This window comes from Micrasema longulum, unplaced genomic scaffold, assembly GCF_059751315.1.
Source record: "Micrasema longulum isolate JH-2025_06_02 unplaced genomic scaffold, ASM5975131v1 h1tg000094l, whole genome shotgun sequence".
Taxonomy (NCBI): Eukaryota; Metazoa; Arthropoda; class Insecta; order Trichoptera; family Brachycentridae; genus Micrasema; species Micrasema longulum.
Genome location: NW_028277300.1, coordinates 3,890 through 148,068, shown reverse-complemented (window position 1 = coordinate 148,068; position 144,179 = coordinate 3,890). Strand labels below are relative to the sequence as shown.

The 144,179-nt window shown below is 32.8% G+C and overlaps 1 protein-coding gene and 1 non-coding gene across 2 annotated transcripts; both read left to right on the top strand.

Moving 5' to 3' along the window:
• The first annotated feature begins 8,703 nt into the window (after nucleotides 1-8,703).
• Nucleotides 8,704-8,776, top strand: TRNAG-ACC (transfer RNA glycine (anticodon ACC)). Its single transcript has one exon. It is a non-coding gene; the product is annotated as a tRNA-Gly (tRNA).
• A 29,321-nt stretch (nucleotides 8,777-38,097) lies between these two features.
• On the top strand, nucleotides 38,098-129,593 carry LOC148284730 (uncharacterized). Its single transcript, XM_088235618.1, has 4 exons — nucleotides 38,098-38,352; nucleotides 105,540-108,957; nucleotides 126,457-126,568; nucleotides 129,061-129,593. The coding sequence occupies exons 2-4, from the start codon at nucleotides 105,613-105,615 to the stop codon at nucleotides 129,219-129,221; spliced, it is 3,618 nt and encodes a 1,205-aa protein (XP_088091744.1). The 5' UTR covers nucleotides 38,098-38,352; nucleotides 105,540-105,612; the 3' UTR covers nucleotides 129,222-129,593.
• Nucleotides 129,594-144,179: the final 14,586 nt, after the last annotated feature.

The window sequence follows — 144,179 nt, the reverse complement described above, 5'->3', positions numbered from 1 at the left end:
ATAATCTACGGTAAACTGATGTATGTAAATAAGTAAATAAAAAAATAATGAAAAATAAAAAAACAGTATTATTATCATTATCAAACCCTCATTCCCACCTGATGAAAATTCTGAAAAAAAATATTAACTTTGTGGTCAATCACTTTATTAAATGTCATTAAATATTTATCCATTGTAATGGTCACCCCATACCTATTAAACTCACGCCCCTCTTTTCATCCTCTCCCTCTTTTTTCTATTTCTCTCACAACATAAAATATTTTCATAACCTAATCAATGCATGTAAGGGTGGCTTATTATAATGCATGTCGTGTTGGTTTTATATTTTTGTGCAACAAATATGGTGAAGATGTATAGTGGGTTTTACATGTTAGTTAAATTGGTGTCCTGACGAAGAGACGGGTACGTCTCGAAACCGGTAGACATAGAAAAGTCGGTGAGTGGTCACAACTTACCACTGATAGATTTTAAATATGAAAGTAGTGACATTTATTCGTGGAACTGCATTTTACCAGTCTGACGATGTCGGTCACTACGAAACCCGGTTACTGGTAAAAAATTATAATAAAAAGTGGAATAAAACTATAAACGTATTTTTATTATTATAATTAAACTAATAATTTGTGATTAAAATAGATACATTTTTGAGTAATACATTCGTTTTTTTTTAACGATCTGATATTCGGTATTCGGCCGAATCGTGCGCATTATTCGGCCGAATACCAAATATCTAAAAATTAGCCGAATAGACCGAATACCAAATAGTAACCGAATATTCGTGGCATCTCTAGCTTCTGTGTTTTGTTGTTTTCACGTATATTACATTTTCACTAAATTAGTTTTCGGAAAATTGATAGTAAATATGTGAACCTCAAGACTTATCTTTATAGTAAATATGCGAACCTCGAGAACGACACTTATCTTTATAGTAAATATGCGAACCTCAAGGACGACACTTATCTTTATAGTAAATATGTGAATCTCAAGAACGACACTTATCTATGTAAATATGCGAACCTCGAGAACGACACTTGTTAGCCGAATAGACCGATTACCAAATAGTAGCTGAATATTCGTGGCATCTCCAGTTTCTGTATTTTGTTGTTTTCACGTATGTTACATTTTCGCTAAATAAGTTTCAAAAAATTTATAGTAAATATGCGAACCTCAAGAGCGACACTTATTTTTATAGTTAATATGCGAACCTCGAGAACGACACTTATCTTTAAAAACAAAAAACTTTCGGGAAAGGGGTGGGCGCTTTAATTGTATTTGCTTATTTTATGGCAATAATTTAATTGAATTTTAGTGTTGACTCGTTTAGTTTTTTCAATATTGTTAAAAGCTTAAAGCAAGGTAACGGTAAGTTAGTAGAGGCTAAATGCCTGATTTACCTCTGCTGATCTTGTGTAAGTTTGGTCAAAAAACGTGTGTGAGTTGTGAGCTGTGTGTTGTGCGCTTGAGGCTAACTTGTTTCCGTTCTAATGAAGAAATCTAACGAGATATTTTTTTTACTATTACTTCAAATACTTGAATGTGAATTGAAAAATAATTTATCATCGCAAATCACGCTATTTTAAGCATTTAACATTGGACAAACGTGCAATTATATTTCAATTCATGGAATTGAAATATTCAACAAAAATGTGTGAATTTTTCTTTTTAGAACTAAACTGCTTTGGTTAAAGCATAACAATTCATTCACAAAACTTTTGTATCCTGAATGCACTTCGGTTTCATCATCTCAGAAAATACTGCTTAAGATTACTTCTGTATACCACAATAAACATTATTATTCAAGCAAAACAGTATTTCTCATTAAACAAATACAAAAAAGAATCCAAGTCATATATTTCACACATAATATCATTATCATTTTAAACAATGCCCATGATACGCACATTTCACAAATATCCTCCAAATCCACACAGCACGGTAAAATTAGGGTGGACAAATATTAATTATATTATTTTGTGTTTATTTGTAATTTATTCACCTGTTACTTTTACGCAAAAATCCTGCAAAGAGGAAATCAAGTGGAGAATAGTGGGCCTCGTGATGTATTGTTTTACTAGTTATTTACTAGCATTTACCTGCCATTAAATAAATAAAAATAATACGCAATTATTAACAACGTAATTAAATATTCAATTTGTTACTCGAGCAATGCAAAAACATGACCCGGATTCAATTAAATATATTTTTTTAAATTAGTTCCGGTTTAAGTAGAGAAAAATCGGAAAATTTACTTTAAAACATTCTTAAATAATAAATGGTATAAATTAATATTGTATAACTGTATAATAAATTAACTAGTAGGTAGTATTGTTATTGTTTATTTTGCATAAAAATGTCTGCCTTAAAACAGGTTGTACCTAGTAGGCAGACTAGACATGACCCAGAGAAATCTATTACCTAAGTGTGTATTGTAGTAGACAAAGAAATTATTAATTTTGTTAATAAACCATAATTATTATTATTATCAATGCTTCTTTTTTTAATGTTTTTTAACTATTCTTATATTTTAATATTAATACCCTATGAAATGTTTAAATGGACGATGTCCGTAAAATTAATAAATAAATCCACCCTACGTTATTCAACGGTGCCATGTGGATTTTTACCGCGGTGTAAATGGGTCAAAGGGTTCCTAGAAATTATGCGTAAAGGAACCGTTCGTTGCGAGCAAAAAGGAACCATTTTAGCAAAGGATCGTGACGGTTATTTTAACTAATGAATTTCAGAACACGTTACTAACACGAACATTACTAAAAGATTTTAATTTTATTAATTGTATTGATTGCAAAAAACAATCAGCAACAAAATTGCGTTTTTATTCTAAACCTCAAAATTTCTACAGGCGTTCTTTTGCTTATGAAGCAAAGAAATACATCTAGTAACCAGCCGTTTAATTTTTTTATTGCTATCAAATATCTAATAGACAAAATCAAATGTCGACCAATTACAAACATCCAATCTGTTGCACATGTCTAAAGGTGCTGCTGACATGATTACATATTTAAAATATTACATTTGTGGTGTTGAACCTCCAGACTTCAACCGCTAGTATTTAATTATCATGTATACGATGGATAATAAAAATTCCTAAGAATTGGAACAAGCGCAAACGTTTTATTAAAAATCTCTTCAGCAAATTGAGATTACAGTATTTACAATAGATACATTAGCATAATGATAAATGATTGCAAAACGCCGAGAAGCGATAACATCGGAAGATGCGTCATGTTCATTCTCAGTCTACTACACCTTTGTTAGTTCAAGGGGCAGGCACTGTAATATATGTATGCCAGAGTTGTTCAACCTGTCGCGAAGCCTCGCCGAGGGGGTCGCCGGCTATTTTTCTATTCGTAAGGGGGTCGCGTGAAAAAGCGGGTGATAGGAAGGAAAAGAGACGTTTGGAAGAGGCTTTTATCCATCAAGGGAGAGAACGAGGCAGAAGAAGAAGGGGGTCGCGTATTCAAAAAGGTTGAAAAACACTGATATACACAATCGGCGGCCTCCGTGGTGTAGTGGTCAAGACGCTTGACTCACAGACGGAAGGTTCCGGGTTCGATTCCCGGTGAGAACACAAAAATTAATTAATTCACCGCTGTTATTGGGTCTCCTGGCCTGTTGTGGTGCAAAAAAAAAAAATAATAAAATAAAAAAAATAAAAATAGGCACCATATAATATAAGTATCACCAATATTTGTGGCAACAGAGAGAGAAAACATTTTTGAGAAAGGAATATGGAAGTCTGGATATTTACGGGGCTTATGACCTGTCATTGGCTGGTTTATTTATTTTATTTATTTATTATTTCACGTTTTACATACAACTTTATTTTTTAATATGAATACCTCACTGGGAACAGCCCGTGTCGAGGCATTCATTCACATGATTTAATATTTTATACTTATAGTGTCTAAAAAATATATTTAAAATACATATAAAATATTACATATTCACATTTAAATCCACACAGATATATACATATATAATGGTAAGAGAGAGAAAAAATAAAAAATAAATTTAAAAAAGAAAGAAAAAGAAAACAACATTATATTATTAGTTCAGCTCACACATTTAATTACTGTGCAGACATTAGGTCAAGTAACAAGCTACTGTCAGCTCCTGGTGGCCCAACATCCGCACAAATGCCAAATGTACGAGTATATGACATATATTCATACAGACACTGTATGGATACAAATACAAAACACGAAAAGCAAAAAGAATGAAATATTAACAAGTTTACTGCTTTGGTGGGTATTCATTAGTTTGCTCATTTTTTACACATTATTAACAATAATAAATAATAAAAATAATGTGACCTCACTGGGGTTACCCGTGCCGGGGATACGTATCAGTGTATTTTTAAATATTTTTTTACATGTGAGAATATACAAAGAAGACTTAATATACAGAGAGAAATTACAAAATGTTAAGACAGTTTTAAATACTACGTATTTATATGTGTATTTCATTTCTGTATACCAATATTATTTATATTATAAAACGAACAAAAACAAAACATAAAGTATCGTTTGTGTAGCAGGTGATTTAATATTGGTTTGAGCGAATGAAGAAATCCATTTTACTTTTACTCACCTCCACTATCCATTTTTTTATGGCCCTTTTGAAAATTTTCTCGTTACTTATTGTTTAATGAGCAGTGAAAGTAATAATAAAAGAGGCAATTGAAACACACAATAAATGCGTAGATTTTCGCAGTCACTGTTATCAAAATGTATTTTTTGGGTGATCCCGTGTAAGTTGGATTCTTTTCAACATTTTGCCTACCATTGCAAGAGCCGTCTTCTTCAGGAGACAATTGAAATATATAGACACCCAAATAACATAAACAAAGACGACTGGCTAAACTTAACATGGTTCCTGATACTACAAATGACACATAATGTGCCTACTGCCGACTATGACGGTACAAATAACTCCTACATAAACATATTTTTACAACACACATAACACATCGTTTACCCCGAAGAAGGCTCCTGTAATGGTAGTTGAAACGTTGACACGAATCCAACTTACACGGAATTATCCAAAAAAGATAAAGTTTAATGGATTTGGAATTCAAAAACATAAATTCTTAACTGAGATTGTTTTTCACACTGATAAAGATTGTGAGCCCCTGTACAACTCCGTAGCCTGTATTCAGTAACTGAAGGTTACAGGTAACAATATAAACATTACCATTACATAATACCCCCAATAAGCACGTTCATCCACTTCTAATCTAAACACATTACATTATGCAACCGAACAGTTCGATATTACTGTAAATAATTACAAATACTGCAAATCATTAAACCGTAATGCAATTCAAACGTTGTAATTATAATAATAAATACCGACATATTTCAACGAATATATAAAACATTTTAGAGAAGAGAATATGGAAGTCTAGGCGTTTACAAGGCTTACGACCTGTCATTGGCCGGTTTATGTGGCCACTTTACGCACAGTGTAAAATTCTTAATTTTTTTTGAAATTCCATATTTCTTCCATTCGATAAAGTTAAGGAGCTGAAACCTTTGTTGATGCGAGCGAGTAGAACACATTTTGAAAGAAACATGAAAAAAATATATAAATATAATTAAAATGTTTCCCTCGGCACAAAACATGCCAGTGAATTAGCATTTGGAATAAATAAAAAAATTCGTTTTAATAAAAAAAATTAAAAATAATTCAAATAAAAACAAAATTGTTTTCTTACATAAACGTTGACGTACCTTTTTAAAGTTTACATATTGTTATACACTATGTCTTACAAAATATTTGCATGTCTTAAATGTGTTTTTTTTTTTTAATGAAAATATTTTTTAAACCTTTTTATGATATAACGGTCCTTTGAATAAATAAATAAAAATATTTTGATTTAGATTTTGAAGATAATTTTTTGTTTTTATGTTTCAGTAAAAATAAATATTTGCATTCTTTTGATGTATGCAAACAGTTCAATTTCGGGGTCATTTTTAAAGAGTTGTAAATAACTCTATTAGAAAATGGGAATCAAAACCTCGATACTCGGGCCTTTGATCCGCGAGTCCGCGAAACTAACCACGGGACCACAATCTTGTTCAAATTATAATTCCATTTTGAGCGTCCCCACATAATTTATTGATTAAATATGAATATTTATTTACTTTCTTACATACTATCGCTAAGTGCAAACATGCTAAAATGGAAGTTATAAATGAATAGAACCTGCATTCCTTCGTATATTTAATCACATGGTAAATCTAGTCTTTACTTAAGGAAATGTTAAAAAATTGTAAATGGTTTAAAAACGTGCATAATACCTGGATAATAAGCTATGTCATATTTTTTGGTAACAATGGCCTCAGATCTATTATGAATCGTTTTGTAATGATCTATATTTAATACGTTTTTAATTATTACAACGAGTAGTGATTTGCTTCTGTAATCTTCTGGACGTTGCCTTTACACTGTTAAGAAGTTGTTCTGTTTTTAAAACATAATACTCATTAGTCTTCTAATGGAAATTTATGTTCGGTTTGCGTAGCAACACAAAGTATTCACGTTACCTGTCAAAATATTGGACCCTTTGACAGTGACACGTTACGCAGAAAGCGAAAGTTCTCGACAACAGATGTAAGGCGTAAGAATAGAAAATTCCATTTCTTTTTTTGAATGAACGAGCGGACCCGACAAACGTTGTCCTGCCCGAACGTTGGCTTGCCCGCTATTACCTTGGGAAAAGACTTTTGATTGATAAGTAGGTACCTAGGTACTAGTTTATAGTTGAATTCCAAAACATAAAATAATTTATTTTCAAATATAAAATTCTTTTTGCAAATGTCAAACTCGGCTCTTCTCATCAACAGGGGTGCACTTTATTCATGAATGCGATTTTCAAAAATATATTCAATGTCAGTTAATATTATTTTAGTATTACCAAAAATCCGGTAAAAAAAATAAACGGGAAAAAATTATAAGGAATGTAAGGAAAAAATCTGATTGGGATCCATAAAAAGCGAATGTTGTTTGTAAACATAATAAAAAACCCTTTTTAAACACAAAAAAAACATCCTTCCATTTTTTTGTACATGCATTTTCGTCGAATGCAACCCTGGTTATGCTTCTAACTTTTTTTTAACAGATTCGATTGAAATTTTTAGTATCTACAAACACGCGCAGCGCAAAGATCTACATTTCGCTGAAAATTGCACGTTAATCGGTTAAGTCGTTAGGAGTTCAGTGACATCACGTAATCATCTTCACGCATCAGATGTAATTCACCACTGTAATTGGGCCTCCTGGCCTGTTGTGGTGCAAAAAAAATATTAAAAAATCACACGTACAGGAGAATTATATTTAAAGAAAATAAAATAATAACGCATGTTTAACTTTGTAGTGTTGCTGTCGGAAAATTTGAAAATAACTAACGAATGGATTTCAACACATGTTACAGCTTGCAGCTACTAAGTGCAAGCACTAGAGAATTAAAATAACTAGAAAAGCTCACACAAGACAACCATTTTAATAATTTAGAATTTTTTATTGTTTTTATTCAATTGCATCACTAAAAGTAAATTACAAATATTGCTGCAAAAACGTGCGCGATCTTTTATTTATTTAAACTTTAAGTTTTATGAGCTAATATAAACATTTGATTTACGTCGAATCTTCGATTAAAAATGCTTGCGGTCTCTCTCGGCTAACATTACTTTGGATATCGACATCTTTCGACATCATCGGTGAAACTGTGTTTAATAGGAAAATACTCTTGCCATTGCAGATTATTATACCTTAATAATGTCGAAACATCGCTCGAGAGTTCCAGGTTTGATATGTTGTCCCAAACCTAGAGACAACGCGTCAGTTTTCAGGGCAGAGTTGAGTGACACTAGTAATAATAGAGAAAATGATAAATCAATTGTATTTTAGGTTTTGTATACAACACACCAATAGCTTCTACATAAGAACAAACGTCGTACAACGAAAGCAGGTATATAATTTATCATCGCCGTGGTTCAAACAAAATTCACTAACCCAAAAAATATCATTTTCAGAAATCGCAATATGAAAGTTTGCAGACCAAGGAAAAATCAGGTTTTTTGTGCTTTAAAAATTTCGTTTGGACAACTTAATTTCATCGACTTTCAATGTCTTTTGAATAAATTTCATCGATAATCTTTTTTTATTTGGCATTTTTATATATCTGGAAGGTTTTTAATGTGGCAAGGTGGCTAAAATTTGGTTAAGGGACTTTTGCATAATCTAGACAATGCAAACCAAAAGAAATAATGAAAGGAAGAAAATATTACGAATAATTATAATTATATTGTGGCTAAAAATATGTTAAGTTTTTCTCACAAAACATAGGCTTAACATAGGTCCCGGTTTGATCGGGATTGTCCCTGTTGTACGCATTTGTACCTGAGTCCCGGCGGCTTTAGCCTTTTGTCTGGGCCACACGAAAATTAAAAATATAAATATAAAATGCTGAAAAAAGTACATTCCAGCGAGAGTTACGATTGGTGCAGTACAAAACTATAAGTAAATGAAATTGATTTGCGTTAAATACAGGATGAAGAATAAATGGTCTTCATATTTTTCATGTGCATTCATCGTTTTAACGTATCTAACTAGAATATCATGGATACTTTTTTTAATATCTAGTAAATCGGTAAATAATAAATCGGTAAATAGTAAGTCGGCCTCGTGGCGCAATGGTCAGCGCGTTTGCCTACCATGCAAGAGGACTCGGGTTCGATTCCCGACTTGGTTGATATGAAATATTGATTTAAAAGGGTATTTTCACACTAGAATATTTAATAGTCTCTGGACTGGTACCTGAAGCGTAAGATTGATTATCTTACCTTCACGTAACAAAAATGATCAAGATACGCAGCGATAGGTGCACCAATACAGTGCCCCATGCACCAATAGGTGCAGAAAGGGAATGATGAATGAAATCGAGTGGAGATAGAATTGGCGCGTTTGCCTACCATTTTTGAGACCCTGGTTTCGATTCCAGGGCCCCGATTACAATGGGAAGTTAATAGAGTTATCGTCGACTGTCTTTAAAGTAAAATTTAAATTAACGTCTGAAAATGTGCATATTTCAATGAAAATATCAAGTACCTTCCTCGGTTACCTGAAATTGTTTACAAAAAAAACATGTTTACAAAAAAAATGTGTGCATATTTTGTTTTTCATACAGAAAACTTGATTTTACTTTGTAGATAAAATATTGTAATCGGGGCCCTGGCAGGTACACTGCAAGACTACACTTCAATACTTCAATGTTCCAAAACTGGCGCCTGACGTGTAAGAGTGATCACCTTGCCGTTGAAACAAAAATGCACTAGATACACTGCAATTCAAAGGCCAATACAGTGCCCTATGCGCTATTAAATGATGATTTTTTCAGGTGGTTATTGGTTAGTCAGATTTTTTTATAATTTGCTCTAAATAAGTTTTTTGTTGGTCTGGTAGACTCAAACCAGCGTGTTTAGTATAAATATATTATACATATGTATAAACTCAATTTCATCATAGAAAAGATTGCATTATTTTGAATTATTCATGCTGTGAAAGTTATACATAGTATCCAATACTAATTCTCTGCCTTACATATTTTAAAATAAATTACTTTTATATGGAAATAAAACGTTTTGAAGAAGATGTTATACAAACAACATTTTAAAATTTAATTCGAAGTATTTTAAATTTGTTGTTGGTTAAGTTTTCACATAAGTGCAAACTCGAAATGTTGCAGTTGATGCGTTCAGCTATCACGTGTTTGATTTCGGACGAGGTGTTCAATAAGTACTCAAAAAATCTAAAACTAAAATGAATAAATATTTCAATTTATTGATACAGAAAGAGAAAACATTTTTGAGAAGAGAATATGGAAGTCTAGGGATTATGATCTGTCATGGGCTAGTTTAAGTGACCACTTTACACACTGTGTAACATTCACCATTCTGCCTATGTTTAAACATCCACATTTCCTCGACTCTTCCATCTGTTGACTTTTATGAAGTAAAAGATCGGAAACTTTTAATGATGTCCAATGACAGGTCATAAGCCCTGTAAATGCCTAGACTTATATATTCTCTTCTCAATTTTTTTCCCTTTCTGTTGCAATAAATTAGAATCCTTAAATAAATTTGGAGTTATAACTCCATCTGCCTGTCTCATCATTTCCGCACCCAATGGTGCGTAGGGTAGTGCATTGGTACACCATTGTAGGCCTCGTGGTGTAATAGTCAGTGCGTTTGAAAGGTCTCGGGTTCGATTCCTGACATGGTTGAAATTAAATATTTATTTCAAAGGGTGTTTTCACACCAGAATATTTCATAGTCTCTGGACTGGTTGGTACCTTAAGCGTATGACTGATCATCTTACCTTCATGTAGCAAAAATGATCAAGATTCGCTGCGATCGGTATACCAATACCAGCCTGTCTACAAATATTTGAATATGATGTCCATAAAGAATAAAAAATATATATCTAGTAGGAGTGCAACATACTCGTATATCATTTTTTAAATCAAAATGAATGTACTAATTCGATTTGTATACGAATATTATCAAAAATTATGACATTATAAAGTACCATGCACGCATTACATTCAAATTCCTGCATATTTGTGTGTAACTGAGTTAAGTACCAAGGTAAACATAGTGATATCATTAAAATAATTGTTATCCAATGTATCTAACAACCTTGTCAAATAAATTAATAAAAAATAAATTTGTAATTTAAATTTTAGAATGTTGAATTTTCGTTCCATCGCTCGTCGAGCGCCAAACTGGTTTGCGGTTGGAAGATTTTTCAAAATCACCCAAGGCAAGTTGCTGACAATCATACTTCACTCACCTCGGCTCTTTTTGCGATCCCGATGGCAAGAAAGCGCTTGGACCGCCTCAGTGCTCACCACAGGCAGCGGTCAAAATCCAAAAAGAGAAAATAGGTACTCTGTTTATCACACCCACTATTATTTAGCTCGTTAAAATGTTGACACTTTCACAAACACAGCTGATGTTCGAACGCTGAAATCATACGCGGCAAATTCAAATATTTGGAAAAAAAATGCAATTTGTCACTTGTCACAATATTCGTTTTTCTTTCTAAAACTCGCTAGATGTTGTTTTGACGTTTTCAAATATTCGAACGTACGGGCGGAGCATGCGCAGAAGAAAGCGACACGACCAACACTGCGCGCAGTAACTTTCAAACTGAGGTTTTCTGTATTTACCAGCAACTGACAACTAGCAACTTGTTGGTATAGTAATACAACAACGCGCTATCATCCGTCGATGTTCAATATAACCGCGCGCGATAACTCCAGATGTATCGAGGAATTCTAACGGGTTTTGCGAATGTTTTGAATAAGATATCTATCACCTTTAAGGCTGGCGATCTCGACGCCAAAGTAACTGATGTCCAAAGAACAGCTAGAAAAACGCAAAAAGAACATTTATTACTAGCTCTCGATAACATTGCTCTCTCTTTATGTGTGGTGGTGTCATCATAAGTGACGTCACGGGTTTGATGAAGTTTTAATCCACATGCATAGGCGTTTTAAAAAAAAACTTTAAATATTAGAAATCAAACACTGATTTAAGTCTACTGAACACTTTATTTTATTTTAAAAAATATAAAATATGAAAACAAAAATTTCGTGACAATCGTTTAGCCTTGTTAGAGCATTTTCAAACGAATGTGAAGATTAGATGGATTGAATATTCTCATATAGTTATATAAAAATAATCTTATGAACTATAGCATGTACATTAATCATAATTGAGGGAAAAACCGATGGTTAAGGGCAAGGCTAAGTGTTTAATAGGTAATGGGAAATATAGGTATTTATATTTGAATTTCGAAAAAAATATAAAAAAGTATTTATTGACATACATGTAGGTACATATGTATTGTGCGATAATTAATGAAGCTTTATAACTTTAGATAATTGCTGTCGAAAATATATCAATAATATTATACAGTTTTAAATATATATATATATATATATATATATATTAATGAAGTTGAGTAAATATTTGTATGTAACCACTTACCGACTTTTTATGTCTACATGTTTCGAGACGTACCCGTCTCCTCATCAGGACACTCACTACACCAGCATGCATGTACTAAAATACACGTTCATCTTTACCACAACCGCACAAATACTTGTATACCTACATATAACGCATTTACGAAAAAACATTAATAAACACATTAATTAAATTTTTCGACCACAAAGTTTGTTGAGGAGTGGACGAGGTGTGAAGAATACCTAGTCCTAGGAGGAGGAAACTTTAGAGTGGACTGTATTCTTAGGGAAGGAAGGTTGCACAACTCCACTAACCTGCTGATGATGAGGCGTGATGAGTGCTGGAACTTGGCTGGTGAAGTTGGCGGTCGTGAGACGGTGGCACAGCTCGCTTGATGATAGATTAGTTGAGCACTTCACTCGTTAATGTTAGATTTTGTACTGATTTTCAATGTTGTTACCGGCACTCACACGTAGTATTATTGTTACATGGAGTGCGCTAGGAAATGAGGAGGACAGGTAGATAGATATGGATTTGGTCCGAACAAAATTGATGTTTTGAACATAAAAAATATTAAATTTAAAAAAAAAACGAAATAGACAAAAAATAAAATAAAAAATTCCAAATAATTAAATTTTACAAAGATGCAGTACAACTGCAGCTTTAAATTATTTTTAATACAATTAATATAATAAAGCATGTTTATCGTTGAAACATTAAATAAACGTAAATATTTAAAAAATGTCTCATATCTAATGGGTATTAAAAAAAATAGTTTGCGGGGAGGATGGGAGTAGTACCTATTTAAGCGGATCTTATTTCACTTTTCGGAAATTAGAATTGTAAATGTCCGCCAACTAAAGTGAAGGCCGTATAAATTCTCCACTCGGGTGATTTTCGTTTGATTAAATATTCTTGAATTCTGCGATAATTGGACGGCTTTGATATTTATTGTTGTTTCACTGATTTTCAAACAGCTTAATAGCGCAAACCGAGGAGTGGTCCTTCAGTAGATCCAACGTAAAACTTTACGACGGTTTCCAACAGTGAGTTGCTGAAAATAAGCCTCAAAAAGTTAAAATAATTAGGTTAATAGAATAAAATAAATTATTTTCACACTTAATGGAGCATAGGGCACGGCATTTATATTCCTACGGCAGCGCATCTTTTCTTCGGTGTAAAACATTATTGCGGAATTTTTGTACAAAAAAATAAATATGTGCAAGTCCTGAAAAACGCTCTTTAAGCAATTTGTTAGTTTAATATTGTACTTAAAAAGCTATAGAATATCGTAAGCACAAAAGGAAAACTAGCCAAGTCAGAATTCATGTGACTTGGTTAGTTTGTAAGTAGTATGTGAGTGTTTTGATTTTGTCAATATTTCCTGTAGCAGATGTTACCAAATAGAAATACCATTAGAAATAAGAGAACAAAAACATTATTTCGGGCATCCCACAAGGTTCCCATCTTGGTCCATTTTTTTTAAATTCTATATATTAATGACACTGTTGAAGAGCTCAAACACCAATCTATATTACTCTATGCTGATGACGCCAAAATATTTAAACCGATAAAATCACCAAACGATTGTATGTGTCTGCAGGAAGATCTGTTTTTTCCCATTCCATATTTTTTTACTGCCTTAGGTATATAAAATTGAATTTTGTGACTATTTTATTTAATGTATATTTTGCTTATATGAAAATGTTTGCCTTAAAACAGGTTGTTAGTAGTTAGACAGACTACACATAATTCGGAGAAAACTATTACCAATAACAATGTTATTGAAAAGAGAATAGTTTGTTAGTAACTCATTACATATTATTGTTATTTACTCGAAGTGGCTTACTAAATACATATATTATGAATGTAAATCATGCAAATTCCTGATTTAGAGTGATAACGTTTGAAAGCACTAGTCCAAATCGTTTACTTAAAAGGCAACCGTTTAACGTCATTTAGATAACAAAAGAAATCTTCAAGTCAAGATCATCTCACGCCAAATATCTAACAAGAAGACATGACATTGACTGCTTGGATAATGAATTAATCCGCTTGGATTACCTTAATTCGGCTATTTGTAAAGAATGTTTGTTGTCTTCCGCGCCTCTTAACATGATGACTAGCAAATCAGTCAATTACACGCTCTTTAAAATGTAGGGAAAGTAATCGACTGGTGCATTTTATCGACAGGTAGATTTCTAGCTAAATATGTGAGAACACTCTAATTGGTTCTTCTCCCTGATTTTACATGAATTGAAATAGTAATAACATTATATTCGGACATGAATCGAAATCTTTCTTTTCTCAATCGGAGTCTTCATCATCATCAAACCCGTGCACCCGATGGTGCACAGGCCCCACTTAACTTCAAATGTCAACGCGTATTTTTTTTCCTTGTGTCACTTTAAATAAAATATAAATTTCCTCGATTTTATTTGTTTCACTATACTTTGTCAAGGTTCACGATCCGTGTTTTTTTAGAAGCCCGATATTGATTGTTGATCGCAGAATAATATACTATTATCGTATTTATGAGTAAGATCGGTTTCCCGGGTGGAATGCTAAAAGTAATGACAAGCTACCTCCAAAACCGAAATCAATACGTTACACATGGCTTGTTCGTGTCTATTTTTTTTGTTCTTACTCGGGTGTCCCGCAAGGATCTAACCTGGGCCCATTGCTGTTCTCTATTTTTCTTATGAAATTAAAAGTACAATAGTCAATTCGCGTTTCTTATTATGCGCGGATGACTTAAAGCTATTTTCGAGGGTTAAAACTTAGGGCTATTTTCTTACTATATTATTATATATCTGAATGAGGAAGACAAAATAAATTATTGTTCAATGTTTAATACATAGATAACACACCAGATATTATATGTAGCTAATAGAACCGTCGCGTCGCCCTTTGAAATTGCTCACAGATTGTGATGTCTTACAAACAATTACTTTTTTAACTGTGAAACTGCCCGTTATCTGTCATGGTGCCGGAAACATCTTCGTACTGCGCATGCTTACTCGCAATTTTTAATCCCAGAAAACTGCCCCGTGTAAAACAGCGAATAAGATGGGCCAAGACTTGGGACAAGAATTATTGGACAAGAAACTGCACATAATTTTGTACCATTGTCTTACCGATGTTATACGAGCTTTACCTACTCTTCAGGTTCCAGTCCAAGGATAACAAAATATTACATTTTCTTTCATTCTGGTTCTATTTCACATACATAACTGTATTTATAATCCCCTCGGACACTTACAAATTTTGATTGAAGATTAGTTGTAAAAGAACATCTGACACAGGCAAAAGAAAACTTGTCTCTTCTGAGAAACATTTAATCTAATTATAATGATAATAATAATCTTTACTAGGCATTTTAAGAAGGAAAAAAAACACATTTACATTTCAAAAATAATATTAATTATAATATTGATTTGTTTTATAAATTTAATGTATATTTATGCCTAACGCTAGAGTAATATAATATGAATATGGAGTATCCTCTGATTAGGTAAGACGCACGCGGACGCCTCGTAATATTCCGGTCGAAAAGTAATTATATTTTAGTTCTATAAAACTTTTAAGCATATATTTTTTATCAGAAATACCGTAAAAATTGTCGTTTTTATCTACTGTTTATTTACCTTATTTTTTAAATGGCGCGATTTGATAAAAAAATATCATAGGATTTCCTCACTTTTTACCAGAGTACAAAGTACTGGCATGCACAGTAGATCTCCATTTGCTCGAACTCCAGTCATTCAGATTCAAATATTTAGATCGTTATCAGGAAATAAAAAAATAAAAGATATTTTTTTAATTTCAATTTTATTGCGCAATTAACTTTGCTGGACATGTTTAAATGATTAAACTTCTTAGATTTTCACGGCCGTTAAGATGCACAATAAGTTTTTCTGGGTTATTATGCCGTGTGTCGTTCGTACTCTCTACCGACGTTTCGGATCGCGTTACAGCGTCCATCATCAGGGTTGATGTCACATCAACATCAACCCTGATGATGGACGCTGTAACGCGATCCGAAACGTCGGTAGAGAGTACGAACGACACACGGCATAATAACCCAGAAAAACTTATTGTGCATGTTTAAATGAGTTTTGAAATGTGATTGCAATCCTGGCAACAATCTGGCACGCATGAATCCGGATAGTTGGAGTTATGCCGTACATATTACTACCTCAGAACAAGATTACATTCTGATTACTTGTAGGTCTCACGATCAGCGCATTTGCCAACCATGTAAGAGGTCTCAGGTCCATTTCTCGACGTGGTTTAAATGAAATACTTGTTTTTTCACTACAATATTTTATTCATTTTTTTAATTTACGCTTTATATAGGTACATGTACAATTTATATACACACAAGAGCGGGCGTATTGCCTTAAGGCAATTTTTCCTACCTACAATCAGAATACAATTTTATATATTAATTTAATACAAAAATCAACTAACACTTTACTATGGAGAGAGGTCAGAGAGGAGAAGAATGGTGATAGGATGGAAAGAAGAAGGAGAAAGGAACAACTCAAACATTTAAATAGTGACATTTCATTCTTGATTTAAATGTAAATAAAGAAGGGGCGTCTCTAACATTAGTGGGTACATTATTCCACAATTGAGCAGCTACTTCTGTAAAAGAGGAGGCAAGAAAATAAGAGGGGGGAAGGGGTATTAAAAGTGTTTTCCCGTTACTAGAGCGAAGATATAGTCCATGTTGTGATGAAGGTTGGAAGAGCTCTCTCAAATAAACATGCGAAGTGGGATATTTTCACAATCCCATACTGGCACCTGATGCGTAAGACCCACCTAACCTTCCATGTAACAAATATGATCAACCAATGCGGTGATAAGGAAATGATGATGATGTAACAAAAATTAAAAATACTTTACAATTTTATAAACACCTCTGCGTAGAGAGGTTTTTGACTTTGTTTCCACAAAATTACAACGAAGCTCTGTGTAATTCCATGTGAATATACAAATGTACATAGAACGTAATGGAGGATCCTATTTCCTATTTTATTTATTTGTCTTTCTCGCTTGTTGGCTTTCGTGTTATATTGGCCCAGAAAACAGAATGAAAGTATTAATTTGCTGGCACGAGGGAATCAGGCAGCGTATGGGACCCGGGCAATTTGTATGGACGCAGCGCTTTGATACAGTTCATGTTCTGAGCTATAGTGTGCTTCGCGACTTTTGTAACGTTTTACACCAAGAATACCGAAAACTTTAAAAACCTTCATGTAACAAAAAATATCAAGATACGCTGCGATTGGTTTACCAATGCAGTGCCCTACGCCCCACCGTATGATAATGATGATGTAATGCAAGATATCAATTGACATATCAAAATTTTTAACTCAAATCTCTGTGAAGAATTCATATCATCTCTTTATAAATATTTTATTATGCTCTATAGTAACCATTAACGATTCATTTGCAAAAGCTTCTTATGCTAATGATCTGCTGTTAACTCATTTTATGTTCTTAATATACCGACTGTTTTTATATCTTTTGTTTGCTGACATACATATATTAAATGTGCACATATTTTTCATTTTATATTTCTGTTTTTTATTTTTGTATAACTGAACTCATTATAATGTTATATTTTATATTGTAAAAGGCACTTCTGCAGTGCAATAAATAAATAAAATTAAACGTAATAACTGACGATTGTATTTATTTGATAATTTGTATTATGTGATTATTTTTCTTTCAGTTGTAGTTTATTTTCTTCAGCATCAATAATGTATAAACAGAGAATATCAAATTGGTTAAAAGACTTATTACTTAAAGGTGCTTTAAAACTTAATCTACTCAATAAAGGTTTTTTTTACACGTCCATGGCCCGTATTACAATGGGAAGTTAACAGAGTTATCTTTAATTGTCTGCTTAGATTATGGATATACATACTCTAAGATTTCCGATAGCGAAACTTCAAATTTTCATACACGTTAGTACAGAAATTTCGGTTTTACTTAATAGACAATTGAAGATAACTCCCATAGTAATCGAGACCCTCGAAAAAATGACACATAATTATTACACGTAAAGTACATTTTTTGGTTTAGACTTCTTTTAAATTGAAAGGGGTCAAAACTAAAAATCGAATTATATTGAAATTCATTTCCTCAAAAAAAATTCAGTAGAGAAACTTAATTAAATCACACATATTTATTACCTATTTCTGCTGATTAGTATTTAAATTTATTAAATTTGTTCTCAAAAATAAATATTTAAAATGAGAGCATTAATTTTTTTTTATTAACGGGGATTTAAGGATTTTTGTAACGACTAGAGAAGTCGGTCCTATGAATATCTCAATTTTGTATCTTTACAAACAAAAAAACCAATTCAACTAAAGTTTATCTAAACAAATAAAAAGATTTTCTTCTAACTTCTGTTAAAACAACCGATAGTAATTTATGTACATAACTTTATCGACGTTACGGTAAAGTACTAATGAATTTTAAGGTGATGATACAGTTCGTGGGATTGTATAAACGCATTATGTAATGTTTATAAAATTGAGCGAACGGAGTTGTTCATTAATTATTGTATTTTCTTATTAGATAACTGCTATTAACTAGTAACTAGTAACCACTCTATTCCCTGGCCAAGTACAGTACAGTAGCTGCAGCTCGCTACCAGCTAGATGGTCTGCTGAGTGCATAGTCGGGTATAGTAATCGAGTCAGTATTCGGTATTATTTATGATCCTAGCAGAACGCTAATTGTGTTGCCCGTTAGTTTTAGAACATTTCCATAACGGAGAATGGTGCATCGTGGTGCATTTATTGACCGCAGGTATGCCGCCACTATGTTGAAACTAATATACTATTATAACATTATGTACAATTATAGATTCTTCCGGAGTTTCCATTAAAAGGCAAAAAACTGCAAAAAATCATAGCGATACAAAAACGAATCGACTAAAGGAGCAACATGAGTAATATATTTTCTTGGCGTGTAATCCTAATCCTTTCATTTATGTGCCATATACTCTGTACAGAATAACAATAATTCAGCTTCAATAATCATTGTCCAAATTGTTTGCTCCTAGGCGTCATAAATTATCAGGTTTTTCTGTCTAAGTGCCAGTTGCGCAACAAAAAATTTAGTTTAAAAAACTTAAAGTTAAATAACTGTCTCGTTTTCGTCAAAATTGGTGAAGCGAGCTTTTTTATTTTTCCCTTTTCACACGAATCATTTTGTCCAAAATGGAACTGGCGCTTAGGCTAGTTGCAACGAAAAAAAAGTTTAAAATGTCATATTTGAATCATAGTTACGATTTGACAAAATGGGTTGCTATCTAACATTTTTTAAAGGAGCCCGGGCAATAACCAGTTAACAATAACATCGATTAGAAGATTTATTTTTAACACTTTGTATCCCGGAGCCGTGTAAACACGTGATTATATAACCATGCGTTGTGTCCCGGTCCGGTGTTTTCACGTGGTTTACCAGTTGTCTAAAAAAGTGCATTTTATTGACATTCGGTGACCTTTATTAGTACTTTTTGCTGCTGGTAAACTACGTGAAAACACGAGACTGGGACACAACGCATGGTTATTATAATCACATGTTTACACGGCTCCGGGATACAAAGCACAGAAAAAGGAGTGGGGCCCTGTATATGTGCGAACATTGCAATGCGCAATGTGGCTCTCCATAAAGGCTAATGTCGGCAAAACTATCATACAAAAATGACTTATTTGATTATTTTAAATAAATATGAGATGTTTTAATTGATTTAACCCAGTATATTCAAATTTATGACACTTTTAAGAAACCCTTCACAAAGCATGAAATTTCACAAAAATGGGCCGGGCACAGGGTAAATTCTATGTGTATTCGGGCGGTACTCAAAGTATTAATAGCCAAGAATATGATGTAATTTTACCTTCTTTTAAATTGTTCGCGTATTTTTACTTTTACACCAGAAAATCATTCAGATTTTCGTCATAATATCTACAGTGAAATTTTTCACGTTATTTGCTCATGTCATTTTTTTTATCCTTTCTTGGCTACATTGCATTCAATCAAATTGATCCGTTCCACCATTACCAATTTACTACGCGTTTCCATTGCGCTAATAATTCGTCTATTATCTCTCAGGCTTACGATCGATTTCACAAAAGTTTGCCGTTAGCGACTTACTGAGCTTATTACCTGACAGTGATACATAGTTCCTACTATGAATAATTTGCTGTAGGGTCTTTTCTCAGGGCTTCTGTCAACTCTGTCATAATCCATTCGTCTTGCAATAGGTAAGGTAAGCTTATAAATAAAGTATAATCTAAAATCTGTCATTTGCTCCGTTACAATTCGCGAAATAACAGCCTTCGGGCTGCGATGGTGTCGATAACAATAATTCGCTAGTGCATCCATCACGAATAATAGGACACGGTGCTTAAGTTGTGAGTCAGGGGCCTTGTGCTGGACTCGTTCGTCTTTAGAATCGTATGCGACTTCCGTAATTCGAGTAGGCATTTTTGTTCATATTAACTTAAAATTGACCACACTGATCAATGTGATGATGATGACGTATCAACAAATGTGCAACAAATACAACTGCACTTATTTTCAATCCATTATCAAATGAAGTTTTACTAGAAACGTGATTTTAAAATTATTTTATCGCTCTTTTCTTTGTAGTCTTAATCCTGGGGATTGGTTTGCAGCAAAGTCCTGCATCTCTTCCTCCATTGGTCTCTATTTTCTGCAGCCCTCTTCAGCTCGACATAAGAGGCGCAGTTAAAATCTTCGCGCACTTGCTCCAAATATTCCCGTCGGGGGCGCCTTCTATAATTTGTCCCCTCAGCCATTTTTTTTTTTATCGCTCGTCAATGTCAAAATACGTATTTGAAATATATGTTTTTTTTCTTTTCTTTTATTAAGGAAACATACAGTACAGTTACATAGTTTTATATTTTACACAGTTTGACTTAACTTGAATGGACAGGTGAAGTTTCCATATTATAAATTAATTATACGTAAGGTTATTAATGAAAGTACAAAAAAGAGAAGGAAAAAAAAAAAACATAAATGGAAATTGTTTAAAAATTAAAATTAAAGTTAAAAAATGTTATTTTAAAACTTGTAGTTTGTAGTTAGTATTTACAAATGGAAGTTATATTAAAAATTAAGAAAATTTGTAAAAGTAATTAAAAGTTAAGAATTAAAATAAAGAATGAAAAACATGCTCAGATGTAAAAATAAAATAAAGTAGTAATAACATTTTTAAAAAAAGGAAAAATATAAATATACAAATACATATTTTAAGGGATTCAAAGAAACGAGGAGAAGAATATTTAAGTGAAATATAAGACAGTAAATTTAAGCCAATTTAAAAAAACATCTTCAAAATTAATGACACATTATTGTAAGAGCAGCAATATATTGATTTTATATACATATACATTATAAGTAATATATTTTACAATATTTTTTTAACATCCATTAAATGAATATGACATATTTCTAATAACATGTAGATGTGTGTTATGTCAAAGGCAAATAATAATTATAAATGTTGCAGTGTCTCAGTAAAACATTTTCTTTTATTTTTTTTACAATATTTTATACACAAAATATTCAACGGAAGATGTCTGACAAGAAACAATAAAAGTTTACGTGTGGCAGGAAAGTCATAGATAAATACGGATTGGTTAGTGTTGCCACTTTATAATTGAATTGTCAGAGGGTTTTCGAAAATAGCATTATGACAAAGCAATCGAGATGCCCAATCGACTATTGTCGAGTGGGTGACAAAATGTCGCATCTTTCCAGTATAACGCTCCTACTTTGTATTTTAAGTCGACTACCCGCCTTAGTATTTTTTTACTAGATATCGTAGTATTAAAAATGGAAATATGTTGTATACCAACGAAAAAATCAATAATTAGGACATATTAAAAACAAATCATTACTGGTACAGTTATAAAGCTTTACTTTCAAAGCACCATCGTAATCTTCAGCGGATGTCTTAGGTATTTTTCTTCTGTCAGATACTTAATTCCGTTAGCAAAAACTCACGAATCTCTTAATATTCATGTCATTACATTTTTATTTCCTAAACTTATTCGACCTAGAAAAATACTTGACATATTGAAATTAATGATTCAGATTAAATTTTAAATAAAATTATCGATAAACTTCTTGGTTTAGTTTCACTTTTATTTCCCCTTTATTCACCAGTCCTGAAGATGCCTTCTTAGGCAAAAGCGCTCGTTGGTGAAAATTAAGTAAAAATGAATCTAAACCAAGGAGTTTTATTGATAACTTTATTTTATGGAGTTTTATCAAGAAGTATCTACAAAAAACATCAATTCATTCTTGGAATTAGTTAAAACAACATGTACTCGTTAAACTTGGTTATCTTCGTCCCACTAACATTATGATAAATTAATGTGATTTGTTAACTTTTTTACCTTACAATCTTTACTTTGTTATTCTTAGTAAATTAAAGTTTATTTCAAAACACAATATTTTTTTCCTTTCATAACGGTTTTGTATAAAAACTAAACTTCCAAGCTAAAGTGATTTTATTTTTTAATCATTCGTAACTGCTATTTCTTGTAATTTAATTACCTAGCTTTTTTATTAAATAGGTATTTAGATTTATTTATTGTGTATGCAGACAATTGGTAGAATTCCATATTTAATTTGGTAATGTATCCAAAATAAAACAAGTTTATTGGATTGTAATTCTACTTTATTTTTTATAAAATATACAAAGAGCATATTGTGACGCGTTTCGTCTTGTTAGGACATTTTCAAACAAACTAACTTAAATATATTACTTACTTATATACTAAAAATAATTGCTATTTTATGTTTGTGGATTTCTATACAAGCCAAAATAAGTAGAGTAATTAAAATTCAATTAGGGTATACTGAGTATATTAGAGGAATATTTTGGTTATATTGGGGAAAAACCTTCCATTATTTAAAAAACATTTGTAAAGATATGACTTTAAAATTAATGTAATAATTATAAAAATATTGATTTCATTTATACAGGTTTATTTTTGAAAATTATTGTTGAAATTCTACATTGGTGTTTTACACAGGTTTCATTCATGTTTAATGTCAACTAAGGTAAAATACATTCAGATTTTATAATATTATTTCATTTTAATTTAATTTATTAGGAACATTACAAGTTTTTATATATTTAGTAGGTATATAGTAAAATTAAAATAAAAAAAATATTATACTCGTACATAATATGGAATAAAGTAGAATTACAATCCAATAAACTTGTTTTATTTTGGAAACATTACCAAATTAGGTATTTAGATTTTTAAGTTTAATTTGTATTTGTTTCAGATGTTACATTTATCTTTTACTACTATTTTCTGCTAGTCATCTTTTACGTCTTATAATTATTCTTATTAAATTCTACAATCTTTGATTTAGGAATGTTAGCTTGTTGAAAGGAACTGGGTTCTTAAAATAAGTACGCACAATATACATAATATATAGGTGCTAGGCTTGGCATTAGCATTCACCCTCCAGCGCCTAACAGTTACCGCCGATTGGCATAATGATAGTATTCTGATTGATTTCAACACAATGTTTAAATAGTAAAATAAAGTAACGTGACCCCAGGCATTCCCAAATTAAAACAATATTTTTTCCAAAGTATTACGAAACGAACGTTTTATGTTTCATGGGAACATTTTTTTAAACATACTGATTTATTAAATTATTAAAACGTGAAGAAAAAAAAGACAAAGAGAAATATCTATTTTCAAAAACACTTATCCGCCAAATAAATAATGACGTCAGCATCTTATAGCATGTGTCCTATTAGTAGGTACGTTGGTTTAATATTTTTATGAAACTACTACGTTGTTGTGTCTAGGCGGATGAAGAATACAGTTATGTCTGTCAAATAGAACCAGAACCCTGGAAATGGCTGCCCTCAAGTAAAAATCCCGAATAAGGAAATCAAGTGGAGAAAAGTCCGCGCAAGTTATGTAGTGGTTTGCACGTTCGCCTACCTTTCTTGAGATTCTGCGTTTTATTCCCGACAGAATGGACGTGAAATATTGATTTTAAAGGTTGTTAAGGCTGCGAAAAGAGGGGTAGGTACCTCTGGAAACCGGTAGTCATCGAAAAGTCGGTGTTTAGTTATATTGCCATATACAAACATTATCTAACATTTATTGACGTCTAATATTGAAAGATTTGTATCGGGATATTTTGGATCGAGTTGTAGTCCCTTGGCTAGTGTCTCGGACTCATGGCTCAAAGGTCCGTGATTTGAATCCCACTCTACCCCAACTTGATTTCCATTTTCTTATAGTGAGTTATTTACAACTCGTTGAAAATGGCCCTCAAAATTTAGGGTAAATCATAAGAAAGCAAATATTTATTTTTATTTAAAATAAATAAATAAAAAGGCACACGGTCGCTTAAAAAATAATAAAAAATTTCTAGTTTTTATGTATCGTAATATTAAAATAAAACATATATTTTATTGTGAAAACATACGTATTTGGCAAGTTCAATGCCTCGATTTGCATAATATTATTAGCAAATGTCGAATTTTTATTGGGATATTTGCACGGCAGGTATTTTGAGTTGTAAATTTATTAACGCAAGTGGTTCTTAAAATATTGATCATAATAAGTTGCATTACATGTTGCTCATTTATGTATTTGTTACACGGTTACAAAACGAAAATCCAATATTATATAAAAAATATTTATTAATTTATTTATACATCGACGGTTCAAAGAACCCACGAAAAAAATGTTTTACAGAAATAATCACAGCAGTGAACAATAATTATGTAGTACCTACAACCTACATAATATAAAATGTAATAGAATAATTAAAACTTAACAATTTAGTGAACATAAAATATACAAAAACAAAAAAAATAGAAAAGAAACATAACATCTCTAAATAAGAGATAACAATTAACATGAGAAAATTTCATTTTCTAAATATAAATATAACAAAATGAAGTTGAGAATAATTTAAGATAAAAAAAAATTGGTTAATATTCAACTAGGTAATAATAAAAAGATAATTAATGCAGCATTAGTACTTTATGAATAATTAGTTTTTTAGAGCAATAAGAAAACCTAAATTATCCAAATCCCATGTTTATTTTATCGGTTGATTGGAAGATGTTGCCATTTGGTAATAAATCCACCAATGTACAATCTATATTATGTCGAACACGTTAAACTAAAGAAATGAAAAAAAACACGTAAACACGTATTCACGTATTCGCAATTCACCTATTTATATAATTTGTCAAGGACCGGATTCAAACCCCTAGGGAGTTATTAAAATAATCATATTCACTACAACAGAGATGGAGAACATTTTACAAAAGAGAATATGGATGTCTAGGCATTTACAGGGCTTATGACATGTCACTGGCTGATTTAAGTGGCAACTTTACACATCGTGTAACATAAAATATTTTCAAGCGTGGTAAGTGAAATAATTTATTGAATCTCGCTCTAATCAATAAAGGTTTTAGCTCTTTAACTTTAAGTTTTGAGTGCTACGAGAAGTTGGGTATATAATTTTTTTCTTAGGCACAGTAAAAATTAGAGCATTAAATATTGTACGGCGAAGTTTCTCGAAAATGCGTAATATGAAAAAAAATATGAAAATTATTTTAATAATAACTAACTACTTCAAATGTTGTCACTTCGTCACTAGTTCTTTCGAATCAACCAATGATTGATTCGAAAACTCTGGTGACGAGAGTTGCGATAGATTTTCGGTTTACGGGAAGCCAACTCACCAATCAGGAGAACTCTCCGACGAAAATTTGTGACCATTGTCATCTTAGAATTACGAAACTTAAAAAATCATAGCACTGATAATTCTTTCTTATTCTTTTCCACACCCGCTACTAAGTGGAGCAAGTGGACATCACCAGTTGCCTCCAGGAGACCTTATCGTGGAGGAATAGTAACGATTCTGGCTCTCCCGATCGGACTTGTTTCTTCCGGTTTACTAACAAACGAATGAACTAACATACCCGTCAGAATCAGGAAATTATATACAGGGTGGCAGACAAATTTTCGATATATACTTAGATTGAAAAAATAAAAAAAATATTTTGCAATGTGTGGATCTGAAAAGAAGCCAAAAGACTTTTGAAACGGATCCTGGTAAGTGGGTGGGGCTTTTAGACCCTGTTACCAGCCAGCACTCTTTCCTCCTCCCTCGTCAGTCCAGCACCCCTTAGTTCTGCCGAATAATGTCAAAAGATCGTCATCGACGGCCTTCCAGGACGGCGTGAGCCCGCTGGTTTAAAGAAGAGGCAACTTGGGTTAAGGTTCCCTGAGGTACGCGCAGCACGCGTCCAAGCCGGGTCCACCGCCTCATCCTCGGGACGCTCGTTACGTGAACTCCCAAGTATTTAAAGCTGTCAGTTTTCTAAATCATCTGTCCATTATTATAGAGCGGCTGATCAGAGTCATGACAGGATTTGTTGCTCATAATCTGAGTCTTTTTGTATTAATATTAAGACCCAGAGGAGTAGAGTTTTCCTGCAGTTTGCCAACAATTTCCTGAAAAATCGCTGAAAATACGATTTTTAAAAAAACCACTGAACTTACTGTTTTTATTTATGACTCCTTTGATTCGCTCTTCGTTTTTGTTTTGTGGTAGGATTTTGGATTAGTGTTGACGATTCGCACTTTCATTGCATTAATTGGTTTGCATAATGACTTACAAACGAAAATCAAATCGTACTTTTACCATCTCTCAATCCTGTTCGATCAAACCAAAAAGGTTCAAGGGATTATCCAGTCTGTGTCTCTTTGCTGACAAATACTTATTTTAAATACGTAATTTCTCCCGAAAAACACGTGCGAAGATAGTATATTTATGTATTAGAGAAAACCATATGATGATAAGTATGTAGTATGTGGGATGACGGGAAGATGGCGTATCAGCCTGACAGCCTGACACACATTCCATTGCAGCTTCGTGCCCCAGAGGTCAGTGGAAGTGGACAGATGAAGCGCTAGCTAGCTAACTAAAGTTGCACCTCAGTTGGAGGCATTTCCTTCCCACTGGATATGCCCCATTGGGTCAGATAACTGTTCCTGGTTACTCATTACTCGTCAAATTACCATCACAGTGCCTATCTCCGGTTGGTACATGTCAGTAATTTCAATTATAATTGTAATCATAATGTTCAATCATCTTACCTTATTTGAGCACAGAAATTAAAGCGTTTTTATAATTATGTAAAAACAAGGAATCATAATTTAGATGACAATCCTCGCCATATTTCTAAAAGAAACAAACGTTGTATTTTTTTTTCTTTTGAAATTTTTATTTAGTAACCCTTATGGATTACATACATTAAACAACATATTTTTTTCTTTATTAAATTCATGTTCTAGTGTTAACGATAATATTTAAACATCTTTTGTAAAGGTTGTCTGAGTCTTTTGTTTAGTTTTGTCTGGTAGTTTATTGTATAATTTCAGTCCCTGGTTTATTAGTTAAAGGAAATTTATAACTGACGAAGAAAATCATTTCAATTTCTTTTTACCTTCTCAAAATATTTCTTATTCTAAATTAATATTATAAATATACATAAATGTATGAAAAATTATCCGTGTGGGGCTAATAACATTTTAAATATTTTACTATGAGTGTATACTTTGTAGATCTCAATTTGTTGCAACAGAGAGGGAAAACACTTATGCGAAGAGAATATGGAAGTCTACGTATTTACAGGGCTTATGCCTGCCATTGGCTGGTTTAAGTGGCCACTTTACACACTGTGAAACATTCCCCATTCTGTCTATATTTTCCCTAGACTTCCATATTCCCTTCTCAAAATTGTTTTCCTTCTCTGTTGAAACAAATTTAGATCTGAATGACTGTCTTAACTGTCCTTGTCTCTTGTTTTAGAAGGTTAAATATGATATTTTTCTATTCTTGTATTGTGTCCATGTTTACTACATTTTTTTTCAAGTTTTAGTTCTTCGTCTACAATTACATCAGTGGCTAATTTATGAATAAATTTTAAGGATCCTAATTGAAAGAGTTCAGTTTTTAATTGTTTAGATGGTTTCAAGAGTTTTTTAGTTGCTGTTAGATAAGGGAGATCATATACCAATTTCAACATTTTATTTTGCTGTTTTTGTAATGTGTAGTAGTTGCATATAACATATTTTAGTTTTTACAAAGGCTTCATACATTTTTTTTCCGGTTTTGGAACAAAGTTTTAATTTTTTTTTAAATACTCGATAATGTATTTATTTTCCAATATATGGTTTACTCTTTTTTTTATAACTTCTACTCGTATAATACCTTCTTATGTAATATATAAAATAATAATGCACTACATTCCCAAGAGTTATCAAAACTAAGTCCAGAACAGAAATTAATAGTATGTTATGGCGGCAAAAGGTTCAATGGCGGTTTTGGCGATACTTCTATCTTATCGAAAATATCAGGGATGCTGGATTTCAACACTTTCGAATCTCGTCGTAAATGTTTTCTTAGGAAATATTTCCGCAATCTGATTTCCGGAAGTATACATAATTCAAATATACTGAAAGAGATCAGTTTCGATGTTTCCAATAATTATACTAGAGCGAGATCTTGCGCATTGTTTTACGCACCCAGAAGCCGTGCGAATGCAAGTCAGAATTCACCTATTAATTGGGCGCTATTCGCTTGCTGAATATGTACATATCGGCAGTTTAGTAGCTAGCTATCTGCATTCTATTAATTAACTTCTACCTTATATTTACAGCCTGCATTACATGGTGGGTAACTCGTAAAGTAATGCAGACCACAATTGTCAAAAATATAAACAGTTTACGGTTTTTGTAAACCAAACAAAATATAAAAACAAGACAAAGTAAATAAACATTGAAAGTTCCCTTCACGTCCCCTGATCCGTTTTAGATGTCTTGTGGCCTCTTTTGATATTTTTATACGATACATTATTTGTTTATAAAAGATTAGCGATATTTATAATTTACAGTTACAACCCTTATCTAGTGAGTATATATGTGTAGTTATAGTTTAATATATAGTTATAGTTTATATAGTTATAGTTTATATAGTTTATTCTTTGAATTTATAAAGCATCATTTAATGAAATAATAGATAAAAAAACACATCTAAAAAATAAGGTCCTTCCTAAACACGGGAATTTCCTAGCTAGTCGAAATCTGAAACAAAGAAACTCTGTACATTTTAAAACTGTGAAATACATAAATAAATAAATAAACAGTTATAGTCAATTTGTCTGTCACCAGCAATCTATTTTTTCATCTCCACCAGTCGCGAGCGTGGGAGAAATTGCAAAGTGACGTCACAGTGCAGGGCGTGGGGGTCTAAATTTGGACTTGTGTGGGCACGGCGCGCTCTATTTTAGCGCGCGCTTTGTTTTTCCGGAACGAGAGTAATAGAAGTAACGTATGTAATTCACATTCACAAAATAAAGATTCGACGGGAGTATCAAAAAGACTCCCTGTATTTTTTAAATTTTATTTTGCGCACAAATAAATCAAAGTCCCCCCCCAATGGGCTTTTTGAACCCCTCACAAATCAACGCGTGTTTATTTGTTTGGTTTTTTAATAGTTCGATAGTAAAAAATATTTAAATAAAATAGTATCTCTCAACTCATCTGCTGCGATTGACATGAATAACATTTACATAAATTCGAACAAAAACCGCGTTTCAGAAACAAGAAAATATGTTCATCAATGAAACCTTTTCAAGCATTTTCATCTGTTTGAAATCTCTAGTACAATGTATTTTTGTAGGATGATAATTTAGCATTCATATGTTCCTACGCGCATTCTAAACTACTATTTCTTTAGTGAACATTCATTCTTAGTGGGTCAATGTCCTCGATATGGAGTTCTGACAAAGCTATCATTATAAATAACACTATGACAATCTTACTGATGTAATTATACAGCGATCAATAAACGAGTTCAACATTTATCGCATTCATACTTTACTTCAGTTTAGTTTTTTTCTGTTTTAGTTTTTAATTTTTTTAAGTGCTGGTATAATTTACACGCTTGTAGACGTGGGAAGATGCGAAAATGCTGGCTGGCGATAGGGTCTCCGGGAGGCAACTGGTGATGTCTACATGCTCCACTTAGGAGCGGACGTGGAAAAGAAGAATACTGTTTCTATGATATTTATTTATTTACAAACATAAGTTTATTGTACATTATTTGACACATAAGTTCCAACTCCATGGGACAAAAAGTCATGTGTTGAGATGGGACTAGCAATCAGTTGACACAGACAAATGAGTATATCAACCACAAATATAGGATCAGAAACATGAAAAAAATTTGAAAATACGTTTATATGTATATGGCACATCAATATGGTAAACAGTAAACTCAAACATTCGAAAAATCATCAAGGAGTTTCCTTTTAAGTTTGTAAGTGAAAATTCTTGATGGAAGTTCATTGTAATTTATATTTAAATAAAACACGAGTGATACTTTAATCCACAAATTTGGAATATCCAGTGACCGGTTTCATCGCTTTCGCGACATCTTCGAGACTGGTATCTTTATTAAAGAGTTAAATGTATTTATACAGAACAGAGGTAAGGATAGATAATTCAAAGTTATATATAAGTAAATTAAATAAAGTTATTTTTATCTTAAGGATCATTATCAACAAATTTTCTTTGGGTTAACTAATGAATTGATATAATGTTATTTTAATGAGTTTAAGTATGTAATGAGTTTAACATGGTTATCTTTGTTTTTTGTATCTTTAGCTTAGAAATTAACGATTTATTGACAAGGCAAGCTTTCTTTTATTATTGATTGATTTTGTAACAAACGCGTACCCTACGGATTACGGATTAGATTGTTAAAATCGTATAAATAATGATTCGCCATCGGCAATGCCTGGAGTAAATCGAATGTCTTTAGATATGTACAAATATATTGTTATTTTTCCACTTGGTCGTTTTTATTGATGCGACTACGTAGCGTAGAGTCGGAAAGAAACCTGTGATTATTATTTATGATCCGTTCTTGATAGCCTCGCTCCGAATTCATTTTACAAACACAATATAGAAAACGAGATATATGATACAATATCAACACACTCCAAACTTTGTAAGTAGTTGGGATAAAATAATGGCGTGTTAGCAAAGTTATTAACTAACTGGTGTTACGTGCCACACTAACCTCGGAAATGATAATAATTAAATCGGGTGCCTCGTGAAATCGGCGCTTTAATAAAAGGCACTTTATTGAAATTCATTTTCTCAATTCGCTCGATAGAGGTTATTTATTCAAAACTTTTGGAAATGCAACGGAAACCACAATAGTGCATTTAACTGTAAGTAATATATTGCTTCCGTTCAAAACATGTATATGATTTTGATATTGCATTCATGTATGTATTTTAAAAAACAACGTTCAATGTAAGAAATTCATTTTTTCATAATTAGACATCCGCATTGTCAAGTGGGAAAAAACACAATTTATTTCATTTAAAAAACAACGTTTTTTCGAAAATGATTATTATTATTATTGAATGTAAGATTGTAGTAAATGGAGATAGTTTGAAACAGGTCGAAGAATTTGTATATCTGGGTAGTATGTTTACTAGAGATGGAAATATGGACAAGGATATTGAAAGGAGGGTTAGTGCCGGTAACAGAGTTAATGGTGCCTTAAAGTCTGTCGTAGCAAATAAGTGTCTATCGCAAGAGGCTAAATTAGCAGTTCATAATGGAGTTCTGGTACCACTTTTTTTTCTGAAATCTGAATTGACAATACATTGAACAATCAACCAGAAACGCTATTTTTACTAAGAATGAGTATTAAATATGCAGTTGGCCGCTTTTGATACTATTTTTGGCGTTTGGCCATCTTTGATACTGAGGCACTGAGGCAATGTATGACAGGCAATAATACCATACAATGGACTTAAACACTACAATGACGACCCGACTACTAGAAAAAATATTCTGAACACAAATTAAAAATCGACACAAAAAAACACACTATGAATAACCAGACGAGACATAACATGGCTTGACCTATAATATGTTTATATAACCCTAAAGGGTTTTGATATTTGAACTAACTAACTAACTAACTAACCATCACGCCATTTCCCCGGAGGGGTAGGCAGAGAGGATAGAACGCCACACCACTCTGTCCTGGCACACTTCCTTTGCTTCCTTCACATTCATACATCTTCTCATGCACGCACGTCGATTATTCCGACTTTTCACATGACCACTTTCAAGAATTTGTTGTACTTGATCATGCCATGTCTTTCTCGGCCTTCCTCGACTTCTACAACCAGACACATTCGCATCATAAATCTTTTTAGCCGTTCTTTCATCATTCATTCGCTCCACATGACCGAACCATCGCAAAAGACCTTTCTTAATTTTGTCGATAATGCTTAACTCAGCCTTGCATTCTGCTCTAATTTCGACATTAGGGCACCTATCATACATTGTTTTTCCGCACATTCGCCTGAGGGATCGCATTTCAACAGCATTCAGTCTACTTTCGTCCCTTTTTTTCCAACTCCATGCTTCGCTTCCATACATTAGGGTTGGGACTAAAACTCCGTTGTGCACTGCCAGTTTAGCTTCGAGTGACATATTTTTATTAGCAATTACTGTGCTTAGTGCGCCATTCATTTTGTTGCCCGCATTCACTCTTCTTTCAATATATTTTTCTACTCTTCCATTTATTGAAAACATACTTCCCAGGGGTGCTATTTTGAACCACTCTTGCGGCACGAGAAAACAGTTTTTCTCGTGTATTTTGTATGTAAATACACAAGTTAATACGACCACGAGAACGTTTGGAATACCAGCCCTGATTCACAAATTCTTCTACTTGTTCGAGACATGTCCAAGGCCTCAAGGCCCGGCCGATCGCATTTGTGTGAGGCTTCTACAAGTTATTTAATTAAATTATAATACCTTCAATAAATATCAATCCGTTCCGTGTTATGATATCGCACCTTGTGGATTTTCGCCATCTTGTAAAATAGACCAATATATGTGTGTTACTGCGTGTACTTTTCTACCTTTAAAATGTACGCAAGTACGACAAATGTGATTGTGTAATTGCATTAATTTATGTGATAAACGTACAGCAAAATGATCCGCGTAATCAGCTAAATGAGGTACGTATATAAATGAAGGTGGCTCAAACGTGTTGAAATATCATTTTAATCAAAATTCCGCTTATGTAATAATTTATTCGAAAGGAAAATCAGTTAACGCGGTGCAGTGCCTAGCGCAGGGATGGCGAACCTTTTTCGCAAGCGGGTCAAATTTGTTTTTGTTTTTTTGTAAATCCATATAACGGGTCACATAGGTTGAGTAATTAAAACAAAAAATGAATAAAGGCTTACAAATTTCATTGAATTTTAAATTTACAAGCATAATTTTAATAGACTGTTTATAAATAATAAAAAAAAATGAAGAATATAATAGGTATATAAAATAAACAAAAAAATTATAATTTAAACAACTACAGATTTCCCGTTAAACAATATTATCGTTTGATGAGAGATCTGTTGTTGTTAATTTGACGATATTTTTTCTATGCGAGGTTCATAATATGGTATAGTGGGCTGGGGAGGTTGCACTGTGTCTATCATGAAACCGCTACCCCTAATAAACATACGACAATTAATACTAAGAGTGATGCTGCGATGTCCCCCCACTTTCCCATCTGAGACATTGTTTCAATTCATGAAGGTACTGGATATTAGACATTTTTTAAAAAATAGTCGACACATTTCTGGTCATACGGCTACGAAAGTAGGTCCCAGCAGAATGCTCGGACGAGGTTTTCCGAGGTTATTTGAATTATTTAGTTCCAAAAACACGTACGACGTTTGCTCTAAGGAATTTATCTTTTGTGGCCCCAAGAGTGTTCAACGCCCTGGATGTCAACATGTTAAGTTCTCCAAAACGAAAGCCATTTTCAGAAAGAGTGTACAAGTCTGGATTTTGTCTAAGGAAAAAGACCATTACAAGAAACTTGTGCATGATATTGCATAGATTTATATATTACAAAGCGTGTTGTCCAGATGACCTTTAAAATATGTGTATATTTTTTTAATAATATTTATGTTTTATTTAATTATGTACGTGCTTTCACTTTCCTTTATGTTGTATCCCAACTCGACACAGAGCCCTTGGCTTAATAGAGTTTGGGATACGTTATTATTATATATTTTTGTAATATGTATGTATTTGTATGAATAATATAAATAAATAGTTAGCTGCGTTTTCGTAATAACCATTATATTTTCAACTTTGTTCTCCATTCTCAATTATACATGATTTTTTTCTCTCTCGATGTTTAAATCTATTAAAAAAAATTCACATTAAACTGTTTTAAAACTAATAATTACGTTTCTAAATTATTTATTTTTTTCCCATTTAAAGACACTTAACTCTAAATACTTAAATTTAACTATTTGTGGGAATATAACAAATCTAAGAGTTGTTTCCAGTTGTTTAAATTTATTAAACCTTTCTGAAAAGCTGAATTAATTTCTTCTAAACACGATAAATACTGTTTCACTGCTATATCGTTGGTTTAAATTTTACTTTCTAAATCAACTGTAGTTTCAAGATATTTCTTTATACATGGAAAATATTTTGTTTTTTTACCAGATTTTTTTGTAGCTTTAGAGGCGAAGATGGCTTCTCTTTATTTTTTATTCAATAAAAGCTTTAAATAAAAACAGTCGTATCTAAAAGTACGAGAGGGTTGGATAATTTCTCACGTGAGTCACTGCTTGACCCGCGGGTCCCTCGTTCGCCATCCCTGGGCCCTAGCGTGACGGTTCTCATACTGGTACCGCTAGGTTAATACATCAGATCGTCTTCGTGCATCCTACCAACATAATAATTAAGATACCAGTAATATCTACTATTCGTTATTCGGCCAATTAGGATACTTTTTAAAATATTCGATATTCGGCAGAATACTGCATACTATTTGGCTGAATTCCAAATCATAAAAAAACGTACCTATTTTAATTACAAATTACTACTTTAATACTTAAAATCCATCAGTGGTAAGTTGTGATGGATGAAAACATTTTTTTCAGCATTTGTTGGTAGCAAACGATTGCGCTTTTCCTCATAAATAATACCTTGCGAGTTCTTATTGTCGCAACAAGTCACACAGCCAGTTTATTGTCTTTACTTCAAATCCTATAATATTGAACAATGTTTTGAGTATGGCCAAATGTTTGCATATAAGCTAGACTGCCTAGACTTCTATATTCTCTTCTCAAAAATGTTTTCCCTCTCTGTTGCAACTAATTTGGATCTTAAAATATTCCCAAAAAGGTGATATTTCATTAAATAGTTCCGTAATGTACGATGAACAAATAACTACTAATAATCGATGCCCGACGGGGTTGATATGAAATATTTATTTAAAGGGGTGTTTTTACACTAGAATATTTCATAGTACCTGAAGCGTAAGACCGATCATCTTACTTTCATGTAATTATTTTTTTTATCAAGATACAGTGCGATTGTTGTACTAATACAGTGCCCTTTGCACCATTAGGAGTGGAAAGAGATTGATGATGATGGTGATGAATAATTATGACTAATTAGGACTATTAGTGACACAATGTGATGTAATAATGAACAAATAACCGATCTACTCGCAAATTAAACAAATACGCCCGCCCCGTCACCCCTGCACGCACCGCAATGAGACAGGTCGTAATCTGTCACCCGTGAAATGCACACATATTTAGCCGGCTTCGACCGAGAACGTGGCCAAATGATTATCCAAAACTAAACCGATTTATTTATTAAAAAAAAAAAAAAAAAGAGTATCGGAAATAAATTTTCTGCGTCGCGTTGGTACCCTTTGAGGTTTTTTATTATCATGTTTGTACACGGTAGGTACGTCCGAAGACAAGATAACTCGGCGCTTTAAGGGCTTTTATGTGGTCCTAGCTCCTATTAAAATACAATTATCAAAATACAAGGCCAAAATGACACGTCATTCGTAAATATCTAATGTGTGAAAAAATCACCGGTCTGTCGCCGTAATCCAGTGAGAAAATACGAGAATACGTTTGTATGAAGAAACACCAACGCACCAGCTATGCAAAGAACTCTCCTCTGAGTCGCTATAGTCGCTTAGTGGAGATATATTTAACTGCAGTAAACCTTTTTTTGAAATAAGAATTATTAAAACTATTACAATATTTGAATTCGTCCGAATGTTTGAAGACAAAAGACTGGATTTCACCCCCTCGGGAGTTATTAAGATTATCAAATTTCAACAGGGATGGAGAATACCTTAATGAAGGGAATATGGAAGTCTAGGCATTTACAAGGCTTATGACCTGCCATTGGCTGGTTTAAGTGGCCACTTTACACACTGTGTAACATTCACTATTTTACCTATGTTTGAACATCTATATTTCTTTCATTCTTCCATTTGTTGATTTTAGTGAAGTAAAAGAGCTGAAACCTTAATTGTTGTGAAAAGCCAATGCCAGGTCATAAGCCCTGTAAATGTCTAGACTTCCATATTCCCTTTTTTAAGGTATTCTCCATCCCTGTTGTAATTTGTTAATCAAAAACTATTATTTAAAAAAAATCTATTTCTTTATAAAAAAATTGTTTTCACATTATAAATTTAAGATGTTTCTATTCACTCTTATAAAACACACACTCACCCTGTCCATAACCCACCCTTACGCCTATATAGTTTAGATATACAATTGTAAAGCGCCCTTGAGGTGATTTTTTACAAAAATGGCGCTATATAAATCAGCCATATATTATTATTATTATTATACACATATTCACACACCTACCAAAACCACACTCCACTCACTTACCCACGCATCCTCACACACAAAAACTCAATGTATAACTGAATTGGATTTTTATAATTGTATTTATGTTGAAAACTTATTTGGCTTTATTTTGTGTTTTTTTTTAAATGTTGTATATGTTTTTTTGTATTGCTGTTGTTTTTCTGAATAAACAAAATAAAAAGTAATAAAGCGTTTATGCTATTCGGTCGCATACAATTTTAAACGTGTTTTAAAAAGGTACATTTATTTGTTAAAAGTTTGGTGTTTTCCAAATTAATTAATGCGTCGCGTCGCGTCCTGCAGGTTTGAATCTAATCCATCTTTTATATAAATAATAACTCGCTTTAATATAGTATTATGTTACATAAGAGAGATTTTCATAGCAAAAATATTTTTGTACCTGTTTTCTCTCGGTCAATAAATTATTTATTGGAACGTAATTTTAATAAATAACAAGCTTATAGGGATTGAGAGACATCTGTTAAACACATAACTAACTAACTAAATACAGGAAACTAGTCCGCTGGCGATTGCACAAAAAATGCACTTTTTGAATATTTTAAATGTGTAAATATTTTCACATTTAAATGAAATAATAATAGAAAATCTTCAAAAATACTTTTAAAATAATTTCAAACAATGAAAGCGATGATGATTCATTTAATATTATTATTTTGACGAATATTTTGTAAGGATTTTTGGAAGAAATAAATTGGATTTATCGTCCAATTTTATTGTGCTTCATAATATTCATTTGCATTGTATACTTACACAGAACGATACTACGAAATAAGTACTTATATTTACGTGTACCGAAAAATATTGGGAAAAAGTTTTCTGGCTGACCCGCTCGTTAAAATAAAAAGCTCCGCAAAAAACAAGGTATTTTGGTCAGTATTCTTAGCGTACATAGCGGCCATGGATCAATATTTCGTTTAAACCAAACGTAGGTTAAGTATCTTATGAAATATTGTATCTCATGTGGATCTTTTATCTTCAAGATAATTATTAATATTCGGGAAAAACTATTATGAAAATGAAATATCAAAGTTTCAAACCTTGCAGAAGAAGATCCCTGCGGTACGAACAATTTGTATTTGTTTTTTTTGCCGCTAGAGCCCGTTAACTATTCCGCCACTTGTGGGTAATAAGCAAGATGGCGGATGTCACTTTCGACAGCGCTTCAGGGCGGGGATGTTTTTACTGTCTCCCGTGAATTATTCCGTGGAAATACCGATTCGCTGCAAAAAAAGTGTATAATTCGATTCAAAATTCTTCTTTGAACCCATCCGCCGTATGTGTTAACTTTACAAAACGTCAACGCGACAAACAATGCTATTCAGTGTCATGTTTATAGTAATGCACAAGGACAGTGCGATGTAAATGTGCGCGAGTTATGACTCTGTCTAAATGAAGGTAAATATTTTTATGCTTTTTTTATTAATAAAAATGCGTGTTCAGATTTCAGTTGTATTTTTTCTCAAAAGTTTGCGTGTAACGGTATCCGTGTGTTTAATTTTGACTTCTCGCAGTGTCTCGAGAAAGTGAGCTTTTTCATCAGAAAATCGATTATTTTTATAAAACAGTTAATTTTCTCGTAGAGAAACGTGGTTTCGGTTATACCCGATCGTTCGGCGTATATTCGGTTAAATTTTGGTGCAGAAATGAGGAATTTGTGGCGTGGTATTCGATCACATGGGCATAAGCCATTTGACAAGGAGTGTGTTAACAATCCTTATCACATATTGCGCACTGGCTGTCCCGCTCGCACCGAGGGTCGCGAGCGCCCCCCATCGCGCTCTCCCTGTCCCTCCCGTGTAACCCGCGCTTGCATGCACCCCTTCACCTTACATAATGACCTTTGTTCCGATCTCCGCATTATTTCTCCCAAACTGATTCTAATAAGATTGTTTTTCCCGCTAAATGGTCCGTTGACCTTTTTCTTTTTTCTACCAAAATGCGGTTCGTGAGCACGTCCGACAAGTTCCTTATCTCCTTTGTCCTATGTTTATCTTTTTGTAACATTTACTGAACCTCGATAAAGACACTGGGAACATATTCCAAAACAAAAGCATCTCCACATGGCGTACAAAACGATGAATTTTTTTTTAAAATAGGTACATAACCATCCATAAATCCCATAAGTCTGAATCTAGCGTGTTGTAACTTTAAGAAATTTAGCTTATTTTCTGCGTTTTAATACAATACTCCATGTTCTCTATAAGTCTTATTCTTAAAGTTGTAACTTGTGCAATAAATGATATTGAAGGTCTTCGAGTCGCGTTATTTGTTCGGTCGGTTGGTAAAATCGTCGCCAGGGCCCCGATTACAACGGGAAGTTAACGGAGTTATCTTCGACTGTCTATAAAGAAAAACTGATATTTGGGTACGAAAATGAGTAGGTATATTTACATTAACATTTAAAGTATCTTTGCCGGTAACCTATAATTGGACATGTTTAGAAGAAAAAATTGTATGCGTATTCTGCTTTTCATACAGAAAACTTAATTTTATTTTGTAGATAAAATTGAAGTTAAATGTGAACTTCCCATTGTGATCGGGACCCAGATTAGAATGTTTACGCTAACACAGTTTTAATACTGCTTTCATAACGTGAGCGTGGGCATTCTTATCTGACGACGACTTTACTCTCGATGGCTACTCCTGAAAAAAGAAATTGAGTAAAACTGATCACTTTCCTTCCAGACATTAGCCAGGCTCTTTATAGACCTGGGCTTAGAGGGGGAGATTTACCAAAATGTAAACTCTCGCCTTCCACACAGTAGCCAGCCAGGCTCGGAGGGCGAGAACTATTCACGGGGACCCGTCACAATAGATCTTCACAGGTCGCGGTGACGTCATTAGCTTGAATAGCACTGACCCCCTCCCCCCCGCCCATTAAGAATAAAAATAAAACTGATCACTTTCCTTTCCATGTACTTACGGTTTGTTAAAATTATAAATAAGGTCAGGTGGGGCAAGAGTAACTTTGGCCACGTTCCATGTTCCATCATTCCCGAAACGTGTTCGAAGAAAATTTGTATATGTTCGATTGATTTTGCGATACACGTTATGTTAAAAGTGTCAATCCAAGAATGAAAGAGATGAGGGCTTACGATTTCCTTCCTTTGGCACTAATTCCAGTACAGCACTCTGTCGATTTTATATGCACTTCACGTTATTTTAATTGATTCGATCAGATCGTTTTTGCGGTTTTTTGTGTCTTGTTCGTTATGACACTATATTACTGCTTCACTAGTTCCTATACCTCCAATTAACTGAGTAAATATAACAATATCTGAACACTAAATAAAAATCATTTAAGCTCTGCACTGAAACAAGCGGATACCGCAAATACTGGGATTCCACGGGATAGAAAATCTTTAATCTCGCTAATACCAAGAATAATCGCAACTTGAAATTTGTCGCAAAAGAGAGGAAAAACAGGGCTCGCGACCTGTCATGCATTGGCTAGTTTAAGTTGAAGTTAGTTTAGACTTTTTTATCGCACCCACATTTGATGGAAATGTGTATGTTCAAACTGTCTAGAATGGTGAACTCAATGTTGAACGTCGTGAAAAGTAGCCACCTTATATTTTATATACCACCAGAATTTTTAAATTTTTGAAAAAATATGTTGTATTAATTAATTTATTTACTAACGGACATTGTCCATTTTAACAATTCATAGGGTATAAATATTACAATATAAGAATAGTTAAAAACATTTAAAAAAGAAAAGAAGCTTTGACAAACATACGGGACATCGAGGCAAGATCTGGACTGTTTATTTAGTACTCGTTTAAATCGTTGTAAACTTAAACCAAAAAAGTCCAGATCTTGTCTCGAGTTAACAGTACGACAAAGACGGGTCATTTGAGAATTGAGGCCATAGTTTGTTCTATGCTGATCGTTGAACAGTATTTCATTGTTTCTCAATCTACAAGTCGGAATATAAAATTTTACTTGTCCCAGTAATGATGGCACATAGATTATACCATTTAGTATGCCGAACATAAATATGGAATCAATATTAGTTCTACGTTTTTGTAGACTAGAAATATTGAACATTGACTCAATATCAGCATAAGAATAATTACCTCTCTCTAGTCCAAGAATCCACGCTACTTTGAATAATTAATAATAAGTTTTTGTCACAAGAGTATCATAATAACGGTAGATCAATCTTCCACACGACTTTTTCAATTGCAATAGGTTTATTATCTTGGAAAAGAACATATTTGATTAGGTTTGCAAGACGTATGTAAATCGTTACAAAATTTAGTGTCCTATAAAAGGTTAAACTAGGCAATGGCTGGTCATAAGCGCTGTAAATGCTTAGACTTCCATATTGCCTTCTAAAAAATGTTTTCCCCTCTGTTGATAAAAAGTCTATCTTGATAACTCCCTAGGGAGTGGAATCATTTGGACACACCATACTTTATAAATTGTTGATTGAATTACTTTCCCTTCGTTCCTTGTGTGAATATCACCAGTAGCTCAATCACAAATAACTACCGACGTGCTTAAAAACATGCTAAGCATTTGAGCGATCACAGTGAACAATAATGAACATGCTTAAGTTATCGCAGTCATAAGTCAACGCGTGTGTTATCTCTAAGTCAACGCTCGTGTCGGTTTGTTTTTTGTTTTCCTCGTGATGATGGGTCATTCAGAAAATCTGAAACTAGCAGTGTTATTACATTAAACTCTTATGTGGTAAAAATTACAAAGTGTTTTATTTTAAATGTTTTTCCACAAAGTAAACACTGAAACAATAAATAATATAATTCACCATTTTGCCTGTATTTAAACATCTATATTCCTTCAATCCTTCCATCAGTTGATGTTTGTGAAGTTAAAGAGCTGAAACCTTTATTGATGCGGGTGAGATTCATCTAATTGAATTATCATTTACACGCATACTATGTTCATATACCACTGATTTTTTCAAATTGAACGCTTCGGGTAGGTAGGGAGAATTTGCCTTAAGACAATCTGCCCGCCCTTATGCATATGTACGTAAACTGTATACGTATACAAAGTGTTTACATAAATAAATACCAGGCAACGCCTGAAAACTTTTCAGGTCTGCATAAATTTGGACAAACTTTAAACATTGTTGGTTCACCATGTGTGACAACTTGAAAAAAATGTATTCCGCCTAAGGCAAACAATACTGATTTCTCCGTTCACTAAATCAATTTCCTAGGCAAAAATGATTTCTGTCATCGTTTATCAAAATTATTATCAGTATTTTAATAAATCACTTAACTCCGACGCCCTTCATACGAGTCAGTCATTCCCAATAGATTCATCATGAAGTTATGTACTTAGTTCTAATTTCAGCCAACCGAAATCATAAAAATAGACTCTGAATGAACCGAGCCAACAGACCCCCAACAACGATTAAATGGGATATGGGAAATGGCCGATTTGAGTTGAATATTCCAAATTCTGAAATAAACCGACGCATTCAAATATTTCAACCATTTATAAAACGAATCCATAACTCAGCGTTTGTACGCGCAATGTTGATTTGCGCAATGTATTTTCGTGTTCAAATTCCAAAACGGTAAACGTTTTTTCCTCTTAAATATATGACACACCACTGCGTCGGAATTCGAATCGACTTTGTTTGCTGTCGATAAATTTATCTTCATTCGAAGTGATACATTTTTAACGTGATTTTGTTTTGCAGTTTAACTAACACCCAACATGATACGTAGTATATATTGTCATCCTTTTGGTGAAAAAATTTGAGCCACAGAATCATAGTTTGAGAAACAAATTCTTTAAAGTTCACGAGTAAACAAAAAGTACGACTTTCTGTCTCTCTACCGACATTAAAGCTAGATTAAAAACCGTTAGGAAACATTAGTTACCGGATATAGGAACCTACTATAAATTTCAAATGTAAATGGTGAGAACAAATCTCGAATGAGATATTAGATACTTTTCAGAAGAGATCACTATCGCAACAGTGACGAGAGAAATAACTTTGATATTTGGTTTGCTGGAAGATATTGCGTTTAGCAATAAGTCCGCCGAAGTACTTATTCTTTGTACTTGAAGATTTAAATAAACAAATAAATATTTTATGCATGCACACAACAAAAAAATTGTTTGGACTTAAAACAATCATTTTAATTATGTTAAAAATAACAAATGTAAAAGACAGGAAATTAAAGTATGTACATAATAATTAAATTAATTAAATATCTGCTCCTCTCAATATTTCTATAATTTTTGACTTAAATTTGCATACATAAAAAATATCAGCCTCGGTAAATCTGTTGTTATATTGCTCGCAAATTCTAGGTATTGTAGATTGTTTCAAATAGTTAGTTGACGCGTTGTCCGTGTAAAACAGAAGATTTTGTCTTGCCGGTCTAGATGGCACACTGAATGGAAGTCTTTCAAATAGATTAATGTAATCAATTTTATTATTTATTAATTTGTATAAAAATAACTGGTGTAACATTATTCTTCGATTTTGAAGAGAGTTTATTCCATGGTGCTGCATTCTTACAGCATAGTTAAAGAAGTTGAGTTTTAACCGGTAGTCGACCTGTTTAAAGAATTTTCGTTGGACCCTTTCTAGTCTTTTATTACTAACATAGTAAGGTGAGGAAGAAATATATGTACATCACAATTTAGGTAAAAGAGTTATTGGGGAATTGGAAATCTAGACATTTACTGGGCTCATGTTTGGTTAGGTGATACTTTGAACACTGAAAACATTCATCATTCTGCTTTATGTTTGTAATTTCCACAACTCTACTGTTTTCAGAAGTATATATCTAGCAAAGGCGGGTGTGCTTTCACATTATATGATGCTTTCTCTTAGATGACATCTGTTGACTTTTAGGTGAAGTTCTTATAAACTATCCGTTATCCTTAGGAACATGGTGTTTTAAATAACATTTTCTTTGTTTTCCAAGAAGAAATCTACCGAATAATGACTAACTTCCTAAACTCATGCTCCAACTCAAATCATGGCGTAGCAAGCTGCAGCTGTGGTTAATAGTTGGATAACTGCACTGCTAATAGATTACACGTCATTAGTAATTAACGTAATTAACAAATTCAAGTCTCATTATTGCGTGCATTAGTTTCAACTTCAAAGGAAAACGAGTAAAGGGAACTCCTGCACCGCTACCGCCAGCCACCTTATTTAAATCAATGTTCATTTTTGGTTATCTTTTTTCGAAAAAAAACTAAACATTTTAGGTAAATCAGGTGATAGTTATTTGGTATTCGATACGGTGGTTGATATGTTTCCTCATTATGGTTTTTAAAAAAAACAGATTTAAAAAAAATCATTGTTCAATAAGTCCACTTATATTCACTACACATTGTCACCTACATACAATACTCACACACTCATGCACACATACACACACCCTCACACAATATATATATACTCACCCCACGACATGTACAATCACGGATACACTAAAACAAAAATACTTAGCATAAATATTATGTTAAAATAAAAGTTATTATCATAGTGTAATTGAGACACATTTTAAATATATATTTCTACCGACATATTGAAATCACTGTAAAAATTCTATGTGTTTTGTTTTTATGATAAAAAAATATTTTCAAAATAAAATATGTTAAATTAATCAAAATGCATTAATATTCTCAATGTTTACATTGAATCTGAAAAAATAGATAGCAAGCTATTTAAAACTTTATGTTTAAGTGCATGGTTCATGGACAATGCTGACATGTAATAAAATTAGCATGGATCATAATTTCCTTTGGAAATTGCTACGTAAGTAAACAATCTAGGCACCGGGCTAGGAATGGGAATCGTACCGTTTTATATATATTTTTATTGCTTGTAAAATATTTTTTAAAAATAAAATGTATGTGTGCATCAATGTGTAATTATGATTAAATTGTATAGGTGCAAATTTAGAAATAATGGTATGCGATAGAATCTCGATGGCATTTCACCCAAAGTGATATGGTTTGTTCCTAGTACCTGCTACATGCATGCCTTTACAAGAGTTCTGTGTGATATGGAATTATTTGCTCAAAGAAAATTTAGTTAATATTGTGCTATAGTATTATTTGTAAACAAACAACTGATAAGTGCTAGTGAATTTTATCAATGAACTCTCCGATAACGAAACTGTTACCTTATCACTGAATTTGATAGTAACCGGTGTTTTTTTAAACGTGATAAAACTTTGTATAATTTTAAATAAAATAAGCAAATATTTTTTGGATTGAATTTGTGTTTATTGTGTTTGAACGAACGAAAATACACTTTTTTTAAAAATATTTTCTACAAATAATGCGTTTTGCGACTAGTAGTTGCGTGGCGCATTCTTTAGGTACAATTTTCGGCTTCAATCTTCCAATTTTTTTTAACGAAGCCAATGCTACTTCCGTATCAGTGCGCGTTATATTGACTCCCAATGCTTCAAGAGTTGTTGGCTTCTTTCCATATACTGTGGTATTAATCCAATAGCGTCAAACCACGGGATCGTGGGGGCCAATTATCAGAAGCATTTAAAATGATGTTGTCGCCAAACTTGTCGCGCAGTAAATTCACGGTTTCACGAAGAGCCCCGTACGGTTAGCGAACTGAACTCTGGTCTTAAAAGTAAATTCACTTTTTAAATTCGAGTATTGTACAAACGCAAAAAAAGTACTGTTCTAATCATTAGTTCAGAGGCAGAAAAATCACGACAAAAAATCATCCGTTCTATGGTAAAATTTTATTCATTTATCGCTTAAGAAAAACTGTTTTAAAAAGGAAAATAAAATATATATTTATTTACTTATTTTACAGAAACAAACAGTCGAGAATGATATAATAACATAAAAAAGATACGGTTTAAGAACAGACCAGCGAAGTTTCTAAATAAAAATCATACATATTAAATTGTGGTACAGCAAAAGGGTGTGTTTATGTGTATTTGTATGAGAGTAAGTGTATAGGTTTGTATGTAGGAGTAAGTATTCAGGTGTGTGTAAGTGTCAGCATCATTAAATTGCAAGTGGGATCGTATCGCAGCATTTTAAAATAAATTAAGGGGCGTGTTAATTATATCAATAGATGAAAAAAAAGCATTATAGTTAGAGCAAGAACAGTAGAGGAAAGAGTGTTGCGCATAGTTAGTGCTACAGACTGGCAGATGGAATAAATACTTATTTCTTGTCACGCGAAAGGGGACATTAAGGGGAAATTTTGGAGAGTAGGTTAAAAGAGTCTACTTTATTATTTAATAATTTATATAAATAGCATAATTCAGATATAGCGCGTCTATTTTCAAGGATAAAAAATCCATTTTGTTTAGCAGATTGGCTGTAAGTGCACGGCGTTTTATTGTTTTTATAATCTAGTTTTTTTATTATTTTCGTTGAACATTTTCAATCCTTTCCATGTTTGTTATTTTTTATATGTTATCAGTTAAGGGTTCAAATTTGTAGGTACAGTAAAATGACTTAAGCACGCATAACTCTTACGCTGTACGACATGTAATGTAGGCTATTGACGCCGATTTGATCTCTAGTCGTTAATTATTTTACGATACTTATTCTAGAACACACTAGATTAGAATTCCTCAGTTAATATTCCAGTTAATGTTTCGCTTCCAAACTCTAACGGCTAACATATGTAACAGTGTTTTAATTACTTAATTAAATGCATCAATCATACGTTTCTTTCTTAACTAAACCGAAAATCCTGTTACCTGCCGTCTTGAGCTATCATTCATTTGTGTTCGCGAATATTTTAATGGCGCGCATACTCGCAATAATAATTCTCAATTCGTTCAGCCTTAGAAATCGAGGCAACTGATCTAGCCACGTGGCTGCTAAGACTCGTGTGATTTAGTACCGACATTAGGTATAATATTTAACCTTCTCCCGACTCGCATTAAATCAAACAAACTTAAGGAGAAGTTATCATTCGAGTTTGAGATTCTAATTAACGCGGGTATCGTGTTATTTGTATGAACCGCTTTGCTGGAGTGAGGCAATGGGGAAATATCACTTTTTTCAAATACATTTTTAAAGTAATAAGGGTCTATAAAACACTGTCAAGTAAAAAAATGTTTTTCTGCTACTTATTAGAAGCTTAAAATGTATTGTTAAAATTGTAATTTTGAATTCCCGCGAAAACGGTCATTGCATTGGCCACGCCCCTTATACGTCAAAATTCATGTTCATTTTCAACTTTGTTCCGAACCATTAAAATTTTAATAGAACATCGTCACGAATCTTGACGTCACAACTATCAATGCCAAACATGTCTCGTTTTTCTAGTGATATATTTTTTTATACAGGATGGCTGGAGAAGCGACGTTTAAAGGAAAAATGTAGGTGCCTCGTGTTAAGGGGTATTCGAATCATCCCGATGTATGTTCCGCGATATTGCATAGTTTTCGAGTTATGATTTTTTAAAATTGGTTTTAGAAATTTTTTTACCGGATCAGTTTTTATTTTTTTTTAAAATTTATGGAAGGTTTTTTTTTTGTATCTTATTTTATTTAAATTGTACTTTTACGCATTAAACAGTCAGCTTCGTAAAATTAATGAAACCTACATAAGTTTTGACCTAAAATTGAGAATTTAGATTCGAGTGAGTCAGATTTGAATTTTCAACTTTGAATTAAAAATCTAAAAAGTCATTTTTATTGTTTTTGAATAACTTTAAAAACTGCTCTAGAATCTTAGCTTTCATAATAATACATATATTATTCGCTGAAATCAGCCTTCAAGACACTGAGGCGGAAAATTCCTCTGATTTTTGTAATACTTTTTTTTATTATTATGAAAGCTGAGAGTCTAGAGCAGTTTTAAGAGTTTTTCGAAAACAATGAAATTGCAACAGAGATGGAGAACATTTAAGAGAAGGTAATATAGAAGTCACAGCCACTTAAACCAGCCATTGACAGGTCATAAGCCCTGTAGATGCCTGGACTTCTATATTACCTTCTCTTAATGTTCTTCATCTCTGTTGTAATATTTTAATATAAACAGCTCCACAGGGAGTTGAATCCAGTCCTTGTCTACAAAAATTTGGACAAACTCAAAATATTGTTAATAAAAATTGCCTTTTCAGATTTTTAATTTAAAGTTGAAAATTCAAGTCTGACTCGCTCGAACGTAAATTCTCAATTTTATGTCAAAACTTTTGTAGGTTCCATTAATGTTACGAAGCTGATTATTTTATGCGTAAAAGCGCAATTTAAATTTAAAAAGGTGCAAAAAAAATTAATTAAAACCGATTGAGACCGTCAAAAGTTTTCAAAAACCTATTTAAAAAATCATAACTCGAAAACCATGCAATATCGCGGTACATACATGGGGGTGATTTGAATATTCTCAACACGAGGCACCTACATTTTTCCTTTGGACGTCACTTCACCGGCCAACCTGTATATTTGTTTTTTATTGTTAAATATGAAAATATTTTTCCACGGTATCCATATTGATTTTGAAATTACAATGAATTATTCTAAATGCATTTCATATATTTTTATCGGTATTCGTAATACGTGATATTTCCATCTTTAGGATTTATAACTCAAATCTTGATAATTTTAATTATTATTGAAATAAGAAGTATCAGTGTGAACAGTGGAGCTTATTTGTTCAATTTATTAAAAATATACATTTGCGTTCCTAATTTATTTAAATATTTTATTCTGGGGCCACTTTCAGTTAGTAATGTTCTGCTAGAAAATCGGAATCAAGTTACGGGGTTCGAACCTCGGGCCGATCTAAAGTCTACGAGACGACAACACGATTGAGGTCTACAAATATTTTTATAGTTATGTATATTGTATATTGACATTATAATGCCCAGTATTTTTTTCGAGGACCGATTGAGTGAATTTGCTAATTTGTCTCTTGTAATATATAAATAACAGTGTAGCATCATTGTTACTGCAGTGTTATTCTTAATATTTAACTTAATTGATTTTTAAGAATTCTGAAGTTTGCGGTACCTATGTATATATCGCTCAAAAGAAATCTTAGAGATACGTCAGTGTTCTACTAAGAAAGATAACAAAAATGTGGTTAACTCAATAAAGACTAAACAGCCAACAGTGTATTTCTGGGGGTTCGATTTATCTACATAATATACGTATAAGGTCCTATAATGCCTATCATTAATACATATTTGAAGCACTAACTGTGTAATTTTTCATACTAAAAAGGGCATTAAAATAAGGGCACAAAAAGTTTTGTTGTTAAATAGTTAAAAAGGCATATTTGTACTATTTTTTATTACGAAACATTGTACTCACTGAGATAACCTGTTTTGATAATGTCATGAAAAGAATTAATCGGTAATTTTAAACAAACGAGCAAATTGAGAGAATGCAATTCACATCTACATATTTTTTATATTTTTTTAACCCATGTTTATAAACGACAACGTGCAATTAAAATCAAAATGAATTATTTCGTTTTAAATTATTGTCATAATTATTGAAAGTCATTCACAATGGATCGATATTAATTGTTAATCTGAATACATTAATGGTCAGTCTATTAGCAAAACACAAATATTTCGGGTCTCGCCGCTTCACCCTCAATAATTCTGCGAATATATGTAATGTGTAAATAATCCGCTAACCGAAATAATTATCGTGTTTCAAAACCGATGGCCGGTTTATTTACATTCGTGAATTTATTATTATGCGTAAATATGGCGGCCTCCGTGGTGTAGTCGTCAAGATGCTTGACTCACGCACGAAAGGATCCGGGTTCGATTCCCGGTGGAAACACAAAAAATAAAATGTGATTTTTCTCAAGCCTGGGGTTCTGTGATGTAATTCACCACTGTAATTGGGTCTCCTGGCCTGTTGCAAACAAAATACAGTATGAAAATTTTGAACAAACTCCACATTTCGGCTTATTTATTTATTTTGTTCATTAACGCCCAAAAGGCATTTACAAAAAATAAAAATAAAATACATGCTAAAATACTAAAAAATAAACACAGAATATACAGAAAAAATATGTGAAATTAGTTAGAAAGGATATTATAAATAGTTTTACAAAGTAAAAAAAAAAACAAAACAATAATAACAAAGGTATGCAAGAAAAAACAGTAAGCATATAAACAAAAAATGCAAAGATATAAGGTTATGAAATGCCAATACTACAATGCAATTTGATATAATAGTAAAAAATAAATAACAAGTATGAGGTTATAAAAATAAACAAGTAAGTTTTTTTTTAATTTGTGGAATTGAATTGTCAATAATAGTTTGACGAGCAGCTACAAATAAACTTATGAAATAAATTAACCTTATTTTGTTTTAAAACAACGCGAACTTAGAAAATTATTATTATTTATTTTATTTTATTTAGTTCTATGATAAACATAGCCTAATATAATATTTACAACACAATATTTACATCTATACTTATTCTCACATTATTTATTACTATTGTACACTTACTTTTCTAGTTTGTAATATTCAAAATGTTATTTTTTATGTACACTCATATTAGCTTATGTATATTTACTATTTATAATATAAACAACCTAGTATTTTTTTAACATGTTATATACTATTTACATTTTATTTTAAATATATTTACACTGCTTTCATTTTTTATGCTTAATGGCTTTTCCTCAAATAACTTTATTCCTTTGTACATAAGGCAGTTCTGGAACATTATTTTGATTTCTTTTCCAGCCATATATTTTAAGATCCTCATGTTGCATTATTACACTATTTACTTGTAGTTTTTTTAGAATTGATCGAGTGGACAAAAATATGCTTATGTTAACTTTGGAAACATTCTATTTGCATACTCGAAAACTATTTTAAAGACGGAGAGTTATGCCAACGATTTCCGTCATACTAAAAACATATTTTTTTGTAAAAAAAAAATGTATTTTTTAAATTTCACAATGTGATTTTAATTGAATTTGCTGTACTTTCTTATTACATTATTTTTTAGGTGTTAGTGCAATTGTGTAATATTACGGTTATAATTAGACTAAAATCGTGTATAGATACCGCGCCGCCAAACAGTAAAACATTCCGACCGGCTAAAACGGTCCACGAATCATTATTGATGAGTACATCGGAATAATATTATTATACATCAAATCAATTTCACAAGAAATACATGCGTTGTATATACATAGCACATGTATAAATTTGTAAATTAATCTTCTAAATTACCAAAGATTGAAAAGCGTTATTCTTCGGTAATAGTTAGTTTATTGTTAATTGTACGTATGCAGAAAGCAGCCAGCCAGAGAGAAGTGAAATAGAGATAATTGCACTTTTGTGAAAAGAGTAAATAATCAAATATACCCAACAGTTGAAATGTTTTTTTACTTTACAAATGATTGATTATGCATGTAGTAGTTTTTTTTATAACAAAAAAAATTTATTTTAATAATTTTAATGCGTTTTTGAAGCGTGTATCGTTCCATTTTTAGTAATGGCGTAGTTTTTACCTGTCAAATGTCAAAAGATGACAGCTTCAAATGTGACAGCTGCCCAAATAGCGGGCTATTCAAAATGAAACCTCTTATTGGAAAACCCTATATTTACTTGGCAATATTGATCGGACCACTGCCACTGCATAGCACCGTCATTATTTCGGTAATCTGGTAATTCGGCCACTGACTTATTGAATCGACATAAATTTACTTATTTTCTCTCTTTGAGCGACCCACTTTTAATTCTGAACAATACGTTAGTTGCTCGTGTGGTTATTTCAGCATTATTATTTTTCGCTCACTTGCGCAATGTCGACAAACAATTAGAAATCCGCATTTTAATAATTACGTATTTTTATTAGAAGCCGTGATGAAGCGTTAAAGCATGATAAATATTATTATGAATATAGCGTTTCGCTCTATGGACCACACAAAGTGCAAGGCCATTAGTATGTATATGCGAAATCGTCCCAGTCTATTCTATAGGTAACTTGAGAAGAGACTTTTGACGTTTGCACGCTCATGAAGTTCTGTAAATATTGACAGTTAAGTGTAGGAAACGAATGCAATACTTTATTGTTGAGTCGCCGCAATAGTGGCGTACCACCAGGAAACTTCACTATCGATCGACAATATCGACTTTATATTAAATATCGAATTATGCTGTGCCCGTTCATTTTAAGGAGTTCGCAATACGATTAATTAAAGTCAATCGATGATAACTTTGACGTTGAACTTATTTATGCGCCAATTGTAAATAGTTAAGGATTAAACAATAAAACATACTATTATGCGTGATAGTCACTGAAAACGAGACATGTTCATATTGTTCATGAATTAGTAACTTAAGCTCTATTTTTTCTCATCGGCCATTCCTACCTCCACCGGCCCACCCCCTAACCCCACCCCCGGCAAACTCCCATGAAAACTCAGAGCAATCAGATTTGTCTCGACGTTGATAAGGAAAAAAACAAACGGAGTGTACGCTGTGATTGCGATATTGTATTTACGTGACTTTGGATATTAGGCATTGATACTGTAACGGACCGGTGATCATAAAATGTTGTTTAATATATAGTTTGGGACCCTCGTATCTGTTAGCTAAATGTTAGACCGTTCGTCCAACCGTCATAAACAACTATTTCACTCGCGATTATTACTATGTGATCCAAACTCCGTATGTTGTAAGATAACACTCCCGAATTAATCTAAATAAAACAATTTTTTTTTATTATAATGAGGAATTCCAGCCCAACCCGGAATTAAAATTTAAAAAAAATTTCGTGTACACGTGAATATTAAAAAATTTTGGAGTAGGATGAAATATCTCAAAAACGCACGCAAAAATCAATAAAAAATGTTAAAAATAGTATTCATTTTAAAATCGTAAATAATGACGTCACTCCTTATATCTACGTGTAGTATTTCCGGTTTCCGCTTTAAAGCCCCCGCACCTTGTAAGGAACGTTTTGACCATAGAAAAAAAAGAGTATAATTTGTGATTAAAAAGTTTTGACATTTCAACCAGATTTTATGTCAACTTTCTAGGTTTTTCTAAATCGAAACGTTCGTAAAAACAACCATAACATAGAAATGAGCAAATTACGATCAACTAAATGAAGTAATCAAAGCAATATTCCTTAGATTCTTGTCAGTTTTGTTATTGGCTGGAGAAATACAACTTACCGCGGTCAGTGAAAGTAAGAACGCCAACCGTTTCATGACGTCGCTACTAAAAAGTGACACACTGATTACAGTCATTTGGCGCGGTATTTGATAAATGTAACTTTAAACAATCATATCTTTGTAAATAACGCACAAAATATATATAAATTTGCTTAGTTAAATAATACGCTAATAGAAAAAAAAATATTAGAAAACAGTGGAATTCCTCATTGTAACTTATATAGCTATTTCTGTTACTATCTTAGTCGCCCTATAATTATTGTGGGAGTCATATTATATATTTTTATTTTGTATTATTTTGATTTACCTTAATTCATGTATTCCTGTTGAATTACCAAGTAAAACAATTAAATCAACTGTTTTTTTTTACTTTCTCCATTTTATTTTTAGTCAGTATTGAGCTATTTAGTCATGGAACCCCGTTTCGTTTTACCCCATCTGACGGAAAATTATTCAAAATCGATATCGAAAGAAAAAAGACTGCCACAGCACTATTGTAATCTATCAAAAGTACCTTCTTATATTGTCTGAACTGTAGAAATTGCTATCTTTTGTTGCTTAGTCCCAGTTTATTGCAAAATGGAAAATTAACGCATTATTTCATCTAATTTGGTTACTGTTTGAATCGTTATTTTTTTTAATAGGATCTAATTTATCGAAACTGTATTGTTATATTTTCATTTATCACAATAGTACATAAAATAGTCACGTATCCCAAACTCGAAACCAGAAGCCCTCTGTTGAGTTGGTATACAACTCAGAGTAATAATGCGTAACCTAGAGAGGAGCCCAAACGTAGGAAAACCATTCTATGACTATTGTGTATTAAGTTAGCAACAGTTCGCAGCAAAACAATGGGCCGTACTCAGGTCGAGAATTGCCAAATGGATATTAATTTGCATTTTAATTACTTTTAAATATGTACCTGCGTATTTATCATTGCAGGGTTATTCCAATATATTTATTTTATAAAACCGAAAAGTTTTAATGACGTCCACCTGCGCTCGTCTGAACGTCATTATACCGTCTTCAACCACTCTTCACAGAAACACGTGGTTGAATAACAATGCGAAAACGGCCTTCACCTTGGGATTTCATTATCAAAACCAGCAGTTAGATGGATGGGTTAATATCGTCAGCATCATGTTCAAGTCCCATCAGGGCAATATATGTTAAAAAGAATAATATGAAAGGGCGCATGGTGCCTCCCTCTATCTCCCGCGTCAGAACATATTAGGTTATCTTTATATATATAATTCCTCTGTACGTGTGATGTCACCGTACTCCTAAACGGCTTAACCGATTTACGTGCGGTTTTCAGAGAAATATAGATCTTTACGCTGTGCGTGTTCGTAGATACTAAAATCTTCAATCGAATATGTAAAAAAAAGTTAGGAGCCTAAATGTTTTATTCATCGATCTACCAGGGTTGCATTCGAGGAGAATGTATTTGCAAAAAAAATAAAAGATGTTGTTTTTTGTGAATAAAAAAGTTTGTTTTTGAATGTTTACAAACAGCATTTGTTTTTTGTGGATCTCAATCAGATTCTTTCCTTGAATTCCTTATAATTTCCACCCATTTATTTCTTTTTATTGGATTTTTGGTAGCACTAAAATAATATTTTTATTTTATTTTATTTTATTTTTATTTTATTTTAATTTTTGCACCACAACAGGCCAGGAGGCCCAATTAAAGTGGTGAATTACATCACAGAACACCCAGGCTTGAGAAAAATCATATTTAATTTTTGTGTTCTCACCGGGAATCGAACCCGGAACCTTCCGTCTGTGAGTCAAGCGTCTTGACCACTACACCACGGAGGCCGCCAAATATTAAATTCAATACATTTTTAAAAATCGTATCCCTACATTAAGTACACGCCTTTGTTGGTGAGACGACCGGGGTTTGACGTTTGCAAAAAGAATGCCATATTTGAAAAAATATTTATTTTATGTTTTGGAATTCAACCATAAACGAGAACCTACTTAAATTTAATATTTGTTTAATATTAACAATTTTAGTTATGGAATTAAATCACAAACAAGTACCTAGATAAAAAGTATTTTTCCAAGATAATAGCAGGCAAGCCAACGTTCGGGCAGGACAACGTCTGTCGGGTCCGCTAGTAGTATTAATAAATATATGTACAGATAAAAGGGACCCTGTCAAATTCAAGTAATTAGTATTTGGACACCAGAATAGTCTTCGATGGTTGAGAATACATTATTATTTGATACTCACGGGATCCGGGTCCCTTGACGTGTTTTTCGGACGTCGTCCGACCGGCTTTCCCAAAACCATAAAACAGACCAGAAATACGCCCCGTTTCGCGTAGCATAGATAAGCGGATTGCCCGCGCAAAAGAAAATGTGACGAAGTACCTGTCTAGATTTATTCGTCACAACTTGCAGGAAAAAGTAAACACTATGGGATTCTGAAAAAATTCCATTTAATGTTGTTATTTTTCCTCACGAGAGTGAAATGTAATCCGATTAGAGCCATCACACACGTGCCCTCACACGCACCACGCAACACGTGCCGTACGCTCATAAGGCCATGATAACGTCTTCGCAGTTTACAGAATTCCTTCGGTAACTGTTATTCCGCTATTTCTTACCGACTTTCGAAAATTGTTTCTTAACCGCAAAATGCGAACTAACTTCTGACACATTTGAGCCTCGGGTTACTCGTATAGTACAACATGATAATACGTATTAACACCTTCATATAATTATGTGCTTCAACGTATAAAACGTACGCCAAATAATAAAGAATTTTCAGCAACAAACCGTCACGCCGTTTCCTCGTAAGGGTAGACAGAGAGGATAAAACGCCATACCAATGTGCATTTGCATACATATATCGCTTTCTGTACATTTATGTATCTTCACATGCACGTGCGTCGATTATTATGACTTTTTTGTTGGATTTAGTCATGCCATATATTTCTCGGTCTACTTGTATTCTTGCATCCATCAACATAATAATAAAAATAATAATATTTGGCTGATTTATACAGCGCCATTTTTGTGAAAAATCACCTCAAGGGCGCTTTACAATTGTATACCTAAACTTACATTCTCACTAAACTAAAGTGATATATTATACAATATTTTGAGTTTGTCCAAACTTCTGCAGACAAGGACTGGATTCAACTCCCTGAGCTGGGGAGCTGTTTATTTTAACATATTACAACAGAGATGAAGAACATTTAAGAGAAGGCTGTAAGATGCCTAGACTTCTATATTACCTTCTCTTAAATGTTCTTCATCTCTGTTGTAATATGTTAATATATTATACTTTCAGATTTAAAATTGAGGGTATGATAGTCTAAAGAAGTGGGATTTTAGTTGGGATCTGAACTGACTGGCACTGTCGATGATTCGTAAGTTTGAAGGCAATTGGTTCCAGGCATAGGGGCCGGCAACGGCAAAAGCACAATCTCCAAATCTAGTGTTTGGGAAGCGCCGGATTTTGACAAGTTTTCCTCTTCCTGAATTAAATGCTGACCTAAGAGTAGATTTTCTTTGACAGCATCATAAATCTTTTTAGCCGTTCTTTCGCTTTCCATTCGCTCCACACATCCAAACCAACGCACAGCTCCTTTCTTGGTTTTGTCGATAATACTCAGTTCAGCCTTACATAATGTACGGATCTCGACGCTTGTTGTAATCGTACGTAGTTCTACATTTTACTAAGTATTTTTTATTCTTCTTAATTATTACGGATTAACACGGGCACAAAGCCTTAATAAGTTCATAAATCGGTAAATGAGTGTAATTTCGAATGAATAAATTAATGAAATGAAATACTGATGCGCAATCAACCAGTAGTCTTTGGGTACGCTGCCGGTGACTGGCCTTAAGTGTCACCTGGGGGCGTTCTGGTGCTCCAGAGAGTAGTAACTAACGTTTCCCATCACTGTCGACATGAGGGGGTTTGAAATGGGTGAAGGATTTATTTATTTATTTTATTTATACTTCCCTTTGTCCCTACCTTGTAGACGATGAGGGGTGGTTTCAGAGCGACAGTGAAATGGACATTGAAAGTTGTAAGTGTAAATATTTGTTCCCGCGTTTCCTTATTGAATTTGGTTTGTAAAGGATGAAATATAATCAATTTGTAGTGAAAAAAAAATTGCTTGCTTGTATGAGTGAATCCGAAGAAAGACATTTATTCTTTAAAACGGAATCGGGTATATGGTGGATGCTTTCAATGAAGCGCAATCAACGTATTTAACCGGGTTTTGGTCCCGTGGTTTGTGTCTCGGAATCACGGATAAAAGTTCCGTGGTTCGAACCCCACTTTACTACAATTTGATTCCTTAATTCTTATAGTATTTGCAACTCGTTGAAAATGGCCCTAAAAAAATCAACATTTGGGCAAATCTTAAGAACGCAAATGTTTCGTTTTTCCTTTAAAAAAAAATGAAATGGATAAAAAATAAATTTTACCACACATTCGAGATATCGCATTTAAATAGCATTCAGCCTACTTTCATTCTCGTTTTCCCAAGTCAATACTACGTTCCCATACATCAGGGTCGGCACCATCATTTATAAAACCATTATTTCCTTTCTGAATATGGAACCGCTAAATGATATAACATTAACTATTACTATGTAGTCATGTTTGCAATAGTCCTATAACATGGGCATTTAAATATTTAAATAAATTTGTCTTAGATGTTTTAAAAATATTTTATTAAATGAAACCAACGTCATAAAAAATTGACAATACATACAAAATAACAAAAAATAAATAAACCAATTATGGGTTTCACACAGTAATAATAATATTAAAATCGTAGCATACAGTTTACAAGTTAAAGGAAATAGGATAGGAAAACAAGGAAGGAAGAGAGTATGGTAAATGTAGGGAGATGGAGTAAATACAAAATATTACGAAATATATTTTTTAATATAAATAATAATAAAAAGTAAGAAACCAAATAATAACAAATGTTGCTTGTCTAACGCCTCTATCGCAAATTGCACAAGTTTTTAAAATAATATTTTTATTGTTATCTGAAAACATATTTTTTATTTTATTTTATTTATTCATATTTTTCTCTTACAAACTATAATTAATAATAAACATAATGTGACCACACTGGGGTAACTTGTGCCGATTGATGAATATTTTATTTTTTTTGCCCAGATTCTATCGTTATAGCGATAATAAAAAGTACGTGATAATCTACTATTTATTTTATGTGTCATAATAAAAAAATATCTCATTTTCCGCACCTAGCGGTGCATAGGGCACTGCATTGGTACAACAATCGCAGCGTTACTTGATCGCTTTTGTCACATGAGGGTAAGATGGTCAGTCTTACTCTTCAGGTGATATTCCAGGGACTATAAAATATTCTAGTGTAAAAACACCTTTTTTAAATAAATATTTCATGTCAACCATGTCGGAAATCGAACCCGAGACCTCTTGCTTGGTAGGCAAACGCGCTGACCACTACACCACGAAGCCGACAGGTTCTGTGCCTATGTTTGTACCTAAAATTTCAAATAACAAAATTGGTTGTGATATATCCAAATATGTATATTTATAAAATGTTAGACAAATTACTAGTACTATAACCTTTTTTTTTTTGGAAAACGCATTGGTTTAAACGTCGGAACGAATCCAACTTATACAGGATCATTAAAAAATATACTGATATTTTTAAAAGCAACCACGAAAATCTACGCACGTACTATATAATTACCTGTGTTAAACGTAGGAAGCTTTCCCTTACTTAAATTGACTTGAATTCGAGTTTCATAAACATTTGACGCCTTAGAAACCGCTAGATTTAAAAGGTAATATTATGGTGTATTTTTTGTAATTCCTGCAAAATAAAATACAGTGCTTACAGCGAGAGTAGATGCAGTACTGTACGTATATAATGCGGCTACAGCCTGCTTAGAAATGCATAAGTTCTTGTAGCAAACATCAAACACAGTACCGCGTGCCATAAACCTGAACAGAATGCATCATTATAAAATCCTTTCACTAAACTTCCAATTATGTTCTGTAAGCTGCTTAAGAAATTCTATTAAATTCTTCTCCGAGTAACTTCCGAGGGATGGAAAAATTAATGCGCTCCAGGGTAGAAATTTCCAGAAGAATCCCATTGTTAATAAGTTCATTCATTTGATATCAAAACTACTTCTTTAAAGTCGCAATTTATATTTTATCCACTCTTCTCTTTCCCATAATTCTGTCCGTAAAGTTAGAGTTGGTTAAATGTTCTCACACAGAGACATAAATTATTTTATCGTTTTATTCAGCAATTAATATTCGTTTTATCCAAAAATATATAGACGCTACAGTTTTATTTACGAAATGAATAACCGGGGAAAATAAATAAACTGAGAACTATTATCTCTCGTTTAAAACATCATTTTGTAAGCATTAAAATACCACATTTTCATAATTATGGAGGCAACTTTTTTGTACTTTCTGTCCCATCCTTACTAGTGTGAAATTGGTAACGTAGCTTTTTTCTACGCTTGGTTTCTTACTGAAATAAAATATATTTTAATACTTTGATGAAACTCATTACCCGTACAAATATGTTTACCTGTTTGAAAAAAAAGGTTGTAGATAAATTATAAAAATAGTTAGTATATTTTACTGGTCATTGTTTCATAAGTCTGTGGTGATTTTGTGTTAAAATAATTTAGTACAGTGCGTTTGATTTGTTAATGGCCTACATAAAAAGTCTGCTAAGAAAAGTAGCGTGGATGATAGGCCTCGCTCGGGAGGGGAGACTACACTTTCGGAGAAATGGATTCAATGTTGAAAATCTCAAGTCTACCGAAACTTTGAAATAACATTGACTCCATGTGTATGTTTAATTTACCAAATGGCTTATTTGATGTACCATCGTTACAGGAACAAGTGGCATTCAATGTTCCGATCCGCCGGCTGCGAAATAATGCGCTGTTCCTCGATCGACACAGCACAAACTATGGCTTGCATGCACCAATGTCCCGATCGTGTTGCATTTTAAACTCGAGATGAGATCTGGACTTTTTTGGTGTAAGCTTTCTAGATTTAAACAATCGCTAAAATATACCAAATCTTGTCTTATTAATTATTATCTTAGAAATTATTGTCTATTTTTTTGTCCTAGCCTTAATTTTCTTTCGTTGTATTTTATTTCAACTGTACCTGTTTGTATTATAAGGAAATTTGTTTGCGATTGTTGAATGGACTGAATAAGTCCGTAAATAAATAAATTTGTTATTGCCTGTTGGTGAACCAAGCATACATATAAATTCATTTGTGTTACTATGCACACTAGAGTATTTTATTTGATAACTATCTGGCGCGCATGCTTACTCTGAACTGTGATTTGAATGGACTATAGCTACTCGAATTTTGTTAAATTGAAAATTTATTTAATTTTGAGTAAGAATGACCCTGTCTTATATATAGGTCACGTCGTATCTATGCTACCACCCTTGAGACTGGTCAATACCAATTCAGGTCCAATTTCCAATGACATCGGAATTTAAAAAAACGTTGTTTTTGAGTTTTCTGTTCAGTAATTCACCACTCAAACTGGGACTACATGTTTTGACAGTCTATTGGTTTAACCATTTAACGAAAGTGCGATGTAGCGTGCGTAGAAGAATACCCTAATTAAAATATTCCAAGCGCTCTTCGACATTTATTTAAATACATTAAATTTAATTTACAAACTACTTGAATGGTTGAACAAACTGTTTATTCGGAGTATTACATAAAGTAATATAACTTAATTATTTCTGCCGTATATTTTAAGAGCGTTTTTCCTTTTCATTTTATTATTTTAATTTCCGAGATGAAATTAAATGTTTCACAACACGAGCACTTTGAACGAAGATTTTTCTGTCTGAAAGTTTCGCGGCAATTTACCGCCATCTTCACAAATTTAAGGCCGCGTAAGTTCGCCCAGTAAAAGAGTGTTTATTTTATGGGCAAACTCTTAAGGAACCAGTCAATATTTCAAACACTAAAATGTTCATTTTGGCTAAGGATTTTTTATACTATTATGTATTTGTTTCTACCAACGCCAGCGGACGCAGCGCTGTAATACGATATGGCATTCTTAACGCCAAATGAAATGAAATATCTAAATATAATCTTCATCATCATCATCATTCACTTTCCGCCCTGAATGGTGCATAGGGCACTGCATTGGTACACCAATCGCAGCATATCTTCATCATTTTTTTGTTACATGAAGATAAGATGAACATTCTTACGTTTAAGGTACCAGTCCAGGGACTACGAAATACTCTGGTGTAAAAAAACACCCCTTTAAATAAATATTTCATATCAACCATGTCGATAGAAAAAAATATTCTTAAAAAAATAGGTATATGAAAATAAATAGAATAAGCATAAGAGAAAATTGAACTATGTAGCAAAAATAAAATTAATGTATAATAAAATAAATAAACGTTATCTATACAGAAAAGGTGAAATCAATAATAAGATAGTAAAATAAACAATAATGTCCTTATGCGTGAACAGGCGTGAGAAATCCACCCTGCGTGCCTCAAGAAATGTATAATGTACCTATTTTTTTTTATTTACTTTTTTCAAAGGAATAACCCGCTAAGCCTCTATTTAGAGGCTTGTCAGCAGGTGGGATTGAGGGGTATGTAATTAGGTAATGACACTACAACACCCAGGCCGATTGAGAAATAAAACTTTCTTGGATTTTTTCTCGCAACTGGCGGGAATCGAACCCGCGACGCTAGTTTCACAGTTAGCCGTCTAACCAACTGCGCCACGGCACATGTTTTATTATAAGTGTTTATTAATGCATTGCGATCAATGAGCATTTTTATCATCGGGTTTTAGATGAAATGTTTTTAAGCCTGATTTGACTCACAAAATTGCAGTAAGTTGAGAGGTTGCTGATTAATTGTTTGTATGGAAATGGATTTTACATACGAGTATGTAGATATATTTGCCTCGGGGTAAGCATAATGGTTTTCCGACTGAATTGACTAATCATAAAAATTAAAAAAAAAAATTAATATACCACCATAATATGCTATGTTAACACATATTTTTCTTTGTCATTAAATACCAAGCGAACTTCAACTAAATTAACAATTTTCGAATATTGAATTCTTAACAAACTGTTAAAGACATGTTTGTACTTAGATCTCAAAATAAAATCGTACCTCTAATATGTTTCTCGCATTTATTTTGAATTATTCAATACCCTTATTAATTTAATAGAATTTATTGGTACTTCATCTTTTTAATTTTATTGTTACTATTATTACTATAATTATTTGGGAAAAAAACAACAGTTTTTACATATATTGTATACAGAAAATAACAATATATATAAACGAAAATTGTCATTGTCATTTTCAATAGTGCTGTAAGCTATTGATTAAGTACATTATCGGTATCAAAAAAAAAACAATTTAACAATTAAGAAATGTTAGGCACTTAGAATTTGCAAATAAAATAAAAATACATATATTTATGAACAGTAATAAAAATAAAGTAAAAACAAACAAGATAAATTTAAAGAATAGAAAAGAAAAAAGTTATATAAAAATAATGTAAAAGGTACATAATATAATAATGAACATACGAGTACATACATAATTACTGACATCGTATAACTAAACGGGTGTACTGTCTATAAGGAATCTTCTATATTTCATATAGGAGAGATGAAAAATGTCTGCGTGACCGGAGAGAACAATATTATAATAATGACATGCTCTAAAGAAAAAGTAGTTTTTCCTTGAGTTAGTCCTAGGTACTGGCAAATTTAATGTAGCATGGAGTCTTGTTCTGTTGGGTACAAGATATCCTAAAGAACTATTTTTTATTACTCGTACGAAACTAATATTTCAATGAAATTTTATTAAATTGTATAAATTATATATTTGATCAATAAATTGCATAAATTATATTTATAATAAATTAAATTTTGGTAGTTTTAACATTTATTTTTTGTCATTATTGCTGTTTACAGATAACCGAAAGATGTCCAGTGTTATTATTTTTTATTTTATCAAAAATGTTTAGTGTGTGTATAATATTGCGATACCTTTTACTGTTTGTGAACTAAAAATAAATAAATAAGTAAATAGACAATATTAAATACTAGAAAAGAGAGATGCAGTTTACTTCAGGCATTCGTATTAAACGTTTTTGGTACAGCCCTCTTAACACGGTCCCGCTATAGAACCGGCGGAAGAAAATATTTCGGTCTAGAGAAAGCGGTCGTGATTCGTGAGCATTCCGTCCTCTTCTCTCGCCATCAGCGCTGCAGCGCAAAAAGAGATGCGAGAGAGGTATGCTAATTACCGTGCAATTGACATCATAATCGCCACTTAAACTCGCAGTTGATGTTTTTTCCGTTGTCTAATTAACTGCAGTCTTATAATTTGACCAGCTAATCTGATTTAAGAAGACGGGCCAAACAACAGTTCGTATTGTTGATAGATATTTCAACGGAGAAGGAAAACCTTTTTATAATGGGAATATGAAAGTCTAGCTTCTCCATTCTCCCATATTCAATTTAGATCTAGGGGTTTCAAACAAACAAACCACCACGCCGTTTTGAGAGGATAGAACGCCATATCACTCTGTCTTTGCATACAGACGTCGCTTTTTCTACATTCATACATCTTCTCATGCACGCACGCCGATTATTCCTATTCTTGACATGTCCATCTTCAAGTATTTGATGGGCTTGATCGTGCCATGTCTTTCTCGGTCTTCCTCGTTTTCTGAATCCATCAACATTCGCATCGTAGATCTTTTTAGCCGTTCTTTCGTTGTCCGTTCGCTCTACGTGTCAAAACCAAGGCAGCACCTCTTTTTTGATTCTGTCGATAATGCATGCCTCAGCCTCACACAGTTCACGGAACTCGACATTTGTGCACCTATCATACATCGTTTTACCACACATTCGCCTGAGGGGTCGCATTTCGACGGCATTTAACTTACTTTCATAATTATTTTTCGAATTTCATACTTCGCTTCCTATACATTCAAGGGTTTAAAATCAGTATTTAGGAATATTTTTCTTAAATGAAATGACGAAGGGAAATAAAAAATACATTTAGGATTACAAAATATTCGAAAGATGTTATATATATGTTTTTTTAGGGCACTTGTTAAAAACACAGTTTATTTTGTAATTTAGGAATATTGTCGGCCTTTTGCTGTAATTTGCCTACCATGCAAGAGGTCTCGGGTTCGATTCCCGACATGGTCGGTATGAAATATTGATTTAAAGGGGTGTTTTTACACTATACTATTTCATAGTCCCTGTAGCTCAATCACAAATAACTATCGACGTGCTTAAAAACATGCTAAGCATTTGAGCGATCACAATGAACAACAATAAACATGCTTAAGTAATCGCAGTCATAAGTCAACGCGTGTGTAATCTCTAAATCAACGCTCGTGTCAGTTTGTTTTTTTTTGTTTTCCTCGTAAATAAATACAGTTCACTGGCAAAAAATTGGCGTTTACCATTAAAAATAATACAATATATTGCATTTGCAAAATAGTAAGGAGTATCTAATACAAAAAAGTAAAAATTAAATTTCAATTACTATGGCAACTGCTTTTCTTGACATTTGGCTTGCTAACTGCCGGCTAAATGCAACGAATTGCATGATAAATTAATTTTAAAAAATAGCAGTTTTGGAAAATGTGATATTATAATATGTGAATGCGCAGCAGGATTATACGTCGCGAAACATAAATATTTTGACATTTAATATTAGGTGTTCACGAATGTTGCATTGCGATCGCGAATACGATAAACAACCACGGTGAGAAGTTGTGGTCCCGTTGCTAGTGTCTCGGATGCACGGCTCAGACGTCCGTGGTTCGATTCCCAACTTGATTTATATTTTTTAATAGTAAGTTATTTACAACTCGTTAAAAAAGGCCATCAACATTTAAATATTTGTGTAAATTATAAGAACGCAAATATTTCTTCCAAAATAAAAAATCTGTGTTATGCGCGCGTTATATAGGCGGAATTTGATAATCACTTGAAAACAGGATATCAACAAGATTGATATATGTCAAGGATCATCAAAAGAAATTGGTGGATAGTGGTAATCAGTACGTGTTTCTCTACTATTTTTAATAATTATTCAATCATTTTATATATGTAAACAATTTTGTATATTTAACCATTTTATATCTGTAAACAAGTTTGTATATTAACATATTACAACAGATATGAAGAACATTTAAGAGAAGGTAATATAGAAGTCTAGGCACCTACAGGGCTTATGACCTGTCAATGGCTGGTTTAAGTGGCCACTTTACACACTGTGTAACATTCACCATTCTGTTTATATTTGAATATCCATATTCCTTCAATTCTTTCATCTGTTGATGTTTGTGAAGTTAAAGAGCTAAAACTTTTATTTATGCGGGTGAGATTCATCTAATTGAATTATTTCACCTACATACTAGGCAACGCCTGAACATATTATTTATTTATTTTTTTTATTTTTTTTTTCAATTTCTATACTTCGTCATGGACCAGGTAATTTATCAAAAAAAATGTTTATATAAATATATATTTTTTTTTAATCATGAAATAGGGCATATATAAACATATTCTTACGTGTGCTTTAATAATAACAATGTAATTTATAATTTGTTTAACCCATGTTTTTCAACCTTCTGTTTGAATCTTGATATTTTTTCTTCGTGAATGTTTTTCCCATATCATAATATATTTTTTTACCCACCTATATAAAATTGAATTTCGTGACCCCTAGCAATGATACTAATTACTTTTAAAACTAAATAAGTATTCTTTTCTCGTAAATAAATAAATTTCCGGATAATGAAACGAGCTACCACAAAACATAATGCTACTTTGAATGTAAAAATAGCGACCTCTATAGAGGCAGTCGGAGTTGGCCGGTCGGCCCTTTAAGGGAGGATTTATTGCCTGGAAACTGACTAAAAGGGTTGCCGGGAAATGTGTTAAATACACACCCTTTAATTTACTAACAACTTGTTGAGATTATTACAATATTACCTTGCTTTGTATTTGAACACAATGTACTTTAAATCTTGAACTTTGTTTTATTTATTATATACAAAACAAATGTTTGACTACTCTCAAGTAAAACACCTGGAAAAAGAAAGCGATTGGAGAAATGTCCGCCTCGTAGTGCAGTGGTTAGCGCGTGAGCCTACCACTTACCACGCTTGATGTCCTGTGTTAGATTCCTGAGAGGGTTGACATGAAATATTTGTTTATGAGGTGGTTTTACATTGTCATATTTCACATACGATCAGGAGACCCCTTGCCTTTAAAACGGTTTTTAAAAATATGTGAAGGGATTGTTTTCACTGTCTGCGATATTTTGCAGTCCCTGGATTGGCATCTGATGCGTAACACTGATCACCTCCCTTATCCCAACCATCAGGTGCGGATAAGGGTTTGTGATAATGTTTTTTTTCTTTAGTTTTTAGTGGGTAGATAGAGCTTGTATCTATCACGTCAAATATTATTGTAGTATTTTTTGTAATACCAACATGTTTGTGCAAACACTCTGCCCACTAAAAATAACTGTAAATAATATTTATTATTATTATGGATAACTTATACAGCGACATTTTCATGGGCGCTTTACAAAGTAATCCTATGAAAAGGTTAATTTAATTTTAACTTTTTGAATTTATAATTTAAGTAAAACAATTCATTTTGTTATCAAATGCACGGGTTTATTCAAATGATATAGAGAAAAAATGGGTTTTAAGGTTTCTCTGAAACATCAAATTTACTCTCACAGCTTCGCACTTCTGCTGGTAGAGCATTCCATGGCATATAGGGCCTGCGACCCCAAATGCGCGCTCACCGAATTTAGTGCGTTGTTTGCGTAGAGGTATAATATCTTTTCCTCTCGACGTAGATGCAGCTGATCTAAGCGTAAGACGTTTGTCAGGTAGTTCATCTGGAATGCAAAGTCCCCTTAGATACTCCGTAGCAGAATTGTGCAATGACTTATACATAAGCCAACGGAGTTTATGTTCCACCCTCTGTAGAAAACGTAGCCAGTGTAATACTCAAAGTAGTGGACTGATATGACTAAACTTAAAAATTCCAAAATAGAACTCGCTGCGGAATTTATTACAGACTGTAAACGAGTCATTTTATTCATTGGTAGACCTGCGTAGATACCATTACAATAATCGACTCTTAGACACTAGAAATGTATTTATAAATTGACGAGCAGCATGAACCGGCAAATAGAGGTACATAATAATATAAAAATTAAAAAGTACTAATCTTGAACACTGTTTGCGAATTTGTTTTTGGTTTGGTGAAAGATATTGCTTTTATCAAAAAGGCCGCCAAAGCGCATTTATTTTGAACATATAATTTAAATAAATAATTTAACATAGGACGAATTACAACTTTGAAATATTTTTTAAACATTTTACATGTAAGGGTGAAGAATGCATAGAATTTAAGATCGGATCGGTTTGGAAGGAGGAAAAGGAAAAGGGGGAGACAGGAAGAAAATCCTGGAAAAAAGAGGAGTAAAATCATGGATAATTAGGGTTCTAAGAAATATAAAAATGTTTAATACGTTACTTAGCCCTTAAATACGAATTTTGGATTAGAAAAAACCTCTTCAACTTTTCCTTTGTCGTGTGGGTGAGTTTACAAACATTAGGACATACTCAAAAACATTGTTGATTAATCTGACTGGTATAGGAAAAAGTATAAAAAAAAGAAAACCGTTTTCAGGCGTTGCCAAATAAGTGAATTGGTTCAGCCGGATGAATCTCACCCACACGATAACGGTTTCAGCTCTTTTACTTCACAACAGTCAACGGATGAAAGAATTAAAGAAATGTGGTTGTCTAGACATGGGCGGAATGGTGAATGTTACACAGTGTGTAAAGTGGCCACTTAAACTAGTCAACAATGACAATGTAAATGCCTAGACTTCCGTATCCCTTCTTAAAAGTGTTTAGATTTCAACTTTTTTTTAAAAATAAATTTTTGCATTCGTATAATTTACCCAAATATTTCATTTTTTTGGGCCATTTTCAACGAGATGTTAATATATCACTATCAAAAAATTTAAAAATCAATCAAATTATAGTATAGCAGCCTTCGAAATATAAGAAAATAAATATAAATGGAAGATAGATTGAGTTTTTCTACTGATACATCTTGGTGGAACTGCATTTTAATTATAATAATAAAAATACGTATATAGTTTTATTCCACTTTTATTTTTATATTTTACCAGTGGGAAATATTTACAACTGGTAAAATATATAAATAAAAGTTGAATAAAACCATATAAGTATTTTAATTATTATAAATAAATGGAAGAGATTAGGACGGGGAGGCATTGCAATATGAGAAGAAAAATGGAATTATTTATGTCGTACGTTAGTTTTATCTTACGACGTTATAACTTTGTATATTTCAGTGTATTTTATTATAGTTATTTATTAATTTACCCATCACGCGTAGCGTAAGACTAATCGCCTTACCGACACGTAATTATTATCGATCAAGATAATTATCACATGTGCTAATTAGATACTCCACGTAAACCACAACGTTCAAGATTAACAGCGTTAGCTACATTTGCAGGTACACACTTAAAGCAACAGCGTTAATCCAACAAATAATTAATACTTGATAATTACAATTAAGCTCACCCATGAGATCAATCATTTGAATTCCATTTAATTATGTCCCTATCATACGGACAAAAAGATTTGCCATGCGAATGTTGATGAAAGAAAAATCAGGAAAATGGCATGTTAAAGATCAGAATAATTGTCGTATGTGCATGAGAAGATGTATGAATGTAGAGGAAACAAGTTCTGTATGCAAAGACAGTCTTAAGTGGAGTTCTATCCTGTCTGATTTCGCCCACGGGAAAACGGCGTGATTGTTTGTTGATTTTTTTTTTTTTTTTTTTTTTAATTTATTTGGAAGTTCAACAAGAATACATACAATACATACATTTTTTAAGTGAGCATAACTAACGTTCTTTACATATATTCTCAATTACAGAACTTCAACATCTTTCATAAATTATATAAAATAAGAGTGTAAATTCAATTTAAGTAATGGTAAAGATTAAGTTCAGTGAAAAGTAAAAATAAAGAAAGATTTTATTTATTTTTTTTTAAAAAAAAAGAAAAGAGAAATTAAAAACATATAAGATATAATAAAAAAGACTAAAATTAATTTACATACACAAAACTAAGGATTAGGCATTTGATCTAAGATACATAGTAATGTTTTTTTTATAACTATTTGCTCTATCATGATAAATGTCAATGTTAACTTTTTTTTCCATTTTGTTATAGAGTCTTAACATACTTGCAAGAGGGTTAAAATGTGCCATATTGTTTGTAAAAATTGGAAGGTAAAATGTATTAGGTGATCTAAGGCGCCTACGGGGAACGTACAATGACACACTTTGAACACAAAACACTGAATCAACATTATTGTGAATTATATTATACAAGTACATCATATCTATAATTTGTCTCCTAGTTTCTAACTTTTCAATTTTAAAATACTCCAAGCGCTCTTCATAACATTGAAGTATTCTGCCCATGTTACACTTAAACGACAAAGAACGAAGAAATTTTTTCTGTACAGTTTTAATTATATTTTTATAAATCACATAATGAGGTGACCAAACAATACTTCCAAATTCCAACTTGCTACGTACAAGAGAATTATACAAACAAATTATTGATGCTGCATTTCTAAATGGCTTGGATATTCTGTGTATGAAGCCCAGCATTTGTAAAGATTTCTCTTTAACAATATTGAAATGATTGGAAAAAGTTAAACGTGAGTCAAATGTGATTCCAAGATCTCGGATTGTGCTTACTGAGTTGAGGTCAATATTATTAATGCTATAAGTAAAACAGTTTTGAGTTCTTTTTCTTGTAAACGTTATTTGATAGCATTTTTTAACATTAAGGTGCATATCATTCAGTTTACACCATTCACTTAAGGAATCAAGATCTTTTTGAAGCATTGCGTGATCGTCTGTTGATTCAATTTTACGAAATATTTTCAAGTCATCAGCATAGAAAAGATAATTACACTCTAACAGGGAGCCAAGATCGTTTATAAAAATGTTGATGTTGTTACATAAAAAAATAATTTTAACTCTTTGTTGCAATAAAATTCAATTCTTAAAATTATTTATAATAATATTCTAATAAACTTATTTTATCAGAATATTATTATAACATAATATTCTAACAATATACTAAACAAATAACAAAAAAGAATCATTTTATGTTATTATTATTAAAAAATAGATAATATTTTCTCGTTTATATTGGACTCCCCTGATGAAGGGTACTCAAAAGCGCCAAAGGGAAATCTGGAATTTGGATTTTCAACATTGTGCGACTTTTCTCATATTCATAGTCTTTTTCTTTTACTCTCAGGGATCCATACTTCCCTCGGGTAATAGAGATTCACTTTCATACTGCATTGTTACAAAGTACAATTTTATGGTGAAACTGTGATTTTCACGACACAGGGGCTGGGGGTTGAAACAACTGCGAATATAGATCCCGGCGCTTTGCCTCCCACTCGAAGCCCCGAGGAGTCCTCTAGTCCTGATTACGTCATAAGCGATGACGTCACTACTTTTCTCGGTACATACTCCAGAAATAATTTAGGCTGAGTCATTGTTCGAATTCCGACACAATTTACATGCAAGCGTTTGAATTTGTGTATTGTAGACTCAAGTAAGACTAGAAGAAAGCTTTTATAAATGAACATGCACCTACATATTTTTTTTTGTTTTTAATAAACGTGTATTACCATAATAAAATAAATAAAACAACTTTGTTTTAAACCACTAACTTTTTTTTCCAAGTGATCGATCACGGTCGGTGGAAAAAAAAGTTAGTGGCTAAAAACAAAGTTGTTTTTATTTATTTTATTTTAATGAATAACCACAAAGTAACTGCTTCAAATATAAACTTTATATGTGGTCTGGTCTCCATTCTATGTCAATCGCATAAATCACATTGAATCAGTCCAACATCGCTTGCTTCGAAAAATAGCGTGGATACTCAGACTAGAGAGAGATAATTATTCTTATGCTGAAATAGAGTCAATGTTAAATATTTCTAGTCTACAAAAACGTAGCACTAATATTGACTCCATGTATATGTTCGGCATACTAAATGGTATAATCGATGTTCCATCATTACTGTGACAAGTAAAATTCAATATTCCGACTCGTAGATTGAGAAACAATGAAGTACTGTTCATCGATCAGCATAGAACAAACTATGGCCTAAATTCTCCAATGACCCGTCTTTGTCGTGTTGTTAACTCAAGACAAGATCTGGACTTTTTTGGTTTAAGTTTACAACGATTTAAACGAGCACTAAATAAATAGTCCAGATCTTGTCTCGATGTCCCTTATGTTTGTCAATGCTTCTTTCTTTTTTTAAAAATGTTTTAAACTATTCTTTTATTGTAATATTTAAACCTTATAAATTGTATACATGGACAATGCCCGTTAATAAATATATATTACCATAACTACCAAAAATCTAAGTTGGGGGCTGGGTCCGGTCGTCTAGTACAAACTCTGAATTCGGGCTAAGAAATTTAAGGGTGGGTTTCAGGGTTGCAATTTCAAGGCCATACCTACAACTCGGCTGCAACAATTGTTTCATATGCCATGTATTCTGCTCTCTCAGAGACATTCTGGATCTTTTTTTTGGGCACTTTGCTCTGTTTCAATCCACTGCAACCTATGGCATAGCTGGCTGGGGGGGTTGTGCGGCATCCATTTTAAAGCCTCTCATTATTTCACAGAAAATATTATTAAGAATAATATTCCGGCAACCTCCAACATACCCGTCAGAACAGTTGTTCCAATACATGAAGGTGCTGGGTATTTTATTTTATTTTTATTTTATTTTTTATTTTTGCACCACAACAGGCCAGCAGGCCCAATTACAGCGGTGAATTACATCACAGAACACCCAGGCTTGAGAAAAATCACATTTAATTTTTGTGTTCTCACCGGGAATCGAACCCGGAACCTTCCGTCTGTGAGTCAAGCGTCTTGACCACTACACCACGGAGGCCGCCAAATATGAGACAACTGTACCTAAATGAAGCACTTACATACTTCTGGTCGAACAATAAGGAGAGGTCTCAGCAAAATGTCCGTACGAGGTTTTCCCAAAGCACGAATTATGTCATACCCAAAACCCGTACGAATTTCGCTCAGATACATCTCTCATTTGTCGCACCGAGAGTGTTCAATATTTTGGAAGAGCGTATTAAGCTCTCGAGGACAAAAACTATTTTCAATACAGGAGTTAAGGACTGGATTTTCCGTAATGGGGGGGATTTGGGTAGGAAACTCCTTGATAATTTTCCCAGTGTTTAAGTACTATTTACCATATTTATGTGTCAGATATTTGTTTTATTATTGTTATTAATTTTGTTGTGTTTCTGATCCTATAAAATATTTGTGATGATATACTCATGTGTCTGTGCCAACTAATTGCTCGTCCCAACTCAATACAAGACTTTTAGTCCCATGGACTTGGGACTTGTGTCTCAAATAATGTGTAATAAACTACATGTATGTAAATAAATAAATAAATAAAATGTTAGTATTTCAAGCTCAAATATTAATAAGAATTCATTAATCTTTTCCCAGAATCCTAAATTATTATAACTTTTTTTTGTGAAATCGATATATATTTCCTCACTCTAAATAACTATTAAGAAAATGCTAGAACCATAATTACAAATAATAATTATTCTAACTGTGCCTATTTAATTGTTTTTTTTTTGTATACGTACTTTCATATTATATTTATTTTCTCTTGTTTGAAAGAAGAAAGGAGATAAGGGTGATCTGGGGTTACTCCAGCAGGCTTCTTCTGTCTCAATTTCGTTTCGTAAGACCGTTCGTTCGCCATATATCCATCTCATTCTAACGCAATCGAAATCATATTTCGCTCTCGTACCCTCTCATACGATACGAATGAATTTACGAAACGAATTAGTTACAGCATACGACCACAGATCCGTAAGGATCCGCTGGCGAAAGATTTTTAAGACCAAGTAAACAAAAAACTTCTCGTGTTCATATGGTCTATTTCATTATTATTGTAATATTTTTAAAAATTACAAGTTGAATGATACAGTGACTTCTCACTGAGATAAATGTATCAATTTTTTTATCTTCTAAATTTGCTCCGTGTTATTTCGGAACCGTGTCAAACGAGGTTCCAGGGTATCTTTGTTCCTCTTCTCCTGTTCTCCCGCGGAAAAGCCTCATGACGTATTGTGTGGTTTTTTAATACCAGTAAAAACATGTTGATTGTGTTATTTCTCAGGTATTAAATATCATAAGTATTGTTTGATGTAAACAGGTATAAAACCTTTTTAGGGAAAGTAACACACATAATATTGTGAATATTGTATTTCTATCTTTAATTAATATTACTTACAATAATGCTCGAGTCACTTTAATATTTGGGTTTCCAATATTTACATCGGGTTTTATTTCAAATTTATTTGTGTAGGTGTGGTACCTGCATATAATTTATAGGGTAATCTCTTGAATCTTTATTCAGTCATTTAATAATTATTTTAAGTTTCTCCAAATATTTGCATTCAAAAGATGAATTAAAGAAATATTGACTTACACAGTGTGTAGTGGCCACTTAAACCAGTCGATGACAGGTCATTAGGCCTTTAAATGCCTAGACTTCTATTTTTATAGTTTATTTTATTTTACTTTTTGTACATAATGTTAATTGTACATTGGCGGGCTTATTGCCTAATGGAAATTTCTTCCAATTAACCGATAAAATAAAAGTTTTATTTTTATAATTCAGGTAACAAAACATATTTAATTGAAAATAAAAATAATAAAAACTAAAGAAGATGTAAAAATAGAAATAAAAATATTTGCATACAAATTATCCTTAATCACTATTACTCAATAGAAAAAGGAAAAAAAGAGAAAAGGAAGAGAGATTAAGAAAGAGAAAGAAGATATTTCTTCAGACGTGATTTAAACAGAGACACTGTAGTGACATCTTTGATGGTGGATTAGAGATGATTGACGCAGAGCCGCATGGACACTATATGAGATAGAGAAGAAAGAGGAATTGTGGGTGGGTATTAAGACACTGCTTTGAGAATTAGAACAAAGAGGTAAACCATGAACTGATAAGCTTTGAAAATTTTTACGGAGGTACATACCCTTATATAAAAAGATCTCCGTCTCTATTGTAATATGTCATTGAATATTTTATTCCATTTAGCAAGAAGTGAAGTATAAACTGCGCTTTCTATATGAATTTCGAAATACTTCTATTCATTTAATTTTTCGTGTTTCAATGACACTGATAATAACATTGTTTTTTTATTTACCAAAAGTAATTAATTAGGCGACATGATTTGAAAGAATTGACACTAATAAGTAATATTGCTATAAACTTAATTTTAAAACAGATGATGCCTCTATGAAATACCGAGTTAAAACGATATCCCCGTACACGCTTTCACCTTATATTCTCCTTCGAAAATTACAACCAATGCAAGTTATAATCCATGATAATATCCGGACTTCCACATTCCTTAATCCCTTTATCTCGGACGAACCATGTAATTTCTGTGGGGTTTATAGTCCATGATCGATGACACACCCACGCGTGCTATATAATTTCACCTGAAATATAGTCATGACTCCCAAGAAGCAAGTCAGCATTTTCTATTGAATTAAATTCATTACATTCTGCAAAACTAGAGATCAACGTTCTGCAGTACATTAATATCGTTCCTACCATGGAGATATGAACAGCAAAGGAACGTGACCCATGAAGAGACAACAGGGTGTAGTAACGCCCAGCAGTTCACTTCAGTCAGTCCAGCCAGCCCGAAGACTGCTCGACGCAGTCACAGTTTCAGCATGTATTTCAAATGCAGTCTCTTCAACCCATGATCGCCGTAACACTCGCACAACACAGTTCACTATTTATTCACCATGTAATAAATACGCATTAACCAGCAACCTCGTGCCTTCTCTCAATCTCTAACTGGGGTAGGAGCTCCACAAACACTGAACAATCAAAATCCTACATAGCTATCTTTAACAATATTTCGTGCATTTGTCGATCTGCAAAAAGCGTTTGTTAGAGTTGACAAAGAAAAATTTACTATGGTAGGTGTTATTGGAGTATGGAGTGATCGAAAATCTGACACAAGCTATTGCTTCTCTGTATAAAGACTGCACATCATGTGTTAGGGTAAATGGATCATACACATCGTGGTTTGACATTCATAAAGGAGTCCAGCAGGGATGTGTGATGTCGCCTTGGCTGTTCAACGTGTATATCGATAAGTGCATGAAAGAACTGAAAGGCTTAAGAATGTGAGCAAAAATGGGTGATTTAAATGTCAATTGTCTTTTGTGTTGATGATGCCGTGCTTCTTGCTAACAACAAAGAGGAACTGCAATTCTTGGTAACCGAGGTCTACGATGTATTTTATTTATTTATTATTTCACGTTTTACATAAAACTTTTTTAAAAAATATGAATACCTCACTGGGCACAACCCGTTTTGATGCATTCATTTACATGATTTAATATATTATACTTATAGCGTCTAAAGAATATACATAGAATACATATAAAATATTACATATTCACATTTAAATCCACACAGATATATATACATATATAATAGTAAGAGAGATTTTATTTTTTTTAATTTGAAAAATAAAGAAAAGCGAAGCAAGGGAAGCGATTTGCTGATGAATGTCGATAAATCGAATGCGATGGTTTTTGAAAGAAATGAAAGTATGACTAAATGTAAAATCACTGTGAATGGAATAGATGAACAAATAGATGAATTTGTGTTTCTGGGAAGTATGTTTACTAGGGATGGAATGACCGAGAAAGATATTGAAAGAAGGGTGAGTGTCGGGAACAGAGTGAACGGTGCACTTAAATCAACCTTGGCAAATAAATGCTTGTCGCAAGAGGCAAAATTAGAGAAAGACATGGCATGACCAAATCCAACAAAAACTTGAAGATGGACATGTTATAAGTAGGAATAATCGGCGCGCGTGCATGGGAAGATGTATGAATGTAGAGGAAGCGATATATGATTGCAAAGATAAAGTGATAACCCTTACGGGGAAACGGCATGATGGTTTGTTTTTTGTTGTTGGTATAATCTTCCGTCTCAGTTGAGATATCGGTCTATTTAAATATAACATTGGGTTACATTTCAATTATTATGTTTAAAATATTGTCAAAATGAAAATATATTTGCAAATTATAGAAATCAGATTCGCTAGCAAATGGCGCTTTCTATGGTGTGCAGTGAATACACTCACCGCTGTACGTTTTGTACTCTGTAACGTATAACGTAGGTTTATCTAACTAAAATCGTTATGTAATATTGGGAATTTTCCTCTAAAAATCAATACTGTGCGTTGTCGTGATCGTCTGTCGCTGTCGGCCGCTAGTATGCACGTGCGAACACCGACACTGGGACACGTGTCTCGTGACCTAAAGGCCGGATGTGCGCACTCATCTCTCGCTGCTTATTGCATCCGCCAAGGTCACTCGGTGCACGTGCACTCACTCACGGAAGTGCACTCTGTATCCGGAAGAAAAATAGTCCCATGTTGACTTCTGCCCATGATTGTATTTAATAAATAAATGGGATTATATAAATTTGAAGAAACTTCGGATACATACAATTTACCAAAATACGTATGTTAAAAAGCATATTTAGTTTATTACAAAATAAATTTTAATCTGTCTGTGTCTATGATGAAGATTAGAGATTTTAACAAATAAAATGAAAATTAGCCCGCATCGTAGAATACCTTTAAATTAAAGAGTTCGCCATTTAAAAACCCGGTTTGGGTAATAATTAGGTACGTCATATTATTCATCATCGTAATTCCATATTCGCTCCCTATTTGAAGCTTACGGTGTCCACAAAAAGCCTCCGGGCATCTCTGTCGGCTGGCAGCTCCTATGCTTCCTTTCAAGCCAGGTGCGCGTCCCGTGATTCTAACAAAAACTGCCGAAGATCAGTCAGCAGCTGACAAACCTGACGCCTTGTATAGTAAGTAAGTGCGGTTAAGGCTCTGAGGAGGAATCCACAGTATTTGGCCTAGCTAACCGTATTGCCTCCGCCTGATGACAGTTGTCACCGGATTTTTCTGCGTCCGTTCTCTGATTACTTCATCCCTTACAAAGTCAAACCAACGCACACCGAAGATTCTTCTAAGGCATCTATTCTCAAAACTCAGTATTTTGCTGATTTAGGCCCAATTGAGGTGCTATTATTCTCATCCGTAAAGAAGAATAGGTGTTATTTTTTTATTTTTTTTACATTTTTTTTTTTGCACCACAACAGGCCAGGAGGCCTAATTACAGTGGTGAATTACATCACAGAGCACCCAGGCTTGAGAAAAATCACATTTTAATTTTTGTGTTCTCACCGGGAATCGAACCCGGAACCTTCCGTGTGTGAGTCAAGCGTCTTGACCACTACACCACGGAGGCCGCCATGCAGGCGCTATACAAATATACTCGTTATAGGCGTTATACAAATATACAGTTTCAGTGCTGCAGAACAGCGTTTATTTTGTATTTTTTAACACTTATTACAATTTTAAGACAGGTTACAGGGTTTATAGTAGAGGCGGTATATTAATATGTAATATATTATATCTGGGCCGCGATTATGAACGCTATCTTCAACGGTATAAACTAACATCGATATTTGTGTACAAAAATGTGTATATTTTTATAAAAATTCTAATTATCTTCGTCGTTAACCTGTAATTAAACATGTTGAGAAAAAAAAATGTAAACGTATTCTATTTTTCAAACAGAAAAGCAATTTTTTTCTTTCTTGATAAAATTGAAGATAAATTTTAATTTCCATTATAATACGTGCCCTGATTTGGTTAAAAGAGACATTATTTTTTCTTTTTTAATTAGGCTTCCATATTTTTCATGTACTCAGGTAAGTCAGAGGTCCCGGGTTTGATTCCTGGCTAGGTTGACGCAAAATATTAGTTACTAATGCAATATGATAGTCTAGGCATTTAGACGGCTTATGATATTTCATTAGCTTGTTTAATTGCCACCCTCTAATGTATAACATATATACATTTTAATAAACTCACTATGTGGCAAAATACCGTTCTTGTCTACAAACATTAAGACATATCCAAAATGTTGTTGAGTTTTTATTATTTTTATGTATTTTTTATTTATAATTTCTTCTTAAAATTTGAGTCGGACTTTTTGTTGATTCATTGATTTAAAACGTCACATTTTCTGTTAGGTACTCAAAGAAAATCTTATTAATAATGCATTTTGTCTGAAATTTCAATTTATATTATCAATCGTTTATGTACTGTACATTACAAAATACATATTTCAAGACACACATAACACGAAAAAAATAAATACAATTTTAATGTGAAAAATGGTAACATAAAAATACCCGTCGATAATAATTACAGTAAAATGAAGCTTTCCTTTCTGAACTTGCTTTCAGTAAAATGGAAAATGTCGATTCGGTATCCGGAGAAATAAGGTTAAGTAAAGACATTTCTCTTCCTACTGGCATTTCCAATGGCAGGCTGGTTCTGCAAGCAGAAATATAAAACAAAGAAACTCCATTACACCTAAGTTGATCGCAATATCACGTATCAATCGGAAAAAAATACATAAGCAGAAATGATTTTCTTCAAACTTCAAACTACTGTAACCAAGCATTCCCAGTATGAAGTCTGAGGGTACAACCGGGGATAGTACCCGGGGATAGTACCTCTCTTGAAAGCAAAAATCTTATTTACTTAACTATTCGATTGTTGTGCTTAATTTATGAATGTTGTTTTTTATATATGTTACCACCAAATAGTTCAATCAGCCACTCGATAGGACGGTTAGACTGTTCATTAAATGCCGACTTTCGGTTGGAATGGCTAGGCCGTTTGGATTAGATTAGGAAAGGTTGGGTTAAGTTAATAATAAAAAATAATAAAATATCATTAAAGTTAATCCAACCTATCCTAACCTACCCTAATTTCACATAATAAAACATTTGTCAGTGTGTAATAAGTTCATGTTCCTTTAATTATGTTTATTTTATTATAATATCAAAATTTTTAATTGGTCAACTATATTATGAAAATCCCTCTCCACTCTATTTCCTCATTTTTTTTTTCTTTTCTCATGTCTTATATAATATATTATTTTTCTCTTTACTGTGTAACATGTTCTCTCATTATATTCGTGAAAAACTTTAACTGGATGTATGTACTATTTTTTATGTTTTGTATTCTTATATAACAACTGTTGTTTTTCTTTAATAAATAAAATAATAAAATAATAAAAAAATAAAAAAAACAATTATTACTGTTATATTAAAATTAAAGAGGCTATGCGACGTTCAGCCCTTTCGTTAAACGTGGCTTTTGATATTTTGGTTAAGCGTCCGTTAGCCATTCGATTGATTGCCGGCATTTGATGAACAGACTAGCCGACCAATCGAGTGGCTGAATAAACTATTCGACGTCGTCACATATACATATTCAATTTATCCGTACTGAATTGACGCCTTTTATAGTAATGTGTTTTTATTTCATCTTTTTGATGTATTTTTTTACACGACTGTGTAATGGAGATTTAAATATTATAAGTATGCTTTAAAATAAATGCCCTATTCGCTAAGGGGGGGGGGCTTCTCATCACATTTTAAAATTATTAATTCCAGTTCCGTTACCTAGATTTAAACATCCTCGTATACGTAAATATTTTCTCTACAATGTCCCATCCTTTCTGACACCCGCCGACTCCCCTTTATTGACCATAGTATATTTATATTTCCGCAACATTATTCAGCCCCCAACTCACCCCTCTCTGCTCCCGCTTCACACCAATGTACTAAACGTCCTTGAACTCTACCCTACATTGCTATTGTACACACATTCATTTGCATTTTCATCTCTTCGTATTCATATTTTCACTAGTTATCGGGACGTGAAAATACCAAACCCAGTTTCCTCCATAGTATCATCAATAGTTTTTTCAAATTGAATACATAAATTGCTAACTCTTTCAAAAATAAATTTCCAATTGAATTCAAAGAGTGGCTCCTGGGAATTGAAATAAGTCAGCTGGAAGAGGTCCAAAGAACTTAATGCAGTCTTGAAGAATCAACATACCCTTCTTTTTATTTTCCGTTTATTTTTTTAAGAATGTTTCCTTTAATAATAATAATAGCATTTGGCTGATTTATTTATAAAGCTCCATTTTTTGTGAGATAACACCTCAAGGACACTTAACAATTTATTCGTAAACTTAAATTCTCGCTAAAGTCACATATTATATTTTCTGATTTAAAATTGATGGTATGATAAACAAAAGAAGTGACATTTCAGTTGAGATCTAAACTGACTGGAACTGTCGATGATTCGCAGGTGTGAAGGCAATTAGTTGACTTTAAATTTAGTTCCTGAATTAGATTGTGAGTGTAGCTGTCTAGATTGTTAAGTTGCTTTTTTAAAATTAAATTTTTATTTAAATTATTTTTGTAATGCATTAATTTTTATTTATGTATATTTATAATTTCCCTGACATTTCACTATAAGATCGAAACAGTTTGTAGTAGTTCGTTGAAGATGTTAGGATTCGTCCTGCGTACTGCCAGGGTCTTTGGTAATACACGAGTACTGAGAATTTTTTATAACTCGTTTGTGCGAAGTAGACTTAAGAGTGGCTCGATGATTTAGGGACCGTGTGAGTTAAAGTACTCTCTTATGGTGGAGAGGGTTCAGAAGAAATTTCTTCGGTTTCTCTACATGAGGGAGTGCGGATATAATCATGACTTTGTCCCACCAAGTTCCTCCAGGGTATGCTCGGTTACAGCAGTTTGAAGACCAGAAGGAATGTGTACTTTACTACGCATTTCTTTCGATTTTTGCGCGGTATTATTGACAACCCTGAAATTATGCGTAGCATTAGCTTTTATGTTCCGGATAATTACCTTAGACAGCGCCAGCATTTACTGTTTCACATTTCATTATACAGGACTAACCTGCCAATGGTTATGCCTGTTGGGAGGCAGGCAGGTTGTATCTCTATGTTGAACAATATTACTTTGGACATTAACATTTTTCACGTCTCTGGAGGGGTTTTTCGTTACAAGATTCTCTTACTTTTTTGACATATTGTTCTCTGGATGTCTTATGTACACCTATGTTTTATTTTTATATATACCTAATTTTACCTTTTTATTTTCATTTTGTCTTTATGTATGAATTGATATATTTCGTTTTGTAATCTACATATATATGAATTAATGAAATTGAAATTGAATAATATATTCAGCAAGTAAATGATATATCTTATATTTTGGCACTAACCTCCGTATTTTGGCACAGAAACTAAAAATTAATGCTGTAGGTATAAAATGCTGTTAGCTTCCACATTTTTGTTTATTAGATTCAACAGGTGAAAAACCCCTTTGAGAAGAGAACGTGGAAACTATGCATTTACAGGAGTCATGACATGTCATTGACTGGTTTATTTTGTTTTATTTATTTCATTCCAATATTTAAAAAAATATTGGGTTGAGTGCGTTTCAGCTCTTCGGGTAAAAACTCATGTAGAGCGAATTTTTTTTACTCAAGAAACAGTAATTAAACTATATAAGTTTGTTCAATACATATTCGAAATTACAAATATCAGAAATATTAGTAATAATGTACTAATATTTTTTTATTAAAAATATTCTTAAACTCACATAATTAACTGATTTTAAACTGTGAATCGCGTGGACGTCAACGAGGGAGACTGTCCACAGACGTGCCGTGCCTGAAGTCAGGCGTAATCACCACCCTCAGACATGAGGCACGAATTGAAAAGAGAGAGAAACTATGAATTGTTATGAAAATAATAAAATTGTTCTTAGTGCTGCACGTTCATTTTATATAAAGAAAACAACGATAGTTTCGGAAGAGCACTCCTCCCATCTACAGGTGGTACAAAACTCGGTGTTTTATCACAAGCCAATGCCGATTCAATTAATAAGATTTGAAACAAAATTAAAACATAGGTTTTTAATTGAAATTGGATACCATAATAATAATAAAAATCTGTATTAATCATAGGGCTTTAAGGGGGACTTGAGGATAAAGGATGATATTCCAATCCTTATTCTACCACTATGCCTAGGCGTAACTTTATACCAGGTTTATAAGTAAGGCCCATAATATACAATATAAGAAAACAATTTATACATGCACACATGGCTAAATAGCGGACTTTTTACAACTGTCAATCTATGACCTACAGTTAAACCAAGCATAAAAACATTTAATAAATATGACAGTATATACCTAGTGCTCACAGCATTTACTTTTAAACCATTTCTCAGTTACGTCTACCAAATATTAATGAATATTAGAAATAATATCTTTAAAAAAAAATACGCTTTTGAAAAACTTTGATACAATAGACTTTCTTTTTGTTTTAGGAAGCTTATTGTACACTTTTACGGCCATGCATAGTGGCAATTGCATTTTGTGTTTTGATTTTAAAATAAGACAAAGTCCAATTACATTATGAATACGAGTCAACGTTAATAAATTCAATCTAATACATATTATTTCTAATATATACGTTTGTATCAATGTATTTTGTACCGCAGTGGTCACTTCGGCGCAAAAAAAACATTCAAATAATTTGATTGAATGATTCCACAAATAAAGAACGCTTTTCAACGCTATCCCGCTATCTGAAGATTGATTTCAATGGAAATATTTCCACCAGTTTTCACATCCTGTTTCCGGTCCGACTTTTTAGACCTTTCCGGAGTAAAAACTTTTAGAAATAGTAACCGGTCCACGGGGTAACAAGCTCTGCCAACTTCCGTATCCGATTAGAGGATAAAGGAGCGAATAAACAAAGCCCAGTGTCGCCCCCGCCTCCCGGCGTACTCCGGTAGAAGATCGTGTTGGCTACGCCATTTATCCAGATTGCCTTTTTTGGTGATGGCCACCATTTCCCACTTAAGTTTTTTGTAAGTATTAAAATTAATACTACTTACCAGAAATTTGTTAGTATGGGGGCAGACCGAGACCGCTCTTTTGGCGTCGGGGCCTAAGGTTTCTTTGGCATTGTTCTTAATTTGGTTAGTAAATTTTGATTGTGATCACTTGGTATCGTAGCGAACTCTAGCCAAGATTCTATGATTATTTTTTTATTTTATTATATTTTATATTGTAAACATCATAATATAAGAAAAATGATAAATATACACAAAGAGATAATTATTAAAACATAGTGACAAGATACAAGACATCATTGCCATGTCGGTAAGTGTCGTCTTTCGAAAAGTGAGTTAATAATTTATTTTTTGAAGGAATTTTCTGTAGGAATAAATCAACCGAGCTGTCTTCGGACACTTCGTTGTAAAGCCGGAGCATTCTCGGCATAGGTGAAAAGATGCCAGTGTTAGTTCTGTAATTTCCCACAGCAAATAATGATAAGGGAGTTATGGAAGATTTCCGGTTTGCTTGCCGCCAACGGGCAGAACTGATCGAGAATAAGCGGAAGAGAACCTCTAACGTCACACGCGGAGTTATTTCGGAAATACAAAATCATAGCGCTGAAAATACAATACATTTTTTTAAAAAAGTTTTAGCTTAGTTTAATAATCTATTAACAAATAATTTAAAAAAATAACCACTAAACTTCCTCATTGGCCGGCAGCGGGTGTGAGTGAGGACCGACACACTGTGATATTACACAGTCTCTTGCTAAGCTTTGCTAATAAACTCCAACACCGCATATAGGGCCCAAGGTTTTATTTATGCATCGCTAATTAGACATTGAAACTGGCTAAATACATCGCTAATCTGATAAAATTAGTCATTGCTAAAAAAACCTTTTTTTTGTTAAGTATACATAATTCATTGTAAAAAAAACTCTCCTTTGTTAAAAAAATTAATTAATCTTGTTTTTATGGTTTACCCGCTTGATGGCTGTATAACACAAATTTTCACACATATTTTGGAGGTTCCTACGTATACTGCCGAATTTGCATTTTGCGAGGTTTACGGGAGAGCAAAAACAAACCGTGATGTTTTTTTTAAGAAGCTATCAAGCTTTGTTTGTGCTCTCCTGTAAACCTCGCAAAATGCAGATTCGATGGTATACGTAGGGACCGTCAACTTATTTGAGCGCCGCCGCGCTGTTCTCAATGTCATATTTTAGTTTTTATAAATGAAAATCGAGATTTTCTTTAAACGGGACTATGAAACGTCAATTTATGCTAGGCTTAATCAGTCCGACGTGGAGTTTATTTTTCTCACTGTATCGGGGAGGCATCTGCGAGAGAGTGACAGAAAAACTATATTCAAATACCTATTCATAAAATTTATCTGCCACCGCGTTTCCTCTTAAGAGACAATAGTATCATATGATTCAACTTTCAATTTTGTAATAATTGTGTGAAAATGCTAAGCTGTCAAATTTATCTGCCACCGAATTTCTTCTCAAGAGATAAAAGTATCATATGATTCAACTTTCAATATTGTAATAGCTGTGAGGAAATGCTTAGCTGTCAAATTTGTGGTAAAATTTCGTTTCCGAGTCGACAAGTTAGTATCCCGAACTTTGACTCGTGACAAAATGTATTCCTTGCCGTTCTTCGCCAGATGATGTTGGTAGTTCGGTAGTTGGCACTCGCTGTGAAGTTAGCGGGAAGGTCAGAGTGGAATCTGGAGCGAGTTCCAGACAAAGCTTCCGGTGGGAAACCGAGAACTCGGAAAGACTTATCTCCACTTCCGGTACGCCACGCCGCGCCGGGTCCACGTGCACGGGTGACCGGAATTAGGAAAGAGACGTCGAGAAAGGCTATGGAAGTGGACTAAGAACTTTTCTCTCATATTTTTAGTCCAAAATCAATCGTAAGGTTAATAATATATAGTGTTTGATTTATGTTATTTACGGACAATTCTTGATGGAATTCCATCGTATTTATGTAACTTATATTTGTATACAGGGTGTTCTTTAAACCCTGTCACATCCGAAACCACGATGATCAGTATGGTCAAGACGACATATTAGCATATTTAAAACAATGTTTAGAACGAACAAATGTTTTTAAAAGAAAATATTTAAAATAAACAAATGGTTGCGTACTTCTGCAGGGGAGAAACGAGAGGGGCGCCGCCGCGTGGTTGAGAAAAGATTGGATTATTGAGGATATTGAAAATGCTGTCATTAAATGCACGGAAAAGCGTCATATTAAACTAGATAAAATTGTTTCTATTTCAACATATGGGGCTAAAAGTATGACCGAAGTGAGAAAGGTTTTGTTTCTATTTTTAATGCAAAAATTCATTTAAAGATACTTTTTTACCATTGCATCATTCATCAAGAAGCCCATTGTAAAAATACATTTCCAGAATAAATTTTAAATGTTCTGGATTTAGTGATCAAGATTGTCAACACAATTGTCGCTAAAGCTCTTTTTCATCGTCTATTCAAACACTTTTTGCTTAAAATACAGAGTAAATACGTAAACCTTTACTGCGTAATATAGTTCGTCGGCTCTCAAAAAAAATCCTAATTTTTGTGTTGCTAATCTTAGGCTCTGACTAATAAGTGTGCCGACCATTGACCTATCCATTCTGCTCGCCTTTCCGATATGGTGTTTGACAGGTGCCCGGTTTTTTTTATCCTGCTGAGAACCTCTTCATTTGTAACGTGGTCTATGTGACACACGATTAGTACGTTTAATAACTTCATCGATGCGATCCCTCTACGAATTCCTATGGAATCTTCGAAGAATCTCTTTTCGCTCCTCATATCGGAGAGTTCGTAAAATAGAGTTTACCTTCGCAAGTCATTTTGAGAAGAATCTCGCCAGTCGGTGAAAACAATTGTTTTCATAACGTTTACCTTTACACATAATAAATATATTATGCATGTAAAGTGGTCAACATTTTATTTTACTCCTATCGATACTCCGACAATCGTTTCGAAAGATTTCTCTCGAAAATCTTTTATTCAATTTTCTTTCTAGAAAATTGTGACGTTCTGTTTTTAGTTTCAAATATTTTATTATCTCAATTCTCTTTGTAATTCTAAGAACGTTCGGGTATTTTTCTTGATAATATACATTATTATTGTGTTTTTCCACATTTTGTTGTTTTATTTTAAGATCTATCATGTTCTATGTATTTTAATGTTGTATAAGCTTTTATCTGATTTATCTTTTTTGTTTTCTGTAATATTGTTTTGCTTCCATTTAACATTTGTAAATATTATTACTAATATTTACAAGAATAATAAAAGCCGTAATAGATGGGGAAAAATCCTTAACAAAATATTATTTGTCTTATAATAACTACTTTTAAAAAAGCCTCTCAATTTTCTTTGCGTAACTCCATCACTGTAGTTTACATTACAAGTACTTAAATAAAAGATAATCAAAAGTATATACTCTGACCACTTTTGGTACCCAATGCAGCGTTTCAACCAGTATGCAGTAGTTACTGAACTAATATTTTGTGCCGTCCTTTCCCATCTAAGGGAGGCAGTGTTGCTAACCCTTAATGTTGAAATCGTCAAACGTAGTACCTACTTACCAACAATCCTTTTACTGTGACTTGATTAAATTGATGTATTTTATTTATTTATTTAACACTTTATATACATCTACAAAATATATATACATATAAAGGCGGGCATATATTGCCTTAAGGCAATTTCTTCCTACCTACCCAAACCGTTCAGTTTGAGAAAATTACAAATACATGGACACATTGAATCTTAAAATTTGATACAAAAATTGAAAACAAAGATTAACAAAATAAAAAATATATTAAAAATAAACATTACACTACGAATATAAAAAATAACACTATACTATGAAGAGAGGAGAGGCGATGGGAAGGAAAAAAGAAGGATAAAGGAACATTTTAAGTATTTAGATAGTAACATTTCAATATTGACTTAAATGTAAAAAAAAGGGGCGTCTCTAGCATTAGTGTGTAGATTATTCCACAATCGAGCGGCTACTACTGTGAAAGATGACGCAAGAAAATTAGAGCGATGACAGGGTATTAAAAGGGTTCTCTCGTTACTAGAACGAAAAGATAGTCCGTGTACCTTTAACTAAGGAATGCTACATGCATGATTCTGGGATTTATCATTTGGCGACTTATATGAAGGGCTTCGAATTTAAAAAAATATTAAATCTGATGTTTTTAAATGTATAAAACTACTATTATAGATATAGGCTATTGTCATTCAAGAAAATACAGTTTTTTGCTATCATTCGTGTTTGCTACCCGCTCATTAGAATTAATGACAATATCCGACAATGTATGTAAACTGTTTATGTATGTAAAGTGTTAAAACAAATAATAAATATGTATATTGGTATGTACCTATATGCATGTGTACCGCTTACTCGTGTAGATGGAATATTTCTTAAGTTTTTTTGGCGAGTTAGTATTTTTTTGTTGTGTTTGCTGCTCCGTGCATCTGCTTTTCGCCATCTGCCCTACAATCCTACCTTGCCGTGCTCTGCCGCCCCTGCTCGGAACCCTTAACACAGAAATGAGGTAAACGATTTACCGACGTTTATCGATATAGTAAACTCAAATTTTACCTGCCGAAAATAAAAAAAAAACAATAAAATTTTATCGGTATCGTAGTGATTATAATATAAATGACATATGACATGGCCCGGGAAATAAAACTAATTTTACCCATAATTTACCAAGTAATTATTTTTTCAAGTATAAAAGTTACATGTTCTATTGCAAATCATATGTCATTCAATAGCCTTAAAATGTTATTAAATATCTGTTTGATTGAATAACCTATTTATTTCAATTTTGTTGGTTTTTACCCCATGACTGGGTAACAAAACCCGAAAAATAAAACTAATTTTACCTATAACTAACCAAATAATTAATTTTTCAAGTATAAAAGTTACTATGTTCTATTGCAAAATCATCTGTCATTTAATAGCCTTAAAATTTTATAAAATATATGTTTGATGTAATAACCTATTGATTACAATATTGTTGGTTTTTATCATTTTAATTACGCTTTTTTAATCATTTATTATATGAACATTATTCATTAATTTCAAATGTTTTATCACCATATTTATATTTGTGTGATCTATTATTAATTAACTATTATTAATTATTTTGGTGTACATGTATTGTTTAAGTAAATATTAATAGTACCTACCTTGTTTCTGTTTATTATTCAATAGTTTTTTTCGTAGGGAGACGATTTTCAAATCAAATAATTTGAGTGGTGTTTCTATTTTCCATTTCTCATCCGGCCGGATGCGGATGCGGATGTTAGATGTTCCCAACGCCAACATACGCAACCATCGTGAAGAACTTTATTTTACCAACTGTTTCCGGTAAACTTTCTTCGGTTTTGCGGTAGAACCAAATGTGAGGGGAATTTTTTGAATATACCGGGAAAGTACTATCGGTGCTCGTATTTAAATTACCTCCAGCAACCTATAACACAGTTTTTCTCTTAGTTTTTAGTACCAATAATAATATTTTACCAAATGTATGCATAACTAAGCCTTTAAGCGCATGCGGTTTTTTAATTAATTTTTTTTTATATGGGAGTTGCTTTATTGTTTACCTTGCTTATAATATACAAGGTTTATAACTAAAAAAAAAGGATTTTTCTGCAATCAAATTTCTTTAAATTTATCTAAACTGTTGGGATCAGGAGGGATATACTAATGTGGGCCAATCGGGAACTTCTCACTTAAAACTCTTCTGGAGAAGCCGGCCTGTTGGCAGTAGTCAACAGGCCTTCCGTTCCACTAGAGGAGCGTTCGGCATTTTGTTCCCTACTTTGGTTTATTTTACCAATTGCCTGCACTATATTGACCATGTATGATACTACCTCTCGTGTGGGTTCTTTATTACCTATCACCGATAGGATGTCGCATAGATCTTCACCCAGGCTTCTGCATCGCGCCTCCAGCTGTTGTCGTTGAAAGCTGAAAAAGCAACGCATCAACAGATGAGGGAAATCTTGAGGTGTTTTATCGTCGCATGAGCAGCTGTCGATGTCGGAGAGCTTGAAGCGATACAGGTAGCTCATGAACCCACCATGACCCGTAAGCATCTGAGTGAACTTATAGCCAGTATGATGAAATCAGGCGAGAGTGTAAATCTGAGACAAGTATAATTGATAAGATTAAGAAAGGGTCTCTGAGATGGTTTGGTCACGTAGAACGAATGGATGACGAAAGAATGGTAAAACAAGTATATATGGCAAAAATGAACGGCAACGTTAGACGAGGACGACCAAGGAAGACGTGGCATGATCAGATAAACCAAAATCTTAAGTCTGGTCATGTCAAAAGCAGACAGAACCGAAGGGCATGTATGACAAGATGTATGAATGTGGAAGAGGCTAGGAGTGTATGCCAGGAAAGACGTGTGTGGCGGTCCATTCTCTCTGCCTACCCCTACGGGGAAATGGCGTGATGGTAGCAGTAGTAGTAGTAGTAGTAGTAAGTTATATTAGCTCTGAAAAGTTAATGTTAATTTAATTTTTTGTCTGTTTGAGGTGGTCGACTAACAGTAACAGTATAAATATCGACATTGCCTTTAGATATGAAAGCAGTATTATACAAATGAATGTTTTCACTTTGTAGGTAAACGTAGCTCTATTCCGGTACTCTGTAGTTAAGTACTCTATACTTCATACCGTTTCTCCTCAGCGATTGAGTCTTTTCATTGCCGAACCCTCCGAACGATATTTAATACACCATTCATCCCCTCTTTGTTACCTTCCCGTATCTTTCATTGTGAATATCGAAGGATATTCCGGAGCGAAATCCCTTTCTTTGTGAGCGTCTTCGTATTGTGAAAACATAGTCGCTCTTGGTAAAATAGCTCCGTCATAGAAAAGGTTACGTTTATTCGTAGTACAATAGCCTACCGTAAAAAACAAATCGCTCTTTTCGTTAATGAGTACTTCTACTGATATCGGTGTTTATATTGAATTATTATTTGTGACTGAAACGAGATTTTCAGCCGAAACATAATTTCGGTTTTCGTTCCAGTTTTGGCCTGAAATGTGATAGAAACCGAAACTTATTTAAATAAGTTAACAGTCACTTCAAAACGCCCAAAATTAGGCGTTTTATTTGTTAAATTTTACAAGTTTATTGAAATAAGTTTCAATCAAATACGCAATGGAATAAAAGGCATAATTCTAATAAGTAAATTGTTTTTTTTTTTTTAATTCATCAATATATTTACATAAATGATAGACTTTTTTTGTTTTTATTCTAATACAAATCTACTTTTATAGATCTAGTAAATGTTATAACTGTAACTCTCCAAAATTTAATTTTAGTTTTTAGCGTTTTTTAGTTCTTTGCTATTTTTTATTTTATTATGTCAACCAATCGACAGGTTATTAAATAAACCCGTAGATATTGGCATTTAAACAAGTTTTAAAAAAGTTAGATAAAAATGATAATCAAATCAACTTAAGCTACATATTGTAAACAACATAATAAAAGAAAACGTGTACAAATAAATAATTTATATTTCAGAGAGACAAAAGACGAGACATTATTGACCTAGCGGCAATTATAAATTTCTTAAAGATTGGGGAGAGAAGTAAGCACTTGTATATAACATAGAAATTTGTTTAGTCTGACGATGTCGGTCACGACGAAACTCGGTCACTAGTAAAAATTTAGAAGTAAAAGTGGAATAAAACAATATACGTATTTTTATTATTATAATTAAAGTACAAAATAGTTGTGTTATTATATTATAGATATCTTATACAGCGCCATGTTCGTTATATAATACCCCAAGAGCGCTTTACAAAGTGATTCTATAGATAAACAAATTTAATTGAAACTTTTAAATTTGTAATTTAAGTCAAATAAATATATGTTATATATATAACTTATACGTAACAGTTCTTCAATGGACGCTATAAGAATTTGAACTTATTAATTACAAAGCAATTACAAAAATATAAATTTAAAAGATCTTAGAACTCGCGAGAACTTTAGAGTCACGAGCCATAAGATGCGCCCGAGTACAGCCGACCAGGTTTCGGCTGAGCCGAAGTTTGACCAAATTTTGGCCGAAACTGAAACTACTTCGGTCGGTCACTAATTATTATGTCTTTCAACAATTAAACATAATGTAATGCAGGTGATTATAGTTTTTCAAAATTAAGACTTTTTTCTTACGTAATACTAGGGGAGAGAAGTACGAAATAGTCCGTATCATAGTGCAAGGAAAAGTTAAAGGAAAACGTAGAGTCAGAAGAAGAAGTGTCTCCTGGCTTAAAAACTTGAGAAAGTGGTTCCACTGTAACTCCTATGCCTTATTTAGAGCAGCTGCGGAAAAAATAAAAATTGCCATGATACGAGTCAATTTCCACCGTGCAGTGGCACAATAAAGATAAAAATACTAACATTAAGTATGTTAAGTTTTAAAATCCTAAAGTTATTAAATAGAACAATTATAAAACAACTGTGTAATATGTATAGATATATTGTTATTATATTATTTCATAATTTTGTAATAGAACACTGTACCTACGTTAATTGTATTTATGATTATGTTTATAAAAGGCATTTGTGCCGTGTATACACTAATAAATAAATTATTTTAGATGTTTGAAATTAGAGAAGCAAATCTGATGTTTAGTAAATTACCTATTTTGTCTTTGTATCAAATTAAACGTAGTTTTTAGGTATAAGGTATGCACTAAATAATTATAATGATGTTTTTTATTTCTCTTTAATATTAAAAAAACTATCTATCTATAATATTAATACTCCAGAACAGATGTTTTTTTATTTCAATTTTTTTTATTATTATTTTTTTTTTTTTACAATACAAGAGGTTAAACAGAGTATTCATAAAAAAATGATAATTACATAGCAATAAAATACATATTAACAGTAAAAATAGTAAACAAAAAATCCCACAAAGGCATGGCCTATTCGTAGGTATACAAGAAATGTTTATGAATTTTTTGCTCCTATAATAAATAGAAAGGTATATTTTTGTGGAATATAAGAAAGAGAAAAGAAAATATTCTATAAAATACTAGAATGTACTTTTTTATTTTATAGTCATTAAAAAAGGACATAAAAATATTTAAAAAACATAAAAATATTCCTTATCATTAAAGGACAACAAAATATATCATAGAAAAAAGATCTTATATCTTTAGTTTGAATCCAGGTTGAGCGTGTTTTTAAAAGAAGGAAAATTTTGGAAGTTTGGGATCAATGAAATACTATAAGAAAAATTGATAACTTATATGGCGCCATTTTCGTAATATAATACCTCAAGGGCGCTTTGCATAGTGATTCTATAGATAAATAAATTTAATTAAAGATTTTAAATTTGTAATTGTGATTACATGCTACAGATTTATTCAAATGATTTAGAGAACGAGCGGGTTTTGATCTTTTTCCGAAACATCACTTCACTCTCACAGCCTCGCGCCTCTGCTTGTGAGCATTCCATGCCATAGGGCCTGCGACCGCAAATGCGCATTCACTGAATTTAGTGCGATGTTTGCGTAGATGTATAATAACTTTTTTTCTCGCCGTAGACGTAGCTGATCTAAGCGTCAGCTAGTCCATCTGGAATGCATAGTTTCCGTAGATATTCCGGAGTAGAGGTATTGTTTATTGGCTTTAATATGAAACCCAGTTTTTTTTTTAAAAATATGTACGAAGGTGATCAATTCATGTCGTATTTTGTTTTATCTTTAAATTTGATTGGTTGATATTTATTACACTCTTTACCCCTATTAGTTCCTTTCGTCGCAACCCTAAAGTATCCCCTTTGGCACGAGCTACGAAACCAGGTAGAGACGATCCGAGTTATTACTTACAATAAGAGCTGGTTTCTTAGGATGCCTCCGCCAGGTGGTACTGCTACCCCGCGCGCGTGTGTTGGTGCGGTGCATATCATAGGTCCGTGTCGCGGTGTGCGTGAATGGTGAATGCACCCGTGCGTGTGTGTGCGTATCATCTTGTTTTCTGCACACAGCCGCAGCCGCATTGCATTACAAAAGGAAGACCGTTGCATCTGGAGACCCTTTATCCGGAGATAATAAGGAGGAATAAAAAAACACTCGTGTTACGAACGATATAATAATCCGTTTCGAATCGTGTACCAGTTGCGTTATGTGTTGGTGGCTAAATATTATTACGGAAAAACGCCTTTTTTTAAATCGTATGTAAACGGTATCTTTCTTTTAACGGAATTGTGTAATTCATTATATTTCCTTTAATTTATTATTTTTAATAATATTTTGAGTTTGTGTAATTTTTGCAGAAAAGGACTGGATTCTACTCCCCGTGGAGCTGTTGATGTTAACATATTACAACAAGGATGGAGAACATTTTAGAGAAGGCAATACAGAAAGTCTAGGCATCTACGTGGTTTATAACCTGTTATCACCCACATAAATAAAGTTTGTAGGTCTTTAACTTCACAAACATCAACAGATAAAAGAATTGAAGGAATATAGATGTTCAAATATGGGCAGCATGGTGAATGTTACATAGTGTGTAAAGTGGCCACTTAAGCCAGCCAAAAAAAATACCATATTATCTTTTACAGAATATTTTATTTTTTCTGTCTTATTTTATACAAAAATATTATAACTGTCCATTATTTACTATAGAAGCAAAAATTCTTTAACATTTTCTTGTAGACCCACGAACAGGTCATGCCTTTGTGGGATTTTTTTGTTTACTATTTTTCTATTAATATGTAATTATGCTTTATTTTTTTAATACTCTGTTTTATTATCATGTTTATTGTAAAAATACCAAAAAAAAAATGAATAAAAAAAAAATTACAAATGACAGGTCATAAGCCCTGTAGATGCCTAGACTTCTATATAACCTTCTCTAAAATAAACTTCACCTCTGTTGTAATATGCTAATGAACAATTTTTATTTTCCTTAGTTCTATGATAAACATAGTCTATTATAATATTTACAACACAATATGTACATTGTACATCTGTACTTATTCTAACATTATTTATAACGATTGTACACTTACCATCCTAATTTAAAATATTCAAACTGTTTTTATATATGCACAAATCGTTGTTATCGCTGCTTAAAAACAAAAGGGCCACAAATCAAAAACCCCGAAACTTCGCCTGAAAACAATTTTTCAATTTTTAAACTTCTTCTTGGACCAGTTGGTTTGCTTAGTATGTGAAATAATTCAGTCAGATGAATCTCTTCGCAACAATAAAGGTTTCAGCTCTTTAACTTCACTAAAATCAACAAATGGAAGAATTGAAGAAATTTGGATGTTCAAACATAGGCAAAATAGTGAATGTTACACAGTGTGTTAAGTGGCCACTTAAACCAGCCAATGACAGGTCATAAGCCCTGTAAATGCCTAGACTTCCATATTCCCTTATTTATGGTATTCTCCATCCCTGTTGTAATTTGTTAAATGATTTTCTTTAAAAATATTGAAAACGTGTATGGAATTTTATCTATTACCACGTAATTGGTATTATAAAACCGCCAAACTCAACTTAATTTTTGATAAAAATATAAACATTTTGAGATTGAAAGTTTAAATCGTAAACCTGGATTTGAACATCTCAAAATCATCCGATTGTTATCATGAAGTTTAAAAAGCATTTTTATTTAAAGCTGAATGAAATATATTTGTATATTGTATTGGTTGAATCGTTTTCTCGTTAACTTGTTTTATAGGTTCGTCCAACTGCAAGTTTCCTTTACTCCCACTCTTGTCCATAATCAACCCTTCCCATATATAATCATCCCCACAACGTGCAGGTGATGTTGCATTACCCCAATTAACCGCTTCATTCAGCTGGCGTAAACAGCTGTTTTGACTTAAACCTTAGGCCTTAGACAATTTGTAACAACTGACAGACTTAGAATATTGTTTAATCGTATTTCACTGTCTACTGACAAAGGAATAATACTTCCCCGTAGAATTAATGCAAAAAATGAAAAATTAATATAACTGCTGTTGAGATCTTCATTTATTGCAACAGAGAGGGAAAACTTAAACTATGATTTTGAAGAAAGCAGTGAGTTGAGGGTATATGGAAGTCTAGGCATTTACATGACTTATGACCTGTCGTGGGCTGGGTTATGTGGCCACTTTACACACTTTGTAACACTCACTATTCTGCCTGTGTTTAAACATCCACATTTCCTCAACTGTTATGAATGGTCCATGACAGACCTTTCTCCCTGTATATGTCTAGACCTTTATATTCCCTTCTCAAAAATGTTTTCTCTCTCCGTTGCAATAAAATTAGATCTTAATAATATCTTAGCGAGTAAAATCCAGCTTGTCTACAAACATTTAGAGATACTCAAAACATTTTTGATTAACTATTGAGTTTATTTAAATGATTTTTTAAAACCTTTTTGTTGTAGAACAGAATACTAAAATATTGATTCAAGATACATTTATTTATTACATAAATAATATTCATTTTGTTGAAATAACATTAATTTGACATAATTTTAATATGTATGATGTGTAATATTAAATAATTATTTACTTTAATAAAGTATTAATAAAATCACATAATATTCATATGTTATAATGAAAACCATTGAAAAATACGTAAATCGAACGGTTATAAGAAACTATTTAACTACGATAAAGTATTCGAGCAGCGCGTAAAAATATTGTATATCGTCGTCAACGGGAAAATACCTCTTATGTGGTCGATTTTACGAAAATGAGTTAAATATGACATTGCGTAGATTTTCAACTGTTCTACCGATTGGAAAAACCTCCCATGCGTAGATAATACTGTTACTTAATTCAAAACCTTTATTTGTATCTCTTATGTGGTCTTTGAAAAAAAATCGTTTTCAAATACCTCCCATGTATTCCATGTATACATAGGAGCTTTTGATTTAGCAAACTTCTATGAATATTAGCATAGTGCGCGTTTTGAAAAAAACACATAGGAGATGTTTCATTGTTTCTTCCTGCTCATTCCTGCCTTTGGCGCCTTTTTTTGACAGTGTTGACAGATTGATTTACTCTCACCTAAAAACGTTTTAAAGCATATTTTTAGCATATTAGTGGTGCATTACAAACAACATAGAATACTATAGGAAAGAACTGATAATACTTTATGTAAGTACTATTATTTATTACGTAAATTATGAGGTTTTTTGTTTTCTTTACTACTCACATAGTATTGAGGTTATGTTGTTTAGTTTAAATAATGCGGAATATTATGCATTTAACTTTTCGGCAAGTTCATTCGAACCAAAGCTTTTAAAAATTGCTAATGCCTAATACTATTTGTTCAAAAACCAAATTTGATTGTGTAAACTTTTCTCAGATAATGACAAGTCGAGGAAGACGTATGATTGAAATGGTGAACGAAGAGAATAATAAAGCAACAAAAAATGCAACAGAAGTAGAAAATAATATTGGCGAGCATTCAACACTTCAGATGACATTATCATCTGAGGAATATTTTTCTTACATCTCGGATGAGTCCTTGAAGAAAATAATTTCAGAAGTATTACCATCCACCAATGATTACGAATCGCAGATTGCAAAGCGGACTGATGATGGTGTTTTTATCAATTTTATGAATATTGAAAATGAAATGGAAATTCAATTTTTGGATCAAGCAGAAGGGACCACAACTACAACTACAATTCAAGCAAGTTCTAATTTATCAGTAGATAAAACAGTGCACACTGAGGACCCTGTTATTAATCATGAAGTGGAGATTCAATTCTTAGACCAACAAGCAGGGATTGCAACTCGAGAAAGTTCTGATTTATTAATAGACAAAACATTGCGTGATAGAAAAGAAACTGGAAGACTTCTTCGAGCATCAGGAAGTCCATACGTGGGATATCGTAAAGTTAATCAAAAGGTGGTTAACGATTCGAAAAAACCAGCAAGACTTATGAAGAGTCGCTGTGGGCATAATTTGTTAGTAAAAAAAACTCAGAGGTCTTTCATGTGTGCCCAGATAACTGACTGCATTCGTCAAGGTCTGTTTGAACAATTTTGGGAATTAAAGACTTGGGCTGAAAAAAAGGTGTTTATCAGAGGATTTGTGCACACACGATCTATAAGAAAAAGACGAAATAAAAATGTGATTGAATCTAAAGTTTCACAAAAAGAACGAGGCCATGATATTTTATTACCAAAAGATGGGGGTGAAATGGTAAAGGTCTGTAGGAGGTTTTTATTGAATACCTTGTGCTTGGGAGAAGATACGTTCAAAAGATGGAATAAAAAAGAAAATATTATTGAACATGATTCAGCTGAACATAATACAACTGCACAATTACCGCCAAGAAAAAAAAGGAAAATTGAGACTTCCCAATCTGTAAATAATTGGCTAGCTTTATTACCTAAGGTTCCTAGTCATTATTGCAGGAAATCATCCAAAAAAATGTATGTAGAACCGATATTTCGATCAAAGAAGCACATGCATGACGTATATTTGAAATGGTGCCTTGAAAAAGAATTATGCTCTGCTTCCTTGAGCGCATTTAAAGAAGTTCTCAAAAGCAAGAATATTGCTATTCACAGTCCAAGAAAAGATCAATGTGATACTTGTTGCAGCTTCAAACTGGGTCATATTTCAGAAGAGCTGTACAATGTGCATGTGATTAGGAAAGATCAGGCTCGCTTTGAAAAAAATAAAGCAAAAACTGATGCTCAAGTCAATAGTAAACATATTGTAGTGGCTATGGATCTTCAAAGCATTCTATTGTGCCCAAAGACATTACAATCTGCAATGTACTACAAAATGAAATTACAGGTTCACAATTTTTCAATATACAATTTGGCAAATCGTGATGTTAACCTTTATGTGTGGCACGAAGTAAATGGTGGTGTTACTGCAAATGAATTTACCACGTGTATAATTGATTTTATTTTGACTTGTGATGCAACATGTGAGAAAATTACATTAGTGTCAGATGGTTGCGGTTATCAAAACAAAAATAAAACCCTTGCTAGTGCCCTCAGTGATGTTGCTGTCAAAAAGAATTTGACCATCGAGCAACTTTACCTGACTAAGGGACATACAATGATGGAAGTAGATAGTGTCCATGCTACATTGGAGCACTTGTTTATCCCTCCAATAAACACGCCCTCAGATTACATCGCAATGATGCGAGCAGCAAGGCCTGAAAAGCCCTACACTGTGAAAGTAGCGAGCTATGATTTCTTTTTAAATTACGAGGGTAAAGAAACTAATTTTAAATCAATCAGACCTGGAAACCAAATAGGGGATTCAACAGTGGCTGAGTTGTGTAAACTAAAATACACCCCAGATGGAAATGTATTTTATAAAACTAAATTTACCGACGAATGGGCAATACTACCTCAGCGGCGTACTATTGAACATAATGTGCCATTGAACAACATTAAACCCCTCTATGATCAGCCCATTCCTATAACAGATTCTAAGTTTAAAGACTTACAATCCCTTAAAAGCGCAGTAGAAAAAGACAGTCATTCATTTTACGATAGCCTTCCTCACAAGCCAGACTCGAGAGTTAAACATAAAATTAAATCTAAAAATTAAGTACTAAGTTGATTACTTCTTACATACCTGCAAAGATTTATTATTAAAATTATTAATTATAAAGGGCAGGCAGCTACAAGCTGACATAAAATGATTGTATTTTAACAATATTATTTTTATTTTGTTTTATTTACTTTAGTTTTTGTATGAACTTTTTTCTGAATAAATATTTTGATTTGTTTTTTGAATTTTGAATTTTGAATTTTTAACTGGCAATTCAAGTATCCTATGTGGCTGATTGTTCATTTTGTACATCTCTTAACATCTGAAAAAATGCTCCCATGTATAGTTAAAAACCTCCTATGTGTCATTTCATGTCCAAAAAAACCTACCATGTGTTTAAAATCACAAAAAATGTTATTTGTACTTCAAATAAAAAGGTTTTTTTTCGTGAAAATACATTCTGACATTTAAAATTAAAAAGCGTATTTTTGGTGTTTTATAAAACAATTCGTAGCTCTCAGAAATCAGTTTTTAGTTGCTCCTGAACAATTACGTTTTTGACACACGGGAGGTATTTTCCCGTTGACGACGATATGCTGAAGAAAAACTCAACGGTAATGTATTTATTAAAAAAAGCATTAATATTAAGATAGTACTTTGTTTTTATTTGTATTAATTAGTTAGATAAAAGAAACTGTAATAAATATTCATTAATTTAATGTATTACTTGGGATTTATTGAACACGAGCCGCGGAAACGTGAATTAATTAACCTTCAAATATAGTAGGAGAAGAAACAAACAAATTAGGGGTAATTTAGGAGAACGCGTGCCCAGATCAAGGATTTCAGATAGGGTTGATGGAAGATGCGAGGAGGAACGTGGCGTGGGTGAGAAGTTGTTAGTATAGTGCAGTGTTTTTCAACATTTTTGAACACGCGACCCCTTTACAAAATGAAAAAAATCTGGCCATTTATTCAGCAGCGAGGCCTCTAAATCTTATCAATCTTGCGGCTGCGGCTGACAGCGTTCTTTAAATTAAATTAAATGCGCAAAAGTTTGCAGTCTTCTGGAAGTACCTACACCCAATTAGAATATCCAAAGTGCAATGAAAGCTTTGAAATTGTTTGAGCTATTTGCCACATCCTGCCTATGTGAACTAAGATTCTTTTCCATAGCGGACATAATGACGTAACACATGCCTAGATCTGGTATCTCTCATCAATTTAAGGGTGCCTGAAAGAATTGCTAGACAGGTGCCACCGTCAGTGCATACTTGTAACGCCGCACAGTGTTTCGTTTCATACAAGCTAGAAACTAAAAATTCTGAATGTACTTTTAACTCACGTTTGCGATTCATTTAATCCTAAAAAGAGGTTTTTTTTATTAAATATGTAATAATAATTCATTTTATAAAAAATATGTCACATTTTGTTATTTAATAAACGAAATAAATTTTCTGGAAATTGATATCTGCATCCAATAATGTATTTAAGGATCATAAATAATTGAAATTATTACTTTAATTCTATTGACTGATAAATCGGTCAACCTATAAAATAAATCATTGAAAATTATATTAGATACTTAGGCATAAAATAAAGATTTCACCCGAGAGAACTAATCTGCCTTCACTTGTTTTGTCAGAATAACCATTTTACAGCTGATTTTAATATGTTAAACATGATAACTGAAAGGGTTTAAATAAACTTAAAAGTTTGGCATTGTAAGGAACACAGAAGTGAGGCAACGGACACAGCAACCCTTGGTATATACTGTCATCCAAGGCGTTTTGGCTGGCAAGGCCATGTACTACGTATGCCTTCCGAGAGCCTTAACCATGCTTGCCTTTGTTACAAGGCATCAGGTTCTTGGCGTCCTGGTCGTCCACTGTTGACAATTTGTGGGCAGTTTGCGTCAGAGTTGCGGTACGTGGACTTAACTTGGGAGGATGTACGGGAGGTCGATCGCTTGGCCGGAGGCAGATTATGGAATCCATATGCTCCACATAGGGAGCGGATATGGTATGATGATGATAAAACTCAAAGGTTTTTAAATAAAACATTTGTTATAAGTGATTTTCAAATAGATGTATTTTGAGAAATATAAAAAGAGCATGTAATGTAGATAAGCCAAAAGAATAAAATTCTTGTCGAGAAATTCTATTAATACTAATAGAGTTCATTTCACTGGGTTTGGCGCCACAAATATAACAGGACATGGTTGACTTATTTTCAGCCAAAACGTTGCAAATTTTACCATCTACCATTGTTAAAAGCATTTTAAATTTTATGGACAATACTACACCTCCAATATTAACATTAAAATTTTTAAGTTTTTCAATTGCATCTTGAAGTTTTTCGATTTCAGACTTAGTAAGAATATCAGTTTCTTTGGCGAAAATAAATTTAATAGGACGACAATAAGAGGTTGAGGAAGGGCTTAAATTTTGCCAAATTACTATATTAGGGTCATCATTAAGCCTTAATTGTATTGGAACGAATGACATAATAAATAAAAATTCATCTATTGCATGCTCTGTGTGAAATTTCTGTTTATAATTACTATGTCCCGAGCTTCCATCTCCACCCCACTAGCATATAAGAGTCAGTACAGAACCTGAAGGAACTCTTTCTTTTAAGACTTCTGATTCTACATTTAGCAATCGTTCCACCGTATGATTTAAAATCACTTGTAGCTGGATTTCTGCACTAGTTTCCGTTATTTTGACAAATTCCTCGCTCAGGCAACATGCTTTTTTTGCTTTTCTTAAACTATAAAATGCCGGATATATGTTGTGGCCGGTTTTTATGGCATTTTTACGCATAACTTTGTAGGAATGCGAAGATAATTTACAGTCAACGTATAAACTTAGCGCTTCCTCAATTGTCAATGCCCGCTGTTTGTTTACTTGTTGACGTTCCCTACGTATTTTTGCTACTTCATTGGGAGTAGCTTTCAAAATTTTCTTTAGGAGATCGGCAACTGTGCGTTTTCCTGATGCTCGAATAGATACCTGCGTGGCAAACGAAAGTTCTTCAGATGTCTTCGTACTCACTAAATCACGCACTTTTGTCCTTTTGCACTGATCACTGCATGCCCCAAAATCCTTCGCGGGCCTTCCAGTAGACGTAGATGGTTCATTCATGTCTACTGAAGGACTTTGTCGAAAGTTTTCACATATCAAAATATTTTCACTACCGTCGAGCCACTCAATTTTTTTTTTAACAAATCTATCTAGTTTACAGCCAGATTCGGTCCATTTTCTGCTTATATTTAAACAAATAAGCTTAATTTGATTTTTTAACAGTTTTTCACCACTTGCACCAAGTTCACCGACTTCAAATTTACTAACAATATTATTTAACACTCCTTGAAGCCTTTCTTTCTTCGTCAAACTCTTCCACATTACGTACAATTCTTGCCTGGAAATCTCGTATCTGGTACCTGTAAAATAACAAAATAAGATAGATGCAACTTCGTGCGGTAAAATATCGAAACTGTAATGAATTAACAATAAATTGGTCTATTAAAAAATAAAAATAATATTTTGCTACTTTGATATACTCTCCGAGATAAATTCTCGAGAAGTTAGAAATTGATATTTTTTTAACTACTGAAAAATACATAAGATAAATTATTGTTTTTTTAAATACCTAAATGAAATACATTAAAATATTAGAAAAAAAACTATACAACATACCTTCCAAAATAGCTTCCATTTTTTTTTAAATCGAAATAAAAAACTTTAAACTTGATAAACAACCTTTACACGTCGGACGCCAAAATGCAAATAAATGTAATTAGGCTTTCAAAAACCAATTATCCGACTTTCATATTCTGGTATGAATCACCCTAAGCATTAATCACCCCAATTAGGCTTACAATCGTCACACTAACTATCTGGTAATGCCCCCATGACGTCATCGTTTAAGAATTCAAAAGTGACTTTTTATCTTGTAGCTTGTATGGGTCAAAACACTGTGCGCCGTACTAAATAGACTTTATGAACTCGGCAATAGTTCTTCCCACGCATCGGATATATTTAATGTAGGATATTGTTCCTATAGAACAAATCTTTTGAACTTTTTCAAATATGGTGAATAGTAATTAAACCTTTAGTATAATTGAACGTCGTTATGCAAAAAGCAGCCAGCCATGGAAAAGTGAAACTGAGATAATAGCACTTTTATGTGAGAAAAAAATAAAATCTACACAACAAATAATGATACGCAATGAATACATTAATTTTTTTTTATATATTACAAACAAGAATCTCATTAAATAGGTGCGAAGGTTTTCACGGTCACTATTATCAATATGTTTCTTTTTTGGGTGATACCGTGTGTGTTGGATTTGTTCCGATGTATCGGCTACCATTGCAGGAGGCATATTTAGGGTAAACTGAGTATTTTGTAGAAAAAGTGTGTATTTAAGTACTAGTAATTTGTACCGTGTCGCAATTGTGGATATTCTGCTTAACTACGTTCAATCATTATATGAAGCAGTAACTTTATGATTGTCTTGTTATATTAATCCTTAAAAATATTTAATTCTTTTATTTGATTTTTAAGTTTATTTTAAGCGTCTACTGAATGTATCATATAATTTTTAGTTTTGTCTTTTGTTTTTTAATCTGGAGAAAAAAGGAATGTATGCTTTGAAAAAATGTTTGAACCTACTATGTTCATATTATCCGTTTTGTAAAAGGCAGTTATGCCGTAGATGTTAATAAAATAAAAACAGAAAATAAGACGACCTAATTTAGAACTGGTCATTTATATCTCAAAAATAGAACCACTACTTGACAAATCGATTAAAAAGTAAATATGCATCTTAAAATTATTGTATTATTGCCATAGTGTATGACCTTAAACCCTTGCCTTTTACTTTTACCTCGTTTGCGACTGGGACCGCGACCCCCCCAGCACGGTCTGGCGGCCCTTCCGAGGGTCGCGATCCACAGGTTGAAAAACACTGGTGTAGTGTATAGTCTAAAGTGTAACGCACACCTGCCGTCTGCGTCGGTTGGCAGATAGAGATAGTCTCCACCGCCACTGCGTACTTTAAATATATAAATAATGATGTGTATGATATCCACCGCTCGTCTCACCGAGAGAATCACTAATACGCACTTAGGTTTATTTAGGCGGTTAATATAATATCGTAGGTGTATTGATAAAACCCTTTAAACCCATTATTCCGCATACTGAGAAATATTTGAAGCAATTCGGATGTTCAAACAAAGGAAGAATAGTGGGTGTTTCGCAGTGTGTTAAGTGGCTACTTAAACTACTTTTTGGTTTTCTCTTAATTTTATATTGTTTATATCTTTTTATATTATTTTTTATCTTGTTTTTCTAATTATTTATACTTTGTAATGGTCACATGGCTGGTTGGGTATTGTAGTACCTGCCCAATCGAGCGTGAATAAAATATATTATTCTCCTTATTATTATTTTGAATCGGGTTGTGGTCCCGTGGCCATTGTCTCGGACTCACGGCTCAAAAGTCCGTGATTCGAATCCCACTCTACCCCAACTTGATTCCCATTTTTTAATAGTGAGTTATGTACAATTCCTTGAAAACAGCCCTCAAAATAAAATATTTGGGTAAATCATAAGAACGTAAATATTTATTTTTTAATAAAAAAATAATATTATTAAACCAGTCAAGATATGCCCTACTCTTAGATGTTTTCCATCTCTGATGTAGTATATTTATACAACTCACTATGGGATTGAATCACGTCTCAGTTTACGAAAATGCGGACAAACTAAAAATATGATGGAATAGGGAATCAATTGTATTTTCACAATCAATATGGATATTGTGTAAAAATGTATTCATTCATAATTTTTTTATTAAAATTGTTAAAGATTACGTTTCCACAAAAAAGCTCTACGTTTGGCCTTTACAATGGTGACGTCAAGATTCGTGACGACGCGTCGTTCTATCTAAATTTAAACGGTCACAGAGTTCAAAATTTAACCGAACGTGTTTAACCGTATTAGGGACGTGGCTAATGCAATGAACCAATTTCGCGGGAATTCAAAATTATTTTATTTGTAATATATTTAAATATATTACAAAAAACTTTTTTTTCACTCGGAAGTTTTTTTTCTATTTCCCTTAAATTGTAAAAAAGCGATATTTCCTTCCTTATATATTGAAGAAAGGATGTAGGTATTTCTACGGACAGGCTAGAATAAATCTTTAATATAAGTATAATGCTTATAGGTAGTTCATATTAATACATTCAATTTTGTTCGTGAAAATTTTCGGTGGGAGCTCATTGTAATTTATTATAGAAAAACAACGAGCAATATTTAAATCTCCAAATTCGGAATAATCAGCGATCAGTTCAATCGGTTTCGCGACATCTTCGAGACTGGTATCTTTATTTCAAAATTAAAATTTATACAAACACAGTTAGGATGAAGAATTAAAAACTGGTCGTGGTAAAACATTTGTCGATAGGTTTCCTTGCTATAAAAAAAATCGGATTTATAAAAATTTAAGTGTCTACTATTTATTGTACCTTATTTTTATTTAAAAATACACAAAACAACTAAATATTTGTAAGAATCGTAACAAAAATAATTATCTTTATCTTCTTGCGCAATGATTTCACTAGATTTTCGATACATAAGTTTAAAAAATATGTTTCTCGTGTGTTCATAGGATTCCCAGCATATTGTTAATATTTCATTTGTATTAGTTACGTATTGTACAAAAAATTTATTAGTTTGGCTACTTCAACAATTAATTATTTTTTTCTTTCTTTTCCAGAGACAAACTTATTTCCCGCTCGCAGTGGGGAATCTGCGTGGAGGGGAGTAGCCAAAAAAAGACCAGGTCCACCATGCGCCCCCAAGTCTTGACGAGACGAGGGCGAAAGGCGATCTCTGGAGCGCCCTTGCGAAGGGGGCTGATCAAAACCAAAGTTATTGTTAATCAGTCAAAAAAGCGAAAAATTATCAAAAAACTTGTTAAAAACACTCCAACTAAAGTAACAGCAGAAAAATATGCCACCAAAAAAATTAAAAGTGGAAACGCTACTGCCAAAATAATTCCCAAGGCGACTACAGCCAAAGTGTCCCAGAAGCCAACTGACACAGTTAAAGCCTCCTCCCCAGAACGGAAAAAAGAACTGAAAAATTCGGAAGTTAAATCGCCTCCCTCGGAAAAGAAAAATGAAACGAAACGTATTGAAACTAAAAATCCTTCGTCAGAAAAGAAAAGAGAATCATCAGATGCTCGAAAATCGTCTCTTGATAGAAAAAAAGAAGCTGAGATCAAAAAGAATAAACCACAGGCGTTTGTGCCTAAAAAAGATCAAGTTGATAAATTGAATTCCGAAGAAAAACAAGATCGAAGAATTATCAAAAATAAAACTCCTCCAAAACCAGTCAAAACTAATAAACCTGCCAAAATAGATGGGGGTGAATCAACAGCAAATAAAATAAGAACAAAAAAAATCATTGTAAAACCGAAGTCCTCCTTAGTACTCCCTTCTAAAGACGTTGACAACCTTTCACAGAAGGCTAAGGATTCCAGTGTCCAATGTGAATCACCAAAAAAGACAACTGAACGAATAGATACTTGCAATCAGCCCAAAGGTGTAAAAGACCGAGCGCGATCCCCTGAGAAAAGGAAAAGAAACTGCCCTTTACGCAGTTCATCCGCTCCCTTGATACAAACCAGTGAATCCAACAAATTGGGCAATGATGAAGAAAATTTAAAACATAACATTTCACGATCCTCAAAAGTACCTGTAGAACAAGTTGCTGTCCATAACATAGCTAAAAAACCCGTTGTTCTGAAAAAAGTTGTGAAATCTCAAGAAATAAGTAAAAACGTAAAAGTTAAAGATGGCGATAATATTATTAACACAACTCAAAAGACAGATGATCGTTCATTTTACTCTGATCCTATTCAATCTGTCAATACTTCTAGTTGGTTACCTTCTCAAAAATGTAGTGTAAACGAAAAACAGTCTGATATACTTATGAAAATGCCTTTCTTAGATAGTCAGCTTGTGTCCCCATTGGGTCGGAAAAAGCTAGTAGGAAAAGTGAAGCCGATTGCTAGAGTGAAAGGCACAGTTATTGAAAGTACAAGACACCAAACTGATAAAAAAGTTTCTAATATTGATGTCTCCAAGTTAGATGAAAGTTTTACCCGAACAACGGATTCTGAAACTTCTGAAAAACTAAAAAATGACACTGAGAAGAAAAAAAGTGTCGCTCTGTCTTCGAAATCAGTAGAGGAAGTTAAGAAAATTCTGGAGTCTCCAAAACCTTCTAACAAACCATCTAAGAAATTGGAATGTGGAAAATCATCTGAAATCAATTTGGGAAAATCAACCATCGTTGAAGCTGATAAACAATCGTCCAAAATTATCCCCAAACTTAAAACAAAGAAATCTCTGTATTTGAAATCCGCTCAGTTGACCAAGAAACAAAATATAAGTTCATTAAAAGAAAAACCAATTGGTAAGAAGGTAAAAAAAGTCGCCATGGTTAAAGGAGTAAAATTAGCGAAAAATATACTTAAGGTGTCAACAGCTTTTAAAAAGAAGGCTGAATCTAGTAAAGATAGTTCTTGTAGTGGCGACGAAATAACATACAGCTTCCCTGAATCTGTTGGAACTTCTGAAAATGTTCAAGATGTGGACAAAGGTGCAATAGTAACTAAGCCAAACGATGATAAAAGTCTGCCAAAGAAATTAAATGTATTTAAGACAGGTAAAACTACAGAAAATGCTTTGAAAAAAACCTATATTAAATCTTCTAATGCTTGTAGTAACCAAAATCAAAACAAAGATAATTCAAACAAACCGAAATTATCTGAAGAATCAGAAAAAACAGATACAAGTTTAAACAATAAATTAATTTCCAAACCGGAGATTGTGGAAAAATTGTGTACTGTTGACAAAAATAATATGGAAACGCTCCTAAAAAATGTAAAAGAAACCTCAGATATCGATGTCAAAAGGGAAATTCTCGCAATGAAAGATCCAGCGATAAACGCTCCAGTAAAGAAATGTTTGGTTTTACCAAATCAAGAAAATATTGACTCCAAGAAAAAAAACCCTGATAAATGTGTTTATTCATATGAATCGACTGATGACAATTCCGAGGACGATGAAAGATTTGCCTTTCCTAGAGTTAAAAGGGAAATCAAAACAAAAAGTATTTCCCCCAAAGGAAAAAATAAGAATATTGGTAAATCTTTAGCTAAACCCGTTAAAAAATTCATAACTATACCAACCAATGATAACAAACATCGAATGAAATTGCTAGGTTTTTGGACAGGGCCAAAGAAACACCGAGAAGCCTCTTTAAATGCTGTCGCGAAAGTGCAGTGTTTGTATGAGAACGAGAGCAGAACACATCTCGAACTCGGACTTATGAGAACTGTCGATAGAGTCCTACCAAAGTGGAAAGACACAGTCAAGAAAAAGTATATTAAGACCGAAAAGCGAGAGTCCACGTCTTCTGAATCTGAATATGAAAAAAAGGTAAAATCAGAAATTACAAGCTCCGAAGATGAATGTAACGCTCCAACCAGGACTTTGCGTTACCAGCCCACTGGCGCCGGGAAATATTGGGAAATGAAAGTATCGTCGAGCGAGGAAAGCGAAGCTGAACATAAAAAGCAAGCGCCCGAGAAGAAGAAAGTAATAATGAAACCGAAAATAGTCGTTAAATCAGAAAATACTTCAGATTCTTCGAGTGACTCTATCATAATAAAGAAGCCCAAAGCCAATCCGGTTCCGAAGAAGCGACGTAACCGCACTGAGGTCGTTATGGACTTAAGAGATATGGTGGTCAAGAAAAGAATGGCCAGTCTTAATGCGACAGCCATGCTCGCTGCCAGCTACGAGAAGAGGTCTCCCAAGTCCAAGGACGAGACCTCCTCGGACTATACCAGTAGCGAACAGGAGGAGAAACAAGCCAAAAAATCCAAAAGCTACGCGAGCGAGAAGGGTGAAAGTTCCACATCGAGGAAGGATTTTCCTTTAAGCGGCGCTGAAAGTACTGCCAGTAAATCTAAAGTGGCCGTGATAGTTAATCAGGAAGCTGATGTTACCATCACGGGAGTATACTCCACACATACTGGGTTCTGCACTGTCTCCGAGATGCAGTACAGAATCTCCGCTACCAGCCACACGCAGACTACGGCGACCGCTGCTAATGAAAAGGTAATCATTTTATTATACTTTTTTCAATGTAAATGAATGATTCAACAACTGTTTGGCGTTGGCCAATTAAAGTGATCACTTTACACTCTGAAGTATGTAATTTTTTCTGGTCTGAAGATGCCCTTTACATGGTAAAAGCGCTAATTTTCGCGAGTCCAGGTGTTTTGTACTGTAATTTAAAATTTTGATTGGGCCTTCTGTCCTATTACGGTTTAAAATAAACTAAACTATTTACATTTAATAATAATAATAAACGTTGACTATTTGTATTGCGTAGTTTTCGTGAGAGATCACTTCAAGGGCGCTGGTTATTTTATTTTAGGTTTTATCTTACACACTTATTTAAGTATTTATTTGTTTTGTAGACACATACAGTCAACAATGATTAAATTACATATTGACGATAAGGTTGAAAGACAGACCAGTGAAGTTTCTAAATAATAATCATACATGTTAAATGTGTGCGTGCGTATATATAAGAGGGTGTGTTTGTGTTCATTTTTATGAGAGTGAATTTTCGGGTGTGTGTAAACGTGTGCACGATTAAAAAGCAAGTGGGAGTGTGTCGCAGCCAGACAAAAAGAGTCGTAATTTATTTTTAAATAAATCAAGGGGCGTGTTAAATAAAATAAAATAAGCTGAAATCTTTAAAATTGACGTTTCGTTGTCCCGTTTTTTGCACACCAATACTGAACCGATTTTGTTGTTTTGTTTTAAGAAAGTGTCAGAATGAAATTTTCTTTGTCGGTACCTTGAGCGTTTTTCAAAAATGATTGACATACTTGTATACCGTACGCCCTCAGACGGCAGATAAAACAGGGCGCTTTTTAATTTTTTTTAATTAAATATTTTCGTTCGTATAATTTACCCAAATATTTCAATTTTGATGGCCATTTTCAACGAATTGTAAATAACTCACTATTGGAAAATAAAAATCAATTTGGAGTAGAGTGGGGTTTGATTCTCGGACCTCTGATCCGTGAGTCCGCAACAACAGCCAAGGGACCACAAGACTAAGACTACTTGTATGCTTCTAGCTCCTATAAGAAACAATTTATCAAAAAAACACGCTCATGGTACATTTATAGTGTGTAAAAAAAACATTGCTCTTGTGCCATAATCCAGGGAGAATATACCGGTTTATTTTTCATGAATCTTGACGTCACAATTATCAATGCCAAACATGTCGCGTTTTTCTAGTGACACATTTTTTATGATTTATTTTTTAAAGTTTCGTATGAAAACATTTATCCACAATATCCGTATTGATTTTAAAAATACAATTAAATTAATAATTCTAAATCCATCCCATGTATTTTTATCGGTATTCGTAGTATTTGATATTTCCCTATTTTTATATTTACTCCATATTGCAATTTTTCAATTGGTGTGGTAAATTATAGTAGATAGTTTAGGAATATTCATAGGGTTAAAATAATATTGTTACTTTATAATTATGTAATTTTTTTTATATCCAGTGATTGATATCAGACAGGAATATTTTTACTGAAGGCAATGGTGGTCACTCATAACTAACAGACACACCTGACAGTTTCTCATCATTATGTGATTCGGAGCCGTTTCAATAGCGATCTTATTTCTCGATAAATGTTTTTTTTTAAATTTTATAGTCATTTTTCAATAAAGTACACATGTTATTACAATATGAATAAGATTCATATGAAAAAATAGACGTAATATTGTACACATATAAAATAATGAACATATATTTGTTTTGTTTTTGATGCTTTGAAAAAAATAAATTAGTGTAAAGGGATAAGAAAAAAAAACTCAACAAAACCAAATATATAAAAATGGAAAAAAAAATACAGTTAAATCAAGTTCGAACTTATTTGGCACAGAAACAGTTAATTCTCTTAAATAGGGCAAAAAATATGTAATATTATAATGCCAGAACCGTGGAAATGTAAGAGCCTCTAGCTGAAGAGGTTATGGCTGTTTTACTTAGTGAAATTGATCACGTTGAATTTAAGAGGTTGATGATAGCTGATAAATGACCAACACAATATGTTCTGATTAATTTGAAAGTTGTTTAAAAGCTTTTAATATGACATATTATCGTGTTTTTAGCTAATATAATTTATTTTTTTCTGTGTTGGAACAGAGTTACTAACCCTAGTTAGACAGTCAAAATAACTTTTTATTGTTTTAATATAATAGTTTAATAGATGCATAATAAGATAAATATGTTACAAATTAATTTTAACCGTTTTGCGATGGCTACTTTTTATGTATTTAAAATACAAAAAAGGGCACATTTTAATTTTACATTAAGTGCGGAGTAAAGTTTGATAGTCAAGACAGTAGTGACAGCTCTATCTAGCGGTTTATATTTGAAAATTTGAGGTAGTTACAGCGTATGCGTCCGATCATTTGAAGTTTGAGATGACATATTCTTATGTTATCTGACACTTCGGAAGAAATGTTGCCGTAAAAAATAGTATGTATTACCATTTTTTTTATCGTTAGCTATATCTTCCAAAAAGCACGTATCGATATTTCGGTAGAGCCGGCTTTGTAACGCCCAGGTAGATAGAGATATTAGATAAGTTAAGTGTACCGTCTCGATACATACCGATAAAGATAGGGTTTGTAATCGCCCCCAGAGACCTTATTCTGGATTAAGTTGTAAATTCTGCGCATTCACTAAACGGAGAAGTAATCCAAGGATCGGAATCCCGAACTTGGCAAGATTCTATGACAATATCTAGCGCAAGATGCCAGGAGCGCAGAATCTGAACGTTCCTAATAATTTAGTGGGTACGGGCCGACACAGAATTAATCTGGAATTATGATCACAGCCAATACTAATGAACGTAATATGCCCGTATTACCTAATCTTACTGACCCATTGAGCTGGATTTCTCTATGGTACTACCTAAGATCGATGTAAACCAAAGGCAGTTTAATCTTCTTGCAAATATTTTGATTGTTTTTTATTATTTTTTTACGACGCATCATATTTCACCGCTGTTTTCTCATTTCAGCCCGTGTATGTCATAACACGTCAGTAATTGAATATAATAATACCTTGTGCCTAGTAACGATATTGCGCCGTAACTTTGTTAATGTCAACAAGGTCAGACTGAAGGTACGGACTACCGACAATTTTCTGACAAATGGGATTTAAATGGTTCTCTTCAGTGTGTATGTTACAGTCGTGTCGTTATTTTTACACGCAGTAGACTTTACATAAAGAATTCGTTAATTATACAGTATGTAATGCGCAACCTTTTCTAATGGTAAAATTTGAAAGAATGAATAAAACGTACATCCGAAGATCAGTTACCCTTTTGATGTGAATGCGAATGAACATCTTTGCCTCGACCAATATTTGTGTACTTTCGAGGACCTCCTCGTGTGCTAAAAACTATAAGGATTATTATTATTTTATTTTTTTTGTTTATTTTTCCATACTGTTACATATTATGCATGTATTAAATTACATATTTTATACATTATATTTATTAAACATTAGAAGAGAAAAAGAGAAAAAATACATATTCTAAAAATAAACATAGCCTTAAATTTGGAAAAAATGCCCACAAAGACTTAAACGTCTGAGCGTGGGCCATTCCTTTTTTACTGTTTTTGGTGAATTTTTTGGTATACAAACACAAATATTACAGAATATCTAATACTAATAATAATAATAACTAATAATATGACTGGATAGCCCGTTTCGTCGACTACCGGAATGGTCGCGAGCGGAGAAGGAGTTGCGAAATGATGTCACAGCAATGCGCGTGGGGATCTAAATTTGGGCTTGTGTGGGCACGGCGCGCGCTCAGTTCTTTTTTTCATTTCAACTTTCTTTCTGACAAATAAAACGTAAAAATCTCCCAAAAACGAGAGTAACGTATGTAATTTCGCATTCACGAAATAGGGATCCGTCGGGAAGAATACTCCCTGGATATATATTTTTTTTGTATTTCATTTATATTTTTTAAAATATGTAATAAAACATAACAGTAAATCCAAATCGTTAATTCAAATCACCGCCAAACAATAAAATATACATTAATTTTTTGATAGTGCCCTATTGACGGAAATCTCGCTGTCTTGATATACGATATCGCAAAGAAATTGCTCTACCCACTGGCATAAACATTGGCAAGCTATGCCATCTGTTTCGAAGATAATTATTAGGGACGTAGATCATCTGAGAGCGGTGAACTCTCAAATAAATGTCCCTCCTCTTGCACAACGATTGGTAGCCTAGCATCCCTAACAAGAAGTGGTTTGGAAAAAAAAAGTCAAGCTCAGTCAATTTCCATACTTATTTTTTTTTCAACAACAACAACAAACCATCACGTCGTTTCCCCGTACGGGTAGGCAGAGAGGATAGAACGCCACAACACTCTATATTTTCATACAGATCTCGCTTCCTCTACATTCATACATCTTCTCATGCACGCGCGCCGATTATTCCGACTTTTGACATGTCCATCTTCAAGTATTTGTTGGATTTGGTCATGCCATGTCTTTCTCGGTCTTCCTCTATTTCTGCATCTATCAACTTTCGCAATGTAAATATTCTTAGCCGTTCTTTCACTGTCCATTCGTTCTACATATCCAAACCAGCGCAGAGCTCCTTTCTTGATTTTGTCGATAATGCTTGTCTCAGCCTTACATAATGTACGGAACTCAACATTTGTGCATCTATAGTACATAGTTTTACCACACATTCGCCTGAGATATCGCATTTCGACAGCATTTAGCCTACTTTTATCCCTGTTTTTCCAAGTCCATACTTCAGGGTCGGGACCAGGACTCCGTTGTGTACTGTTAATTTCACCTCTTGTGACAAACATTTATTTGCCAAGGTTGATTTAAGTGCACCGTTCCCTCTGTTCCCGGCACTCACCCTCCTTTCAATATCTTTCTCAGTCATTCCATCCCTAGTAAACATACTTCCCAGATACACAAATTTCTCTACCTTTTTTAGTATAACTCCATTCACAGTGATTTCACATTTAGTCATACTTTAATTTCTTTCAAAAACCATCACATTCGATTTATCGACATTCATCAGCAAATCGTTTCCCTCGCATACATCGTAGACCTTTGTTACCGAGAATTGCATCGTCAGCATACAAAAGACATCATTTTTCTATACATATATTTACATAGAATTTTAATTACAAAAATACACTTTAAATTAAGCTATAACATAAATTGGAAAAAAAGCCCACAAAGACTTTGGCGTCTAAGCGTGGGCTATACCTTTTTTAATTATTAATAATTCTATAGCATATAAATATGGTATGACATGACCATGAAAAGAAAAAAATAGATACATATAGCGTAGAACTTTAAAACAAATAGTTTTTTGAAATTAGTTTCAATGAATTGCATTAATTGGTTAATTTTTAGTAGCTATCTACATACTGCACCTTCTTCTTTTCCTTTTTCCTATTGAGTAATAGTTTTGATTTAAAGTAAATTTTTTTTAAAATACGTTTATTTCTATTCATATATCTTAAGCTTTTTAATCTTTTTTTTCTATTGAATATGTTCTGTAACTTGAATTATAAAAATAAAACTTTTATTTTATTGGTTGGTTGGAAGAAATTGCCATTTGGCAATAGTAATAATAAGCCGACCAATGTACACATAACATTATGTACAAAAAGTGAAATAATTTATTTTTTTTAAATGTAGTTTCAATATTTATTTATTAACGGTTCAAAAAACATTTTACAAATATGTGTTTTAAAAATTATAATCGCAGCAGTGAACAATATAAGATGCTAACACAAAACAAAATAATATTTTAAGCATAATTAAAACTAAACAATCAAATTAAAAGAAAAGAAAAAAAATGCTAAAAAGTGTTTAAAGTTGAAAGCAACAGTGAAAAAGTAACATCAGTGACAGAACAGATATGAAAAGAAAACCTTGGTTAATATAGGGTCAGTCCGAGTCAACTATTCCAGAACTGGTTGTTCATATGTTTCCCAATGGTTTTCAATCATATGTCCAATGTTCGACTTATTTCTATCGCTTTCGTTTTGAAAAAATATGGTATTCTGTTTTCAGTTGACAAATTGGTTTTCTCTGCTATTTTTTTATTTTCTATTCAAATTTTACACAGCGCTATGCACTTTTTTCAATATAAGTTTGTCTGTATTTTGCAAAACGTCTATAAAACTACGATTCATGCTTATAATATCACCATAAAAATTGTATCCGCACTGCTTATCTCGAGCATCTGTTACAGGAATGTTAGGTTATCTGTCTAACGCCTTATATACCAATCTAGGTACAGTAAAATACCCCATCAAAAATATTTCATGTCAAACCTTCTCGGGAATCGAACCCGGAACCTCGAGCGTGTTAGGCGAATGCGCTAATCACTACTCTAAGATGCGGACATTTTTTCACTCGATTTCCTTTTACAGGATTTTCACCTGAGAGTACCCATCGAGTCAAAAACACTCGTGCTGGATTCTGGTTCTTTTTTAACACAGATATGTATTATTCTTCCGCCCAGACGCAGACATTGTAATATCACTGAACTGTAAATTACAATCGTTATATTTTCAATCAATTTGATACACATAACTTTTGTGTAAAATACATGTCTGTCTTTACATATATATATATATATATAAGTATGTAAAACATGTAAACAAGGCGTTTAGATAAATAAATAAATAATACACAAATGATAAAAAATAATTTGTATAATCTTTCAAATAAATTTAATACACCCACCGGTTTCAGAACACGACTGTTCCTTTGTCAAGCCCTAAATATAAGCATTGACCGACGCAACTACGGGACCCTAACCAGTCTCAATTGTTTTAGTAAAATGTGTACCTTTGTTCCCGATAAAGTACGTTGGTAAATTATTTGACATGGAATATTACATACTAATAATCAATAATTTCATTTTCAATTTGCAAAATTCGCCGTCTCAAAAACGACAGTTTCGTAAGTTGGCACTAAATTTAGTTACCTGAATCCACGAGAAATAAATGTATTTTAATGTTGGGGGTAATGCCATAGATAGAAACAAAAAGACGCGTATACGATATAAAAATATTGTCATTACTCTTTTCGCCCTCATTACTTTACCTTCCGCATTTCAGACATTGACTGTGACATTTATCAATAATTTGCCATGACGGATTTCACTGTTAGCAGTAATCATTACTTTTAGCTGAATATGGGTTAATGCTTTTAATCAAATGATAAACAAAATCACAAGAATTGTAATGTATTTATTTAGATAGTTGTCTTTAAAAACTGAAACAACTCGTTTTAGCTTACATTATACGGGATATGTATAATACAAAAATAATTTTAGTTACTTTATTACAGGTTATTAAATTCAGACGCATTGTGTTTAATTATTTTTGTATTTCCCGTTCTTCATCTTAATTAAATTCATTCTTAATTAAAAATAAATGCATTCTGCACATAAATCATGATTTCGTAATATCAGTAAATGTTCATTTAATTTTTCTTTTCTTTTTTTTCATGTTCATGTCATACCATATATATATGCCATTAACTTTTAATCATTAAAAAAGGAATGGCCCACGCTCAGACGCTAAAGTCTTTGTTGGCATTTTTTCCAATGCATGTTATAGATTAATTTTAAGATGTATTTTTCTAAAGTGTACTTTTGTTATTATATTTCTTTGCAAATAATATATAAATAGGGACTAGATTTCTTATTGTCCATACGCTCTGCAGCTGCAAGACGTGCTGTTATCTAGCTCCTATATATCATAATTGTTATATATCATAATTGGAGACTAGTAGCTGCTCTGTAGCGGCAAGACGTGCTGGGATATTTATTTACTGTACAGCGCCCTTGAGGTGATTTTCACAAAAATGGCGCTATATAAATTATCCAAACATTATTTATCTGATTGAATTATTTGTGCAAGTTTGTATGCGTCATCTCTCCATTTCTGAAGTTCACACTAGGGTTATTTATTGCATACCGTTATCAATTAGTTTTCTTAACTATTTTTTTGTTTTTAGTTGACGTGATTTTGTTAATTATTTTCATCACAAAACGATATTCTCTATCATTTACTTCACATATAAATCGTGTAAATAGATTTACCTTTGCGTTCTAAAAAATAATTTATGATAGCGGATAGTAAATTAATTCTCCAAACTGACAATATGAGCTAGTGGATGCAGCCAACAATCTATTAGAAATGTACTCGGATCAAAGAAAATCAACATGTAATAACACTGACTAACCTGGTGTCGAGTCCTCTTCCTTGCCGGCGATCAGCTCACGCTGTCAGGGAAATCGGTGATCAGGAACACTGCAGGCACACTTTCGTCTGGAGGCGGCGGATGATGATGAACGGTGATGGATGATGAAACGTTTACGGCGTTGTGCGAGTTTAGGCGAAGTTATAATAACTATCACGGCGAAATTAGCGAAATGCTTTTGTCAATCAAAAAAAGCGTGCGTAACATGACTCGTTGAAAAAGCGAAGAGAGGCGCGCGGGCCATAAACAGTGTAGCCAAACCAAAAATGTTCCGTCAGGCGTAGCAACCTCACAAAACCAAAATTACCCAGTATCTACTTACATATGATTCCTATGGCTAAGACACTTCGAAACAAATTATCGACTCAACCAAATCGCATCTCACTTTTTTTCATATAAGTCATTGATTTATTGTGCGATTTTCCGCGGACCGCGTCGATCTATCGAACAAAAAAGGTTCGAGTGTATTAATATAAATTTAAAAAATCCTTTTTAGGTAATTTAGGAGTGATCCCATTCTCCATCGCTCCTAATAGATTTTCCACCACACCTGTCGAATGAAGGGTTGCTCCTATACACCTGCACTGTACTATACCTACTGGTATAGTTCAGGTAAAAATAGCCGCTCTCTCCTCGTTTCCAGGAACGTCGGTGAAGGCTGATGAAAGGGGAGATACAATTTAATCAGGACGCCACCCACCGCCTGATGAAGGCACTTCACTTCTCTGTTTGTTTATACAGACTAAACACCTACACGTTTTGTACTAAGTGTACTCCTCCCTTGTTGTATCTATATTTACCTATACCTATAGCCCTTTAATTTATTTTTCAGCCGAGGACGCTGTAGGTATTAGATGTAATAATAATAATTAAAAAATCTTTTCTAACCATAATATATACAATATGATATACACAAAACAAACAAAGGTATTCACGGTTATATGGTGGGCTTATTGCCACTGTATTTATTTATTTATATGTTTGAAAAATCACCTATGCAAAATTACAGACCAATATTGTACTTAAGCTCTAAGGATAAATCGAACAAGCGAAGTGGTGCGGTAAAGCGGAATACTTGAGCGGATCTATTTTATTTTTTTATTTTATAAATTTATTGCATAAAATAAGTATACATTTTTATCTATATAATAGGGAATCTATATAAAACTAGTGAATAGAAAATGAAAACGGAGTGTTCTCTGTTTAGGATAGTCTCCATCTAACGTGGCTCAGCCTGTTCTAAAATGGAGATTTTTTATATTACGTTGTTTATATTTATATTATTTTTTATCTTTGTTTGTACTTAATATATAAGTATGTACATTGTACATAACATATAGGTATGTTTATAGTATAAAAAGATTATCTGCAAATTCAACAATTGTTAAGAAGTTTGCTGACTCCCTGCTTCCCATGTCCATCACCCACTAGCCGCTTCTAGCCGCCACTAGCTATTTCTTAGTCTAACCAAAAACAAATAAAAAATACAATAATTAAAAAAGTAAAAAATAATCAATTAAAAAAAAAAATATTAGAGAAGAAAATAAAAAGTTAAGAAAATACAAACAGTAAAAACATTATATTAGTTATGGTGTCTATTGCTTATGTTATTTTACATTTAATTTAATTATTTATTATCACATAGCATACATAAAACTATACATGTATACAGCGTTACTTTGACTATCTAACTAGGATTATTTACCCCGTTCTAAGCCAGTCAAAAAATATATATAAACAGTAATCAATACATAAAAACCATAAAGAAAGGTAAAAAACGTAGTGAAAAATATACCAAAATACATGGGAAAAAAACATCGTCAAAAATAGTAAAAAACATATTTTTTTTAATCCAGTCAAATACGTAGCAAAAATACATGTTATTTGTAGGTTTGTAGAAAACGCGGTTTGACTTGACTTTTTCATACAAACATAGTCAGTATTTTCTTCCTAGATTTATGACACTAGAGTTTTAAAAAACGCATCTTACGATAAAAAATATAGTAAAAACTGATGTTAAAAATTTTAATTGACTCAAAAATTGAAATTCGATTTGTGGTCCTTTTGAATTAAGGCAGCGACCTATGTGCAAATAGTAACGCGACCCATACATATTTTTTTTTCGATAGATTTGATATGAAACGCCAGTTTTCCTACCTTAAGAGGAAACTCGGTCTGACTTTTCTTCATACATACGTGTTCCCGTATTTTCTTCCAGGATCATAGCACTGATAATGAGCAGTGATTTTTTTACGCACTGTAGATATTAACCATTGGCGTGTCCGTATTGTTTCATTTTTATCAATAAATTGTTTATTATAGAAACTGGGACAATCCAAAAACACTTAAAAGTACCCAGTTTTATTTGCTGTCTTCTGGCGTACAGTATATAAATATGATAACCATGTTTTAAAAACGCTTCACAGAAAATTTGATTCTATTTTTTAAATTTTATTTAGGCATAATCGGCAGTTGTCTTTTTCGCACAGTATCGGGGAAGCATTTGCGAGAGTGTCGGAAAAAATATTCAAATACCTGATCATCAAAATTCCCAGCTACCCCTTAATACGGCAAAACTTCATTGAATTTCTTAAGAAATTATTGTTCGTTTGCGATATTAAACCGCTGTGTCGATTTACCCGACGCGGGGGCGTCTGTGACCTTTTCGTGCAGCCTCCCACTACCGTAGTATATTATTATATACTCCATACTCCGCTAAGGGTAATGCGTGGGCGCTACTTGGAAAGATATTGGAAAACGTAACGAGATATCCGATACTCGGTACAAACAGTTATATCTTTTGATAAGCGGGTTTGACGTAAATGAAATAGCCCCTTTTGCCATTCATGAATGATCTAAGTTTTTTTTATTTTTATTAATCGATGTATTTCATAAATGCTACATTTTTTTTTCTATAAAAATCTACTTTAATAGATCTAGTCAATGTTATAACTATAACTCTCCAAAAAAAAACTTCACTCTTGTGCTTGGAGAGTGACTTACACTGTTATAGTTATTTATTTATTAGAATTTATATAATTTTGAATATACGAGTACATGACAATAAAAAACTTATAGGATATAAAAAGAAAAACAAAATAACAATGCATTCATACTAATTAAAATTTAATGCAGTTTTTACACTTGTTCAAAAAATTTATTTTGAATTTATTTATTGATATATTAGTTTTAATAGTTTTTAGTTCACTGAGGAGATTCTTGTAATTTTTGACACCTTTGAAGACAAAGCTATTTTGACCGTGACTTGTGTGAATTTAGGGATTTTAATATTATTTTGGTATCTGAGTGACTTATTCATCTCAATTTTTTTTTTGCATAAACGCGTACATTTACAAGTACTTAAACATTTTTTTGATTTTATTTTTAAGTCATACATACAAAGTATAATACACATGAATTACATTCCTAGGAGTTACTACAACTCCATTCGGGACTTAAATATTATTAACTTTTTTTTTAAAAAGTACGAAATATTCTGAACAACAAAGCAAGTTTAACATCTTTGTAACCCCATATTCAGAACATTACAACGATATATGAGCCAAAAACCTTTTCTCACACAAACAAAATAAATATACAAATACGCTTCTAAGAAATTTTAAGAAGGATGTGGTGAATCTAGAACTAAAGGAGATAAGGTCGTTAACATCACATGCCATACATACAATGCAACCATAGTGGCAGTAACAATTCCCGATGATTAGAATATATTCATCTGAGTTAGTCAAACAATTTTTTAATTTTTTTAATATTTAGATTTTGTCTTTTGTATGCTGATGATGCCGTGCTTCTTGCTAACAACAAAGAGAAACTGAAATTCTTGGTAACAAAGGTCTACGATGTATGCGAGGGAAACGATTTGCTAATGAATGTCGATAAATCGAATGGGATAGTTTTTGAAAGAAATGAAAGTATGACTAAATGTGAAATCACTGTGAATGGGATTATACTAAAAAAGGTAGAGAAATTTGTGTATCTAAAAAGTATGTTTACTAGGGATGGAATGACTGAGAAATATATTGAAAGTAGGGTGAGTGCCGGGAACAAAGTGAATGGTGCACTTAAATCAACCTTGGCAAATAAATGTTTGTCGCAAAAGGAAAAAATAGTAGTTTACAGTGGAGTCCTGGTTCCGACCCTGATGTATGGACTTGGAAAAACAGAGATAAAATTAGACTGAATGCTGTCGAAATGCGATCTCTCAGGCGAATGCGTGGTAAAACTATGTACAATAGATACACAAATGTAGAGATCCGTACATTATGTAAGGCTGGGATAAACACTATCGACAACATCAAGAAAGGAGCTCTGCGTTGGTTGGACATGTAGAGCGAATGGACAGCGAAAGAACGGCTAAGAATATTTACAGTGCTAGTGTTAACGGATGCAGATCCAACAAAGACTTAAAGATGGACATGTCAAAAGTCGGAATAATCGACGCGCGTGCATGAGATGATGTATAAATGTAGAGACAGCGAGATCGATATGGCGTTCTATCATCTCTGCATTCCCCCACGGCGAAACGGCGTAATGATTTGTTTGTTTGAAATTCAGAAAAAAAAAACAAAAAACAAGCGTCATATCACCTTCACATACTGTCCTAATTATATTTACTGACAATAATCATTCAATCATTATTAGAGTTTTATTATAAACGTATTTTACGAGACTGGTTGTAAAAAAAAAAATTTTTATCGAATAAAAATATACGGACAATGAAGTGATTAATAAATCGTAGATATATCAATTTTACACTGAGGCCAAAGTTTGTTTTGTGCGTGTGTTGTTTCGAAATCCAGCAACCGAGTCAGGATGTGATATTTGCCCCTAAAATAAAACAAGATGTCGTATGTCGTATTTCCTTTGGTAGTTTTCGCGGCAAAAGGTTGCGGTTTCCGTTCCGAGTTCGTGCGCGTGACAGGACCTTTCACCCCCCCCCCACAAACACAACGTAGTATAATAACTAGTAACTACCAGATAGCCATCTACCGCCTGGACCACTTAATCTTTCTTCCTCCGCCGGCCGCTTATTGGCTATTGACTGACTGGCATTTCCGCCATATTATCTGGCTCGGAAGGACCCTAAACTTTACTCCCGCGAACAATTTAATGAGAACATTATATTAAACTATTCATTTTAAGAGGTTTCATATCCGTTTTATTTCATTTGGCCGTTAGGAGGAGCAATTAAAACAGGAAATAATTGCTTTGTTTTCTTCGTTTTATCAGTAAATAATACAATTATTTTTTATTATTACTTAAAGCTATAGTCTGTATATATGTATAATATATAATAGTCTGGTAAAAGTTGAGGACTTCGTTCTTCGATATTGCGATTTCAAAACTTCTTCAGGTTCAAATAAAAATTGAATAAAAACAATCATTTTACAAGATATCATATTTTTGATTAAAAAAAATATACTTATAAGTTTTATATAACTTCCTGGCAACCGTCACAAGACAGACATAACAAGGATACAAAGAGAACTAAATAAAATCATTAAACTAACATACCACTTACCCTACCTGACCCCTACGACTGAACTGTTGGAAAAAACACACCAGTCTGTATACTGTCAATAAAATACCTAAAAATTGTACTCAGAATTTCACTGGGAAATATTTGTACAAGACGATGGCATAAAATTGACCAAAAATGCTGACGTACACAAATATAATACCTGGCAGCAACAACACTACTACACAAGATGCTTTAGCTAAATTAACTTCGATCATTTATAAAAGTTTCGACGATGGTAAAAAGTGTTTAGGTATTTTTAATGACTGAAGAAAAGCTTTTGACAGTATATCTCATGATAAACTAATTATTAAATTAATTCAAATTGGTATTTGCGGAAATGTTTTATCTTGGTTTTAAAGTTACTTAAGAGAACGTCAACAGATAGTGAAACTTAATGACATTTTTAGTAATAAAATAAATTGTTCAGATTTTGGGATACCTCAAGGAACAGTAATTGGACCTGTTTTATTTATTATATATGTTAATAATATTTTTAATATACAAAATATGAATGGTGATATTATTTCATATGGTGATGATACCGTACTCATTATAAGGGGATCTTCATGGGACGAAGTAAATTTAAAATCAAATATAGATATTAATAAATTTAAAGAATGGTTTGATGACAATATTTTGTCTCTGAATACTGAAAAAACATATTACACCACTTTTACATTGAAAGAACAAATTATACCTCCTATAAATATTTGTATACACACAACAAAATGCAATGAAGGATATCAGTTTCATAATGATAATTGCCTTCAAATCACTGAAAAAAATAGCATTAAATATTTAGGCATTATAATTGATAAAAATATAAAATGGAAGGAGCAAATAAATAATATTGTAAATAGAATGAGAAAACTTATATATGTATTTATTACATTAAGGAATACATTAACCATCGAAAAATTAAAACCAATTTACTTTGCATTCGCCCAATCCGTATTACAGTACGGAATAATCGGATGGGGTGGTGCTTTTAGAACAAATATTTTACCAGTTGAAAAAATACAATAAATAATTATAAAAGTTATTTTGAAAAAACCGTCTACTTTTCCCACTGTTTAATTATTTAAAAAATTTAATGTTTTAGATATAAAATTGCTACATAAAAAGAATTGTTTGTTTCAAATACATAAAGATAAAATAAATAGTAGTATTTCTAGGTCTCAAAACGTAAGTACGCGACCTAGAACAGCTAGTAATATCTTAATTCCTAAATTAAAAACAACTACTGCACAACATCATTATACTTACAGAGGAATATTTTTCTTTGATGAAATGAACAAAGATAATAAAAAGAACAGTCAGGAATACAATATATTTAAGAAAGAAGTAAAAAATTACATCTATAATTCTTCTTTATGTAACACTGATTGAAAACATAGTTAATATCTTTTTTGTAATTTATTTATGTTATTCTAAAAATATTATTGATTAAAATAAAATAATCTATTGTAAGACGTCACTCCCCATTATGTACACAAGAATTTTTTATTTCTTTTACGTAATGGGAAACGTTAATGTAAATATATGTATTTGATTCATGTAAAAAATTGTAATTAGTGTTAATATTGTATTTTAATTTGTTATTAATAAAAGTTTTTTTTTTTTTAAAACATTAAAAAAGCAAAGACAAATAGATCAGAGGTCCGAGGTTCGAACCCCACTCAACACAAACATGATTTCCATTTTCTAATAATGAGTTATTTTTACAACTCGTTAAAAATAGCCAGAAAAAATTTTAATATTTGGGTAAAATGAAGTACGCAAATATTAATTTTAAAAAAAAAACTTTAGACCTTACCACTTTTCGAGACGTACCCGTCTCTTCGTCGGTAAGTAGACAAAGAAAAGTCAGTTAACGGTTATATACAAATATTTATTAACATTTAGTAAAATGTTTGACCACAAAGTTTATTCTTTAAATATTAATAATACATAATAGTTCTATAAAATTATAAAACAGCCATTATATTTTTTTTATATTCCCTTCTCAAAAATCTTTTCCTTCTCTGTTGCAACAAATTTAAATATGAATAACTCCCTATGGAGGAAATCCAGCCACCTGCAAGCATTTGGACTTACTCAAAATATTTTTGAATGAACTACCTGGTAAAAAAAGAAGAATAAAAATTGGAAAATTGTTTTCAGGCGTTGCGTAGTAGGTGAATTGGTTCAGCCGGATGAATCTCACCCACATGATAAAGGTTTCAGTTCTTTTACTTCACAAAAGTCAACAGATTGAAGAGTTAAGGAAACGTAGACGTTCAAACATAGGCAGAATGTTGAATGTTACAATGTGTGTAAAGTGACCACTTCAATTCAATTCAATTCAATTCAATTCAATTTATTTATTTTAAATATAACATATACATTACAAAAATATATTCAATACGTACATATTATAAAAAAGGAAAAAAAATACACGAAAGAGACTCATGTCAAAGGAGTCGAAGAATCCTGCTCCGGGAAACCCCTTCGGATACATGGAACAGATCAATATCCAGAGCGATGTTGTTCAACATAGCGGTAGCTCTTCCAACAGGCATAACCATAGGCAGGTTGGTCTTGAATATCGGAATATGAAACAATCTATGCTGACGCTGTCTTAGGTAATTATCAGGAACATACAAACCAATGCTCATCATAATTTCAGAATTATCGATCATACCGCGCAACAATCGATAAAAATGTGTGGTCAAATACACATTCCTTCTAGTCTCTAAACTGTTGTAGCCAAGCATACCCTGGAGAAACTCGGGGAAACACTTAAACCAGCCAATGACAGGTCATAAGCCCTGTAAATGCCTAAACTTCCATATTCCCTTCTCAAAAATGTTATCTCACTCTGTAACAAATTTAAATATGAATAACTCCCTAGGGAGAAAATCCTGCCAGTCTGCAAGCATTTGGAAATTTAAACGAGAATGTACCTATACATTATACATATTTTACATTATTAAAAATTGAATTTGATTTTTTTTAAATGTAATATGGAACAATTACTGATAACTTGAAATATGTACCTATAACATACATACATTATATACAAGATTTACATTACTGCTAGACCTGTTTCCTGTCACCCTTTAAATTGTTTTCACAAAATGCAATATTTTACAAATAATTATTATTTGATAAGAAGGTTAATAAATTATAAAAGCCAACAAAACCGATTTAAAAATAATAAAATAAAAAAACGTTTTTTAAAAAAGAATTCTTAAATTTTAAAATAGAAAAATAATTGAAAATGGTGAAATGTATAAAGATGCAATAAAATGCGTAAGAAAATAGGACTCAATAATAAATTATTATGTAAGCAGACTAAATAGATAATAGATTGCTTTTGGATTCCCTTGGTGATTTACTAAAAAAATCTGTATGTTATGCATCATGTTAATTATTATAAACTTTGGAGAGTTTCTTTATTTTATATTTTACTTATCTTATGACGATAATCATTGTGAATATTTAACTGATTATCAATTAATTTTTTTGATGGTAGTTGCTTAATTGTTGTATCTCTTTAATGTTGTACTTTTTGAGCATTTTTTTTTCCTATAAGTTTGTTTGTTCTAACTGAACATAGCTCGTGAGGTTTTAGTGGGATAAAGATACGTTTAATTAGTGGTACTTGTGTATTTTTTATTTAATACCCGCTGTTTTTTTTTTTTCAGGAAGTGGTAGTCGGTGCTCCCGTGGCGGGGGGCGCCGGACTTGGATATACACCTCTCGGAGCCCTATCATCTATGCACCCCCCAGGAGGGGTCCAACCACATCTGCCCCCAGGTATGCCTGACACTCGTTACTTATGTCTTCCGTGCCTCTTGACTGCCATCGCCTATGAACTCTTCCAAGCCGGCTTTCAAATATCAACACATCCTTTCCCTTCATCAACCTTTCAACATGGATCCCCGTCCCAATTACGCCATATTTACAAGTCATTTAAAAGTATATCTGTTATTTTTAAATAAAAAAAAATTCGCGTTAATATTATAAAATAATATATTTATTTATGTAAACGCCCCCAAGGGTTTACATGTTTTACAAACATAGTCAGAAATGTATTTTACATAATGTAAAGTAAAATAAATCTAAATACTTAAGATTGCGCAGTATTTAGAATCATCCAAAATTCTATGTTTTTTACTGAAAGCAAAAATACAAACAAAAGAAGGAAATAAAAATAAATCAATAAAAATTGAAAACTGTATTAACATATTAGTAAAACGTATATAGTTATACATAAAATATATACATATATTGCAGTGACGAGAACAAATGCGAATTTTTTCCTGTCGTCAAGTTTTAGGCACAAAAAATAAAGATTTTGGAATTAAACCTACTCGTATTTACAAAATATATGGTTAAATTAACATCTTCTCATAATGAGATGTAAAAATGACCAAAAAATTATAAGAAACAAGTAGTTAAAGGATATTTTCATAACAAGTCGATTATTTACATGCACATTTGTAAAAATAAAAGTAAATAAGAGAAGAAGGGATCGCTAATGAATTATCAACAGTATCACATGAAACATAATACTAATTTTTACGACTTAACATATTTTGATCGATTCCAGGTAGAGAATGAAATAGTGATGTCATTATGATTAATAATTATAATATATTATTAATTTTATCATAAAATGGTATTCTGATCTTCTTGGATAACGCCTTTAAAGATCCTTACATTTCTTTAGCGCGGAAAATGAAGTGTTGCATTAAATGTTGCGTTAAAAAATAATATTTCTTATTATTAACCTCGTCGGAAATCGGACAAGTCCTACTAGAATGGTAGCTAAACCACTACATAACGAGTCGAACACGGACATGTACCACGTACCATGCAATATAATATTATTTTCACCTTGGACATATTTTCCACTGAATATCCTAGCATGTACTCGTATAACGTATCATTTCCCAGTACTGGGAAAGATCTTTCATTATTTAACCTACATAGTTTCGCCCTCGATTCGCTATCGGTGTTCCCATTTTCAGTCTCAATTACGATCGGTATATTGCTAATAACCTTATCTGCCTTACTGCACTTAATTATTTCAATTTACCTTATGACGTATGTAATATTTGAAAATTATTATGAAAATATTTTCTGTAGAATTATTACATAGACAAATGTGTACTGGATTGGTTTGGAAATAAACATGTATAAAACAAAGATTATGAGTCCAACAAAGAGATACATTTTAATAACAATAATAAAATCGAAGTATCTAGGACGCCAAGTCAAACTTGGTAAAGATAACCAGACAGCAAAGTTGCCTAGAAGAATAAGGCTAAGTTGGGCTACTTTCGGTAAAATAAAATATATTTTTTAATATAAACAAGTCCCTGTATGCTTAAATAGACAAGTCTATAAATCGTGTATATTGCCGGTGACGGTATACGGACTAGAAACGTAGAAACCATGTCTGTAACACAGAAAAGTAACCAGAAACTAAAATGCACCCAAAGATCTGTGGAAAGACAGATGCTCGGTATGTGCCTAAGAGACAAAATAAAAAATGAAGATGTAAGGCCCGAACCGGAGTCGTGGATGTCATGGATCGTGCAGCAAAATTAAAATGGCAGTGGGCGGACACTTAGCGAGGCAAAATGACGGCAGACAGGACACCCAGAATAATAAAGTGGATACCATGGGCAAACAAAAGATGTGTTGGAAGGCCACATAAAAGATGGGTCGATGACATTGCCTCAATAGCCGGTAAACCGTGGATGATGAAAGCGGGTGATAGGAAGGAATGGAGACGTTTAGAAGAGACCTTTATCCAGCAGTGGAGACACAAAGGTGAAAAAGAAGAACTGAGTGCTATTTTAATACCTATTACATTTTTTCAAAAATATTTTTCCATGGAAATATTCATCATCCAGGGTTCACAGACACTGTAATGCGATCTGAAACTTTGAAAAAAATTGCGAACGACACACGGCATAATAACCCAGAAAAACTTATTGTCCATCTGAGCGATCCTAAAAATCTAAGAAATTTAATGGCAATATATGTATTTAACTTTATAATATAGCATATAATAACATTTATAATCATTAACAGGGGGGGAAGTGTGGAAGCCTTGCGAATTAAATAAATGCTTAGACTGCCATTTTCCCTTCTCAAAAATGTTTTCATCCAGCCTTTCTAAAAACCTTTGAACATACTTAAAATACCTTTAATAGCGTGCCATACAAAAATATACATTACAAGGCCATTTTGCACTCTCCTCTGCTGGTGTATTGAGTGTTTAATTTGTGTGTTAGGACCCTCGATGGATTCCCGTGGCCCGCTTGGCGGAGCCCTAGGGCGCCGCGCTGGGTGCTCCAGCGCCTTCAGCGCGCCTCCCCATCACCACCCGGAGACTGAAAGATCAGGTAGGATAATATGTATTACTAATAATAACATATCACTGACGTATCGATGACTTTAAATCTTAACCAAACATTTATGAATATCATAATAAATGTAGATGGTCAGATAGGTATCTTAGATTAGATTAGCTCCTTTAGCCATTAATTTCTGAAGAAATCGTTAAATGGAAATGTACAGAAAGAGAAAACTTAAGAGATACATATATTGAAGATTGAATTTGGCTAAATGATTTTTTGTAAATGTTTTTATTAAATATTAATTTATCAATGTGTGCATTCTAAAATTGTTAGTTAAACGAAACCCACTCTACCCCAACTTGATTCCCATTTTCTAATAGTGAGTTATTTTTAACTCGTTGAAAATGGCTCCAAAAGTCGCAATCAAATATTAAGAACGCAATATTTCCTTTTTCTAAAAAAAAAAATTCTGAAAACTACTTAACTAAACTAAAGTTTCTTAAAAATTAATTTTCAAACTGCTTATTGTTCACTGTAACTTTGCTTTAAGTTCATGTTTTCATTTTATCAGGACGAGCTTACTCCGTTCATATTTTCATTTTATTAGGGCGAGTTATTACTGCCCAACTTAATTTATGGAAGTATCGTATTCAATTTTGTATCGTATTATATTTTTTTTAAGTCAAGATATGAAATCGTTGGTTGTTTTATCTTAACAATGATCTAGTAGGTTGCACTTCCGCGTGATTCGCATTTCAAGGAAAAATGACACCTCACTTCGACATGTCACACAATATGACGGTTTTCTTTTATATTCCCCGCGCATCAAAGCGTCAGAATACAATAACAAATACCAGATTTGTTATTTTATACGTCTATTTATTATAATGCTTCAGTCTTAATTGTCTTTTAAAATAAAATAAATCAAATTTAAACATTGTAGTTTGTCTCTAACAAAATAAGCAGTTAAGTATCCGTTCCATATAATTAAGTCTACAAGTATTTCAGTAAATTTTTATCTGAAATATATTAAAATAAAAAATAACAATTTTTTATTTTTCGTAATATTTTTTTATTTTTTAGTTTTTCTATCCATTTAAAAAAACCATTCGCGCCTCCAAACCTGAACCAACCAGTTGCCACTACAGAGAAATTCACCAGAGAAGGCAACGGGGTATCTTCATCTAACCTTCTTCTTCTTTTTCTTCAGCCTCCTGTCCTCCACTGCCGGATATAGGTCTCTTCCATATCCTTCCATTCCTTGCGGTCTGTTGCTGCTTGCAGCCATTTTTTACCCTCCACAGCAGCTATGTCGTCGGACTATCTTTTTGAGATTTTCCAACGCCTCGCTTATTCTCAAGGTCTGCATCTTAAATTTTTAAGGGTCCATCTTGTGGGGTCTTGTCTCGCAACCATGTTCTGCCCATTGCCTCTTCAGTGCTGCTACGCGATCCATGATATCCGTTATTCTGGTTCTGTTCTTAATTTTTTCATTCCTTGTTGTGTCTCTTGGCTTATACCAAGCACGGATCTTTTCATTAATCGCTAAGTGCATTTAAGCTTTTCTATATTTATTTTTGTGAGAGCCATGGTCTTTAATGCATATGTAGTCCCTTCTTTATCTAACTAACGTAAAAGTTTTACAAGAATACAGTTAAAAAATACTCGGTACTGTCGGGGTCCGCGTTCCTGACATGCGCGGTAAAAGGTGCTTGCGGGGTACAAACTCTATGGTCCCGCGTCTCACACCTATTGGGGCCTTGCCTTTGGTGCTGTTCATGCTGTTTTAATGCGCGTGACCGATGCTTCGGTTTTTAGAATAATACAAGTCTTGTTTTCTTCTATTGACTATTTTTTATTGACTTGCTCTCAATAAAGCAAAAAGCAAAATTAAAGTTAGCATTTTTAATGGATAAAATAACAGATGAAAAATAAATAAAAAATTGTTATCGAATTTAATCAAAAATATAATATGTTCGAAAATAGGGATAAAAAAATAAGATTACCGATAAGGAGAAAAACGAAGTCTCAAAACTCATGGTACAAGGAATTAAAACTGTACAATGACTTGAAGAAATAAAAATAAATAGAAAGCAATGAAATATTTTTAAGAAACATATGTTCTTGAGAAATTTTGATAAAAAATTGTAACTTTACTAAAAGTTTATATTATTTCTTAAGATATTATGAACTAACTTAATAAAGCATGAATTAGTAAAAATCGAAAGTATGCGGTTATACGAGTAGTATTTTATACAAATGCTATAACTTAATAATTTCCAACCCTTTTGTTGTTTAATAGCACCTATGTATTTACTCTATCATCATTCCTTTTCCGCACCTAATCGCGCTGACCATTACACCACGAGGCCGACAACTTCTGTTTGTAATTGTTCTAAATTTACTTTATAATTGTTCTAAATTAGCTTTACAATTGTTCTAAATTCGATTTAGTTACCTGTTTTTTTTTCCTTATTGAAAATTGCAATTTAACCGTATGTATTTTATTGAATCCAACCCTTTTTAAATAATCAAACACAGACTGAGAAGTGAATAACAAGTAAAAATAAACGTTTTATTTTTTTTTAAGTGATGCCGGTAAGTAAAGTAGTCAAATCAGTAAAAAGATAAAATAATCACTATAAATATGTCTTTGGAGGACAAAATATCATTTTTAAAAAAGCATGAACAATAGTAAAATTGTGAACCTTTGCATAATTTTTTCGTAAATTTTTACTAAAAATACCGCATTTCTCACGTGCGTCATGAGCGTATACCCTAACAGTACACGCTATTAATATTTTATAATCATATAAATTTAATTTTCTGAACATTCCATTCGAATTATCAATTAATTTCATACCGTTTGTAGGCTGGTAACTTACATAATGTAGAATGAAAATATAATATCAGATCCAACTAACTAAAATCGTTTGATTATCTTTTCTATGCTTTCTTAGAATAAAGTTTTTATTTGCTTGCCAAAGAGGCGACGGTCCTACGACATTTTGTGATACTTTATCCCCGCCGTGGGAAGCAATTTCCTTCTTTAATACTCGTTTAATTAGAAGCCATTTTTGTGTAAAGGAAATGTTTGCGCGTCTTTTGTTTTGTTTTTCATACCCCGTTTTGGTCCTTCCCGGTATAAAAGCAAGTATTTCAGGCGTCGGCAGAACGCGACCATTATTGTTTATAAAGAAATATTCCAAAGACTCCATTAAGGAATGTAAACGAATTCTGGGGATATCATCACAATAAACATGTTTCTCGATGTAAATGTTTTGTTGTTTTTTTATATGAACAATGTTTTTGTGCTCGTTCTGTTTTGTTTTATTATGACTTAAACAATTATGCTTACATGGTACAATTATACTTTTGACTCATGAAAGCTATCTGTTGTGGAAACCTTTGGGTCATATAATTTTTTTTAATCTCAGCAAAGTATTTTTCAATTCGTTTATGATTTTTCATTATTTTTTGCTTTTTTAAATTCTCTCTTCATCTAAACCAAAACAATCGAACAATACATACTCGTACAACGCAAAAAAAATACCATAGTTATTACGAGTTGGGGTGAATTTTGTTATTTATTTTTTTAATTAATATTTCTTAATGAACAGACATTGTCCATTTATAAAAGGTGAAGAGGATATATTACGTGTATTTTTTGTGTCCGGGCGGATGAAGATTTGTGTGAGTTTTGTGTGTGAAATAGGACCGGAACCCGGATTGGTGTTTTTTACTCGATGGCTGCTCTTAGGTAAAATCCTTAAAAAAGCTAATCGTGTTGACAAATGTCCGCCTCGTAGTGTAGCAGGGGCGAATGGTGTACATAAGCGATTATGCGCAGCTAATTATATATACTATAACAAACCCATGTTTCAAACTGTTTACTTTGGTACTTATCAAGTTGGGACATTAATACCCGTATGCAGAGACAAAACTTAAGGTGAGGAAAGTACATTCTGTTGTCTTCACCTTCAGGTTATTCTCCGCATTTGAGATTAGAATGTACTTTCGTCACCTTAAGTTTTGTCTCCGCATACAGATATAAGTGTCAAAAAATATTTAACCGCTCTCATATAAAGTTTAAAAAAATCACATGCGTCATTATTCTACGATCATGACGATACAAGGCCATAGTTTGTTATATGCTGATCGAGAACTATTACTTAATTGTTTCTCAACCTTTAGGTTGGAACATTTGACTACATTTGTCCCGATAACAAATGGAAAAATAAATTTGTGATTAATAATACAGCTTTAAATTAATTACAACAAAGGGGGAAAACATTATTTAGAAGGAAATTTAGGTGTCTAGGCATTTACAGAGCTTATGACCTGTCATTGGCTGGTTTAAGTGGCCACTTTACACACGGTGTAACATTCACCATTCTGCCCATGTTTAAACATCGACATTTCCTCAACTCTTCCATCTGTTGACTTTTGTGAAGTAAAGGAGCTAAAACCTTTATTATGTGGGAGAGATTCATCCGGCTGAACCAAATCACCTACTAGGCAACGCCTGAAAACAATTTTTCAATTATTATACTTCTTCTTTTACCAGGTAGTTAATTCAACAATGTTTGAGTATGTCCAAATGCTTGCAGACTGGCTGGACTTCCTAGGGAATTATTCAAATTTAAATCAATTGCAACAGAGAGGGATAACATTATTTAGAGAGGAAGTTCAGCCAATTTGCAAGCATTTGGACATACTCAAACATTGTTGAATAATACAGCTGCCCTAGAAATAAAAAATGTAAAACTGATTATCTCAATTGTTAAAACATATTAAATATACTAAAAGAAAAGGGGTCAATTTTACTCAGCGAAATTCAGCCAAGTCACTGACATTATTAAACATGGAACTCTATCAATCAAGTTTTAGGAAATTCAAAAAAAATGTCTACGAAGTAATTATGAAATCCCTTGGAAGAAATATAAGTGAATAGTCTATTGCTAACGATTTCGTAAAGCTACTTAAGCTAGGGTTTCCAAGGACAGCGGTGTCCGTATTTTAACGGCCGTAGTGAACGGTGATGCGGTGGACAGCCGTCGTAACGGTGACTAGAGAGTTGTTTTCCTAGGAAAACGGTGTTAATAAATGTTATAAAAACCGTTTTCCTAGGAAACCACTCTCTAGTCACTGTTACGACGGCTGTCCACCGCATCACCGTTCACTACGGCCGTTAAGATACGGGCACCGCTGTCCTAGGAAACCCTAGCTTTAGAGCAAGTGATTACTCGAGTGACATGACTAGAGATGTATCTGTATATTCTACACCCTACAATCAAAGTGATAAGCAGAATTATTTAATCGTGTCGTGAAGACGCTTGACTCACGCACGGAAGGTTCCGGGTTCGATTCTCGGTGAGAACACGAAAATTTTTATGTGATTTTTCTCAAGCCTGAATGTTCTGTGATGTAATTCACCATTGTAATTGGGCTTCCTGGTCTGTTGTGGTGCAAAAATAAAAAATAAATAAATTTTAAAAATAAACAAAATAAAAAATAATCAATTAAAGTAAAATAAATAATAAATAAATAAAATAAAAGGAAATTCCAGATTGCAATGGAATTCGACAAAGAGATTTAAAATATACTAAAGATTCAATTTCTAATTTATTTTTTTAAATAACGAATAAGTATTGATATCGACGTATACAATATTGTCAAACAGATAAATCGGTTTGTGATGTTAGAAATTTTATCTTAAAATTTAAAGCACTTTTCTGCTCACGAAAAATTGGGAACTATGAGTGTGTAATACGTTTCATAAATTGCGGTTCTAAGCTCAATTTCACTAAAAATCTCGGGTGTTTTTCGTTACTCCCGATTCATGCAGTGCCAGTGTATTGTGTTGAATATTTCACAAGCTCGGGTAGATTCCGTTTTCCCACTTTAGTGTTATTGTTCGGAATCTCGCCGCGGAGCGGGAGGAGCGTCCGCCGCGCGCCGCTCCTTCCCACTTGCCACATCTCACTGCGCCGCGCCGTAAGCTGTTGCCCGCCCTGAACTCTGAACGGGATCGGTTATAGCCGATACAAATAGTAAAATGATCCCATAAGGAACCAACCGCTATAGCCTGACTCCGTGAGGCTTCGGAACGTAAACCCGCTGTCTATTTCATACACTTCGGTCAGGAACTGAAGTGATAATTCGTTGTTACTTGTATCTTCGAGGACTGTACGGAACAATTTTTGTTAACCGAATCATTCAACTGAATGTTAATTAAATTACTATGAAACGAAAACTTTTTTATAAGTGTTACAAATCGTCGCCGTTCAGCCAAAACTCACTTACCCTAAAAGTGACGGTTTTGAGTTAAATATGCCATCGAAGTGTAAAATTATGTCTTTTAAGGGGCAAACGTCACCAAGGTACCTTTTTTTTTTAAGTTGAGTGAATCCGATTTATTTGTTTTTTTTATATTTTATAAACAGCATAAATTGCCTTTACTATATATTGAACATAAATATGAAAACAAAAAACATATGTACATATATAAATACATAACAAAAAATTATAAAATTGCAAAAATATACATTCACGTACCGCATACTCGTATAATGCTATTCTGAATCGACTTCATGTTTTCGGCAATAACTATTCCGACGTTGCTGATATTTTTCACTTAAAGTATAGCTTATATAAATTAACTCTATTCAATCATTTCAAAGATGATGAACGGTAATTTACATTTTTTATACTCGTATTATAGTACTTTCTATGATTACTTTTGTATGGGTACTATTGTGTACCATATTTACGTGTGTATACTTATTTTTTAAATTATTTTAATTGTCATTATTATTACTCTTTTTTTTGAGACGAAAGCATTTTATTGTATTTAATATACTTATATTTTGTACCTTTTAAAGAAAAACATACATAAATTATTTTCCTTTTAAAATTTTATTTGCACACATTATTTAATTATTTTTTATATCTAAATATGTTTTTTATACAAAACTGCTGTGTTATATATATAGTATTTATGTAAAATAATACTTTTATATTTAATTTTTAAGTTTTTCACATTATATTGAAATGTTTATATTATTTTTAATGTGTATCTTTTTTAAGTAAAAGGCACTGCGTGCTGTGTATATGAATAAATAAATAAATAACTATAACAAAAGTAACAAGTAGGTAAATACACATAAGCAACCAAAAATATTAACGAAATATATACAAAAATATGAAAAAACTAAAAAGAAAAACATTTTTAAACATAAAGAAAAGTTTAAGAATTATATTGCGAAAGAAATCAGACTCGTTTTATAACTATCAAGTCCAGAGCCAAATATATCAGCCTTGTCCTCATACTAATAACCATATCTGTGGAGCCTAGGGATAGGCGAGTGCATGTGATAGTTGGTCCTAAAACTTGCGGAGCAAAAAGGAGATCTGTGGCGGGTATGTCGACCAGGTACACGGAAACACACCAACTCCATCAAATCTGGACAGTCAATGAATGAATTGATCATTTTATAAAATAATATTAGGTCAGTTAGGATTCTTCTATCTGAAAGTTTTAAAGGATTTGCTAAAGATTACACTTGATTATAATTAAATAAAACAGTTGGAATATGCACTTTAAAATTAATATATTTTAGATATTTCTTCTGGACGCGCTCTACACTATAATGGGGCGACCAGCGACCAGACTGGAGAAATATATTCTAAACGGCTTCTAACCGGGGAGCAATAAAGTGACTTGATAGGTGTAATATTTTTAAATTTGCTAGTAACCCTGATAAAATATAAAGATACTTATTACAACAAAAATAAACGTATCCATAACGACCTTAACTCTATGAGTCCAAGAGCCCTGTTTTGAGTTGGAATACAACATGAAACATAAGAATCTGGACCACTCGCTTAATAGTATAAAATTTTTGCAATGTCTCGCAGCAGTTTACTTCTACTATTTGACTTTATATTAAAATATTAAGATTAAACACGTTAAAAAATATTTATTTTTATTAAAATTGGCTTTTAAAATTATAATAATTATTACTAATATTTCCTTTCTTTCGAAGGGTTATACAAAATTAATATTATAAATACTATTTTCCGTGTAATCATAGAGTTTAAACTAGAAACAAACTAATGAATCAGCTGATAAATTAAAATTGGATTGGTGGAGGAGTATCCCGCTTGTCTAAGGTGTTAGAATAAATTATAAGTTTGAGTCTAGAAAAGAGGTAAGGAAACATGATCAAATAAATCTAAAAAGCAAGTAGATGAATTAGAAATTCACGAAAAAAACCATTCCATCGTCCTTTTAAAATTAAGTAAATGATAATAATAAGATATGAATTACGATGCTTGGGAAAAATATTATCTTTTTTTTTGCGTTGTACCTATCTCTATCATAATCTTTACTCTATCGTTCTTACTCTAACTATAATGCTTTATTTTCATCTATAAAAATATATGTATTTTACATGTCCCTTAATTTATTTAAAAATACAATGTTTGATTATGTCCAAATATTTTAAGGCTCCTTTTTTCTGGCTGCGATACGATCCCACTTACTATTTAATGATGAACACCTGAACACTTACTCCTACACTAATACACATAAACACACATCTACACTTACTCTCATACAAATACACCCTTTTGTTGTAAAACAATTTAATAAAATGTACGATTCTTATTCAGAAACTTTGCTGGTCTGTCTTTAAACTGTATTTTTTTTAATGTTACCATATCATTGTCGACTGTTTGTTTCTTTAAAATAAATAAATACATATAATTTTCTTAAATTAATCCATAGTAATATTTTAAGTGCGTTGAAATATTTTGAGAGACAACATAGAGCTGAATTTTGAATAGTACACAGTGGGTAAAGTGTACACTAAGCCAGCCAATAGCAGATCACATTATACCATCATCATCTATCCAAAATCAATGGTTCATAGTTCGCTGATATTCATAATATTGTGTCTATTACTACCTCGCGTATATTGATTCCTTCCCAGAAAAGCTCTTCGTTGAAACTCGATTCTGCATTTAAAACTACCGACCCAAAAATATTCATTAGATGCTGCTTGTTTATAATAAAGCAATATCGTGTTTTAACAATATTTTGAGTACGTCAAAATGTTTGTACATATGCTGGACTTTTTACCCTAAATCGATCATGTCTACGAATATTTGGACATCCTCGAAATGTTATTGGTTAATCTGACTGGTAGAAATTTAAATATAAACATTACAAGTGTTTTCATACGTTGCCTAGTAGGTGAAATAATTCAGCCAGATGATCGTCAACGAAGGTTTCAGCTCTTTTCCTTTACAAAAGTCAACAGGTGGAAAATTTTTGGTAATGTGGATGTTTCAACATCGGCAGAATGGTGAATGTTAAACACTGTGTTAAGTGGCCACTTAAACCACGCAATGACAGGTCATAAGCCCTGGAATTGCCTAGACTTCTATATTCCTTCTCCTTTTTTTTTATTTACGGACTTATTATGTCCATTTAACAGCGGTAAATACATTTTTTTATAATATACTCGCTGAACCCGGCCACGCTTCGCTGTGGCTTTGTCTGATATTATTTATTAGGGGAGTAAATAAAAATGGTCTAGCAACTATGCATTTACCGAGAAAAAACATTACTTAATTTAATATCTGAATTTGCGTTGCTGTGACTATGCTGTAGAATATAAGGAAATAAAATTGTAATAAAATAGTGCTTGTTAACTATGACAAATTATGAGTCAATTTAAAACGCATAAAATGTTCCGTTTCCGTAAAAACTTCCAAATAAAAAGTAAATATATTTTTTTATAATATTTTTTATCTATATATAAAATAGATATACAGGTACAATTCAAATAAAATACAAGTCCAAAAAAATAAAGCTAGGACAAAAATCAAATAATAATCTCTACATCAAGAAATGATCTGGTCTATCTTAGTGATCGTTGAAATCTAGAAAGACTCAAAAAAGTCCAGATCTTGCCTCGAGTTTACAATGCGGCACAATCGAGACATCGGTGCACGCATACATTCGGGTGTAGACACGTTCTTGTGGTAACTCGGAGAGATAAGCGCAGTCCGCCGTAATATTCCGTCGGGACTTTTCAATATCATTCGGTTATCGTACGTGCCCCTACGAATCGCGCGACCGTCGCGTCGTCGTTGTTTGGATTTCCTCGTTCTCGCGATTTTCCGCCGCATCTCGGTGTTTTGACGCTGCACGTAATGGCGGCTGCGTCCGGCGTTCCCGCGCTTTCCGCGCCTCTGCACCGCGCTGCGACACACGTCCGGGCCCGAGCGCTCGCGGGACGTAGGTCGCCCGCGCACCGCAGACCGGGCGGGCTCTTCTGCGCTCCGCGTACTCCCGGCCCATTCTGTTTCGACGCTCTGCGCGGACTGCGCCAACCGGCCTGACCCCATGGAACGGAATAATCGCAACTGCGTACGGCGAGTGCGTGACATCCGAACGCGGTAATAACTATACTCCCGTGTTTACGTTTGTTGTAGTGACTGTTTGACTGACGGATACAAACAGGTGGCATAATACTCGCGAAAATTGCGCAGCATTGTAGTGGGTGCATATTCCGGAATGTTGTGGTGTTTTTTTACTGGTGTTTGTGATGTTTTATGCGCGGTAAAAGGATGTACCGCAATTCGGTTTGATCAAAAATTTTTGGACTGGATTATAACTCTTTTCCCGATATGCTACAGAATATAGGTATGTACATATTTTTGTACAGTCAATTCATTAAAAAAAAAAAAAAAATATTAATCATAAATCATTATTTTTATTTTTTTGTTTTCATAGTCCCTGGACTGGTACCTAAAGCGTAAGACTGATCATCTTACCTTCATGTAACAAAAAAAATATCGAGATAAGCTGCGATTGGTGTACCAATGCAGTTCCCTATGCACCATTACGTGTGGAAAGGGGATGATGATGTGTATGCGTAACGGAACGTTTTCAAATATAATATTCTAGTGTGCCTATTCAAATGTTAGCATGACTTATCGATGGGCATTAAAATTTAAACATAGTCCAATGTCCAAGTCGAACTATTTATTTAATTCAGAAAATAGTATTTTTTTAACTCCCGCTTATTATAAAAAAGTCTATAATATTTTATTTTCTTATTTATCGTTTTCGGAATTCAAAAAATAAAAATTAACCGCTACTATTATAAAAGCCACTAATCACATTCGCCCAACTTGGGATCATGTTGCGTTAATAATTTATCTTACGATCATCCTCTGGCCTAAAACCTCCCCAGTTACGTATGCAGCATACGCGTCATAATATTTAATAAAACTTCCTGTATCCATGTACCTATATAAAGTCTAAACCATTTATGACGCATGCGCAGTGCATGACCAACTCGCCTTCTCGAAGCATTATTACGTAGTTGTACTTCACTTCACAATGATATGTTTTGATAATATATTTTTTTACAATAGTCAATAAACGAATTTGCGATGAATAAGTCAACCAGATACAAAAATAATATCTAAATCCCTCACTAGTCATAGTCAAAATAGTTTTGTTTTCAAAGGAATAAAAAAATGTAATATGCTCTCCAATTAACTAAAACCATCATATAATGTCACTAAATTAATTCAAAGTAAAATTAAAGATTTTTTTTGAACCCCACTAAAAACAGCTTTCTACTTTAATTAGTATTTCTATATTATTATTTTCTATTTTTCTCTTATTTAAAAAAATAAAAAAATTCTCGTGTATTTTCAAAATTATACAACTTCAAATTACTTAATACCTATAATAGTGTATGTAAGTAACTCCAAACACAAAGGCTAGTTTTTTTTTGGAAATTTACAGTTTTAATGATTAACAAAATATATAAAAAAAGAACGTTAATAGAAAAAATCATGTATTGTTTTATGTAACTATATTAATTAATAAAAAACGATATATTTGCTATATTAATTTTAAATAATTAAAATGCCCGCTCCTGTAAATAACTACCTATGTAAATGTTATTCTCGAATGATTTAAATAGTTTTAAATGACTTGAATCGCCTTTTCGAAGTAACGGCGCACGTGCGTAGGAAGAGGAAGTATTAGTATTAGTTTAGAGGAAGTGAGATCTATATCCAAAGACAGAGTGATATAGCGTTCTATCCTCTCTGCTTACTCTTACGGAGAAACGGCGTGATAAATAGTTGTTGTTAGAATCATTTTACTTATAATCACATGGTAGTAAAATATTGTAAGCAAAAAGAAGTGCAAAGAAATTCAGACTTATTTTTATTATGTTAAGTTTATTGCATTATAAAAAGGTTAACTGTTTTTAACGTTCACTAAAAATATTTTTTCACAGGACCTCGATTCAAATGTAACGTTTATGATTAATTTTATTAATTATTGTAGCGCTTTTACACCATTAGATTACGCAGATATGGCAACGTCTTCGAGATTTGCACTAGTTAAAAAGCCCAGAGAGAATAAAATACAAGCTTTGCTGGACAGAATTCAAATCCTTTTATGAAATGGCTCCGAAATACCTATCGAACCTTTGTATTAGGGAAAATACATGTCGAAGAAAATCTACTCTCAGGTCAGCATTCGATTCAGGGAGAGTAAAACTTGTCGAAATCCGGCGCTCCCCAAACACTAGATTTGGAGATCTTGCTTTTGCCGTTGCCGTTGCCAGCCCCTCTGTCTGGAACCAATTGCCTTTAAACTTACGAATCATCGACAGTCCCAGTCAGTTTAGATCCCAACCAAAATCCCACTTCTTTAGACTATCATACCCTCAATTTTTAATCTGAAATTCCATTTGTAAATACTCACTACAAACTACAAACCTTAAAATATCATTTTTTCACTTAAATTTTAATTTTTAAACAACTTTCATTTATGTTTTCTTTTTCCTTCTCTTTTTTATACTTTCATAATTAACCTTACATATAATTGCTTTTTAATATGGAAACTTCACTGGTCCATTAGAATTATAAGTAGAAGTAGTAGTAAAATATTAAACTTTGTAACTGTACTGTATGTTTCCTGAATAAATGAAAATAAAAAAATAAACAATATGTCACTTTAGTTTAGTTAGAATGTAAGTTTAGGATACAATTGTAAAGCGCCCTTGAGGTGATTAGTCATAAAAATGGCGCTATATAAATCAGATAAAAGACAACCAAATTAAAATATTATTCATAGAACATAAAATTAGGATTTCAAATTAAAATATTATTTATAGGACATAAAATTAGGTCTTCAAATAAAAATAATAAAACAGATATTACCAGAATATGTTTTAACAAGAAAAACACCTAAAACCTCGATAATATTATAGTGGAGAGCATTCATATGTTTTTAGTTATATGAAATGGTGATAGCGGGAATAAAGAAATTCTTTAATAGGTAGGTAATTTATTTTAATAGGTTAATACGAGTACCATCAAAACTCCACTACTCACCAGTTCCACTCCATCTAGAATATACTTCTCTAATTTGTCCTCCATTCTAGAAGACTTATATTGATCATATCGAGTCTGTCCAACGCCGTTTTCTAAGAAAAGTGGCATGGTAGCTCGGATCGCAAATGAGTAATCATTCATATTTTTAAAAAGAGCAATCTTTTAATCTGTCTTCATCGGAGAAACGTAGAACAGAGATGGACCTTATATGCATTATCACAATACTTATGCCATAAGTGATGCCCCATCTCTGTTGCAATCAATATATTTTCATGTCCCAGCCGTGTCGCCAGAACTTAACTTTTTATCAAATCTTCTAAGAGTAACTTTTAAAATATCCGTTTTATGTAAAATAAAATTTATTTATATTTTAAGTTCAAAGTTCATAATTTCAATTACTTTTATTAAATGACCCTTTACTTATCTCTTCTGTTGTGTCAATCAATGTTTCCGCGTGCACAATAAAATTTTAGAGAAATTAACAGATTGCTTTTTTTTTACCTTACCTTTGTATTATGGATATATTTTTTCCCATCAACCAAAATTACGCGGCGACATCACGAATGCGCGCGGCGAAAGAAGGCCATAGTGGGGGGATTATTGGACACAGTCCGATGTATTCAAATATGATTCTACGCTCCTTCTGAACTATTCTTAATTCTATGTACAGGACATTAATTTGGATGTAGACAAAGTACACTATTAAATTCTGTAAAACAATATAAAGGTTCTGCATGTCTAGAGCGAAGAAAGGGTTCAGGGAAGAAAAATAAGAACTTTGACTGATGATTGATTGCTGAAGCGATTATGCGTGCTGAATAGATTTAAAGGTGCAGGAGGTACAAGACCTGAGTTTATTTAAGCTGGTGGTGTTCCAGTTAGCGTTCATACTGTGGGGACCAGAGAGTGAGAGACGAGGATGTGTTGTTGTCTATGGCCGCAGTGCCCAATGCACCTATATAAGGTCGCGTAACACGTCACTCGCCCTTCTCTGTCTTCACCAGCATTCAAATTCACTCTAAAATATAATTTGTGTAATCTTTGTATTTTCGTGTGTAATAAACCAAAAATTGTAAGTAATTTAAATTATATTATTTATTTATTCCTTGAGGTTAAATCCATTCAATCATATAATGTTTTACATGAACTAACAGCTACTATCTAGTAGAATATAATAAAAATACCTCTACAATACCATACGTTGTAGACTCCTGGGATGTGGCTTGTGGGGAAGAAGGCCTGCAAAAACACCACCTCTAAAAAAAAATGCGTAATAACCACTTAAAATTACCAAAAATACGTAATAATTTGGCTGAAATATATTATAGGCAACGTCTCATTCACGATGAGAGTAAATTAAAATCCTTTGGTTGGCTGGGATTCTGTATGTAAGGCGAAGAACTGGAGATCGCTTAAGTGTCTTCAGCCAACAGTGAAATATTCGGGATAAATAATCTGGGGATAAATCACGTTGTCTTAAGGGCGCGAAATAGGCAAACATGGGCCGTGGCGTGGGTGTAACTACTGGCATATAAACGTAAAAGTATTAAAATATTTTCAAAATATGTACGATAAGAAAAAGAAACAAACTATCATTTCTATTTGTAATACGT

Coding starts and splice junctions, on each gene's coding strand:
- LOC148284730 (XM_088235618.1), top strand. CDS start 105,613: ATGCGCCCCCAAGTCTTGACGAGACGAGGGCGAAAGGCGATCTCTGGA. Junction 108,958..126,456: donor CGACCGCTGCTAATGAAAAG/GTAATCATTTTA, acceptor TTTTTTTTTCAG/GAAGTGGTAGTCGGTGCTCC. Junction 126,569..129,060: donor CCAACCACATCTGCCCCCAG/GTATGCCTGACA, acceptor TTTGTGTGTTAG/GACCCTCGATGGATTCCCGT.